The sequence below is a fragment of the Lepisma saccharinum genome, chromosome 3 (genome assembly GCF_977018435.1).
Source record: "Lepisma saccharinum chromosome 3, izLepSacc3.1, whole genome shotgun sequence".
NCBI classification, from domain to species: domain Eukaryota; kingdom Metazoa; phylum Arthropoda; class Insecta; order Zygentoma; family Lepismatidae; genus Lepisma; species Lepisma saccharinum.
The window spans coordinates 108,079,222-108,195,992 of record NC_139231.1 but is presented as its reverse complement, the minus strand read 5'-3'; the positions used below and the strand labels follow the sequence as shown (position 1 = coordinate 108,195,992).

General features: G+C 38.2%; 2 protein-coding genes across 4 annotated transcripts; one reads left to right on the top strand and one right to left on the bottom strand.

The window, feature by feature from the left end:
- Positions 1-23,819: 23,819 nt before the first annotated feature.
- Positions 23,820-53,162, bottom strand: Paics (PAICS bifunctional enzyme). 3 transcript variants are annotated; one of them, XM_083119126.1, is made up of 8 exons: positions 52,993-53,162; positions 40,910-41,113; positions 39,282-39,484; positions 32,233-32,437; positions 27,196-27,392; positions 26,448-26,598; positions 24,998-25,156; positions 23,820-24,123 (listed from the first exon to the last, which is right to left on the bottom strand). In XM_083119126.1, exons 1-8 carry the CDS (start codon positions 53,003-53,005, stop codon positions 23,963-23,965), a joined length of 1,293 nt encoding a protein of 430 aa, XP_082975252.1. In that variant the 5' UTR covers positions 53,006-53,162; the 3' UTR covers positions 23,820-23,962. The 3 variants fall into 3 exon arrangements, with proteins under 3 accessions (XP_082975252.1, XP_082975254.1, XP_082975253.1); XM_083119128.1 differs by having other exon boundaries at positions 39,282-39,460; positions 52,993-53,159; XM_083119127.1 differs by lacking the exon at positions 52,993-53,162 and adding an exon at positions 42,520-42,647.
- Positions 53,163-54,997: 1,835 nt separating this feature from the next.
- LOC145985950 (amidophosphoribosyltransferase-like) lies at positions 54,998-105,691 on the top strand. Its single transcript, XM_083120091.1, has 10 exons — positions 54,998-55,089; positions 93,552-93,691; positions 94,029-94,150; positions 96,695-96,843; positions 98,717-98,969; positions 100,088-100,330; positions 100,935-101,062; positions 101,834-102,055; positions 102,337-102,457; positions 105,073-105,691. Exons 2-10 carry the CDS (start codon positions 93,561-93,563, stop codon positions 105,210-105,212), a joined length of 1,509 nt encoding a protein of 502 aa, XP_082976217.1. The 5' UTR covers positions 54,998-55,089; positions 93,552-93,560; the 3' UTR covers positions 105,213-105,691.
- The last annotated feature ends 11,080 nt before the right edge of the window (positions 105,692-116,771 follow it).

Here is a 116,771-nt window from a genome sequence, read left to right as displayed (position 1 = left end):
CGTTCCGAAAGTCTTAACGAAACCATAGAAAAGCGAAACGAACGCATTCAACGAAAATAACTGGGCTCGTGAATCTGGTGAAACCAGTTATTTTACAGACTTATGGGACACGCTAGGCGAAAGTATTAGCTAATAGCTAATGTGAAATTGAATGTGTTGGAAAAATATTTTCAAATCATTTGTTCCATCACAAATGTTTTAGCACAGACTTCTAACCCCTTCTTGCGTGATTTTTAATAACGTCTTTGATGCTACTATTATTACTACCACCACTATATTACAATTATTATTATTTGCACGTTTGTCCTGGTACTGGCTCCCCTCCAGACAAAAATTCGTGGTTCCGCCCACTGGCGAACGCAGGATCTTTTTTTCTGGTGGGGCTGTAATTGTATAGGTGGATGCTTTCAGTGGCGCAAACTTATAGGGATCCGTGGGAATATAGAGCACCTAATAATCTGTCGTGTTATATATATTTTCGTATTAAAATCAATAAATAATATTTTTAAAATAGCGAGTATGTGCATATTAATATCATAATACATGGAAGGCAGAATTTGAGATTTTTGAAACTTATAACACAATGTTTTTCACAATTTGGCATCCCTGACTGGTTTCTAGTGGGCTGCATACACAATAAGATATATCGTATATACTTTCCACTCTCAAAAATGTTAACTGGGGATAATTTTGTAGGGCTTGAATTTACCACTCTGGTTTTTCCAGAGTTTATGGTGCTTTTACTTGAAAATGTCGATTTTTCAAAATTTCGGAGGGGGCTGTAGCGTACGCCAGTGGTTGCACCTCTGCTCACAAAGAACACTCATGCCCTTGGACCCTTGGCTTCGTAGTGTGTTGAGTAACCATCCCACCATAGAGGTCGGCTGGTGAAAGATGTAGGGCAGCTTAGTTGGTCAAATAATTATCAAACATAATGAAAATGTGATAGTGTTTCACATTTATTATTATGGTTAAAAAACGACAAAATATGTAGTTGGATTCTCATTAGATTCCTTTGTGCGTAAAATTCTTGCATACTGGAAACTGGTGTTCCTACATCAGTGGTGCCAACCCAATCAAAATGGTACTAAACGTACCACAGTTTGATCTTCGTTCGCTCCTAGCATCCTGCTTTTGGCATAATGGTCAAATCTAGGATAATCTGCAAACGCGAGTCCCTGGGAGAGGGTAATCGAATTCAAAGGAATAGGGTTTCAGGAAATTTAAATAAAATTACATTCAAATCTTATTTATACTTCACCAGCGGACTTGTTTCAAATAAAAGGAAGTAAGCACACACAACGACACGCTTTTTTTACAACCATGCGACGATCCATCATCCTCTATCTTTTCTTTATCCTGCCGATTTTGTTCCTGAGGAGATTTTACGGCAGTAAATCGATAGAAGGTTGGCGGTAAACAAACCATTTCATGTTCTATGCTCAACCCCAGGGGGTGCTCGTTCGGCGGCGCAGATCGTATGCGCAGTTGTCCGTGGATACATGACGTCATCGTCGAGAAGCTCGGCACGGAAAAGGCTGGTTCCTTATGCAAATATTGAGATATTTGACAACGAATATCTTCTAAAATATAGTAGCAGGGGAAAAGTTACAACTTTTACTGTTAAGATTCATCCTTTCTAATCAATTTATCACAAAGTTGATTCAAATATGTAAAATGGTTTTCAAGAAATCGTGTTACGAAGAAACCCCTGTTTTGTTCTCTCCAGGCTTGTTGGATTTCTTTTTGCTGTATGTTTTAAAATAAGATTATTTTGTTCTTGTCAACTGAATTCATGCCTAAATGCTATGGGAAGCTGTGAAAACTATTATCAGAAAACTAACGGAAGAAATCTAAAATATCACAGCCTTTCCAGTCGGTAATTGCGTAAGTAAACAAAAAGACAAGATTGTTATAAAAAATGCGGGATTGCCCATTTTTGTGAAAAAGGCATTGTGCGAGATCTAAAAGCAGAACTTTTTAATATTGTATGTAAATGTAAGGGTGTAATAAACGTGACTGCTTCCCGTAAAATATTACTGCACTCTCCACGTTTCTCTTCTGTCTTTTCTTTGGCGCCGTCAATAGCTTCAACACGTTGTTTTCATATATATATATATTTGTCACATATTTGTTTTAATTAGTATTCTTCTCGCGGGCTCAAAGGGCAGTGCAGTTACACCGGAAGAAGGCTCGGAAATGGCAGGCTTCAGAAGTTAACTCATCCAAATTAAATTAAACAGGTATGTGCTCTCTCTAAATTTAAATCATAGTTCACAAATAATTCGATTAAAAGTTTTAAAAGTATCTGTTTTATTTAATAACGTATCAATTGGTGTATTCTTCCCCAGCATAGCTATAGGCAGTGACCACACTACGGGGGGGGGACAATTTCTCTCTCTCTCTCTTATCTGCCCCAGTATAACGACAAAAATAAATAAACGAATGAATGCTCTTTTAGTCAAAATATGCATTTTTGTGTCGTATGTAACGGAATAATAAACATGATTGCCCCGGGAAAATATGATTTACCCCTGCATCTTTTCTATTGCGCCGTCACTAGCTACAACATATTTTGATTTCTATTGTTCCCACATATTTATTTTAATTTTAGTATTGTGAATCATATTCCACTGTGTTACCTCACGTAGCCACTCCCCACCCCACACACACACATGTACGATTTCAGTTGTAATTTTTAGAGTAAGCTTGTCAAATGTCCACTTATATCTTTGTATTCTTGAGCCATTTAAAAAAAATCATTTCGCCCCTTCTTCTGGACGATGTTTTTCCACTGGAAGCCCCTTTGCAGATCGAGATCCGGGGCTATAGCCTTCCCAAGCCACCGTCCCCTCCAAATACTCTCTTGGCCTCATGAAAGAAAAATATATGTATTTTTACGAAATATTAATTTGACTTGGCAGTTTCTTTTTTCGAACAGGAATAAGTTTTAAATTTTAATAGCTTATAAATTTACACTAGCAATTTTGAGTAAAGGTTTTGCGTAACCCTAAAAGTACATTTAGAGACTGCAAGGTCAATTCTCGATATTTCAGATATTTTAATAATTTTCATCAGAACGTCCAGTAATAATTATTTGTTACTTCAATAACCTCCTCGCAAATGTTTCTCGCATATTAAAACATAGATGCCATATGATTGTCATTTTCTGTTTATTTCCTTGTAATGCTGACCTCCGTGGCGAAGTGGTTAGCACAACGCTTTACGATGCCAAGGGCCCCCAGGTTCGAATCCCCGCCCGGGCATGGGTCTACTTTCCTTTCATCAATTTCATCATATCATCATGCATCCTCATCTTTGCGATTAGCCGTATGTGACAGATAAGCGAAGTAAAATAAACTAAGTCTATTAATCAATTATTTTTTTAAACTCTTTAATTCTTCTTTAGAATGACACGTTTTTGTTAAAATTTAATTCGATTTGTAAAATGACGAAATTCTAAAGGAGAACACGCAACTTTCTTTGTAGCGCATCGGTCAGAAAGTTTCAGGAATATGGATTTTCAAAATACATTTTTTCACATGTACTTTGCCCCCTTTTAAATGTAGCGCGTTTTCAATTATGTTACTAATCATTAAAAGGATGCCTCAATACCATCTTGTAGGATGAAAATTAATATTTTCCCCCTCCTAAAAGTAATAATATACTTTCGCTCTCTGAAACTCCCATATAAATGCTAGGGGCCGTCTGCTCAGCCATCACCCCCTAGAGCTAGAAGGCCACTCCCTTGCCGCGTGACGTCACGCCGATCCGACCCTTCCAGCAGTAGCCAGAGCTGTTCGTTTCTCAGCAGTTCACGATATTACTTCTACAGCGGGAAAGAATTACTACGTAATGTTGAGCAGAATGGTGTTAAACAAGAATAGTAAATAAGGATATACAAATCTGCTGAAAGTCAATTACTTTAATATACCAAAATATACTAATGTCCAAAATTAAAGCAACAAACTGAAATTCTTTCCCGTGTGTCCATTTGACCACATAATACGATCAGGTGATAGTAATATTTATGATGTCATAGACAACTGGTTTAAGATAGAAAATAAACTAACCTTAATGTGCCAGGATTCAGGGGTGCCCATCCCCCCCAAGGCCAATGGAGTATCCCCCCCAAAATAATGTCATGTGTTTCCCCCAAATCATATCATTCACGCCCTTAAACCATATCGTAATCCCCACAAAATATTTAATTACGACAGCGTGTCTACCGAAAGTAACTTTTTTCTTAACTTTACTGAACATTATAATTGATCTGCCCCTCCTCCCTACACAGGGGTGCCATCACTCAAGACCACCCCTAAAATCGTTCATCATAATCGAGAATATCGAGTGGATCCCACTTTAAACTATAGGTTCAGTCCCGATTAGCCTTAGAGTGCATAAAACCAAATCAATCAATCGAGAATATCGCTTGTCTTGTAATGCAGGTTTAGTATAAAAACTTCATATTCATCTCATTAAAGCAGCAAACGCACATTCGCGAGCAAGAAAATTTTTACATCAATTTCTTTGCAGGCTTTGAAGAATATTAATTTAATAGGGTGTCAATACTTTCTTAGGATCCCGAGATATTTAGTCTTTTCCTTTTCCAGCTTTTCCTTTGGCACATTCGGGATCGAAAACGTGTGGATGCCTTATCGCTAAATACAGTCTCCAAAATGTAATGCTCGAACTCTCTCTCCACTACAGAAATCCCTTGACAATCTAAGATTTAACACTTTATCAAGAGCTTCCTATCTCCCCCTTTAAATTTCATACTCAATCCTACCACCAAAATTTCCATGTCAATTTTAGACTTAACTTACTGTTAATATTGAAGAGTAGATAATGCCTCTTCCAAAAAAAATAATTCCCAGTCTCCACACCAGAATTTCCGCAACAGTCTAAGACAATAGTAATACACAAGAATTGGATACCCCCTTCAATTTAATACTCAATCCCCCTCTAACTAATGTACTCGCCATAATCTAAGACCTAGAGTTGGATACTGCCCCCCCCCCCAAAGTTTAATTCAGAATCCCCTTCAGAACCCACGTGTCAATTAAGGCCTAATATATGGGAGTTCGATACCCCCCCTCCTTCGATAATGCCCATAATACTTTCATTTCTTCATCTAATGAATTAAATATGGTGCATTTAAGGTGTAAAATTTTTACATATATTTTGGGAAAGATATAAATGTTGAATTTTATATTATTTGAAGGGAAAAAATCCCCCCGTAAAACGCCCCTGTGGGCACCCTTGCCAGGATTTATCAACAAAAAAATCACGATAGCAACAGGTTAAACTTGGCAAATTTATCAACAAAAAGAAATCACATGAGGAAAAGATTTCTGTTTACACTAGTGTATAAAGTAATATATACATTGTACTAGATAAGTTCGAACATTTAATTTTTTCTTCCAAATGTAGTGATTTACATTTATGTACGCACAATTCTTTGCATTTTGATCTTAGCATTGAAACGCATTCGAAAGAAAAATATTAATAGATAAAATTTAGGAGGATATACAGATATTTCAGCCAGCGATTAATTTAAACAAGTTAAGGCATGTATATTTATTAATTCATTGTCGTTCACACATTTAACCTGGAAAGGCAGCAAACAGACAGAAAAATCTTGTTTTTAAAGAAAAAAAGAAAATCGTGCACAGTGTAATTACTATAGGTTACACTTTTCTTAACCTAGCTGCAATGCATGGCTCTAACTTATTCACCAAGTCATTCATGTGTCACTTGGATTCACCCGCCCTGGCTGACTTTATATTCCATTAGGTCATTTTAGATCTACATCTACCGCCTTAAAATTTTAAAAACACAATAAAAAATAACATCAATCTGAAATGCCATTACCTCAAAACATCCGATGGAAATTAAAACACCAAGAACATAAGTTTTATGAGCTCATTCTCAAATTTACTGGCAAAAATGCATAATGTAAGCAAGCTACAATTACATCAAAACTAAGCAGATCAAATAAAAAATAAATCACCTCTAAGCAAAATGTTAGAATTTCGGAATAATCTCACGCAATTAAACGCAAAGATTCCTCCCTCCTAATTTAAGCAGCCCCCTCAAAAAAATAAAGCACAATTACACAATATAAGTAAGATACAATTACATCAAAAGCATATTAAATTCTCGTTTTTTTCATAGTTTGAAATGAATGTTTTTCTTCGGTTTCGTATCGAGTTGAAAATGTTTGTCTCGTTCTCGGTTTTTTCATAGTTTGAAATAAATGTCTTTCTCGGTTTCGCATCTAGATAGTTTGAAATGAATGTTTCACTCTCGGTTTAGTCTCGAATTGCAATTGTTTGTATCGTTCTCGGTTTTGCCACGAGTTTGAAATGAATGTCTCGTTCTCGGTTTCTTCTCGAATTGGAAAAGTTTAACTTGACCTTGGCTTCATAAGCACTTCTGCTTGTTTGATATATCTCATCAATTCACTGTTTGTACTCATCATCGTGATTAACCTAGAGAGTCTGAAAAGCAACGTAGCATTTTTATAAAGTACAAAATTATTCTAGATTGTCTTTATTGTTATAATCTTACCCAACTAAATATTAGAGGGAAGAGAAAAATATCAAGGTGAGTTTCCGTTTATATAAGTTAAGCATAATGTAGTGTAAAGTATGTGCAAGTGGAGGAATATTACGAGTATAAAGAGAACTACGTCTAGAGAAAAGTAGTATTGTCTATAAGAATGAATAGAACATAGATTCTTGTCTAGGTAATTACTCATGTAATAATTTTAAACGAAGGAGAGGAATTGCTAGCTGTTTAGGAGTATACAAAGGCAACTTGAAAACGCCATTTCAAACAAAACATGCATCTTATACTAGCTACTTGAAATTACCTTTGAAGCTTTTGTTGGTGAAAAATATTTCCTGTAGATAGCTCTAATCCATTTTTCTCGGCTTTCTGTATGGTTTGGAAACGAAAACATTGTCACTATTGACTCATTGTTGTGATTGCCTTTACAATATGGCACACAAGTACGAAATGGCATGATGCCATCAAAAGTTTACTTCTTGTACAAAAAACAAGAAAAAAACCCACTAAGACACTAAATGTAAGGCGAAAGCACATCCACCTGTAAAAGCACACGTTTACAGTACACAGCTAGAAGCTAAACTAAGTTGCATTTTTGCAGGGTGTGGAGAATTTCCACCCTCCTTTCGTCGACCCCCCCCCCCCAAGGGTCTGTCTGTCTCTACGTCACGAGGGGGAGGTTGTTGACCGAAATGGCCTTGAGTTTCAGGGGGTGATGCTTCAGCCGAGCTCACTCCCTCTCTGGTGACGTCACGCGTTCGTGCAAGATCGGCAATCTTCGGATGGCTTTACCTAATCTCTATCTACCTTGGCTCAACCCATCTCGTTTGTTGAGCAATTCTACACAATTTTGTGTAGCGAATAAGTAACGCAAGTTCAAAACTCAAAAAATATATGCATAAGTGAACTTCAAACTGTAGTTATCAGAAAAAAGTAATTAACAATAACTCCTAGCACAATTTAGAAGCATTTATCATAATTTCAGAGTTTAAGCAGCACTTTTTATTATCCCCAATCCACACGACAGGGAGAGGGAACAAAATCGAAATTCTTGCAAAATCTGAAATAGCGTCATGTATTTTCGTTGTTTTCTATAGGTTTAGGTTTACATAAAAAAAAATCATATTTCAAGGGGGCAGGGGTCCCTTGCCCTACCTTGTGCGTGGGCCTTCAGGTAACATTCTAAATGCATAGGATAGTACGAGTGATTTGTGCGACTGTAACTGAACGCATTTTTCAAACCTTCCTCAGTTTACCATAACTTCTTTCTACACTTCAAAAAAGCCACGAGTAGCCACTGATATGTATGCTTAAAACTGCAGGACTCCTCAGCAAATTTTTCACATTTGGAAGCAAATGCACATTTAGTAACTGGAATTCAGGCTGGAATGCATTTTCTTTCAGTCGTAGACATTTAGTCTTGAAATCTCTGCTGTGTATCTGAATATTTATTAAATACACATGCTTTTATAGGAGAATACCAGGGTGGTTTTAGGAAAGGCTGCTCCACCATTGACCAGATATTTACAGTAAAAGAAATCTTCAAGTCTTTCTTTCAAACAAGTCTTTCAAATCTTCGTTGACTTCCAGCAAGCTTATGACTTCATAGATAGAGATATGATAGGCCATATCATGAGCGAATTAAGTATACCAGAGAAGTTAGTCAAATTGATAGAACTGACAATGAAGGGTACCTTTGTCTCCGTATGCATCCAAGCAGAATTGGGAGACCTCTTAGAAGTAAAGCAAGGGCTGAAGCAAGGAGATGGACTGGCCCCACTCATTTTCAACCTAGTATTGGAATACATTATCAGGCAGCTACGAATTGATACCAGAGTCACTCTACAATACTAATCTATACAAATAGTTGGATATTGATTGATTGATTTGGTGTTTTAAGTCCACTTTATGCACAGTAAGGCTAATTGCGACTGGACCTACAGTTTAAAGTGGGATCCGAACCACAATGTGCCTCCACCGGGTATCGAACCCGGGACCCCTTGATTACAAGGCGATGACACTACCACTGTGCCATGGGGGAGGCCGAAATAGTTGGATATGCATATGATATTAACATCATGGGTAGATCACTAAGAAGAGTAAAGGAAGTCTTTAAGGACCTGAATGAGGAAGACAAGAAAGTTGGACTAGAAATAAACGAGAATAAGACAAAGATATTAATCCAGTCAAGGAAAAGAAGAAACTGTGAACAGAACTAGGTATTAAAAAACTTTATCATCGAAATGATCAACAACTTCTCATACCTAGATACAAACCTGAATGAAAAAAATGAAGAAATAGCAGAAATACAAGCACCTATTCAAACAGCAAATAAGGCCTACTTCTCGATATTATCTCTAATCAGATGTAGAGATGTCCATTGGAGAGCTCGAGTGATGCTATACAAAACACTCATTCATAGTATTGTAGTATATGGATGTGAAGCATGGACTCTTACGGAACAAGCTGCTAACAAACGTGACTCCAGTGATTTATCCACACCCCCCTAACACCCCCCCAACACCCTCCCAAATTTTGGTGAACACCCCCCCAAGCAGAAAAGTGGAACACCCCCCTACAGGGGGGTGTAAATATGGATGTTTATATCAACAATACAATGACAATACTTCAACATTAACAGAAAGAAATCATTTGTAGCTGAAGAAGCGTAGTCCAATGGACCTTTCGATCAACTAAAACCAAAGTGTCAAGGAAGGAGGGTGGAATGTGCAGCATGGCCATTTCTTGGAAACAGCAGCTCCCTTGACAAGGCTTCGGTCAGCTCTAGGGAAGGGACACTGCCATCTGGAAAATATCAAACTGACCTCTCGCCCTCCTTCCAGGGAGCACATTCCGTGCACAGTGTTGACAGTTCAGCGTTTGAATACCTTTATATTTCTTAAATACGTTACAGATTCATAAATTCAATTATTCAACCCCTGAGTCAATGAGATTTACATCTTGTTGCATTTTCCTTTCGATTCTTCCATGTGAAAAATGTACGATAGAAGTAAGGGAAGAAATTCAAAGATACAGGTTTGACTCCTTGTAGTGAATTCTGTTACTATGGTTAGCAACACTATTTTCTGTAACTTGGCGAGAAGAATGATTTTGGAGTGGTAGAGAAAAGAACAGTCAAATGCCTTAGGTCAGTCTCAGTGTAGCATCTCCGTTCGTGTGTTGTCGTTCTGTTCAGTGTATAACAATGTCTGAAACTTTACTGCAAAACTGTCGAAGAAGATAGAGAAAATGAAAAACCTGACAGAAAGAAACCGAAAGTGGTGAGTAGAAAAGCAGTGACACTATATGTAGGTATAATTTCTTCCAACCGTTATTCATAAAGTACCAATATAAAATTTACTGACTGAGTATTCGATATAAAATGGCAAGTATTTCATGAAGAACATAAGTGATTCATTCACGTCTATAGTTGATGACCATTTTTGTGGCTCCAAGAGTTCTTACCTTTGTAAAATAAATTATATACTATTAGAAAGAGAGTTGGAAAAGGGGGAGGGTCCACGTGGGGTGCTTGCCTGGGCGCTAAGTACAAATGTGGTGCCGAACAAGCAAAACGGATAAAAATAGAAAAACGTTAACGTCGTGGTGCCCTGTGAAATTACTGGCACCCTATTAAATTAAAGTTATTGTCAGTTTGCAAAGATATAGCTTTAGTAAAAATTGTCTTTCTCTTTGTATCTAGTCGGTCCCTGACAGAATGGCATGTTTAAGTTTATTCAACTTTTCAGAGGAAGCAAAGGAAGTGTAAGCAGGCCCGTAGCTAGAGGGGGCAGGGGGCAACTGCCCGCCTGACAGTTTGCAAAGATATAGCTTTAGTAAAAATTGTCTTTCTCTTTGTATCTAGTCGGTCCCTGACAGAATGGCATGTTTAAGTTTATTCAACTTTTCAGAGGAAGCAAAGGAAGTGTAAGCAGGCCCGTAGCTAGAGGGGGCAGGGGGCAACTGCCCGCCTGAGAGCCTGTATGACCCCGCTGTGAAAAATACAGAACGCCTAGAATTCTCACTAATCTTTACAATTACTCTAGCAACATAACAAAGACACTTATTGATTTTGTGATTACACTGTGTAACAAATTTACAACTTTTTTCTCTTTCCGAAATGAATGCATCTGTTTCCGATAGAACTTGTCACGCTGATTACAGTGGTGTAACTGAAATTCCTGTATCAGCCTCCGATTTCGAGAAATAATAGTTGAAAATTTTATTATGTAATGTAAATGCTATGCTATTTGGAGCACTGCAGGACATAGGATGTAACGAAGAATGAAACTAAAAGTAATTCGTTTTTGAAATTACACAGTACAAGAAGCAAAGATTACATGACGAGAATGCTATCGATCTGCATAAATACCAGTACCGGTACCGAAATATATACATACCCTGCCCTACCCCTGTCCAACATCCCTAGCTGCTCCCTTATCCCACCCTGAGCCAAAGGTACCTATGTAAACGCCTAAATGAAATTAACATCAATTCAAGAACTACAAATATATATTATGAACAAACTATGTTATGTATTACACCAATAGGTATCAGAAGTAGCAATACAGATCAAATTAAGTAATGTACATACATCCAAGGATGGAAAGGATGATACATAAAGTAACATGTATAAAGATGTTCAAGGTAGTCTTATCGGCGCTTCCGTTTGTACTGAGCACCCTCCTTTTCTCGTTTCTAGCTCCAACAATAGTCAGCTAACATAGTAATCCCACACTTTCCCTTGTACCTTTCTTCCAAGACACAAATGGTCTGATGAAATCGTTCACCATGTTCATCTGATACTGCACCTAAGTTTTCTGGGAAGAAGTCTAAGTGACTGTGTAGATAATGAAGCTTTAGGGACATGTGACAACCCATTGCATGAAAGCTCAGTAACAGTCTTCTAGAAGTTCGGCATAATGTTCAGATTTTCGGTTTCCAAGGAAATTTGTTATCACATTCTTCAGTGCAACCCACGCTCTTTTCTCGTTTTCATGCAGGATTTCGTCGAATGTTGAATGTTTAATGAGTTCTCTAATCTGTGGTCCGACGGAGATTCCTTCCTTTAACTTTGCATCTGTGATATGATGAAATATTGTCTTTAGGTACTGGAAACCACCACCCTCTTTATCTAGTGTCTTCACCAACACATTCATTAATCCTAATTTTATGTGTAATGGTGGTAAGTACACATTTTTTGGATCAACAAGAGGCGTGTAACTAACACTTTTCTGTTCAGGAACCATCGACTTTTTTGTGGGCCAGTGTTTCACACGATAGTATTTCTCTTTCGCCCTGCTATCCCATTCACACAGAAAACAACAGTGTTTTGTATATCCTTACTGCATTCCCAAAAGCAGACCAAGAACCTTAAAATCAGCACTAATGTGCCAAGGATGATCAGCATACTTCATTCTGTCAAGCAAGAGCTTCATATTTTGGTATGATTCTTTCATACCTACAGTATAGGCGACTGGAATAGCAGGGTGACTATTGCCCTTGTGTAATAACACAGCTTTAAGACTGAATTCTGAAGAATCAATAAATAAACGCCATTGATTCATGTCATATGCAATGTTTGATGCAGACATAAGTCCACACACATGTGTACAGTACACCAAACCTTCCTGAGAGCTGAAAAAATTCACTAGATCACTTCCACGATAGCGATACATTGTTACTTTCGTGTCCTTTCCCAAAACGTTCCAACCTTGTAGTCTGGAAGCTAATAGTTCAGCCTGTGATTTGGACAATTGCAGATCTCTCACGAGATAATTTAGTTCTGCTAGGCATATTATATGCGGTTCCTCTGCGTTCCACACATACACAGGATCTTCACTTTCGGATTCACGTTCATTTCACAGTCACTCAACGTCCAAGCATTTGGTGGTACAGGAACAGGTAACTCATTACAGTGTGGAACAGGCCTAATAGCAGGAAGGTACACATGGATAGTTGATTGACTTGTTTGTTTTTGCGGTTATTCCACGAATGTTTGTTAAACAAAAACAACAGTCTGTGGTGTGGTCTTGTGGCTCACGCCACACCATTGGCACGGCAAATGGCATTGCCTTGTGTGTTCCATTCAACCATCCCCGAAGGTTCACAGCACAGGATTTACAACACACGTGCGGAGCCCATTTTTTATCCTGGTCCCCGACTTTGCAGGAAAAGTACAATTCATAAGCCTTTTTCATAGCAGGTGTCAGGTGAGTAACATTGGACTTAACAGTCACTCTTCCACATATGTAACAGAACTTGTTTGGGTTATTTACACAACTTCTTGGCATGATTTACAGTAAAGATACATCAAACACATATAATGTCAGAACCGGAAATACTTGTCGCATCCCAACAGATATATCTAACAGTCACACGTAGCAACAAACTGAAAACTTTATGCTGCAAGTCCTGCTTTCAGTACCTTCTGAGCAGTACATTAACACTGTGTGAACTCATACAAGAGTTCTCGGAACAGACAAACATCCAGAACAACAATGAATAACACACAAACGCACTCTCAATAATGTACCATTGGCTTCTGATACAGATTTTCACGCAGTGTTGCAACTCCACAAGGGGAAATGTTGCCACCTTGAAAGAGGGAAATTTCATATTTTAAAAATCCCTTTTTTCCCATTTGCGGGAAAATGGAGGCTGATACAAACAAATGCAGTAGTGCTCCTACATCAGGGTACCAAGGGGTATTATGGTCACTACATACCATCCAGGAAAGAAAACCTTTGTTACACAGTGTTATTGAACGTGTGGGGGATTCAGTATAATGTATCAGGATTGGGAGGGAAAAATTTCCTTTTTGGTAATAGTGATTCATGTGGTAGAGAGAGGGAGTGGATATTTTATTTGTGTTACTTAGCGTTGCTTTTCTGCCACTTATAGCTAATCGCAACAATGAATGATGACGTGAAATTGATGAAGAGACACTCATAAACAGTGCTGCAACCACAGGGTAGCAGGGGGCATTGTCCCCCCCACCCTCCTGACCTTCGAAGGAAGTCCATTCTAGGTGAAGCAAACATTGAAGTAAAAGAAAAACAAGACTAGGAGAATCTACGAATAGCAGGACAATTGGATACTCATGATGGAATTAGTTTTTACGAGATCCTTGAATTTTTCTTCGAGACGGCCAAGGGCACTTGCAAGGGGCAATTACCCCCTATAGATTTCAAATTTTATACAAATAAAAATACATTATGTAAAATTTTCTTGCTCGCTTCGCTCGCAATACCTTCTATTCTTATAGTCCAAGTTCACAGCCATAGCTATATTGGGCGGTGGGAGTCGGCCCTGGGAGCCAAACGATCTAAATGTCAAAGAGAATGCCATAAGCCCCGTAAAATTATTATCGCCCTATTAAAACAATTTTTTTTCTATGAAACTTAATATGAAATATTAATGATGACACTGTAATCCAAGAAGTCATTGATCAATCAAGGGATTCCCATTTGTTTGTCAGGTGTCAAAACATGTATTTCAAACTATAATATAATACAATTCACACAATATTTTGCAAAATGGTTAACGTAACCAGTAGGCAAACATTGTCTGTAGTCAGTGGCGTGCCCAGGATTTTCGAAAGGGAGGGGTTATGTACACTTTTTCTGGTAGTCAGCCTTAATGTCACCATCTTTTCCTACCTTTGATGTTATTTTTTTTTAAGGATTACTGAGCCAAAGGGGGGGGGGTTATAACCCCCACCAACCCTCCCTTGGGCACGCCACTGTCTGTAGTGATGCAAGAGTCTTTCCTTTGAAGGAAATAGAGTCCGTGGTGGACACCCATATTTTAGCAAGTACAAAAAAAAAAATGTATTACAAATTTTTACATAGTTCATCAAAGTGTAGATAATATGTAACCATTATTATTTAATTAATTCGATTTATCTTGCATAACAGAACACAATGGTGTTGTTGGATTCTCGTTAGATTCCTTTGTGCGGAAAAATCTTACATACTGGAAACTAGAGGGAATCATTATGAAGCATGATTTATAAAGGGCTCCTTTAATCAGTTCTTCAGAGAGGCCCATTAATCGTCTATTCCTATTAACATTATCAACTTGTAAATATCAAGTAGTTACAGTCCCTATTAGCCTATTTATGTTAAACTTTATATTCTTTGCAAATCTGGAAAGATCATTGTCGAAAAAAAGCCATTTGATGTTGCTCGAAGTTTTTTTTTTTGTCCGTTGCAGTTTCAAGATATCATCCCTTTTCTGTTACTTATCTCTTTTAAGGGAAGTGTCAAGTGTCTGTGTGTACCCTGCTATAGCTATCTGCCAATGCGACACAACATATTAAAAATTTGCCCCCTCTAAGATTGATTTTGCCCTCCCCCCTACAAAGAATTCCTGGCTACGGGCCTGAGTGTAAGGAATTAAACATAAAAGAAATTTAATTTACATTAAGTCCCAAATTTATATCTGACCATAGGCGCACCAGTGAGGACACGACGGCGCTTGCCACTGCCTGCTGGAAAACGTGGAGAGAGAAAATTTGTTTGGTTCATTGTGCTCTTTGTGTTGGATAGTGAAAGAAATGCTATTCAATTTTTAAATAATTGAAAATAAAATTAAGCATTGCCTCAATTTAGAAGTGAAAATTCCTTGCCTTCCTTTTGCAGTTAACATGCCATGCGTTTATTTGTACATGTTCTTTCGTTCTCTTTTAAGGCAGAGAGGCACGTGACTCCTAATTCCCTAGAGTCTCTCATTTAGTATTTGAAAGATAAACTTTCAAAAGCGCCAAGGGTATTTTCCAAAGTTTTGTAAGGGTATAATGCATATGCATATTATTAATTAAACATAGCGACAGTAAGATGTTTACTCTTTACAATCTTGCTTTGCTCGTTCGGCATCCTCTTTACCTCACCACATTCCCCCTGGCCCCTCCTGTTCTAACAGAAAATATGCATGTATAATTTTAATAGTTCTATGTAGCGAGTGAGTTCCAAATTCTGCTGGTGTTTTCAAATCTCTGTTTAAACGATGATTCACAAACTGAAATAAAGTATAATGAAACTCGATATATTTAGAGCATGGCCATGAAGACGTTAAAATATAGTGGGAAGTTGGGATGCATGTTTGATGGATACCTGATATTGCTTTTGAATGAAATCGGTCAAGGAATTTCATATTGAAGTCTTCAACGAACGATCAAGGCAAGATTGTAAAGAGTAAATATCATGGGATACTGTCGCTATGTTTAACTAATAATATGCATAATCAGTTTGCAAAGAAATTGTTCTAAAAATTTCTTTGCTCATTTTGCTGGCAGTGTCATAATTTATTTAAGTCATATTATATCTGCATTTTTTACTACTACTTCAGACAGGCAAGTGCGCGCACACCCATGCAATGCATTCTCACTGATATTTCAATTGGGCACCTGCAAGTTGAACTCCGAGTTACACCTACGCCAAGAACGATACAAATACAGTTAAAATATTGCCCAAGTGTTCCTAATTTCTTTATAACTAGCTTAAGAATTGCATGAAATGATTCCTGGTAATAACATTTTAAAATTTTGTGTTTTTAATGTCATCCCTTGTTTTTTGTCCAACGATTGATTAAATGAAGTACTAAACATTATCGGAAGGAAAGCAATACTCGAAACGTTAAACTGAAATGTTAACATTAATCTATTTTCCATCTTTTCCTGTATTTGACATCTTTTTTCTTCTGAAATGTTACGTGAAGGGAAGGGGGGATTAATCTCTAGAAACATCCTTGAAGAAATTGAATGAGGGCGAACATTTTTAAAACGGTCCAAAATATGCACTTAATTTCCCCAAACTTACACCCCCCCAAATTTTCCAGCATCCCCCCAAGGGAAAAATCCTGGATAAACCCCTGCGTGACTCATTTGAACATAAAATCCTCCAAAGGATGTTTGGCCCTATTCAGTCATAAGGAGTGTGGAGAATTAGATATAATGACGAAATTTACAAACTTTATAAGGAAGTACTTCTCTCGATATACATAAGAATAAAAAGACTAAACTGGGCTAGCCTGTAGCTAGAATGGATGAGCACCGGATCCCGAAGAAGATGCTAAGAGGAAACATGGGAGGAAGAATACTTGCAGGAAGACCAAGGATCAGATGGGAGGATTGTTATCCAGAAGGACGCAGACTCCATTCTTCACATCAGAAACTGGAGAAGAGTAGCCTAAGACAGGATGTTCTGGAGGAAGAAAGTTGGGGAGGCCATGGCCCAAAAACGAGCCAAAGCACCATAGGTAACAGGTAACATGCTTTTAGATTTATTGAAGTTTGTGATTTTCTCACTTAGGCATATGGAACCTAATTGTCAAGAAGAACTGTATATTACTCTCAAGAAGAACTGTATATTACTCTCATCTTGGTGGCCTTAATTAACTGAAACAACTACAGATGTATTTCTATAGTCTGTAGAAACTAAATCATGTTACAAATCTATCACTTAAAGGCAAGAATTTTCATCCAACGAATCACCTATTTGCCATGTCAACTTCATTGTTTCAAAAGAAAAGGACCAATGTTTATTAGTATTAATATTATAACATGTTGCACATTTTATTCTATGATTCCATGAAATCACAGTCATGCACATGCAGTTGTCCAGCTTTCAGTCAATGACTCATCTCACTGCTAGTACTTCAGTTACAGCTTGTTTGTGAAAATAGTGTTCCAGATGCTGTACATGGAGGTTCTTCTGGCACAGTAAACAAGGGTCTGCAAACGAGCCATTTTCGAGATAATCGCGAATGTGTGATTACAAGCTGCCACTGACTTCATTGTTTGTAAACATTGTCCTAGTTGTGTGCGAATGTGTGGGTACAAGCCATACCACCTCTCGGAAATGTTCTGTTTGATTGCAACGCCACATCTCAAAAATGTTCTGTTTGATTACAATGTCACCTCTCGGAAATGTTCTGTTTTGTAAACAAAGAGCAAACCTCAGACCGTGCAAGGAGTAAAGCACTCTGTGTTTACAAAATGCAATCAAATGACGGCTCGTAACCACACATTATTAGCATTTTACTAACTAGGATGACGTTTACAAACAATGAAGTCAGTGGCAGCTTGTAATCACACATTCGCGATTATCTCAAAAACAGTTTGTTTGCAGACCCATGTTGACTGAGACTTTTTTGCTTCTATTATCGTTTACTTTCATGTGTGTCAGTTTGCGCTATTTCTTATGAGACATCCTATATAATGCATATTTTAAACTTTTCCCTTCCTTTATATAGTGATAGCATTATTCAGTAGTATCCAGAATTTTATTGAGGATTTTTTAGACATGAACAGTGGTCAGAATGATGCTACAATTCAAGAGCTGCTGCGCTACAGCTGCAGCTACATTTATCCAAAAAGTAACTTGCTACAGCTATTCCTGTGCACTAATCCTAGTGTTACCAGACGTCCGGATTTTCCCGGACATGTCCTACATTTTAGCCTTATGTCCGGCGTCCGGGAGGAATTTGAAAAAATATCATAAATGTCCTACATTTTGAGCATTACATAATATTAATTATGAAAATAGGTAACAGAAGAAAATCATGCAAGTTACAAGTCTATGGATTGCGCTTCCAAACTCAATAGGGAAATTTCTTTTTGATTCAGTCATTGAACAAAAAGAAAAATAGTTTGTCCTTCTATTAAACAAACAGGAAAACGGAAGCACTTAATGAACAAAGTTTTGGGACGACTTTCTGATAACGTCACTGTTCAATGCCTGAGCAGAATTTCTTGCCTTAGGGTTTATACTGATGGAACAAGGTCTTGCCCATTCTGATTCAATATTCAATACAATTTGATTGTAAAGCAGGGGTATAGATAACAAAATTACCCATGGTGTCTGCCAGTCAAGAAAGTCATGGTAGTCAAGAAAAAGTAAAATATATTAACAAGTAGGTCAAGAAGTCAATAAAAAGGCAATAAATTATTCTTGTGGTCAAGAATTTTTGCTATCATAATGACTGATTGGTTATTTAGTTTATTTTACTTCACTTTTTTCTGTCCCTTTGGCTAATCGCGAAGATGAGGATGAATGGTGGTAAGATAAGATGGATGAAGGGACAGTCACAAACATACAGGGACAACCGACACAAGCCCCACATAAGATTATACTGGCTGTGAGTCCAGATGCCAAAGCCTCGCTTGTCTGCCAAACACAGTTCAGGATGCATTAATACGAGAAAGGAGATCTAATTCTCTTCTTAAATTCAGCTTCAGTTTTTATCTTAACTGGTCCTTTGGTAGGGGTTTTCATTAAATAAATATTTATTTTCTTAATTACTAATTTTCAACTTTACCTAAGTAGGGGTCAAATAAATAAACATTAAGAAAAATGGAAAAAAGGTCTAGAAGAGTCCAGAAAAATTCAAGAATTCTGGATGTGTTATTTTGGTAGAACCCTGTTATTGAACTAAAAACTACCCAAGATGAAACTTCACAAACCATTTTAAATTACGGTAATTGCTGAATATTTGTTTGCCATTACAGGTCATAATGCAAATGTTGAGAAAGTACTTTCATTACCATCAGCACAACAGACTCACGAGAGAAATTATTTTTTCATAAAGTCCATAAAATGTTCCTTTGGTACTGGTTCATAATTTCAAATTGACTGTCCACTCTAACATAAATATAGTTTGACTAAAACTGAGATTTTGATAAAAATTGTCTCCTCTGAGAAGTACCACTTAAATCATGTAGTAAGAGGTGCATTGATTAGTGTGATTGCAAGTTTTGAAATTTTGCATTTAAAAATCCATTAAGAATCCATTTTTTCAAACTGAAAAGTGTCATTTTTCAACTAGTTTCTAACGTGTTCTATAGAAATATGTATTATGTATTGAGAATGTTTTGTGTCCTACATTTTGACTTAATGTCCTACATTTTGGGACAGCATCTGGTAACCCTAACTAATCCCTACTTTGCTACTTTTGCACAAAACAATAAACCACCACATGGACATTCAAAAGAAGCCCTTAGCCCTTCGTGGGTTGTGCAAGAAAAATCACGCCAAGATCACACACAGTGCCAGAGACCGGGTTTTTGAAATATGATAAATGAATGGTCTAAAATGCCGAATCTTCAGTTATTGTGATTAGATCGTTTCTTTCAGCAACTGTGATTTTATAAAACTATAAAAATTAAAATTCTGTAAAATTATAACTCGTTAGTCGGACACGGAACGGCAGACCAGATTTTCATTAAAAACTAGGTACTTCAATAAACCCTCCTTAGTGGCTCGAAAATCTTACTAACACCGAAAGAAAATCATGGTGTAAAAGAAAGGTTAGAAACTCAGCTAGACAGAGGAAGGATGTTGACAAAGCAATTATTGATAAATAATGACGTTAAAACCACAAACCCGGAACTAGAGACCCTGCGTGACCAACGCAGGGTTAGCAATTGTACTTGCTTCATAATAGATTCAGTTATTTATTATCACAATGCCCATCATTAGATATATTTTGATAGCAGTGTTACCAGTGTTAACTGGATAATTTATGTTTACGATAGTGGTTGAGAATGATAGCATGCCTATGTAAGTGTCATGTTAATTCAAATTTAATATTTGAGTACTGCTATTAGGATGCTACTCAAATTGATGTTTATATCTATAAACAAATATAATTTGGTAGACAAGTATAAAGGCAGTATTTTGAACAAAAAATATATCAATGGCTATTTTTATCACACCGCCCCTTCTAGGATGATGATTGTTGTGAACATGATGGATATCCACATTTTCTGAATATTCAGATAATTTAAGATTGATATTCAGATATCTGAATTGTTTACAAATATGCCAGTAAAAAAAAAAATATATTTATTCGATAATGGACATTTCCAATTAAATTTTTTTTTACAACAATTTCTAAAACTGCACCATAGAAAAATGGACCCTGCATTTGGGGGATAGCATTCTCCTGCACTCCCACTCTGCTCATCATAACTCAACCTTCCTCATTTTCCCAATTAGTGAAAAGTGGGAGAAATGCAACCCTAGATGGATTAATTGATCTGGTTTATTTATGATGAAATTGAGAAGGGATACTCACAAAGAATACACATGCCCAGGTCGGGATTCGAACTCAAAAGCCCCTGACATCGTAGCACACTGTGCTAACCGCTTACCATGAAGGTAAGAGAAATACCAAATAAACCATTCATCTTCATTGTCACGTGTAGTGAAGTGACAGAAGATCGACATAAAAGTAAGGAAAATACTTAAATTTGCAAAATATATATTAGCTAAAAAAACTGTAATTTCTGCAGGAAATTCAATAACTCGTACATACTTTTCACAATATCATGCAGAAACTGGCATGCAAACCCAAATGTTCTAAACATATTATAATTTTAAAATTTGTGAACAAAATATTATACTGAAAATAATTATAATTCTAGAAAGTGCACCCAGCTGCTAACACATTGCAAAAATTTTTGCTAACACCTCTAAACCTGGTCTCCTAACCTATCAACGTAGGCATTATTAGAATTCTAACTGCAAATAATGCATGCAAGTTGGTTACCAGAGTTAAGTTTGGTGCTTTCAGCTTTCTTGAGGAACCGCTTTTGGCGAAGTGGATGTGCCCCACATCAATTTTGATTCAGAAAGGGAAAGTATTTTATTACTTTAAGGAAAGGGATATTGAGGTGAAATTTTCTTTCATGATTAGTAACATAACTGAAAACGCAGTACTTTTAAAAGAGGACAAAGGATAGTGCAAACGTATTTAGAAAATCCATGTTTCTGAAATTCTCTGGTCGGTGTGTTACACAGAAAGGTGTCCATGTTCTCATTTAGCATTTCATCATTTTCTAAATCGCATTATAATTTTAAAAATGTCGCATGTTGAAGAAGAATTATATGCATAAAAGAGTTAAAAATTAATAATTGTTTGATAGATTTAGTTTAATTTACTTAGCTTTCTGCCATTTTTGGCTAATTGGGAAGATGAGGATGAGCAATGATATGACGACATTGATGAAGGGACACTCACAAAGAACACCTATGCTCAGGCAGGGATTCGAACCTGGGGCCCTTGTCGTAACGTGCTGTTATAACCAATCTGTCGTGGAGGTTAGCATTAAAAAGAAATAAATACTAAGTGACGATCATGTGATCCATTTCTTTAATGCGAGAAACATTTATGAGACTGTTATTGAAGTAGCAAATAATTTTCCCAACCAGCTTTATTTAAAAAAAATGTAAGAGGGCTAGGACCTGCCAGAACGACTTTTTCATTGGGTGAGTGTAGTCAGCGCATCGAGTCCCATCGCCTTTGAGACAGGAGTGCCATTATTCTCAGATATCTCCTAGAGACTAGACTAAAGTAGATTCTGAATCACTGTCAGTGTGCCTCCACAGGGAATTGAACCTTCTACTTCTTGATTATAAGGCGATAGTGAAGTTGTATGATTAATCGAGAAATTGATTTGTTATTTTCATATTTAAATTTAATTAATTAATTAGAGGAATTAGGCAAAATTTTATTCTCGCCTGTTTATCAAAAACATCTTTTCATGGTTTTATATGAAGTATAATCTTTTATTTTCTACGGGCTATATTTTAACATACTTCTTTTTAAAAAAATTCACAGCACTAAACAATTATGTATTTTAATTTAACATGCTACTTTTTAAAAAAGAATCGCAGGAATTTTACAAGGAATATTAGTTAATTAGTTATTTGTCAATAATTGTTGACCGGATTACACTGATATATGCCAGTTGGCTGTCTGGATATCAGAATTATTTAGATGCTAATGAATAGAGACCATATTTTTAAACATGGATCATAAAATAAATAACAACAGTGTTGATAATAATCTTCCACCAACATCATCACATGGTTCTGATTTCCCTTTTTTCCCCTTTTTCAGCCCATATTCCCCTTTTTTCACTTTTCTAAATATATTTCCCTTTCTGGTTCCTTTATTGACTAGTTTTTCAGCCAACATACCCTTTTTAAAAAAAATATCTTCCTTGGTTGCTTTGACAAAACATGAAATATTTTCTAAAACTATATTTCTTTCAAAACAAAACATTCAACAATTGTTTTTAATTTGTGCAGCTTGGAGGGAAAAAGGAACAAGCACCCTTCTGCCTTACCTTCCCTCATGAGTGTTAGGAGTACGTCGCAGTGGTTGTTGCAACAATGCAATCTGGACTTAAGCAGTAGCAAATGCATTGTAAGCAGCATGCCTGTTGAGTTGAAAGTGTACTTATCTGCTAGATTTATAATTTTATTGTGAAGTTTTTAGAATAGTTTCACCTTTACTGTGTGACAATGATGACAGTATTGAGTGTCAGTGAAAAGTGGCAGCAAGCTATGGAATGCGGTAAGCTGGTTCAAGGGAGATTTCATCAAAATGGATGGTAAGATTATTTGCTGTACTTTCTTAATAATAATAATAATAATAATAATAATAATAAAAAAATGAAAAATAACTATAATTTATTTTGGGACCACTAAATAATTATGTATTTTAATTTTTTATTATATTATTTTAAATAAAAGCACAATATATACCATTCATACATGAAAAGGGATACATGAAATTTCATATGAAATAAAGTAAAAAATGTAAGTAATTTAATGTATCCCTTTTTATATATGAATGGTACAGTTATGCTTTCATTTAAAATAATAATATTTTTAGTGGTGTGTAAAAATAAACTATAGTCCTTTTTCATTACCGTTTTTTGGCAATAATTTCCCCTTGTTTGTTCTTTTCCAAGTGCAATTTTTCCCTTTATAATCCGGTCTCCACTAATGAAATAAATTATGCGGGTATCTATAACTAGGATATCTATCATTGTTGTTGCCATTATCTTGTAATATGCTTGCTGTTAATGAATCTCCTGCACAAGTAAGTGTTATTGCTGACACCTTTGCTACATTACATACAAAAATTTACCTCAAAACGTCGAGAAGAAATATAGCTCTAGCGAAATAGAAATAGACATTTTGTAGCAAAGCTACAGCTAAAATATTAAAAATGTAGCACTGCTACAGCTACAATCTTAAAAATGTTGTGCTGCTACTTCCAACCTCTGGTTTTGAGTACATAAGTAATTGTATAGGGGCAGCAATTGAAAGTACCCTTGACTTGTATTAAAGAGAAAAGACAACACATTATGACACCAGATACTGACTAAGCTTTTGTTTTTCAGACATTGAAAACTTGACACTGAACAAAGACAACAGCTTTTTAACACCTTTTTTTTTGGTATCAGTCTATTTAATGGCATCATATCATATACAAAATTGGATATAAAAAAAACGTACAGGTATCAATTTTACAAATTTTCAATATGTATTATATCAATTGTTTTGATTTTCTTTATTAGATGGGCTGATGATTATAAGTCACGAATCATTTTGTCAGCAATCTTGAGAGCAATATAGTTGTTCAGCTGTCGTACTCTGAGCTTGGACCAAATGACATGATCATTAATGCCATGGATTTGAGCAGCAGCCAAAGCAGCAGATTCTGGATACACAACAGTGGTGCAACCTAAGCCTGCAAAAGAAATGTTTGTAATCAACATTACATTCTTATATTTATTTACTAGGACTGTTTGATATTGTTTACATAATATTCAAACAAATGAATGCAAATATTTATATCTAAGCATATAGTTTCTCACTATGCAGCAAGAGTGTATCACTACTTCACTATCATAACGTACTGGAAAGTTATATGGAAATTGTGGCTCGCCCAAGGTTCGAACCTAGGTCAGTGATTTAAAATCATTAACAAAACAAAAATTTAATTTGAGCTCCTTATCAGCCATTTAAAGCATACCTACAGGAAAAGCCCAGGCAAAATACAAGGTAGCCACAAAGTCACATTACCCATATGTAAATTATAATCAGTATATATTTTTCTTGCTGTTTTGGCACAGTTTTCAATATGATCCTCATGCAAAACAAACACTTCTGTGTTGGGAACAAACTCTTCTTCAGGGATAGTGCAAAGGATCAGGAAAGAAGTGGTAGACTTTCAACCAGAGGGAATCAATGCAGACTCTTTGACAATGCTATGAAAAATATCCCATAGAACTTGGCAGCGTATTATCCTTTGTCATAAGAATGGCGGTGAACACACTGAGCCTTGAGTAATTAATGGTTTGTATCACAGGAGATTCACTTTCAAGTTACAATAAATACTATTATAAAGTAGTTGTTAAATTGTTTTTTATAGGGCTAACAGCATTTTGTGGCACCCTGATTAGGATGACCCACAGCAACACCCTGGTTCCATGCAGAAGAACTGCCATCTGTTAAATCCTAGTTATATATTGCATTATTATGTCATCAGTTATTTGTGTTGCTATTATACATGTAAGTACTCTTATTTGAACTGCCATGTGCCTTTTATTCAAGGTTCCTACCTGAAGGAACATTAAGAGATGACCAGATATCCTGAGTAACATTGTCCGACCTCACTGGTGGGCAGTTGATGACTGGGAAGGCAGAGTTGGCAGATATGACAGGTCCAAGTCCATTGCTTCTTCCAGCAACAGCAATGAACACAACAGGAACATCAGCACCTGGGATGGAGAAAAAAAAAATGCTTAGTTACATAAATCAACAGAAAAAACTGGAAAACAGAAATTAGAAATCGAAAATAATCTAAATTAGCTGTCAAATAAAGACCAAATACATCTAAAAGGAAATTAAACTTGCCAAAAGAATATTATTCTGTTGCCACTGTGTTTCTTGGCCCCTGAAAGTGAATTCTTAGTGAGGAGGATATTTGGTCAAGCCCTGAGTAACTGGATGAGATGCTCCTGTTTTAATATTCTGACAATGACACAGTCATTGCTTTGCTTCGCATAAATTTTCCTTGTTGTGGGGATAGGTAAGGCTGTGAACACTAGCATATGTCATACATATAGTCCTAGCCACCACACAGTTGCCACATATGCTAAGATCTTTTTGGTTTCCTTATGTAAAGCAATCTCTTGTAATTATAAATCAGAGATGGATTCTCTATGATTATTGTTTAAAACACATGGAAAATGATAACTATACTTTCATTAGCCTACTTGCAAAAGGAGGACTTTAATAGAAAAAATCTAGCTTTGCTTTGAGATCTCAATGCCCAGGGGTTGTCCTTGAAGTCTGTCTCAGGGTGAATGGTCATATTTCTAGACATTTTGATTATATACAAAAATAAATGTGACCACAGATGCAATAGTTCCCCAGCAGAGCGGCGAAGGGGATTTTTCATGTTTGAATACACTTTGTTCATTTACCCTGTAATAATGACCAGTGGATACTGAACACACTGTGGTGTTAATTACCAATATTGTAATTAAATATATAAAAAAAATGCATGCCTAAAGAAATAATTTGTATCTATTTAGAGAATAGATAGTGCAACAGAAAAATTAATGTCACTCATGTTTCACTTAAACTTGCCAATGTTAGGTGTAATGTGTGGATTTCTCATGTGACGTCTTGAACAGGAGCCAAACAGCCCTGCAGCTGTAGAGGATTAATCTAACCAACAAGAAATAATTAGGGAAATTCCTCAGGTTGGTTCCAACGTGGTACAGAAGCATCCATTTATAATGTTAATCTGTATAAGCATTCCTCACCACCAAATAAAATTATCTAAAGTAAAACATGTCAATACACATACCCACGAAAAAGGAAATGAACACAAAAGAAACCCAGTTCTACTTTTCTGGATATTACATTTTCTTACATTACATGCTTCTACCTTCCTTATCTCAATGAAGCAACGTGTTACAAATTGCTCCTGGGTTTTACATTTCTGATATGATCACTTCCTTAGCAGCAGGCCCCTGAAAAACAAGTAATTTATCAACTCACCTTCATATTCTGCAATCATCCTCAAAGTCTCTTCTGTTCCCTTGTGAGCAGAAGTTACCCTCAGTTGGCAAGGAAGTCCCAAACTCTTGCAGTATTCCTGAATCCTCTTACAGTGCTCTTCATCTGCTGGAGATCCCATCAGAACCACTGCCTGCAGAGGAAAATTTCACAATTTACAGTACATAGCTTTTGTGTTTGCTTATTAAAGATTTTAAAGGGTGTGTTAACACTGGGGCTATCTCTTAATATGGTAATATAAACCCCCATAGCAATATAAAAGAGAGGGTCCTTATTAAGAACAAAATAAAACATGAGAAACTCAATACCTAGGGATAGAAGCTCATATCCCTATTAAAACAAGGTAGAACATATCTAATAACTAAAATAATTACCCCATCTATAGAAGACAAGAGCACAGATGACGACTGAAGCCAAGAAATACCCAGCAGAACCGCCAGATAGAAGAAATTGGAACTATTGGCACCCAAGAACAAATAAAGAACACACATCCTCATCCGAGATGCCATAACCTTTGTTAATGAAGGCAGTGGTTCTTTGAAATTAATTAAAAATAATAATAATAATAAAATTGCAAGATGGGAATACAGAGCATCACATGTGCAATATAAAATCGCAAGATTTCATGCACCAACCATGAAGTTTATATTAGTTTGCTTTACTCTGCTGGATCTTGAGCTTGCATGAATACTCACTTTACACTTACAATTGTTCAAACCTAAGTACATACCAAACAATTGGGCTTCGGGGTGAGGTGTTCCAGTTGTTCAGCCACCCACATGAAGTTCCTCTTCACCGTATCCAAGTCTTCCTTAGTCACTGTAGCCAGGTTACGGTATACTTGTTTGTCCTTCATCAACCTCTTGTCGCCAGATGGCCACAAGCGCCAGGAATCACTATCAATTACATCAGCTATCAATATGTCACCTGGAGAGATACAGAAGTATTGATCAGAGCCAAGTTTGTATCAATTTCAACCAGATATCAATCTAATTTTCACAGTTTCAGATTGGACTGTGCACATGTACTGATTTCACTACACATGCAAATTTCAGACTGATCAGAGAGTTTAATTTGATTGACAGTTCAGCAAATACAGTGAAACTCCGAATTTACGTTGCCAGATCTTACGTTTTTTCCACATTGTACATTCAATCTTGATGGTCCTAACATAGTAAAACATCATAAAATTTTCCTCAATTTTACATTTTCCCGCATTTTAAAATTTTTCTGCTTGGTCCCCTGAAAAACATACAATCGAGGTTCCACTGTACATTGTAGAGTTAAAATATGGAAAATGTATTGTCAACTAAAACAATATTTTTTTATGTACACTAGTGTTTCGCAAGTCCCTCCAGGTAGTAAAGTTTAGCTGTGCAGTAGTAAACCTACATACAAGAGATGAAAGTATGACAATGGGTAGGAACTGTACAAGTTTGTTTTGTGGCAGATGTTTCTATACTAAGAGACAGTAATGTGTAAGCATGGTGTTTTCAGGTGAACAGAAAACTTTTGTGTGTCTCTGGCCTCCCACTTGGTGACATTTTTCTGTGGAGCTATGCTAAAGATTGTGTTTATGTGTCTTCTTTACAAAGAGATTTACCAGAGCTATGACAAACAATTATGCATGCAGTTGTTACCATCAACATTGATACGTTAGAATGTCTCAAACAAGTGTTCTTGGGTTACCAGCCAGGATAAGTCGATGTTGGCCCAACGTTTCAAGCGCATACATTGCTCTCATCATCAGGGAATATAGAAATGGAGACCAGTGTAGGGTTAAATATATGACTATTATGAGGCGGAGTTTGGACTCTGTCTTCTTATTGGCTCGTTCTGGATCCTGGTGTTCTTATTGGCTGGAGCTTTGTTTTTAGGCATGACTTAGCTGTAAGTTCCACGTCCCTGTCAGCGGAGTATAGTCTGGGTCATCTAGGTAATCGGAGATGACCCGGCTATAATTTTTAAAAAAGTTGTTTTTCATTTCGTCTCAATATTCTTTCCAACCAACCTTTCATTCATACATGTCTTTCCTTCCAGCATGCAAGGGTTTTCAAACGTTTGCTCCAGAATGTCCGAGATACCTTTCTACACCTGGTGGACTCTTCTTGGCAGGGTGAGATTCCACCGGCTCCCTTTAAATCCCTTGGTGGGGAGGGAGGGAGGGAGGGAGGGAGGGAGGGTAGAGGGAAAGGATACTCTGCTTCTCAGTCACTGTTATTTCGTGGCCAGTTAACCTCCTTCTGGAGAGTCGCCAGTTGCACTCTCTCCATCTCAGAGCCTTTGCCCTTCCCTCGGTTGGCACCTTCTTCTGCCATTCTTCCCCGATGGCCTTTGTATCATAGGAGCTGTGTTGTTTACGACAGGGAAATTTCTTAGGGACGGGAATTCTGTGTTCACAAAAGGGAAGAAGGGAAAATACATCTGGAAGTGTGCAAGAAACAGGGAAATCTGAACAACATTTGCGAACCAATTCTATGTTAATTCCCATTTTACATTTGCTTCTGTCTTCCTGATCTCTACTACTTTTAACAGAATTTGTCAAAGGGGAAAAGCTTAAATATTGAAGATCAAGGCAATTAAATAAATTAAAATTTAAACTAGATACTCAAGAAATTACACCGACCTCCATGGCAGAGTGGTTAGCATTATTCCATACGACGCCAGAGCTCCAGGGTTCGAATACCAACCTGGGCATGGGTGCTCTTTGTAAATGTCCCTAATTTCATATCACTCGTCATGATTAGCCAAAAGTGGCAGAAAACAGACTTAAAATAACAATTTACCAGTGGCGTCTCATCCCTTGGGGCTTCCGGGGCTTAGCCCCTAAAGAAAAACTGGCGTATTGACGTAATTTTCAATCACCATAATACATAACTATCACACAATCTTTTAAAAGGCGATTTTTACCGACGTAAGTTCATCGTCAGCAGCAATGGATAGGACAGCGCTCCTAGCGGCATTGATGTCAGTTATCATCTCAGAGCTCGTCGCAGAGGAAGGCGTGGTCTACGCTACATGCTACAGTGAAGGTCACGTGCTAGCAGAGAGAGCGAAGGGAGGAGTGCAATGGGTTTGGATGTTGATTCGGGGCTACTTCCATGGCGTCACGTTCGTTCGATCCCGCGTGTTGTAGTGTAGCGTTGTGGTGGCTTTTATTCGCTATTAACAAAGTGGATTTCTTGTTGGCAACACCATTTCAGACATTGAGTGACCAAGAAAAACTTGTTGTTAAACAATTAGGTCCTGACCATCCGAGTGTTACATTAATACAAAACCACAAATAGGCATATATTAAATAGAATTATCGATTGTTTAAAATTCTGCAGTCGACATGAACTTGCTCTACGAGGACATAACGAAAGAGAACAATCTTTAAACAGAGGGATCTTCCTAGATTTAGTAAATGAGATTGCTAAGCTAGATAACAGTTTGCATGAACATTTAGAGGAATCCAAAGTAAATAAATACACATCAGCCGTGATACAAAATAAGTTGTGTTAACAAAACAGCATGCGCTATTGAGTGCTGCGATATAATTATTCATCAAGCCGAAGAGAGATTTGGGGCAACTGAACATTTGGAGTGTTTCAATTTAGTTGACCCTGCAAAATTCAATGACTGGAGGAAGTCTGATTTTCTCGATTTGTGTAAGAATTGTGCCAAATATTATCCCTTCATGGAAGAGGGAAAACTAAAGAGTGAACTTCGTGTTCTTTATTGTAGTGAAGAGTTTAAAAACAAACTCTTATCAGTACATTGCATTCGTTTTTCATTGAAAATGATTTAGAGGATACCTTTTCAGAAACAGTAAAAATGACAAACATAGTTTTAACAACTCCAGTGGCAACAGCGGAATCTGAACGATATTTTCAGCACATTGAAGCATATTAAAACCGGCTTAAGAAATGCAATGGAACAAGACAGGCTCAATGCCTTGGCAGTGCTTACAATAGAGAAAGAATACATTGCAAACATAGAGGGCTTCAATGAAAAAATAATTACAAAATTTGCTGAACAGAAGAACCGGAGAGCACAGTTCTTGTTTAAATGAGAACCAACGTTCGTAGAAAGGTACGTTTCACAGCAATACCTGTTTCTTTTGTAATTCATGTGAATGGTCATTATATTTTAAATTCTTTAAAAAAAATATGTCCAATTTTGTCGTTTAGAATAAGATAAATGCTTGTTTTTTGTAATTCATATGAATTGTTATTACCTTTTAAGTACTTTTCTTAAAAAATAAGTCCAGTTTTGTAATTCATGTGAATTGTCATTATATTTTAAATTCTTGAAAAAGTAAGCCCCGGCCAAATTTGAGGCCACGAGATGCCACTGCAGTTTACTCAATCAATCAATGAAGTAATTAAACTATTTATATGCTTACTTTTTTCCATTTTTATATTTTAAAATGCATGATTACTTTCTCTTGTAACCTTCAAAACCAGTGAGAGAATTTACTTCAGGGAAATGAATAATATTTGAAAGGGAAAACTATCAGAGAAATATATACATTAGTTAATTTACATTGCTTTTCTCCCCTTTTTAGATTAATAGTGATCATACAGATGAAAGATGTATGAATGTAGAATATATAAAGAACAAACACCATGATTCCAACTTGGAGAACCTCTCGCATCGCAGGGAATTTAAAGCTGAGAAAGGGGAATTTTCAGCATCCATAAGGAATTTCACTCTGAGTCATTCAGCATCCATAAGGAATTTCACTCTGAGTCAATCAGGAATTGAATGCACGTAGAAGGTGACTTTGTGTTGTGCTTGGTGTTCCTATTGGCAATTTGAAAATGTATTATTTGTTTAGGTGTTAGTGGTTTAGTATTCGTGCTAGTACTGTACGAATGCTAGTGCTGTGTTCACTGAAGTTAAAGGCAATGGATATTATTGAGCATTTGTGTGTAAAATAATTGGAACGAGATCTTTTCCGGAGAATTTGCAAAACATTAATGCAGGTAGGCCAGTATAGCATCTCTTGTACCACAGCCACAGGTCTTGGACTTATACTTCCGTGTATAAAAATAAAAATCAGGAATACACGGATAACTGAGTACTGGGGTAACTTCAATTTTACACTCGATTAATATTGAGGGTTTTTTATTTCACTAGCACATTCCTTTCATGTTATATGTTACTGTTACAGGTTGTTTTTTATTAGGTTTATTATACTTTCTTGTTTATTATTTGAAATTCTAAATGTAGATTAACTGCAATCACAACAGTTAATTGATAGTGGTCACAACAATAAGGTAAAATTTTCCACACATATATTCATAAATCCTGGCTGGATGCTGAGGTTAATTTGCGGGGAGACTTCAGGAGTGGTGGATGAATCAAGGGTCGGAGATTACCCACTCCTTAAAACCAGCATACACCACTAGTCTCTGTTAAGATTGGTGCTTTCCCGTGTAATGGTTGGCTTCTCGTCGCTCCCAGTAACCAGCACATTTTGATGTCAGCAAATGAAACCCTGTGTCCCTCTGTGATGCTGTGTTCTGCAAGTCCTGACTTTTCTGGTTGGAATAATCTGATGTTGCACTGATGTTCATTGCAAACAAACATGCTGTATATTGTACAAAGTGGCCAAAAATGAACGCTTCAACAGGTTGAATTTGCATCTTCAACATACTGTGTCACTGCTATATCAATTACACTACACTGCTCCTGTTTCACTCGATTTTTTGCTTATGCTGTTTTATGTATTATTAACATTAATATGCCGCCCAACCAGTGATATTTATTACATTATTACCTTTAGAATCCACTCCAAACTCGATTTTCATGTCAATCAATGCACAATTGAGTGTAGCCCAAGCTCTCTCTAGAACTTCAAAAACACAGATCGTTGTCCTTCTCATGATATCAAACTCATCTTTCCCAATGGTGACGCCACCAACCTTGAAGCCAGCAGAAATCACTTGCTCCTCGCTCCACTGGGGATCATGGTTTGCATCATCCTAAAAAAAATAACATTATTACAAATACCAGGACTTTGATATTGTATCTTCAAGAATGGCATATTTCTTTCATTCTTCCAATATTGACACTCCAGTTCAAACTTTCTGTTTTTTAATTCATGTTTCTTCCAAAGTCCTTGCTATTGTCTGTGTTATAACAGTAGTTGGGTTTATGTTGATGCAAACACCAAACTTGTAGTTTAGGCATGCCAAAAAGTTAATTCATAACATATGGCGCAACCGCCCTTGAGAGCCAGAGCCTATACCTACCTACTGCTGGCCTCACTCCCACATGCCACAGGCACGTATTTAGAAGTACATTTCGGAGGGGTCCAACCCAAATGTATAATAATAATAATACAATTATTATATTACATTAATTAAAATAGTATTAATTAAAACTATTGAAATTAATATAATATTTTATTACATGAATAGGTAACAAGACCGTATAATAATAATACAGAAATAATATAAAAGCATGTATTCATTATCTAGCTTATGTATAGTTATGATCGGCAAAGTTTGTTTAAAAAGAACTGCCCTGGCAAGGAAATTAATGTCAAATCGAGATGAATTGAATATTTATTGAATATAAAAAAGGATGTTAGATCCAGTTGACTAAAAGTAAACTTTCTGTCAATATTTTATGCATATTATTACAAGAAGTAATAAATCTTGCATAAATCTTCTTTGGTGCAGTCATTCGTAGTCACATGACCCCAATATAATCCTTTCCTTACAATAAGTTCGGCTTAAAGAAATAACCTTCGAATAAAGAACAAGTATATTTTCACAATTTAACATTAGTTATTTTATTATTTCACTATTCTCATTATTTAATTTTAGTACTTAAGTGAGTCTTTCAGGGGGGGGGTCTGGACCACCTGGACCCCCATAAATATGTCCTTGCTCAGCATAGATGAGTGCAGTGGTGTACGCAAGGGGAGGGGTTACAGGGTTTAACCCCAACTAACTAACTAACTAACTCTCTAGCCTTCTTAAACCCGAAGGTTCATGGCTGCAGCAACACAGGCCTTTCATCTGTCCCTATCTTGAGCAAGATCTATATACTCTTTTCCATCCCTACCGATTTCCCTTAGGTCCATCTCAACGTTGTCCCTCCATCTTCGTCTTGGCCTTCCTACTGGTCTCTTACCATCAGGTTTCCCAACAAGAATCCTGTAAACTCCTCTTTCCTCTCCCATTCGTGCCACATGGCCTGCCCACCTAAGTCTTCTTGATTTAATCATTCTAATAATATCTGGACATGAATACAAATTATGTAGTTCTAAATTATGCAACCTTCTCCACTCACCTGTCTCCTCATCCCTTTTAGGTCCAAATATTTTCCTAAGGATCCTATTTTCAAATACTCTCAATTTATGTTCCTCTTTCAATGTAAGGGACCAAGTTTCACATCCATATAATACTACAGGCAAAATTACGGTTTTGTATATTTTAACTTTTAGTTTCTTAGATATTAAACGAGAAGACAAAAGTTTATGAAGAGAGAAGTAACATGCATTTCCTGAATTAAGCCTACTTTTTATTTCCTCTTTAATATAATTTTCATTTGTTAATATTACTCCTAAGTATTTGAATTTGGAAACTGGTTCAAACGAGTTGTTATCAATAATTAGATTTTGATTATTAGCTAACACTTGGTTTCGGCCTGTAAGCATATATTTAGTTTTCTCTTTGTTAACTTCCAATCCTATCTCTTTAGCACTTTTGAAAAATATTTTAGCATTATTCTTAATTGTATTCACATCATCCCCCAGTAAGTCTACATCATCTGCATATGCTAACAACTGAGTCACACCATTTAATTTTAGTCCTTCTTTAGTTTCTTTTACCTTCCTAACAGCATATTCTAAGGCAAAATTAAAGAGCAATGGAGATAATGCATCTCCTTGTTTTCACCCATCATGAATTGTAAATTTGTCAGACATTAATACCCACACGAATTTTACTTTCTGTTTCACTGGTGCATATTTTTATCATACTAACAAGCTTCTTAGGTATTCCAAACTCTACTAATATATTATATAATTTCTCTCTTTTGACCGAATCATATGTTTTTTGAAATCAATGAATAGCTGATGGACATTTTGATTATATTCCCACTTTTTTCAAGTGTCTGTCTGATGTGAAAAATTTGATCTGTAGTTGATCTGTTACGTTTAAATCCACATTGATAATCACCTATAATTTCATTAGCATATGGGGTTAGTCTTGTTAAAAGAATGTTAGATAATATTTTATATGTTGTTGAGAGTAGAGAAATTCCACGGTAATTATTGCAGTTCATTTTATCACCTTTCTTAAACACAGGAACAATTATGGATTCTTTCCACTGTTGAGGGTTTAACCCCCCTTCAGCTTTTAAAATATTATGAAAAATGCTGTGCAAAAAATTAAAAATGGCCAATTTATCACAGTCAAAGATCTGCAACAATACTACTAATACTACAAATAATAATAATTTGAATTATTTTTCCCATGCAGCACGGTGAAAATAACAGCATTCCAAACACACGCGTCTTTCAGAGTGAATGCCTTCAAAATAAACTCTAATTCTTGAAAATAAAATATGAGGGCAACTATGATTTAAATGAGAAAAAAAGTTGTCTTGTATCTCAGCTGCAACAATGTTCAATGAACATGTTTTTTTTTGTGTGAACAATGAGCATTAACTAAATAAAGTTGTTGGTTCGTTATAAGCAGCTAATGTATAGACAAAGGCTAGGCAGACAAGACTATTCACCAGTCCGCCTTCCCATTGTTTACCGCGGCACTGCACGTTTGTTGGTAAGAACAGCAAGACAATCCAGATGTGAATTATCGAGGACATTTATGCGGGGACAAAACTGGAAAAATTCCAACCAATTCCGGGATTCGAACACATATCTCCCGCGTGGTTGTCGGATGCCCTACAGACAAGACCACCGTAGCTCCTTGGATGAGTTCCATACTTTGATTATTTCAATTTATTCTAATATATTTTCTTGTTTTTATGTATTTTTTTCGCTCCTAAAATGTCTCACCTCGTTGGCTACACAATTATTTCGTAAGAAAGAAACAAAAAAAAATGCTCCCTAGAATTTGTTAAAAATCGAAAGACTAAAAAAAAGGTAAAGTGCTCCCCTGCGCATATCACCACGCCATGAAGGCGTATAGGGGGTGTGGGGGTAACGCCCCACACTTTCTTGATCCGATCGTGAGTGGGGTGATGTGATCAGCATCATGCCCCTGACTGCCTTTATCCCCCAGGGTTTCCCCCAGGTACCCATGTTATTTGACACTGGGTGGGCGCCGGGGCCGCTTCCATCGTTAGAAAAGTTCCCGGATGACTAGAAAGTAATTTTGCTCTATTGCTTTCATAAATACTATATTTATGTAGATCTCTACTACTTAATAGTAGTAGTGGTATTATTAATATTAGTAGTAGTAATTCAACTAACTCATCTATAAGGCATCTGTGACTTACTCACGTTATGTATATTAAAAGTACAATATAAAAAAATATATACCATAAAATACTTACGTTTTGTGAGTATCGGTTTTACGATACCGATTGCTTCTGGGATTCCTAAAACCCATAACGAAGGTACTCCATTAAGACCCATTATCCCCACATACTCCCACCCAGGGTATAATTTAGCCAAAACCCTGGTATCTATAATCAGAAAAGTCGGAGAAAGCACCGAATATAGCATCAAGAATTCGTGGGAAGTGAAAAAAAGATATCGAAAAAATTGAGATCACCGATGAACAGTGGCGTGCCCAGGATTTTCGAAAGGGAGGGGTTATGTGTACATTTTTTAAGTAGTCAGTCCTCATTTTGCCATATTTTCCTGCCTTTCACGTTCTTTTTTTAGAAATAGTGGACCAAAAGGGAAGGGGGGTTATAACCCCCACCAACTCCCCCTTGGGCACGGCACTGCCGATGAAGATAAGATAATGAGTTTTCACATGTTCAACCTATACCCTTGTGTCCCTAGGGACAAGGCTGCTGATTGTTTAATAAGGTGGTGAAGGGAAAAAGGGGTTGATATTGTCGTGGCATGGGAATACATAAGATGGTTCAATTTGTGTACAGGGTACAATTATTTTAGTTTTAATGAAGAGATATATACACAGGAGGGGGGTCTAGCAATGGGCAACGCTATTTCTGGAATTGCTTCTGGGATCTTTATGCACTACATTGAGAAGGCAGCCTTGGAACAAACGATAGGGAACATTAAATACTTTGGGAGGTAAGTGGACGATATCTTGGTTATTGGGGACGAGGAAGGTCTTAACAAGATGTTCGAGTTGTTGGGGGAACAGGAGGACCAGATTAAATTTACCAAGGAAGAAATGAAAGGGGGTGAAATTAACTTTTTAGATCTGAGGGTTATTAAAACCGGAACAAAGATTAGGACCGGGGTGCACCATAAAACCCCAGCAAGGGAACTGTACATTCACAATAAATCAGAGCACGCAAGAAGAACCATGAACAAAGTGTTCCTCGACATTTTTATTAGGGCAATAAGACTATGTAACCAAGGGTATGAAATGAAGAGGGAGGAAAAATGGATTATCAATGTGGGAAAAAAGAATGGGTATAAAGAGAGATATTTGAATAGGTTGCGTAGGGAAGCTCACAAAATATGCGAAAGGGAAAGAAAGGAAAAGGATAAAGATGGTGTGATGGTGGAAAAAGAGAAAGGAAAGGACAAGGAAGGAAAGAAGTATAAATACATGGGCATTCCGTATTTCAAGGGAGTGTCCGAGAAAATTGAAAGAGTAGCTAAAGAGTACGGAATTAAGTGTGGGTTGAGGGCCCCACGAACGATGGGAAGCACTTTACAGAGTACAAGAAAGATGGAAAGAAAGTAAAAAATGAGGGGAGAATGAAAAAGGGGTGTACAAAATCAAATGTGACTGTAATAAAGAGTATATTGGACAAACTGGGAGAAGCATGAGAATAAGGTGGGGAGAACATGAAAAGGACATTAGGGAAGGGATGCCAAGAACTGGGTTGTCCAAGCATGTAATTGATGAAGGGCATGGAATTAAGAAAAGAGAGATAGTTAGGATCGAAAATAAACCAATGGGTAGGAACGTATACGAAGCGGCATTCATTTGTAAGGATAGGAGCATTAAATTAAATAGGGACCATGGGAATGTCGATGAATTGTGGATTAAGATGTTTAAGAGATGGGACGTAAGTAAGAAAAAGATTGGTTTTCAAGTCACTCCAGCCATGAACAGCGTGGCTCTCGAGGTTAAAGATTTCGAAGTAGATACGACATAGTATGGTGGATTGGGGGGGGGGAGTGGGTGAGGGCAAGAGCCGAGCAACTTCCGGCATTCCGCAAGACGCCATATCAATTTACCGAATACGTCGTAACTGTGAGCATCACAGTGTGAGGGTTTTTTAACGTGTTTAGTGTGTTAAAGTTTTTTACAGACTTTTTTAGTATTTGGAGTTTTTAAGGAAAGGATTAGAACATGAAGTTTTACATATATGGGGCCAGTTGGTACGGAATCAACTTTTTATCCTATTTTATCCAGTTTTACCTATTACCTCAATCCTTGTCTTAATTGACGTGGCTATGTAGTGATCATACTGGCCTAGAATGAGAACCTGAAGAAGGGAACAGTAGGATCCCAAAACGTTGTGTTTTCATAAAACAGATACTCATGAAACGTAAGTGTTTTATGGTATATATATGTTTTTATATTGTACTTTTAATATAATTCAACTAATTAATTATAAGCATTAATAATTTATTAATTAATTATGAGTATTATTATTTAATTAAAGTATAATAAAACAATGGTAATGTGAATTTGGAGAAACTTTTAGAAATACCTCCCCCCCCCTGCCCCATCCTTTGAAGAAATCCTGTATACGCTACTGGATGGGTTATCATCCATCCAGCTACGGGTTGACGTGTGAGCTCGATGAGCTCGCAGTCATTATTGTAGGTTTCCATGACAGGGTTAAGCTACTCATTTATAGCCTCCAGTTTTCTCATCATGGTGGATGGCCACCTGTCCCATACACTGGCTGAAACTCGGGAGAAAAGTTGTTAGGCTGTACGTTGGAGACTTGAACCAGCATGCGTTCCATAGCCTGAGCCCAAAGCCTGATGTCTTAGACTGCATGACCACAGCGAAGGACAAAAAGCTAAGTAGTTTTGGATATTATAACATTTTGAAAGCTGTTCAATGTAGATACAGCACTTTCGTTACTGTCTATTGGGGGACTACTTCTTAAAATGTGTCTTTTTATGTATTCTTACAATTATGCATTTACTTTTCCCTGGCAATTTTAATATTGAAAGTTTCTAAAAATGGAACTAGTTGCAGTTATCATTTCTAAAATGAGTTTTTCAATTTCTAAGCTCAGTTTCAACACATCCATGTATTGAGCTACAATGCAGTCTCATAAAAACTGCTGCTGAATCTGAAATTCACCAATCTACAGTAAAACAGAACATTCCTCAAATGTGTATAAAATAACTTAATTTTAACCACCTACCCTGAAGATGAGAGTGACATTAGTTCTCGAAAGCTTGGAATCTTTTTCACAACTCACCTGGTCGCTAGCCCAAGAGAATCTTTTCATAACTAAATAATGTTGGAAGAAAGCAATACCTACGTTGTTACGCTTGAATTAAAAGTGCTTAACTTTCTGTAAAACAAAAGGAAAGTGCATTTTTCTCAAGCTTTGAGTATTGCAATAATTTATTGTATAGCTTAGCACTGAAACAAGTGGCCAATACTTCCTGCCCACAGTTTTACTTTATTTAATCCATTCAATGCTTGAATATGTTATAGTGCAAACCTTGTAAAAAGTTTCTTGAATTGGTGGATTGAACCTGAAGCCTTCAGAAACACCCTCTCGTCTTTTCAGAAATGACCCAGTTGCCAGTCGCCTCGTTACCCATTCAATAGGAATCATGTCACATTTTTTGGCAATAAAAGCAGTCTCTCCAGCAGTCTTTACAAAATGGGTCTTTAAACCTGAAACGAAAAAGCATTGAGTATCTACAAAAATTATGTGGTAAATCATTCAGCTGCAACAGTATGCTAATAAGCATAGTTACCTTTGAGCTATTGGGGGGTCATGTTGTATAATACATCAATATCTTGCATATGAATAATACATTTTCCATTATTATGTGGGCAGAGCCAGTGCTATGGAGGTGCAACTTGGGCACTTGCCCAAAGCCTCCTGTCAGATAAAAATAATTGTTTGTGTCCAGTTTATTGTGACTTTAAGTACACTGGTGCTTCCAGTTAAGCAACTAATCTGATTTTTTTTGGGTTCATGGATTGTTTTAACATACTTAAAAATATCCACAATTACTGAAATTATGTTGTAAACCAAGTGCTACATGAAAACTGTGTTCAAGAAAAGTTAATAGGCACTATTCATTTAATTATAGAATGAAGTCATGAAGTGAAAATATTGTTCGAAACAATGTAAATTCACAACGGGAGAATGTTACATATTGCCACTTAAAATTACAAACCAGTATTACATTTAGAATTTTGTGTCAGGAAGAGTGCAAATTGTTAGGTGAGAGGGATGTTTGATCAGGCTTTGTAGCAGGAATGGGTAGATTGATGGATAACTGTAGGAATGGCATGCATCAGCTTCCTCTCCAATTCGAATATACTCAGTATACTTCAGAAAGGTGCTTAACTTCATTTTATATTTAAAGCTAGTTTACAGCTTTTCTATTGATATATAATAAAAAAAGTACTATTTCTTGCAGGTTTTGGACTGCTAACAATTCTCTAACATCAAGCTCTGAAGATAAGACTGATGTTGACTCTTACAAGTTACAAAACAAAAGAATACAAAAGCTTCAGGCAATTACAACAACCTAAAACTGACTCATAGGGTTATCGTCAGCATGATTTTTATTTGCCAGAAAGGAGTCAAATGCCTAAGCCAATCATAAATATATCAATAATTCTAATTCTTGCTACACCTGTCCAGATTTAAATGGATCACATCTTCAAGTCTTTCAACCTGCTATACTTATTCACAAGATTTTCATTATTTACATTACAATTTTCCCAATATCAAACTTGATATATTTGCTTTACAATTTAATATTTTCCAAAAACATATTTTAAAATAAAGCCAGTCCTGTTTCAAGTTTATAATTTATCTTTTCACTTCCCCCAAAAACATTACAGGCCTCCCTAATGACATAGTGATAATGTTATCACCTTGCAATCAATGGATTTTAGGTTCGATCCCTGGCGGATGCATTGGTTCAGATCTCACTTTAAACTCTAGGCCCAGTCCCAATTAGCCTATTTGTGCATAAAAAGGACTGAAAACAAACTGATGAAATTTTTATGTAGAAATAAAATTTCATTTCAACATCAAAAACTGACAACAGTTCTACAAAACAAACAACAACAAAGAAAAACTTTACATATAAGTTACCTCACCTGCTTGCTTAAGAAGTTCAAATACTTTGATTGTGGTCCTGGTGGAAATTGCTGCTTTTCCCTCCAGATCATGAGCCTTTGCACCATCCCCTGCTGTGATTCTATCTTTGGACTGGAGTAATACATGCCCTGGCAGTTCAGGAAGATCATATACTTTCTTGGTTTTTCCTTCTATCAATAGGGCTCCCAGCTTACATTCTTCCACTGCAATACATCATGAGTATTAGTAACTTAACAGACACATTAAAATTTACTCATATCTTAACACATTCCAGACATATGACAGGCTAGTTTCTAATAAGGCATGTAACGTACAGAGCCCGCCCTTCACTATACATTTATATTGTGACTGAACGATGGGCTATATTTCCAACATCTCTCTTGTCACCTGCACATGTATTGTAACCACTTCTTTGAAACTGCAACCAACTTACATGTACATTGTATAAATCCTTCACAAGAATTACGCTTTGGATATCGAAGTTAGTGATGATTTCGAATCTGGAGAGGAGGTGTTTAAGTTATTGTTTATTAATTATTTCAAAATTACATATTGAAAATATATTTCAGCAACTTATATTACAATGCTTTATTTTGTTCGTTTGAAACTATTGTTACAGAAAAACATTCATAAATATGAGAAATTGCATATAAAATGTAATATATTATATATCTGTGGAAAGAGATGTCTTAGATTTCAGAAAGGTTTGGTAAATAATAACACAATGAGAAATATATTTTCTATATTTTTGAAAAGTAGCAGGGAAGAAAAAAAAAACTGTCTACGTGGAAAAACACGATATTTTGAGGCCAGTCCGCTACATGTTAAATGCTTATGTTGCAAAACCGAATATTCAGGCAGACCTGTAATTTGGGCAGGTGCTCTATTGCTCCTCTGCATTGCTGTTCTTTATTACCATGCACATATTTTTTTTGTTTATCTTAAGTTGCTTTTCTGCCTCTTTAGATTAACGATGAGGATGGATGATGACTTGATGTAAGTGATGAAGGGGCACTCGTAAAGAAATACTCAGACCAGTATTTTAAAATGTATCTGGACCATTAAGTTTACTGGTCCAGTCGAATCACAATCTATTTATGAATATGTGTGTGTCTTATTTTGCTTCACTTCTGGGCCAATTGTGGCTAAATGTGACTATGATGATGATTTGATTTGATTATTGTTATTTAGTGTCGTTTTGCTGCCACTTTTGGCTAATTGCAACGATGAGAATGAGTGATGATATAATTAAATTGATGAAGGTAACGCCCATGCTCAGACTGGAATTTGAACTTGGGACCCCTGGCAGCATAGCAAACTGTGCTAGCCACTCTGCCACGGAGGTCAGTGACTATGAGGATGGAACAGCGATTATATGAAATTGATGAAGGTGTACCCACAACAGAACAAACATGTCCAGGCCAGGACTCAAACCCGGAACCTTCTACAGTAAGTTTGCGAGTCACTCATTGAGGTGGCTATAATATCAGGAGATAAGTCAAAATAATATATTCACTACATTGACAGTTTGTGCATGATGAAATCAATATATCAGAGTTAACATGCATCTGTTACATTAGACTATCATATACATGTACAGGGTACTTACTTCCTGCTGTACTTCTTAACGAAAGTCGAAAGATCGAAGTACACAACCCAAAGATTCCCAACAACGTTCAGACTATGCTGCACGAGTGCAATAAATATTAATACAGAGATGGTCCAGTTTTTGAAATCAGTTTCATCATACAGCAGTCACATCTTATCTTCTTTGTGACGTTATAAGTATCTTTTTCTTGCTACATGGGTTTCGAAATTAGCTCAAAGATATCTTCATGAAATGGGTGACCTATGACATTCTGAAGATTAAATTTTAGTGTGACCTTGTGTGTGTGTGTGTGTGTGTGTGTGTGTGTGTGTGTGTGGTTGCTATGACGATAGTACAGAGAAAAGAGGAATTTAAAAATGATAACTGAATCTTCTACCAAGAGGAAGAGCCCTCTCACCCCTCCCATTTCCTTCTTTACTCCGGCTTGATTTCAGTTGCCTATTTGCTGTAAATTTGAACTTAAGTTCCAATCTGCTGATGACATTTAAAACTACTGATGGAATACTGATATTCGATGTTAAAAATAAGCATATCTTCAGATTATTTCTTTTTTTAAAAAAAAGCTAAATTCTGACATAATATTTCTTTTGACTACCCATGGGTACCTGAGGAGATTGGTTTATTATTAATGTATTCTAATTTTATATTCGTACTTGCATTAAAAGTGTTTTCTCCTTCATAGAAAATTACAAGACTATTTTGCTTGAAAACACAACGTTTACCTTTTACATGTTGAAGAGAACTACAATTTGAGGAAATTAGTATTTAAGATAAAGATATTATATTTTGCACCACATTTATTTATAGTCTGCCCTGGGAAGATGGAAAATTTCGATTAGTGTGTCTGCCCTGGGAAAAAGGACTACTTTCGCATTGCAAACTTCGCTGTAGTTTTCTATCCAAAAATGGATTTTAAAGAAAATAGAAACGTTGTCTAGCTTCTTCATCTAATCACATTTCATCAAAAGACTTACCTTTCCATATTTATCAAATTTCAAGTTTTGTCTTTCGAAATTGGGTAAAAAAAAAATAGTGCAGGTCATCATCCACTGGAGGCATGAACAGAGGTCTGATGCAATCTTTTGATAAGTTGGTAGGCAAAAGCGAAATATATTGTGCTGCAATCATGGCATGTTGTATGCTTGAAGGCAAAGGTCATAGTGGCAAACGTTCTAAATTGTACCAATATGCTTACCACCAACTCAGTTTCCTACGTGACGATTTGAAGAATGTCTTTCTCCCCCCCCCCCCCATCTCTAGTGCTTTTTTACCATTTTCTTCCAAACTTAGAGTTAGAAGAAAGTTGTATGGAAGGAAGGCATAAATGTAGAAAGGATAAAGATGCTTTCAAGATATAACAGATGTAAAAAGGAAGCAACTGGACAGAGTTGTTTATTTTACTTCCTTTATGTGTGTAATGGTAACTTGATTGTAACTTGAAAGGGATGGGTAGAATGTCCATGGCACAGTTACCATCCCAGCATTCCCTTCAACTGACTCAAGAAAGAACACAGAAAACTTGTCAGACCGATGGACTGTGAGTTTTGAATTTGTTCTGCAAATGGTGCCTCATATAATTTATAGGCTATTTATATGTCTGTTATTTTCCGTCCACTTCTTATCTCTGGAGGATCGCTAAGATGAGAATGAATAGTGGCTGGTGAAATGGTGTAGGAACGAACAAGCACACGGATTCATCCATGCTTCATTACGGTTCGATCTTTCAGAAGTCGCGGCTGGGGCTCCTCAAGATAAAGTTTCACAAGGGCGAGGTGGAGTTTTAGCAAGTCCCCACTTTCCATCTTGCCCCACTATCTCTACCCTAGCCCACTTTTCCACATTCCTCCAATAAAAACATAACCATGTTATATATTACCGGTTTTAAATACGAAAAATAATAGCCTTATTTTAAAAAAAATACATTTAAGAGCAGGAGGAACACAGTTTGTGTGCAGCAAGACGCGAAGACCCTAAACTGTTCCCTCCCCCTGAGAGGGAGAAAACTTAGCATTACGCTTATTGGAATATTATTTACTTGCTCTCTTGGGAATACCAAACTTCTGATGGCGTAGAAAAACACGTGAACAGATAGAGGACACGTTGAAGATTTAACTTGTCGTGTTTATTTAATACCTACACAATGACATCAAGATAACAGTGATCTCAGCTTAAATTGCTATTTTCTTGTGAACAATAAATCCAACGCTTATGTAATTATTTGGAGCTACTCAAGGGGACCGACCCGGTTTGGCGCCCCGGGCAGTCGTCCGGCCCTTAAGCCGTCCTGCGTTGTTTCGCTGACCACTTCGCCAAAGAGTTCAAGGAACTCTGTGACAATGGCAGAGAGGGGACAAGAGCAGAGAAGCTGTAACCCTTTGGACCAACAAGTTACCAATATAAAACAAAGCAGGTATGTAACTGAGAACCGGCTAGGGCTGTCGTCATTGGTGCGAGAGGTCCCGGGTTCGATCAGAGATCCAAAATGTCGGTTGTGTTGATCCTGCGTCGTGAGAAGAATCGGAGTGCTGCCTGGAGTAACAAAGGAGGTCTACACCACAGTTTCTAAAGTCAGAACGCAGCATAAACGGGACTCGACAATGCCGTTCCACAATGAAAGCTGCTCGGCAGGTACTGAGTCTGAAAGGGTTGTTGCACCACGGAGTTTTTAAGTCGGTAACAATCTAATAAATCGCACAAACTACACGAAAATATAAAGCTAGAAACGATACGGAGATAAGCAGACTTCCGTGACAGAGTGGTCAGCACAATGCACCCAGCCTGGCATGGTTTTTCTTCGTGCCCTCATCCTCATCGTCGCGATTAGCCAAAAGTAGAAGAAAAGCGACGCTAAATAACAAAACTCGAACTCTACAGGGAGACAAGTCTCTGTCTCAATAATAAAGTCAGGCCTCCCCGATGGCGTAGTGGTAACGTCGTCGCTTTGCAATTAAGAGGTCCCTGGTTCGATACCCGATGGAGGCACACTGCACAGTGGTTCAGATCCACTTGAAAACTGTAGGTCTAGTCTCAGTTAGCCTATATGCGAACAAAGTGGACTTCATTGTTCATTAATTCAATTAATACTAAATCCGAGGAACCGGGAGGAGTGGCAGATAGGCTGCACAACACTTCTCAAGAGGTTCGAAAGTCAATGCAGAATATTTACTGTAGAATCGTGACGAATAAGTGTCAAGATATTTTATTTTTCTAAAAATTGGAAGGCAGCCAGCCACCTTTCGGAATGGTGGGGCCCCTCACCTCTATTAGCATCGTACTGCTCGATCTAGCCTTGAAATTTGTCGAGAACGAGACGGGCGTTGCTGCTGTACAGCGTCTAAAAATCAAAATTAAGATAAAAAATGAAAATGCTACGTGATGAAAGAGGGTCGATATCGGAGAAGTTAAATTTTCACCCTAAAATTAAGTTCTGGTACTAGCTGGGGGAGGGGGGGGGGTCGCTGATTTCTCTCGCTTTTATTCGTAACTTGGAATATCAGCACGGACTTTCGCACTGGGGAATACGGTCAACAAAGTTGATTGATTGATTGATTTGGCGTTTTAAGTCCACTTTATGCACAGTAAGGGTAATCGGGACTCGACCTAGAGTATAAAGTGGGATCCGAACCACTATACGTGTGTCACCACCGGGTATCGAACCCGGAACCCCTTGAATACAACGCGACGATGCTACCACTGCGCCATCGGGGAGGTCCGTTCTTCAAAGTGGAGTTGTGCTTTCATTTTGAAGCCAGTCCTATATTTTATGGTAATTTCCTCCATTCTAAGATTTTTTTAAGGAAACTTGGAAAAGGTGAAGGGGTGTGTGAACCTGCTACTCCGCGGCACGCCACTGACCACTACTGATGTAAAAAGTAAAGGTAACAAACATACCAAAGAACAACTCGGTGGCGACTCGCGGAATTTTTGGGGTGTAGGAAGTTATGGTAAACTGACCGAGGAAAGTTTTCAAAAATGCGTTCAATTACACAGTGACATGTATCGCCTGCACCTTGGATTAGCCGTTGGATTTGTAATGTTAGCTGCAGGCCCTCCCTGCCTGTCATGTGTGGATTAAGAACAGAAATGCAAATACCAATATTCTGATAAGAAAACGTGCTGTTTCAACTCATAAATTACGCTAAATGTAATAAAATTATGCTAGGGTTTATTATTATTATACAATTATTATTAATTTATTATCATTTTCTGATGACTGTAGTAGTTTTAAGTTCAATTTTATTTTGCTATTTTGGAGTTGTGAACTGAGTTATTCATTATTTATTGTAGTTAGCAACGTTAAGAATTTCGACCATTCAAAAGAAAGAAAAAAAAAGTGGGTTTAGCATATTGCTTGAAAAAAGTTGAAGAAAATTCCATGACTGGTAACGGCATCCATTTGTTTTATTTGTGACCTCCAACTTTCTACCGATTTCCTTTTATGAAATGTTCCTCCCTTGTTAAATCGGGGAGGATAAAGAAAAGATGAAAACAAGAGGATGGATCAGAGCCTGTAAAAGCTTTTTTCCCTTGGTCGGCATACTTCCTTTTGTTTGAACAAGTCCGCTGGAGAAGTACAAACAAGATCTGGAGATTTTCTTAAAAGTAAATATTTCCTCAAAACATCTTCATTAGAATTCAATTTCTCTGTTTCCCAAGGACGCCCGTTTTTGAGGTGATGCTGGATTTTCCATTATGCCAAACACAGAGTGCTAGGTGCCAACGAAGTTCAAATTTTGATAGGTTTAGAACCATTATGCTAGAGTTGGCATCACTGTTGAGGAACTCACGGGACCTCCCTCGCGTACCCCCCCCCCCTCCCATGAACTGCCCCTCACCCATCTGCCTGTGGGATGACGAGAAAGGTCCCTCAGGGGCAGGCAAAGACGTCGTCTTTGGGCAACAGATCTGGAACGAGCGGGTGATAGCTAGCACATCATTGACTCTTGACAGTCGAGTAACGAACCTCGATTGCGCTCAAAATTTTATAACGCTCATTAAACTATTAAGAAGTAGAAAATTGGAAATAAGTATAAATGAAACTGTAGGAAGTTCCTCACTTCCTACATGGAGGAATCGCCACTGGAACAACTAAATGGTTTGCAGCAATACGTGCAACACATAAGGAAATGCCTCTCCCCAACAGTGTTGGCTATCTGCAGACAGATAAACTGCAGACAAGCCATATCTCTCCTTATTTGCTTCCTGATAACGCGAGAGGCACACAGCACAGGCGAAAGACAATGACGATCAACGTCAGTAAGAAACGTAAGAAAAAATTGCTATTCTGTAATACAAGGTATGAATTAGTCACACTATGTGGTATTACAAGGGCAAGCGCTGGCCCTTTGTTCAAGCATAACTTTATGGTGAAATAGAAATAACTACAAGATAGCGATACAATATTTGGAATTTGCTTTCTTCCTCACGGGCCGTGCAAGGATTAATAGAATATAAGAGACACAACAAGATTATGTTGTGTGTGTACAGGCACGAGCAAAAGTGCGGACCTCACAAGGGGGTACTGGTAACGTATCGTCGTATGTTAGTAATCATGGGATCCCGGGTTCGATAAAAGGTGGAAGCACATAGTGGATCGGATTTCACTTTAAACTGGAGATCCACTTCACTTATGGACCAAAAGTGTATTGAAATGGATGGTCTTATCTTGTATTCTTAGCGCAAGAACCTTCTGAAAACTACTTTATTTTATTTTTAATATTCAACCCATATTTTCTTCTGACTATTCAATTCGGAGAAAATTTAAAACACCCGAGAAATAGCATGATTTCAGTGGGGTGCCCAGGAATTCAGCAAGGGACTGTCTACTTTTTTTTTTAGTAGTCGGCTCTCATTTTGCCACATTTTCTTGCATTTGACGTTCTTTTTTTCAAGTCCCTACAGTGAAATCGCGATATCTCCAGGCGCGGTAACTGCCTTTATAGCAGTGAGAGACTGTTGCCACGTTAAAAAATTAAAATGCTACGTGATGAAAGAGGGTCGACATCGGAGAAGTTCTGAGCTGTGATTGCACACTGGTTCCTGGCTTGACTACTTAACAACGCCAATTTTCTCAGGACTGTCTGTAGTACATCCGTGGTATTTATAGTAGCTACCGTGCAGCCAGTGGCGTGCCCAAGGCCTTTCGCCCAGTATTCCTAAAAAAAATAACGCCAAAGGTAGGAAAACATGACAAAATGAGAGCTGACTACCAACAAAAGGTATACATAACCCATCCCTTCCGAAAATCCTGGGCACTCCACTGCGTGCAGCAGTAGCGAAGCTGGACTATCGAAGGAGGCAAGCGATTAGAGACATACATATATATAATTTTCGATTCAAATTTTACTCCCCTCCCCAATTCATATTAAGGTAGCGCTTCTGACACAGGGACATCCAAGAGAAACACATGCATGGACGATGTATTTACTACAATAAATTCCAAACTCCTGTAAGTGTCGCACAAAGCCTCCATGAGATAATTGTTTAAAGTCAGGTAAATCGGATGTTGGTCGCCTCGCTTCCACCGTTTTCATTTCTACACTTTTCTCCCTCGAGCTAAACGAAGCAGATATAAATTGCTAAATAATACATACACCTCTTTGGGTTCCCCGATGGCGTAGTGGTAATGTCGCCTTGTAGAGTAGAAGAGGTGAGACAAGAAACTCTCCCACCCGTGTGCTGGGTCGGAAACGCGGCTAGCGCATGCGCGAACTTCCCCTTATCATGCACACAGGCAGGGTTGCCGAACGTCATAAATACTGTGCGAGCACGAAGAAACAAAGTGATCGACTTCCTTGTCTTAATTTAAAGTGTGTGTTTGTTTTGTGTGTGATTTTGTGTGCAGTGTACTTGTATCATGGAAGCTTGCAGTTCAGAGAAAGCAAGTAAACTCGGGGGACGGCAAGTAATCCACAGCCAAGGGCGAGAAATTGTATATAATGTATATACATTTATGAAAGACGAGGTGGGAGTTCGTATGTCCGAAAAACAGTTGCAAAGGAGGGTGGCTCGCGCATGTGGTGTTTCTTTCAGCAGTGTGAGAAGAATTGTAATAGAAAGTAAAGCATGCACTACGTTGAAGAAGCACTTTCGTACGCCCCATAAAACACGACCTCGCCGAAAAATCAAGACTGATATAGACGAGTTCGATAAGTGTGTTGTTAGGCGTGTTGTGCACGAATTTCACATTACGGATGGAGAAAGGCCAACGTTAGAAGGTATCCGAAGGGTTTTGAAACATAGAATAGGGTTTCAAGGCAGTGTCTGGTGTGTGCGGAAGATAATACGTGACCTAGGGTTTAAGTGGAAAAAAGCAGAAAATAATAGACAACTGCTTATAGAAAAGGACGAAATAAGAAGTTTACGTTCATCGTACCTCAAAGCCATAAAAATCTTTCGTCGACAAGGGCGACCCATTGTTTACGTTGACGAGACTTATTTTCACAGCTCGACAACAAAGAAAGAAGCTTGGGTGGATGGAACCGCGGCTGGCGTCAAAGCACCGGTGTCTAAAGGGCAACGTGTAATTGTTGTACATGCTGGCGGCGAAGAGGGTTTTGTTCCAGGTGCACTGTTAACGTTCAAATCTGTAAAATCTTCTGGCGATTACCACCATGATATGAATGCCCAAAATTTTGAGAAGTGGCTACGAGAGAAGTTGATCCCAAATTTGACACCAAACAGTGTGGTTGTTGTTGACAACGCCTCATACCATAACGTACAAATAAATCCTGCGCCTTCTTCCTCCTCCCGAAAAGATACTATGATTCGGTGGCTAGTTCAAAACAACATCCCCTTTGACGCACACATGTTCAAACCAGAATTGTATTCGTTGGTGAAACTTAACAAACCCCGTTTGAAGATGTTCAAAATTGATTCCATCTTAGCAGAATACGGTCATTCTGTTGTACGTTTACCGCCATACCACCCAGATCTTAACCCGATAGAACTGATATGGGCAGACATGAAACAATACATTTCGAAAAAGAACGTGAAGTTTACTGTGGAATCAGCTACTAATTTGTGCACAGAATTTGTAGCCACGTTACCACTTTCAGCGTGGAAAAAAGTGTCAAATCACGTTATAAAAAATTGAGGATGCATATCTCAAGGCAGAACCGTTAATCGATAGTGCAACAGAGAGACTCATTATCAATATTGCCGACGACAGTGATTCTGACGTTGATAGGCCCTTGGAAGATGATAGCTCCTTGGAAGATCGTCCCATCAACGAGGATGACATGAGTGGCATAGAAGACATAACCGATAGCGACTAAACTTTATAATGCAGGTATGCTCTATCTTAATTCACTATCTTAACATCTCACTTCTTGTGTATTTTTTTTTTACTGTAAAAACATTTTTTTTTGATGAACTTCAATATCTTGCTTACTTTTCTTCTCGTTCTGCGTAGACAGTTTGGCCCGTATGCACTGCCAACCCTGCTTACGTGTGTCCCTCCCCTACGTGCGGCTTGGGCGTGAGGTCGCGAGGAGTTTCTTGTCTTACCTTAGTCAAGGGGTCCCGGGTAGGGATGGCCAAACGGATCCGATCCGAAAATCCGGATCCGGATTAGAGAGTTTCGTATCTCAATCCCATTTAATATTACCACACCTTAAAAGGTATTATGATCTTCGATTACAAAGAAATTTTTCATTAGTTAGTCCTACAAGATTTTTTCAAGTGTTGTTCCTAAAATACTTTGCTAAGCATCGGTTAACACACTCGTGCACAAAAATAATCTGACTTGTTTAACATAAAATGTCAGAGGTGATTTTGTAAATGCCATTGAAACGAATATGTATTCATTCGAATGTATTGGAAATGAAAACATACATAAATGTGAGACATTCAATTCCAGGATGAAACCTTTAACACATTTAACAAGATAGAAATGATATACAAAAATTATACAATTGTTCTACAGTTACAGTTTTACAAATTAAAATAAAACATTATAATATATGCAGTGTTATATAATTATATATATTAGCAGGTAACAATATGTTATAAACACATTCATACTTTCCAAAGAAACGCTCATGTGGGATGGCCAAACTGATCCGGATCCGAAAAATTTTAGAATCCGGATCTGGCCATCGCTAGTCCCGGGTTCAATACTCGGTTGAGGCATATTCAACGGCAGTTCGAATTCTACATTAAGCTCTAGGCCCAGTCCTGATTAACCTATCTGTGCAAAAAGTGAACTTAATAACCGAACTCAACCAAACAGTAAAACACCCGCACTTCGCCGTATCAACCGCTCCCAAATTCATGTTCGTTTCGATTAATTCAGAGCACAAACAACAGCAACAAACACTCACTCCCTCACAAATTATTTCCCCAACTACAAAGCATCCAAACAAGATCACTTTGAAAAACTCTGAAACAACAGAAAGTGATACCAACCTATTTCCTTAATTTTATCACTCACGGGAGAGAAGATATATCAGTTTGGAGATAGAAATTACGCTGTGCAATCAGAATCATTACAACAGAAAGAATATGTATACAATGTTTATGTAATAAAGTGCCATAATAATACAAAAAGTTTCTTTGTTCTTAATATGTACAATGTATAGGATTTAGATTGTGATGTTTACAAATATCAGAAGGTAGTCCCTTTTTCAGACACTTTTTTTCCACTCCAATTTCTATTCAACAGCCATCAATTTATTGAATTAACTTTTAAAATTTGTGAAACACTTCACTTGAATTGCCGTGTAAATAATTTGACAGTTGCCAACACTGTAGCTCTCAACACTGGCAACGTAATTCGAGCTGGACCTGGACGCATAGTGCAGACATTCCTCTTCCTGGAAACACAAGCGCTCGTTCTTTCCACCTACCTTTGCCTCAACCCATGGTCTCAACCCCCAATGTCAATTTTCTTACGCGTTTTAAAATTCGCGATAACAAAATAATTTTTAATTTCAGTGACCTACATGGAATTTAGAGTAATGATAATGACCTCTTACTAATTTTCATCACATTCTAAGAACGGTTAAGGCATGCTTATCTTGTGATGTCGCTTCATATCGCTATCTGCTAAAATTATAATATATTTTCCGAACTAGTGCAGTTTGAATCCATCAGCACGCGCGATGTCAAAGTAGCAGACGCTTCTCACCGAACAAACCAGCCTCATTGTACGTACGTTTGGTGAATCTCGTTTTTGCACCAAACACACGGAATGCGACTTTTGGGACAGCATAATGAATCGCACGGAAGCACAACATTCACGTAATTGGTGTGCATATGGCAACACTGGTGTCAAGGTCTCGAGCAAAAGCTTTGGCGTAGTAGAAAATAATAAAATACCGAGTTCGGTTTCAACACCCTTGCAATTAGAACAGTCAATGTGATATGTTTGTGTCAGTTTTCACACTAAACTCTTGGATTCGTATACTATGATCCTTACGTCAGTGTAAACGGTGTGCAGTGCAATATATAAATGCTTTTTTTGGAGCTTACCTTGTTCACCCATCTTGCGATTTGCTTTCAGATTAGCAGTGCGCACTGTTACACGTCCAGAAGCAGAAAGGGGGCCTGAAACTTCCAGGGAATGCTACACTGACAGTGTTGCTCCTCTCGTAGTTCAAGGTCGAGCTATGGAGCGGCAACCAGCTATCTCGAACTCAATTTCATAGATCTGAAGTCAACCGAGGGGCAGCCTATGGAGAAACTGCCCGCGCCTGCCTTCAGCGCCACCTCCAGTGTTGCCAGAACACAATCGCATAAAAGAGCTAAAACGAAACTCGCTGCTGGATTTTATGGGAGCTACATATCCTTCTCCACCACCATTTATTCAGATGTAATATGTTGGATACAAGTTTGCATTTCTGCATATTTTATTCGTTCGTACGTATCTGTATGGGAAGGTTAATATTACCCATTCAAGTGTTTGTAATACTTGGCCCTCCTCCTTCTAAATTAACATCCGTGTATAAATTTAAGCATGAAACGAATTTATCATATTTAAATGTACCTTATTCAGTTCAAATGAACAGTGGCGTAATGAAGTATTTGCCTTTGCGTCGCGGACGACATATTTTCAGGTGGGCTCGGCTCTGGTTGGCTGGACTACTCAGATTCATATTCTTCTCTCTCTCTCTCTCTCTCTCTCATTTCTTTCTTTCTCTCTCTCTCTCTCTATTATTTCTTTCTTTCTTTGCCTCTTGTTGACTTTCTTATTTCTCTATTTCTTTGTCTGTCAACATGTCTTTATCTCTATTTTGAGATTTTCACTGACTCTATTACGTTCTCTCTTTTTCTTCTACAGCTTTCCCTCTCTCTTTATCTTGCTGCACAGATTCGGATAATTTCTCATGTAGGCATGAGAGTCTGCAGAATTTTTTTCCAGGGTGGGAGAGACAAGAAAGGAATTTATTCCAGGGGTATAAAAGGCATTTCTCCCCAAAACACAGCTTCACTTTGAAGTTATATTTTTTTGCAACAATCTGTATATTTCACTTCTAATTAAATATCAATTCCTCATAATAATTAATTCACATTATTATGATTGAAATTAAATTATATGTGTAAAATATATAATTTTAGGCTGACATTCATTTTCCAGAGGGCTAGAGCCCATTCTCGCCCAATCAGTGGCGACGCTACTACATACGACAAAGAAAAACGTAGGTACTTAAAATATGGAGGAATTTTCAAGTTCTATAAGTGCCAGTGGCAGCTACGACTGGACCTACAGTTTAAAGTGGTATCCCAACCACTACGTGCCTACACCGTGTATCGAACCCGCGACACCTTGATTACAATGCGACGATATTTCTGCCGGAAACGAACTCATGAATTTGATATTGAAATAGGGGGGGGGGGTGCAAGTATCATACGAGAGGAAATCCATTGTGGTATTTTCAGGGGGTCTTATAAACAGTTGCATTTGTTGTAGGTTCTAACGGAAATAAATACGTATTTAATTTCTCAAAAACAATAGAGGGCGTATCCCCTCCCTTACACACATCAACCCTTAGTACTAGTATCCCGTATGTGAAATAATATAAAGAATAAACATTGTTTTACTTGATATTCAGTAGTGTGCCCATGATTTTCGAAAGGACTAAAAATGTTACGCTCCCAAATTTTGTGATTTTCACCAACATTTGACGTTGTTCTTTTGGAATTCCAGGTAAAGGGAGTTGTGACCCTCACCACTCCTATTGGGCACTCCACTACCGACAGCTACCTCAGTGGCCAAGCCCAGGGAGTAATCGCCTGGCCACTGAGGTTCGAGTCCCGGACCGGGTATGGGTAATCCTTTATGTGTTTTCGAGCTTCATCTAATTATCATCGTAACAATCAGCGTAAAGTTGCAGGAGAATGGCGTAATATAAGAACATGTAAATCTAGAGCAGTGCGCAAAAGGTCTACATCTGGTTGTAAGTGAGCTAAGTTGGCAACACTCATCTCCTCGACCACTTAGCCTCTCTCTCGGATTGTCACGTGACTGAAACTGGCTGCAAACGCTGTCTCGTTTACTTTGCAGCTGAGAAAAGCACAAGGAAGTCAGTTTCACGTGGTGACATCAACAACGTATATCACGCGTGTAAGGTAAGTTCTGTATATCATGTACAAATCTCTCTATTTTTTTAATGATAACATTGTTTTTCATTTTATCTTGTTCAAGTGCACTAAAGAGAAAATGTTCTATCGGTAAGTAGTCCCAGAATTAGGGGGCTCAGGGGGCAACAGCCCTAGGCATTCACTTACAAAGGAACCAAGAAGGCGGGGAGGCTGCTTTGGGAAAATGTCACAAAATGGAAAGTAATGCGATATTTTTAAATGTGAAAAAAAATATGTATAAGATATATAAGTAATCATGTAACATAACCTGTCATAAAAGTTTGAACCTACTGTATATATAATAAGGGTTGGGGGCAAGTAAGACCTCCCCCAAAACACTGCTTCGTACCTGCATCGATCTGTACCAGTCTTAACCTGCGTTTAATAATTAATAGGCAAATTAATGCGACTGAAATGAAATAAATTTTTACAATCTTAGCCTGACATTTATTTTCCAGGGGTTAAATGATGAGAGAGTGTACACAGAAAATCTCCGAAGTTAATATAAAATTTTGTATATTAAATATTAATGCCATTATTATACATACATATTATACCATGGGAGAGACCCGGCTCGATCCCCGACGTGGGAGAACCGGGATTTTTCCCACCTGTTCAACCGGCTCCCGCGGCCAGCCAGCGTCGTATAAAATGGGTACCTGGAGGAAACAGGGTGGGTTAAGGCGACCAGGGCGTGGTGTTGATCACATCACCCCCACCTTTAGCCGTGATCAAGAAAGTGTGGTGCCCTAACTCTACACCCCCGATACGCCTTGCGTGTTGCAAAACACAGGGGAGCACTTTACTTTTTATATTATATTTCTTGCAAAGAAATAGGGTGCAGCCAATTGTGTGTGAGGTGATCCGCATGGGCATAACTAGCAGGCTAACTTTGGTGAAGGGGGCAGAATATACAGGTCTTCCATTCTATGAAATTAGTGGCAGGACTATTTTGCTAAATAACGGTTACATTTGTGAAATCATAAAAAATTTCTTTATTATCTTTCTCCTCAAGTCCCAGGAGGTTACAAGAGTACCCTTAACGATTGAATTGTAATAGCCCTGAAAATCCACCATGACCCCTCTTTACTGCCGTTACTGTTGGCCAGTTAACCAAGTCCATAAACATTGCGAAATTAGAAACAAGATTGGTATTATTACCAGTATTCCACTTCCAGACTAATCATCACTGTTGTATTGCCAAGACTTCAGGTCGGGCTAAATTATTTTTCTCAAGATTTGCCCATTGCAGAGGCGTGGCGTGCGGTAACAGCAAAATGTAAAGAATTAAAAAGTTGTTTCAATAAAATGACAACATTGTTAAATACGTTAATGAACCCCGTTGCCGTCGAGTATTGCCTAGGACATTTTTTCTGCAGCCGACAGAAGCGAAGAGGGAGGTCGTTCCGCTACCCTCAAGAGGCAACAAGGGAGAAGAGGGCGCCAATGCAAGGAAAGAGCGGGGAAGGAATTTATGGGGTTATTCATATACCTGTTAAGGGGCCCTGTTGCCGTTCAGACCCACCGGAGCAGCCAGTGTTGTCACAGCGGATTGGTAGAAAAGAGCTAAATCCCGCCTAAATAGGAATACAATTTCTGTGAAGCAACTAGAGGTAGACTGCAGAGCCAAGGCTGGATTGAACTACAACTGAGACCAGTTAGGTAATAGACGAAAATATAGTTCCTTGGTGTGATTCGTGATTTGGACAAACCTTGCTCCAAAATACTAAGTTGGCAACAGTAGTACGTACAGCTGGGTTTTCCTTCCACAAAGGAGCCGAGTTCTGTCGTCTGTTCAGTGCTCACCACACAAACGTCAAAGTGACCCGAGGAAAGTGTGGTTCTTCTTCTTCCCTTTCGCAGCTCATTGCAAAGAAACGGAGACAGATGAAGAATTGACAGAGGTCTACCACTATTCGTTGGATTTTTGTGGTAACTGTCTCATGAGTGGTAGTTCTTTCTAGGAGTGTTTGTAGCTAAATCACTGTGCTGATTGCAAAACAAGAACGAAATGAACAAATATCTAGCTCGAAGAAATGTTTTCTTTACCGAAAGGGGGGGGGGGGGGTTGTAATAACGTCTAGCAGGCATAAATGTCGTACTGATAGCCGGTAACACTTTTTAAAAAGTCACGCCACGCCACTGCCCCATTGGTATGTTTTTATTCTGGCACAATTATTCTTATAATGGTGGAAGCTTGGTGTAGAGGCCAAAGCCTTTGCTTATTGGCATTTCTAATTCAATTCTTGAACCTCACGCTGCGAAAAGTAAAGTCAAAGTACGCGGTAATGAATTGTTGACTACTGTTATTTTAGCTATGAACTGTACTTCAGTTGATTCATAATGTGTCGCAAAGTAATACTCTTTAGGTCGACAATTTGATAAAATATTTCTTATGAAGGAGCATAATTATTTTGGATGGTTTGGTTTATTTTACTTTGCATTTCTGCCACTTTAGGCTAATTGCGATGAGGATGGGCGATGATATGATGAAGTTAATGTAGAAACTCACGAAGAACACCCATGCCCAGGCCGGGATTCGAACCCCTGGCGTCGTAGCGCTATGTGCTAACCCCTCTGCCACGGAGGCCGGCCCTTATATCAATGAGTTAACGGAAATGAGTTGCAAAAAAATATTAAAATATCCAAAGACTTTTACATCATAATCCACGCCGTTTTTAGAAGCTATTTTTTTTTCTAAAAACCACAAGTACCTGGGGCAAGTACCTCCTTTCCCCCCGCCTATGGTGATGCACCCTGACCCCTCTTTACGGCCGGTACGGTTGGCCAGTTAACCAGTTTTGTCTGGTTAAGTAATTGATTCTTACTCATCCCGCTTTCTTCATTTCTAAATCCTCTTTCTCGTTCTCCCGTTGTAGCATTTTTCTAACAATATGCATCAATGGCGTGTTGTTGTGGCCGTCGCCTTGTAATCGAGTGGCCCCGGATTCGATACCCTGTGATGCACATGATGGTTCGGGCCCCACTTGAAACTCTAGGTGCAGTCCCGATTAGCCTATCCAGGCACGTAGCCACAGGGGGAGAGCTAAGGCGGCTGAAGCCCCCCCTAAATCCTACAGATATCAAATTGAAATATTATTTTTAATGTCAAAAGCAGAAATAAAGTTATAACCACAGTAAAGACTGCATTACATCGAAAAAGGTTTAGTGTATAATAGAGGAACCAAGTTATATTTTTATATTCTATCATTTAATAATCCAAATAATAACTGGATCCGCAGCTTCCAAAACTTGCAGTTTTCTTTGTTAGAGGTCACGGAATATAAACTTTGAGTAAAATTTACCACAAAATGTTAAAGCCATTTTTGAACTATTGTGTAAAAGTTAATAACAAATTACAATAACTATGATTTTCACTACACTAACTATACAAAATAGGCTATAAGAAAAATAATCGGCAACAGTTGTGTTTGATATTCACTGATTCTCTCGATTTATGTAATAATAACAATAAATTTGGATTGAAATTGGTGTATTTTTAATAACTTATAATAGTTATTATTGTAAAATAATACAAAATAGGCTATAAGAAAAATAATCGGCAACAGTTGTGTTTGATATTCACTGATTCTCTCGATTTATGTAATAATAACAATAAATTTGGATTGAAATTGGTGTATTTTTAATAACTTATAATAGTTATTATTGTAAAATAACAATAATTATTGATGAAGAGATTCACTCGGGGTATTGACCAGGCAGGGACGTCGTTAAGGAGGCCCCGGGGGCACTGGCCCCGGCAAACGCCCACGTGGCCCCGGGAAACTGTTTACTTTGATTACAAATATTGCAAAATAATTCTTCAGTAAATATTGCTTGCAGTTTGAAACACCTCTTCAATTTTCAGTAGCACGAATCCCAAGCATGGCATTTCTTATTTCCCTGTTTCTTGCTTGTTGAACACAAACAGATGCATTGGCAGAGGATGCAGTTAATGGTTTTATGGTCCGTCCCGGTCAGGGAAGTCAGAGACATATTGAAAATGCACTTTCCTCCCTGCTGCACACCAGATCCAGAAACCCCCAAAACCCGTACTTTCTCTCCATCTGGACTGGCACAATGGGCGCCGAAAAGACAACACAAACAGGAAGATTTAGCCGCGGGTGGCTAGGACTTTCTGGGCTAATTATTTTATGGTTAAGAAAAGATATCCCCATGCGTTTCAAATTCCAAGAACAAAATTCTCTGCTTGTCCATTTTTGGGCGCGGGAATGAATGACATAGCGGTTCTTCTCACATGCACTCAACCCTCCTGCTAATGACCTGCCCTGCAAAGGAGGGAAAGGCCACATTCTGAAAATTCGGAGAAACATCGAAGCGGTCTGTTTATCTGTTGAGTTGATGGGCTGTCAGATAGTTTGGAGCTTGGTTTGAAGTAGGGTTTGTGGTCCAAAGCGGTGGTTAACTTCTGTAAACCGGAGAAGATAGAATCACGAAGTGTTTGTGATCTCGTTTTCGTACATCGCGAGTGAAATGTCGAATGTAAAGCTGCCAGATTGTCTTCCTCTGGAAACAATGGATCAGGATCGACTGATCGACCAAATGTCCAACATACTGACGTTCTAAAAGAGTCTGACTACCACACAAGATCCTGGGTTCGACTCCCAGGGTGGTTGATCTCATGTATAATGAAGAATAAACCACGTTTCAATTAAGGAAGGAAACTAGGTATGTAGCAATTTTTTTTACAGCCGTCTGCATGCTCTATAAGTATTGTGTTTCAAAATTTGTATATCTTCCTGACTTTCTGTGATTTTTCTTCATTTAGCCTCCACCTGCAAATGCGGAAGCTGTTGCTGCTTAGGTGGCAAGGTTGACTAGACATCCAAATATAATTAATCCCATGTCATACAGCGAATAATAGTTATATAATCATGAGTTATGGAGAAGCAAATTACTTATCAAGTATTTTCTGTTTCTATTTATTGTGTAGTAGTTAACAAGGTTCACTACGATGCCAGCGGTCCTGGGTTCGAATCCCGGACTGGGCGTGTGTGTTCTTTACGATGGTCCTCTCATCAATTTCACATCACTCATTGTCATCTTCATCTTCACGATTAGCCAAAAAGGGTCAGAAAAGAGAAGTAAAATAAACCAAATCAATCATTTATATATATTTTTATATAACGCCGTTTTTCTAACTCTTGGGTTAAATGCGACGATGAGGATGAATGATGAGCCGAAGGAATGGCGATGGGACAGACATGATACAACCATACCTGTCCAAGGTCAGAATCTTGGACCTCTGGTTTCGTAGCGTGTTATACTCAGTGGAATTATTAGTAAGAAAAACATTAAAAGTAGGGTGAAAGGAAGCAAAATTGTATGATGCATAAAAAGCCAAGGTTAAGTCTTCTAAAACCTTACAATTATCGAGTTCTTGTTTTAAGTCCACTTTATGCACAGTAAGGCTAATCGGGACTGGACCTACAGTTTAAAGTGGGATCCGAACCACTATGTGCCTTCACCGGGTATCGAACCCGGGACCCCTTGATTACAAGGCGGCGACCCTACCGTTGCGTCAACGAGGAGGCCCAGAAAAACTTACAATTAGTCAGCAAAATTAATATTGAAGATCAAGGCTTGGGAAGAGTTCTTTCATTCGGTTGCGCGTGGTCATCACATCGAGTCCCATCTAGTTTGAAAAGCAGAACTTGCTTCCATATCGCTTTCAAGTATTTCCCAAATTGTCCTCACGATGTTGGGACAGCACAGAAATTTTGGAACTAATACAAGCAGGCACGTACCCAGGGAAGGGGCTCGGGAGCTGAAGTCCTTTCCAGAAATCCTACAAATATCTGATTTTAATAATGTGTAGTAGTAATTAAATTAACAGAATTAAACATCTTGTAGCTATATGGTAAGTTGCAATACCGAGAAATTCATCTTCAGCGCATTTACCCCTCCCACAACATGTTCCCCCTACCGAAATCAAATTCTGGCTACCGACCTGACCACACGGGTACGAACCTTTCGATTGATTGAACTGGTGTTTTAAGTACATTTTATGCACAGTAAGGCTAACCGGGACTGGACCTATAGTTTAAAGTGGTATCCGAACCACTATGTGCCTCCATCGGGAATCGAACCCAGGACTTCTTGTTGAACCTGCCCAACTAAAGACGAGAGCGTAATGATTTGAGCGTGTGGAACTTTTTCTTATCCAGTACCATCATATATTGTTTTTCACACACAAATAAGATGAATTTTAAGAAATTAGACGTGTGCATAAAATTTCTTATCGTTATCATTCTCCAAGTGAACAATCAGATGTCATAGACGCCTGGATTCGATTCCGGTACAAACTGTATACATGAGATGCCTATCTTAAACTCATTACGCACACAATTCATATTTGCACTGTAAACCTTGTTCCAGCACTTTATATCTAATAGGGTTTTATCTACTTCTCAATTTTCTTCCAGCAAATTTACAAATCTGAAGATTAATAACATTGTGCTTGGTGTATCAGCCATTAAGTTAATGAGTTCATTCTGCATTTACAAGTCTATATCCGTAGACTGTTGGGGGCTACAGAAGAAAATTATGTTCCTTTCCAATTTATTGATTGATTGAGTTGGTGTTTTAAGTCCACTTTATGCACAGTAAGGCTAATCGGGACTGGCCCTGCAGTGTAAAGTGGGATCCGAACCACTATGAGCATCCACCGGGTATCGAACCCGGAACCCCTTGACTACAGGGCGACGATGCTACCATGCGCCATCGGGGAGGCCCTTGTTCCTTTTCAAGATTATATATATATACACACACACAGGGTTCGAAAAATCCCGGTCGCCAGGTCGAAATTTCAGCCTGGCGACTGTGATCTTTTGCTGTAATATGTACAAAATTTTAATGATTCTAAGTTCAAATTGCAGGACAGCGTAAGTTAGTAAATATTTTTTTTTCTTTTATCAACGTTGTAAACATTCCATAGAGTCAGTAACAATTTCTTACCCTTTGTCCCCCATTTCCTGCTTTCTCAAATAATGTAGCGATGTTTTGAATACCGTGATGCTCAGCATCATATATAGTGTGTTTCAAAAGTCGCACAACCCAAACTTTGGAAATGTATATCATGAAAACCGTAAGAGATATTTACACCGATTTTCTGAATTATAAAGCCTCATCCATTGAGATATTTTTCAATGCTTAAAATTCAGTCCACTCCATACAGAAAATTATATAAATTAATAACTGACGGAAAGCAGCATTCAAATTTTTCCAGAAATGAACTTCTGAGTAAGAAAAATATGTAAGAAATGATCGAAGGGTCATAATTAGACATTTGATGACTAATGCCATGTCGTCTGTCATTTGCGACAAATATTGGTCATGTGCAACATTTGATGAATTTTTGACTGGCGATTTTATGGGTTGAGTGAAAAGTGCCATTTTTGGGACATATCTCCGTATATGGCAATACTAGCAGGTTGAAATATTGTCAACAGTCGCATGCAACATGTGTCTAAGTACTAGCTATACATTTACGTGAAAAATCGTAAATCAAGATTTTGTGCCGAAATAGGACTGAGAGTATCCTAGCCTGCCTGATTACATTGAATTCTCTGCGCTCACTTTCGCCGCTACTGTGCCTGTTTTTTTTTTATTATTGATTCAGCATGGCGTATTCATTGGAGCAGTGCGTGTGCATTGCTGAAGAGTATTTTACTACTCATTCTTACACTCATGTGCAAGAGGGTTTCCAATAAAAATGCCCTGCTTCTGCTGTACCTCACAAAGCAACTGTTTTACAACCAGTCAAACACCAACAAATGATCCCACAAATTGTTTAAGAGTTGATATTTATTGTTGAAAATCGGTTCTCAGATGTTCAGCAAATTAACAATGTTTTTTTTTTAAATAATGTAATTGAATATATTTAGATAAATGCTAACATAAATTTATGAACCCAGTGATAGCCTACATGGTTAGTTTAGTGCAGAAAACCAGGTGTAAATATCTCTTACGATTTTCATGATATACATCTTCAAAGTTTGGATTGCCCGACTTTTGAAACATACTGTAGTATGCACAATTGCTATCTGGCGCCTGGTTTTCAGAGCTGGCGCCTAGCTTTGAAGAAGATTTTTCGAGCACTGTGTGTATATATATAGATATATATAATGTATGTATACAGTATAAGCCTATATGGTGTATAAATATAAATAGTTTGTTAATTTATAATAGTTTGATAGAAAAAAATCTTTCGGTTGCCCCCCCCCCCAAAACTAATCAACCTAGCTACGTCCCTGCGACCAGGTAACAACTTCCTGGTCGATAGCCCGAGAGAATCTCTTCATCATTCGTCGCCAGGAAAGCAAGACTTACAACAATAATTATTATTGTCATTATTATTTGTACTAAACAAGTTTTATCAACGGCCTGATCCACTCTACAAATATTTCTGGCGACGCCTGTGCTGATAAGGAATGAGCCCCACCCGAAATAAAATTCTCGATACAGACCTGAGCCTATCTATTCATAATGTGGACTTAAAAAGCAACAATATTCTACGAGGTCGAGTGCAATCTCATCTCTTGAATTTTGCCGAGGATGGGAGCAATAAACTGTTAGCAAAACGCTATTTGCCCCGAAGGATCGTGTACAGACTTTAATTACACTCGATTTCCAGTTTGTAACATGCTAGTGTAGCTTTTTTTTTAAATCTTGTCGGTCGAACTGCACCTTGGAACAAAAATGCTGCATAAAGAAGCGATGCTGTACCAAGAGAGGCGAGTGTACAGTGGGATCCATGAATATTACCGTGCAAATTGTCCATCACCATGTCCGTGCACTTTATTTGACCAAATGAGAGCTTCAAGAATTAAAAGAAAACTCAAAACAAGCTGTGGACAAGTTCTGCACCAGCATACATAAAAATCCATCCCTTAAAAGCCCATAGGATGTAAGAGAAAAATTAATGAAAATAGTCCGGGACAATTTGCACGGTAATACTCTTGGATCCCACTGTACAGTGGATTTGAAAACTCTTGCTCAGCAAAATGTCCATGACTACTTTCATTGATTTTTGTCTTGCTTTGAGTTTCACCAATTCCACTTTATGCACAGTAAGGCTAATTAGGACTGGACCTACAGTTTAAAGTGAGATCCGAACCATTATACGTACCTCCACCTGGTATCGAACCCGAGACCCCTTAATTACAATGCGTTGACGTTACCACGATGCCATCGGGAGGCGATTTTTCTCTTGCATTCTATGTGTTTTTAAGGAATGCTTGTTTGTGTTGGTGGAGAGGCTGTCAGCACCTTGTTTCGCATTTTGTTGCAATTCTTGACGCACTGCGTAACACAATGAGAATGAACATGGTGATGGACGATTTGATTGGAAATACTTATGCATCCCACTGTACGAGTTAATGCACGAGCTGCAAGAGTGCAAGCATCCCCTCCCCGTTTATGCCGAATTATTCAAATTATTTTTGTCACACAAAATTTGCGGAAAAATATAATACCAGAGGTGCAACCAAAAATTTTTGTCCGGGCGGGGGGGAAGTACCAGGATAAACGTACCAATAATAATAATAATAATAATAGTAACATTAATAATGGCTTTATTATTATTACTACTACCACCAGTAGTAGTAGTAGTAGTAGTAGTATCATCATCAGGGGGGCGAGGGGGCAGTTGCCCCCCAAATTTTCGCCACTTTTGCCCCCGCATTATGCTAAACCTTATATACAGAGGGAAATATATACTTTCTTGGCCCTTCCCCCACTTTTTGCACTCCCCCCCGTTTTGGAACCCAATCGCCACCACTGAGTAGTATCAAAGACGTTTATTATCCTAGTAAATTACGCAAAAAGGGGGTAGAAGTGTGTGCTAAAGCATTTGTTTCGAACAAAATATTTCAAATATTTTTTCAACACCGTCAATTTCACATTTACGAATAATGGAAATCAAGCACACAAACTGTATTTTTGAATAACCGAAAATGAATGATAAATGCATTCCGAAGATGCATGTGTAACTTTCATGTGCAACATATGTTTTACACATATATGCAACATGGAGCGACATAAAATAGAAAATACATATGCAACAAGCTACCACTAAATTATGTACGTATTCAAAGCTTATTCAATACAAATATACAACACATATTTTTTAAATACATTACATTACAGATAAGAAGTAGACTGCGAGCGAAGCGAGGAAGAAAATTTTTAGATCCAATTTTTGCAATTGGAAACAATATTGATTTAATAGGGCGCAAATAATTTCACTGGACGCCATGGCATTCTCTCTTTTACAACTTTTTTTTTTTTTGATCATTCGGCGACCATGACCGACTCCCGCCGCCCCTAGCTACAGCTCTGAATTTGACGAAAATGAGGGAAGCAAGCAAGAAAATTTTACAAAACGTATTTTTATTTGCATAAAATTTGAAATCGAAGGGGGTAATTGCTCCTATGTGCCTCCCTGCAGATACCCTAGGAGGTCAATGTTTGACCCCCTATTTGCCCCTGCCCAAATAATATCACAGGGCGCCAAGGCATTCTCTCTTCCACAACTTTTTTACATTTAGATCTTTCGGCGCACATGGCCGACTCCCACCGCCCCTAGCTACAGCTCTCAACTTGACGAAAACTAGAAAAGCAGATAATGCGAGCGAAGCAAGCAAGAAATTTTACGAAATGAATTTATATTTGCATAAAATTTGACATCCAAGGAGTAATTGCTCCTCTGTGCCCCCTCTGCAGGTGCCCTTGGCCGTAAATGTTTGTCCCCCCTTGCTACCATAGAATGGACTTCCGCCGGAGGTTGGGGTGGGGGTCAATGAACCCCTGCCCTTCCTGTGGTTGCGTCACCGTATAATACAGACATATTCAAGCAATATATGTTTACTTTAGGCTCACTGCCATTGGTAGTCAACCTTATTCCGTTTGTTTGTCTGCAATACTAACCTTGTATTAATGCGAATACCACGCCCCCCCCCCCTTTCCATCCAAACCGATTCTAAAGACATAAGAGGTGGTGTTTCAACCCTATCGCCGTGATCACCCACAGGTAGATAGAAAAAACTGTACATAATAATCAAAACTAAAAATCAATAACAAGTCAATCAAACGATACGACCCCCCCCCCCACACCATTTTTGTGTGAAGATATAGACAATTGGTATAAAATTTTGTCCCCCAAAAAAATTCCCATGACGCGGGCGCGTCATGAACCCCCCTGTGCTGGAAATTGAGCCACATAGTGGTTCGGATCCCACTTTAAACTGTAGGTCCAGTCCCAATTAGCCTTACTGTACATAAAGTAGTCTTAAAAAAAAACACCAACTCAATCAATCGAGATCATTTGATGTGTCCTCCACGTCAGCAGAGCTGCGAAAGGTTTTCAATTTTGGAACACCCTGTTAATAGGTTCGATTCGAGAATTTTTACTTGTGGAATCTTACATAAAAATCGGAAATTTTCCTTCGAAGGTTGAATATTCGCAGAAAATCTAGTTGAAAGTAGAGCAAAGCACACAAGCATGATAGTTACTAAATTAGTCTTCCAAGAGGAGACATGTCTTTGACGTCAAAAATGAAAGTGGTATAGCCTCGTGGAACTCGATCACATGTCTGAAATTCATGTGCTAGGAAGAGTACCACGATGGCACAGGGCTTTTAAGTGACAACGTTCTGGTTGATGCCAAAACCGTGCCATTTTAAAAAGCGAAACTAGGTCGACACCTACCAGGACGACTAGGAAATGACGAACATTACAGAATGAAATATTTAAACAACGACCGAGAACACCCTTATCTGGACCTCGATTCTAAACCAGAACCTCTCTGGCACTGTGAGAGAGATTTGTCTGGCGGTCTCGAGGATTTTGTGGTTGAATCTGATTGGGTTATTGTTACTAAGATCCTTTCTTCCTCTCTCTTGTCCCTTTTTTGTGTCTTTCTTCCTGCTTCTCAATTTCTCTTTTCCTTTCTTCCGGCGTTCCTTAATTTAATTTTCTTCTTATCTTTCTCTCTCTCTCTCTCTTTCTTCCTGCGTTTCTTAATTTCTTTTCCTACACCTTGTTTTCTTACCTTCGCTCTATTTCTTTCTTCTAACTTTGTCTTTCTTTCTTCCTGTCTTATCTTTCTTCCTCTGTTCCTTCATTTTCTTCCCCATCTCCCTCTCTCTTCCGTTCTTTCGTCTATATATGTTTCTTCCGGCTTCTCTTTACACTTGTCTTGTATAACTCTTTTTCCCCTCTGTTTCTTTCTTTCATTCTACCTTCTCTCTCTTCCCTCTCTCTGTCTCTGTCCGCGTGTCTTGTCTTATTTTACCCTTTTTATAAATGATCCTGAAAATTTCTCATGTAAGCTCTTTTTCAGATTGTTAGGCTTATCAAAATGTATTGATGAGTTCTCTACTTGCGGACAAGAGATTAGTGCAATTAAAGGTAATAATACTACTAAAACGGAATAGTTTTTTTTTTTACGTAATTTCATTTCTTACTGAAGAAAAAGGAAATATTTCCAGTAATTCGTCCGCACACAAAATACTCACTCTCTCATTTCATAAATAATGAGTTTGAAGCCATAATTATGAATAAATGTAATGCGTAAGATTTGTGGTGTAAATATTGGAATAGTTTCTCGGTCGAAATGAAAGGGAATCGAGGGAAACCAATCCTTTATCTCCTATGTAGGCGATAGACTGGGCTATCTATATAAAAAAAACGGGCTTTCAAATCGTACTGAGGGGTGAGAAGCGCGTGAAAAAAGTATTGCATATGAACTGAGGCTTCAAAAAGACGATAAATATTGCAATTTAAATATAATTAGATGCGTGAGATCATTGATCTATCACTGCAGACTAGCTAGTCCTCAATGCATGTCACTGCTAACGTGTATCACTCGCATACAGACACGTATCTACAAATACATTTGGGGGGTTCCAACCAAGTTTATCAATAGTAATAATTAGAATAATTATATTAAATTAAAATATTAATTAAATATGTAAAATAATTAATATTGTATTGTTATTATTACATGAATACGTAAAATAATAGAATATAACAGCATGTATTCATTATCTAGCTTACGTATAGTTAAGATCGCCAAAATTTGTATAGATAAAGAATTGAATATTTATTGAATAAGGAAAAAGGAGTTAGATCCAATTGTAATAGGCAAAAGTAATTGTGCGGTGATCACTTTTAACTGACTATTACAATTGACGAAAAAAAAGTTGCTGATTAATATTTTATGCATATTATCATAAGTAGTAGTGTGCGTAAAAATATTTGGAACTGTCCTTCAAAGCCGTATGAGCCAAATTCCTTGCATTCCAATAAGTTCAGCAGAAATAAATAACCATCGATACATAACAAATGCTAAACAATTACATTTGTATTATTTAATTTATGTACTTGGTAAGTCTTTCGGGGGGGGCGGACCCCCTGCACCCCCTAAATACGTCCTTGCTCACAGACGCCATTTTCACGGACTACTATCGCGGCGCTATCTGTCGGACAACCATGTACAGTACTTACACATGTGCGCATTAAACTTCAATGTTACTACCCTTTCACACTGCTCTCTTCATTCTGGCATGAGAAAAAAAATGTGGGGCATTACTTTCTGAGCAACCCACGTAGAAACACTTCAAACTCCGTGGTCGAACAACTATTTGAGTTGCCCATTGAGGTACGTGTGAGTGCTAGAAATACTTTTTGATTTTGATAATGCTTCCTCGAGTTACTACTATTCTCTCCGACATTCGAAAAAGGAGGGTGGGTTTTTGACGCATATTTCACCGCCTTTACACCCTTTAAATAATAATATTAAAAAAATCGGGATAAATCTCTGCCAAACCTTCCTCCTTTAAGTCAAGGTCAGGAACACCTGTCCTTTGCTTTAGCATCCCGCTGAGGCGGCATTTTCTTCAAAAAGCTTTGTAGAACAAGACCACCCCTCCCTTCCCCCTCCTTCAGACGTAGGCAACACATTCCAGACAGGTTACCTTGCCGCCAGCAGAATACAAAAATGATGTCTGAAAAGATACATGGCTGTTTAAAGGTTAGAACACATGTGATGTTCCCGCCTGTTTAAAATTTCCTCATCGGGTGCCTATAAATTCGCTTTCTCACCCTAACATTCCCTGTTCTGTAAGATATGTGGAATTTTCTCTTAAGAATTATATTTTATTATAGATAATACGCCGCATCTGAAGTTTGTAAGTACAGAAATAAGGACAGACTTGTTTTAATTCAAGAAAAGGGGGGGGGGTAGCTGAAGGAATTACTGTTTTCTAATTTGTTGTTGAGGAAGGCTAATCGGGACGTGGATTCCACTTTAAACTGTAGGTTCAGTTCCGATCATCCTTTCAGTGCATAAAGTGGACTTAATAAGAAACTCAAACATACTCGAGACGGAAATACAGTTTAAAGTGGGATCCGAACGACTAAGTGCCTCCACCGGGTATCAAACCCTGAACCCCTTGATTACAAGGCGACGACGTTACTACAACCACACCATCGGGGAGGCCCTGCTGGTTCTAAATGCTCCCACACATTCTTGTAGGCAATGACACATTAATGCATCATTTCCCAGTTGCGTTTGCATTTGTTGTTTTTCCCTTTCCATAATTTTTGGCTCTAATAGTTCCTCGTTTTGGTGAATTTCCAAGCTGGGAACATCAAAACCAGGGACGGCGACAGGGGTGGGCACGGGTGGGCAAGCGCCCACCCAATCAAATTCAATAAGTACATATACTCGGGGATATAGGAATGATTAAATATTTAAGTGTAACCTGGTGTTCATAACATGTATATTTTACATGTGAATATTATCTATGCTGGAAATGTTCACATATTATCAACCCATAAAAACCCACTTTTGTCATTGTTGAAACAAAAACTGTGATCAAATTAATACTTCCATGTTTAAAAGCAGCTAGTAGGTTTAGGAGGCTCAAAATCATGCAGGGTATCATCAAGATTAAATCAGAATTGAGGGTGAACTTGAGGGCTGCACCTCCGGGCCTCCACTACGTATAGTATATATTCCGGCCTGGCTATGGTTAAAATAATCTCCAAATAAACAAATCTAAACATCATCTTAGCGTTACTTCCACCAGCAACACAATAAATTATTTCGACTTTTTAATTAATATTAGAATAATTTAATCAAGAAGACTTAGTTAGATGGGCAGGCCATGTGACACGAATGGCAGAGGGTTCGAATCCCGGTCGGGCTTGGTTGTTTGTGAATGTCCATTCATCAATTTCATCATTTCATCACTCATCCCCATCTTCGCAAATTAGCCAAGAGGCACAAAAAGCGAAGTAAAATAAACTAAATCAAATCAAAAATCAAATCAAACGAATGGCAGAGGAAAGAATAGTTTACAGGATTCTTGTTGGGAAACCTGATGGTAAGGGACCAGTAGGAAGCCTAAGACGAGGATGGAGGGATAACGTTGAGATGGACCTAAAATAAATCGGTAAGGATGGGAAAGATTGGATTGATCTTGCCCAGGATAGGGACAGATGGAAGGCTTGTGTTGCTGCAGCCATAAACCTTCGGGTTTAAGTATGCTATAGAGCAGTCATGTCCAACGCGTCGATCACGATTGACCGTTCGATCTCGGGGCGTTTGTTGGTCGATCGCAGTTATCTATTGTAATTATACGAATATACGTTATTTGAATTCAACTTCTATAATGTATAATGGCTGAGTAGGTACATATTTTTGCAAAGATTAACGATTAATAGTAGCTCACTGCCTGTTGTGACAATAAAAAGTAGATCACTGCTTGATTGAAGTTAGACATGCCTGCTATAGAGTATAATATAATTTTAATTAGCTCTGCATTGAAATTCCAGAAGTGTCCCTTTTTTCATTACAATTTTTATATACCTGTCATCTTCAAATATCAATATGGTATACGAAATATCAACTTTATATTCGTTCTACTAATAAGAAGGAATCACAACAATCACTACAATACCGAAGTAAATAAATTTTAATAAATCAGTTATATATGGAAAAAGCTACAGAATTATTCAATTCCTAATGAGTGGCTTATCCTATTTAGAAATCCTCGTTCCACACATAAAATTTGTCACATGAATCAGCCGAAAATGTCAACAGAATCTGTAGATGCAGCTGAAGTAAAGAAAAAAAAGTTATGTCACGAAGTATATAGAAGACGATTTTGTTAGTTTGTTTCTAAGCCCACTTTTGTGCCCAGATAGGCTAATCGGGACTAAACCTACAATTTAACGTGTAGTTGTAGTCCGAACCAGTGTGCATTGTGCTTCCACCAGAGGAGGGGGGGGGGGAGTCAAACACAGGACCTCTTCATTATAATGCGACAGCGTTATGCCATTTGGGGAAAAACATACAGAAATAACTCGCACCAAACTCCATTTTTGGAAGAGTAAGTTCTGGTAGATTTTTTCTGTTGTAAGCAATTTTTCTGCTAATTTTAATAATGACGACGTTATAAGGTTCAATGGTGATTAGATTAAAGTAACGAATGGGCGAAAACAAACACACGCTGACACTCAAAATACAAACCCTCATAAATTATTACTTTGGCAGTGGTTCCAGGCGCCAGGGACTCGTTGCCCTGAAAGAATAAAGTTTCCAGGGTATGCTGCACAGGACAGAGGTTGACATTCTAGTGTGTTCGAAATGGTCACGCCATACAACCCAATGAAAAATAGATGAAGTATTACTGGTACGATGAATTCCTTGTGTCCTAAATCATTTTGTTACCTCAAAAAATATGTTCATGTAACCATACGTGTATTGCTTCTCCCGCATTAGTAATATGACAGTTCTTCAGAAAACGAAAAGCAACTTAGCTAATAATCTCTTAAATTCTGAACAGATTTCTCAATCTTACTTGTTTATTACTTATGACGAGTGATATTTTGTGAAAATAGCCTTTCATTAGCCTAGGGATACTTAATGGACAATGAACAATTTTTTTCCGTGTGTGTTTTAAATCATTCCTAATAAGGCGTTCATTTTAATCCAAACATTCAGTGGCGGCGATTAGGAGGAGCGGGAAGTAGGGGATGCAGTTCCCCAGCCACATTTTGCCACTTTTTGCCCCCGCACTATGGCCTCTTTTGCTAAGCCTTTTCTACCAAGAAAACGTATATTCAGGGGTGCCCACAAGGGGGATTATGGACCAGGCTCCGCCATCGAGATACATTGGGGGATTTTTTCCCTTCAAATAATGTAAAATTGAACATTTATATATTTTTCCAAAATACAGGTAAACATTTTACACCTTAAATTCACCATATTTAATCCTTTAGATGAAGAAAAGAAAGCGTTTAAGGTCATTATTGAAGGTGCGAGGGGGGGATAAATATCCATCTCTCATATGTTAGGCCTTAATTGACACGTGGGTTCTAGGGGGAATTCTGAATTAAACGTTGGCGAGGACAGTATTCAACTGTAAGTCTTAGATTATGGCGGGTATTTTAGTTAGAGGGGCATTGAGCATTAAGGTATCCAATTCTTGCGTATTACTATTGTCTTAGAATGTTGCAGAAATTCTGGTGTGGAGACTGAGAATTAATTTTTTGGAGGAGGCAATATCCAGTCTTCAATATCAACAGTAAGTCTGAAATTGGCATGGACATTTTAGTGGTAGAATTGAGTATTAAATTTAAAGGGGGAGATAGGAAGCTCTTGATAAAGTGTTAAATCTTAGATTGTCAAGGGATTTCTGTAGTGAAGAGAGAGTTTGAACATTACATTTTGGAGACTGTATTTAGCGATATGGTATCCACACGTTTTCGACCCCGAACGTGCCAAAACAGAAGTTGGAAAAGACTAAATATCCCGGGATCCTAAGAAAGTATTGACACCCCGTTAAATTAATATTCTTGAAACCCTACAAAGAAATGGATGTAAAAATGTTTTTGCTTGCTTCGCTCGCAATAATGTGTTTGTTTCAACAATGCGTGTTTGGCGCTTTACTGAGGTGGATGTGAATTTTTATGCTATAGCTGCATTACAAGCACCCCTGCGTATATTGTCCTTGCCCCTCAAATGTTGGCACCCAATCGCTGCTACCACAAACATTCAGATAGATTTGTCAGTTGTACAAACTTTCTATCATTAACGCCGAATACATAAAATCAAGTATGTGCCTTGTATTTGCAACACAAGCTTAAACCTAATTCACATTTATTTCACTATTAACATACATGAAAGAATGTGATTAGAATGTATGGCTGCGCATGTGTAAACACTCCCTTAAAATAATTGTGTCCATCAGAGACAAAACGAAAGTAAATGGAACAAGATGCGAGAATAATTAGAAAGGAATAAAGAGGAAAACAAGGAAAGGGAAAAGAAGTAAGAGGAAAATCGGGAGTGTGAGAGGGGGATACATACGTCTTACGTACATATACATGGTCTTAGATTTTTACTGCCCACCCTAATCTATCACTATGAAGCTTCTGCCCACCCGGTCGAAAATTTTTGGCGCCGCCCCTGATCAAAACGCTCGTAACTAGTCATGTCCCGTGTTGGTAAAGTCGTGTCAACAAGGAGAGTTGAAGGTATGTATTATCCCATTGATAAACAAGCCTCGAATACGTGAAAACATGGTCATTGCAGCTTAGTGTCTAATCACAACGATGCTAACCTTGGACTCCTGGCTACACATTGAATAGCGTCTACATATTTCTTTCCTCCTGCCCTTCTCTCTTTCTTACTCTGCTTATCTATCTTCTACTTCATTGTTCTGTTCTCTCCATTATGCTCTCACTTCCTGTCTCACCAGGCTCGTAGCCAGCCAGGTATTCTCAGTAGACGGAGAAAATTAATCCTAGGGGGGGAATTGTTAATACATGGAATCGCTTATAGTGACAAGTGTTCCGAGGAAATCTACACGTACGCTTTAAAATACTATTGAGAATTTTCACCGTTAATGATGTTCATGAACATTATTAAGGGTGATATTGGTGGGAATCATAACCTCCCTCCTTTGGATCAGTATTCCTAAAAAAAAGAACGTCAAAGGCAGGAAAAGATAGCAAAATTAAGACTGACTACTTAAAAAATATACGTAATTCCCCCCCCCCCCTTTCGAGAATCCTGGGCATCAGTGTCATTGGAATTTCCCCCCGATATTTCCGTCATATTATCCCTAACTTCTATTTTAGATATGAGAATAGTTAAATCGCAGCTCTCAAATCAATGTACATTGTATTTTTATATGCATTTATTTATTTACTGTTAAATTTTACCTTTTTTCTTTCCTTTGTAGTTTAAGGTGGGGAAAATTCTTGTGGTATTTAATAAAAACTGTTTTCACTCGATTTCTGGAATCATTTATATTTCCGTTTATTTTTCGCCTCACAAATATGTATAACACAAGATCTTGCCGTGCAAATGGCAAGTTCACTCCCGATAACGAATTTACAGCAATGTAAACATATCATTTTTTACATAATATTGCTATTCGAAAGTTAACTGATATAACTACATTAAACAATACTGCCAGTAAACGAAAAGATAAACCTGATGTGAGTCAGCGAGTGAAGGTCACTTAAGGAAAGGGGTGAGTTGCGACAGCAAGCACTCGTCTTCTTATCTTTGCCTAGGGAAAGTGCAGAAATTCTGGTTAAGTCTTGCGAAACCAATATTGAAAATTTTCAAGAGCATACAAAGTAATATCGTATTCTATTGAAATTAAATTGTATTACATTTAAAATATACCTTAAGTAATTTGAATTTGTCATGTTAAAGCGGAAATTTAGATTCTTCTCCCCTAGTATTCGTGAACAACCGAATAGTATAGTGAAACTAGTACTTATTGCTTGCAGCAACGAAATGTATTTATCTGGCTTTCTGGACAGAAAATATACCTTGTAATTAATGTAGCTCCATAAAACATATCAGCCGACCTCCGTGACGGAGTGATTAGCACAGAGAGGTACGACCCCATGCAGGACCGTACCCAGGATTTTTTTTAGGGAGGCCAGACCCATAGGCAAATTTTCATAATTTTTCTATATGTGTGTGTGGGGGGGGGGGAGTGTATGGGAGAGGGTAGTTAGAGAAATTTGCTCATTTTGCTACGAAATGTTGAAGAACAGCATTTTCTAACCTATATGTATGCAACCACGTGACAAATATTTGCAGTTCACCGTGACATTTGTTTCTGTCGGAGAGTGAAAAGAAAAATTGTATGATGTGGGTAGACTACCATGTATGCATAAAACAAACAATTCAAATAGCCTACGAAAAGCAACATATGTGTGTGAGGTTGATAGATGAGGGTTCACACCCATCTTGCAAAGTCCCTGACTTTTCCAGTTTACATAACTGTGTAATGATTTAACATGCTAAAAAAATAAGAGTTACACTTCAACTTTGTAAGGTCATCAAATGAATCATGTTTGTTGAACATTTTTGAAAATAAATGAAAGAACCATTTTATAAGCAATATTACCCAAAATGGAAGATTTTTGGGAATATAAAACTAAATGTGTTTCCGGTTACAAATTATGCCAAGCAAAAATCATTTAAACCCTCCAGGTTTTGGAAGCTTTTTTTTTTTTTGTTTTTAAAAAATAATTTGTTTCCAAGGACCTCAGGCCTAGCCCTGTTTTCCTGACTCCTCCAGAACTTTGGAGTCAGTGCAAACCCTGTAAATAAATTATCTGAAGAGAACGTCTAAGTGACTTCACCCTGGCAGTGTGTCTGCTGGCCTAATCTTGTTTCTATGCTGTATTTTCACTTTTAAAATCTTATTCGATAGTACAAATAAATGCCAGTGGCAACCAGGAAGCTATTAAATGAGATTACATACATGTGGGATAGAAAATTAAATTTTCAACGGCTCGTAGGATCGAATTTTTTGGCCTTGATGTTGTAGGGTCACACCACTCTGCATTTATGTTCAAGATAATTACAAGTAGAAAAGAAGAAAAGTTGCAGTAAAACAAATTCCGATTGACAGAATTTCGTAAATAATAATGTACTTAATTTGTTGAGTGTTTTGGACAAATAACAATATGTGATAAATGTACTTCAGGCAATTTTTTGCCCCAAGAAGCTAGCAACGATTCTGTTGTGAAGTGGATTTTCCTATTTACATAATATAAATTTACCCTAAGCCATGGAGTGGCAGAATGGGCATCAGTTGCAGAAAACCCCTGATGTTGGAGAAAGAAAACAAAGTTTTTTTTTGTTCTTCTGCTCAGTGGTGGCGAAAAGGCATCACAGACCTTGCATTGCGGGTGGAGAGCAAAATGCCCCTTATATGGTTGGTTTTGTATTGCAGTCATTGATGAACCTTTCTTCCATAATGTAAAGAGTATAGAAAATTTCCCTCTATTCTAATTATGTGAAACATTAGTGACACTGTAATAGAAGAAACCATTCACAATCAAGGGGTTCCTATTTGTCGAGTGTGAAACAACTGTTTTTGACTCATAAAAAGTTCAGACAATTTTATTAATGTGCACAGTATTCCAAAGAAAGTCCTACATAACCACAGACAATGTTATTAATGTACACAGTATTCCAAAGAAAGTCCTACATAACCAGTACAATGTCTGTAGTGGTACAAGAGTCTATTTTCCCTTGTGGCAAGTAGTTTCCGAGCCGAGCCGAGACGAAAAAGTCGAGACATGGATTAAAAGGAATGGACTGTCCCGACTAAATCGGAGCGTCTGATAGCTTTGCATCAATGATTATAGAACTAAAATTAGCCCAATATTGCAGACTGCATACTTCTAGAGCCTGCCTCTGTCCAGAAACAACCTATTCATTTGCGCAAAAACAAAATCGAAATTCATGCAAAATTTTAAAAAAAACTGTGTCAATTTTGTAGGTTTTTATGTTCAAATTTAAAAAAATTCATGGCTCGAGGGGGGGGGGGGCCTTGGGTACGGGCCCATGGATCCCGGGTTCGAATCCCAGCCTTGGCATGGACGTTCTTTGCTACTGTCTCCCTTCATTATTTCCATCATATCATCACTCATCCTCATCGTTGCGATTAGCTAAAAATGACAGAAAAGCGACGTTAAATAACAAATTAATTGAAAGTAAAGGGAAAAAGGCAAGCAAACAAAACTATCAGGACTTTCTTTTTTGGCCAATATCAAGTTTTGAGCACCATTCTTTCTGGCTTCAAGAAATGAGAGATTAGTTTTACATTTTCCAGAATACGTTTCTCATTGGCCTTTTCCAAAGCTCTTTGACCTATGTTAGCAGATAAGGAAGTGACAAAAAAAAACATATTGCCTCAGAAATTCTTACGAAATAGGCCACGCCTCTTTCATCAACCACAACTGCGATTAAGAACGACTGTTGTGGTACGTGCCGGTGCCAACTCGTTACAGGTTATTGGGTCAAATCATAGATAGCTTCTCGTTATGATAGTTCTGCCATTTAAGTATAATTATATTTTGGAGCAGGGAAGATTTGTGACGGAATCCTAATTGCATTTGTCAAATTGTGGCTGACCGCTGCTTGGATTACGACAGAAGGAGTAGAGTTGCGGGAAGGCTGAAATAGATTGTCTTTACGGGCATATTCAACACGAATTCTTGCCTTAGCTACTGTTTTCCCCCGAATTCTTTACCCCCATCAGCTCCCCTTGCGTACACCAGTGGCCCCAGTAGTCAACAGTAAGGCACATTTGCCTTAAATTAACTTCAGAGGCTGGAAACCACTTCAATAACTCCAGAACTTCCACTTCATGGTTTACAACCCAACATTTTTTCACTCACTGCCCGCAAGGGTAATTATTTCTTTGATTTATGCACCTACTTTGCATAGGAGATATTTACTTAATATGGTTGAGTGAAAAAGAAAAAGAACACATCTCCATCCCATTGCGTAATGAAACATGTTGTCCAAGTGACGGAAGAGCTGAAGATTTCCTCGAGCGTCCAGCGGGGTCAGGCTACCAGTAAACTATGACGTCAAAGATGCTACAGGTCAAGTGATAACTCTTCGAGTAAGAAAGGAAGGGGAGTACAATTACAATCGGAGCAATCGGATGGTGGTGTTTCTCTTCGGCGTGCGTATGTGCAGCTGACAGACTTCTCGGGTGATAAAGATTGCGTCATGGCCATCAAAGATCTTGACAGGAATGGAAGGAAAAACGGCAGAAAAAAAATGCTCCAAGAGGTGTGTTGCAGCTGTTCTCGTTTGACCCAAGAATAAAAGTTCAATTAGCACACTAAAATACACCAATGGTTTTTATTATTATGGAAACACATTCTTGACATCTTACAAAGGAACATCAGTATTCAGCTGTGAAATAATATTGCCCGCATTCTTTGTAGATGCTGGATGGACGTTTACACTACGATATGAAATATGTTTTTATTTCATTCGTTTCACGGATAATGATGCATAAATGAGCTGTGCCAACAGGGTCGTCATTAGGAAACACGAGACCCTCTGTGAACTCATTCACGATGTCTTCATTGTAAAAAGTTAAAATAAGACACCTTTCATTTCTCGTAAAACTACACAGAAATCAAGATTATTATTATTATTACTGTTTAAAGTGATGCAGCAGCTCCGCCCCAAACGCACGCATAGGGTTTCCCGCGAACCAGCGACGAAGTTTCTGAATGACTTTTTGCTATATAAAAAAAATCGTTTTCCCGTTCGGAAGACACAATGGGCTCTTATGGGCGATGCTTTTCTTATGGGAAATACGAGCGCGCTGTTGTGAAATTTCTGGATTTACAAATTTAGCTTAAGTAAAATCGGTACCTGCAGTTTTGCAGGAAATTTTGTAGAGAATACGATGGTGAACACAAAAAACTGGTAACTTGCTTACATAATTTTAGATAAATTAAAAACGCAAATTTTCTGTGAAAACACAATTTTTACATTGTTTTCATTCCTAACGTTGAAACATGGCGTAAATTGAAGCATTCATTATTAAAAAAAATTGACACTGTTTTTAATTGTCATAGGTGATGGTGGTACTCAGAATTTATCGATACTTTAAAGCATATTTGCATTAAAAAATATTCCAATAAAGTATGTGGAGATTTTTTTATATTCGTGCAGTAGAAAATGTCGTCGCTGGCCATTTTTTGTTCTGTAGTTCCAAGTAAAAACTTCCAGCGACAAAGTTGTGGCGAAAATAATGAAATTATTTTTTATAACCACTCAAAGGTTCCCAGAAATATTACTTCCATGCATTTGGAGTTTCTTTTTAACCCGAACCGCGCGCGAAGTAAGGAGGCGTTGTCTGGCCATCTTGAGCTGGCTCACCGCAGCATTCCGGCTAATCACCACCAAGTTTTCGAGTTATTTTATTTCCATTCAGTAAAAATATGAACTTCATGCAGTTTGTTATAATACAATTGAAATGACTTAAATTTAATAATTGACAATTATTTCCAATGCTGCTGTTGTGAGCAACATTAGTGCTGTCGCAAATACACGTTCTTTTTTTTACATTACTGTCGACATTAATACTGAAATGAAGATCACCTTTCAGTTTCCAACTTACACATAAATTCATAGACATCATATTAACCTTTGAAAGGCTTTGCAACACGTGACAAAATAAGGGGCTTCAAGATAGAAATATGACATGCCTTGCTTGAGTCATTCACGTCTTATCAGTTCACGTGGGCCATAACTCATTTGTTTGTTTGGGTTGCAACTTGAATCTAACCCATGTGCCAGGTTCCCCTTACTTGAGTGAGTGAATGATTTGGTCTGTTTAGCCTTTTTCCCTGTCTCGAAAAAGTGTTTTCAGTTGTGTGAGCTCTCAGTGATTTTTACTTTTTAAGTGATTTCTAAAGTGTCATTTTATGCGTGCATTACACTCGCGTGTGTAGCGATCGCAATGGATCATTGTAAAAATGGTAACTGTAACGATCACAGTATAATATTAATAATTACATATTATCATTATATATACACAAAATATGTAACACCTTCATTGGGAAGGAAGGTCATAATTTCCCGGCGACATGAGCTAGCGCTGTATTGGCAACACTGTGCGGTTTCTCCATAAGCGCCGTTGTGTCTTCTGAACGTGAAAACGACTTTAGTTGAGGTCTTGTTCCAAGGCTGCGTGGCGAAGTGGTTAGCACAGCGTGCTACGACGACAAGGGTCCCGGCCTGAGCATGGAAGTGGGTGTTCTTTGTGAGTGTCTGTTCATCAATTTTATCATGTCATCACTCATCCTCGTAGTCGCGATTTGCCAAAAGAGGCAGAAAAGAGACTTAAATAACAAAAATCAAATCGAAGATTCAGCGCTCATAAAATCCTATCTTGTCCCTTGCGAATGTAGCCATACACTCTACAAGGCTGCGCCGGGGCTGTTGAAAATGTGTTCGAAAAGTTACATTATAAATACCATACGAAAAATTAGTAATAATGGTAGAAGTTCATGAATTATCAAGTTTATTTGTTTATTGTGTATAGATTGGATGAACAACTGAATCTTCCTTTTGCATTCATAACTGTAGACAATTTACACTGTATGTAAGTTTACGACAAACTGTGTATGAAGGTATCTTTTTCCTACTAATGGTCATCTCCGAGGAAGGAAGTTGATTCGCCATTTCAGATGAGAGACCCACATATGAAGTTGCTCGGGCCCCTCAAAGTGAGTCCCTGATTATTATCGCAGACATCGTCTTAGGAAACAATGCTGGGAACCCACAGATTAAAAATAAATACTCCCTCTGTCCCATAATTATTGTCCGGTACACCTTTGTTTGTTGTCCCATAATAATTGTCCGATATTCAAACTGTGACATTGGTGTATACAGAAGAAAAAAATGAAACATGGGAATGAGTCATACAACTTTATAACTCGAGGATCAGTACAAATTGGCCGATCAAGTATCCAAAAGAACCTAAATAAAAAGTAATCAATCCAGGATCAATACAAAGTGACCAAGAAGTTCGACAAAATAAAACATCAAAACGAAAGATATTGTTGGTCCAGGAAGATTGTCATCCCCTCAACGAGCTAGATCTAGTGCTGCAGTGCTGCTCTAGCCTCGTCGTAAATGTTTCGAGGACACTCCAAGCGAGATGGCAGGACGTTTCGTCGGTTCAAGTGTGCTTTTTGCATATGGGGAATCCTGTAGTTGTCCCTTTGGAGGCGCATAATTTCAATGAGACAGGACTGCAAAGTGAAAAACTTGTCGCGTGTCAGATCATAGAAAGATTTTTCAACTGCGGCGATCAACTCATCAATAGTTTGTGGAGCTGCCTGATGCTGGAGAGACTGAATTGCCCGGAAGTACCCCAGATCTAAAACATTCATGTCCGGACTGTTTGGCGGTTGGCATAGGAGATCCAAAGTGATTCCACTGGTCGCTGCAGCATCCATCCAGGCGCGGTCATTGGGAACGATATGCGGACGCGCATTGTCCTGCTGAACGGACACCTGGATTCTCCCTGCGCGCAGTCCACGAGGCCATTGTGCATCTATTGCTGGGATTAACTTGTTGATGAGCATGTCCCGGTAAACATCTTTGGTAACAGTTAATGGTTTGGTGACCATTCTTCACTACCCCAGCCGTACTGTTTTCAAAGGAAAAATCGTACATTGCTTGTCGTTTACTGTCCGTGAGGTTCTTGCTACCCCTGTCGCTTCCTATCATGGGTTGTGTGTTCATGGCTGTTCTTCTCACACGTACTCACTGAAGGAGTGCTCTACTAATGATTTGCAGCGTGCCTTGCTAGACCGATTGCCATACAGTGCCACACCGGTGTGTTGCAACCCAACGCCGCCTTTTGGTAATCGTCTGGGCGGTATTTCTTGCTCGTTGCGATAAGGTCACGTTGTTCCTCTTCACAATCTTGAAGACTGATGTACTGTGTCTCTCCTCATCCATGTGCTTTCCATCTGCCTCTTCGTCTGCAATTCCTGTACTACCATTTTGGCATACCGGACTATAATTATGGGACAGAGGGAGTAATAAATACCGAGTCGTGAAGTTATTTGTGGTGGCCGTTAACTCTTAAGAAGGGTTAACTCGAGCTAACTATGTGTCTTCCAAGTTCACCGACAATAAAGGCGATTTGTGCCTCTCCCGTGGCGCAGTGGTAGCGTCGTCGCCTTGTAATCAAGGTGTTCCGGGTTCAATTCCCGGTGGAGGTACATAGTGGTTCGGATCCCACTTTAAACTGTAGGTCCAGTCCCGATTAGTCTTACTGTGCCCAAAGTGGACTTAAAACACCAACTCAATCAATCAATGAAGGTGATTTTTCTATCAACTCAATCAATAAATAAAAGGCGGTTTTTTTTCTATCAACTGAATCAATCAATCAATAAAGGCAACTCAATCAATAAATGTGATTTTTCTATCAACTCAATCAATCAATCAATAAAGGTGATTTTTCTATCAACTCAATCAATAAATAAATGTGATTTTTCTATCAACTCAATCAATCAATAAAGGCAATTTTTCTGTCAACTCAATCAATCAATAAAGGCGATTTTTCTATCAATCAATCAAATCAATAAAGGCGATTTTTCTATCAACTCAATCAATCAATAAAGGCGATTTTGCTATCAATCAATCAAATCAATAAAGGCGATTTTTCTATCAACTCAATCAATCAATAAAGGCGATTTTTCTATCAGAGTGCTCGCCTCAAGGAATTACCAGTTTGAATTGTGTCAATGTTTATCCACAACATTTGGTTCTTAAATCCAGTTTTTCCACACAAACGACACTTGAATTTCTGGGAGTATACAAAATTTCATATTGAACATTTCACCCCTCCCTGCATTGCGAGGGAGACGAACCCCAGTCAGACCGAAATGAGTCAAGAGAGTCAACCTGGTGTCACCCACCTCTTACAAGAAAGGAAAGGGTGAATGTTGCTTTTGGCAGTAATTTTCGGTTGTAACATGTGTTCCGACGATAGTGATTACTGCCACACCAGTTTTAAGCAATCCTATTGGCTGACATGACGTCATTGGTGACGCGAGGTTAGGTTAGGCTGAGTTAGATAAGAAGAAAGTGTTGTGGTACTAATTCCGTTACGGACAGCTAATAGCGGCGATTGGCCAAAGCTTAGAAGGGGGGGGGGGGCAAGGACTATTTACTTTCTCTTAGTAGACAAGGCTTAGCATTAAGAGGCCATAGTTCAGGAGCAAAAAGTGTGGGCAACTGCCAGTTTGGGTTTCAAAATTTTGTGCGGAATCAAAGGAAATGCCACTTGGAGAATGCCACTTGCCAGTTCACAGTTCGACAAGATTATAAGAAAGATTAGCCTATGGATTTTCTTTCTGTCACTCCTTTTAGGAACTAGCTAATGACCAAAGTAGGCAATTCTAGGCAATAAAACTTGCATATATGGTTTGTTATCAGTGGCGCAGGAAAGGGGGGTACAGGGGTACATTGTACCACCCCAAATTTTTGAAGGGGGTACTTTACCCAGGCCTCAGCGAAATTTTTCGATTTACACTAGATAAAATGAGTTTTTTGGCTTGTGTGTGTGAAATAAAATATTGTAATTATAATTTAAAGAGAGATATAATTATCGAGGAAAAGCGGATAATGTTCTAGAACCCTGAGGGATAACCCTGTTATTGATAATATTGTATGTAAACTTTTCTTTCTCTTTCGGTGTTGCCGCAACAAACTTGAGCATTATTTAAAGATTTGTTAGCATTTGGAAGTTCAACAACAAAGCGATTCGTTGTATTACTAATTCTCTGAAAAGCTAGAGAGGGAACGTTCTTGAGTAAGAGGTGGAGTCGAACTACAAAACATTTTATGTGCGGAACATTCCATAATATAATATGGATATAAATACGCGGATTCAATTTCAGGGTTGGTCTGTACAACAGAATCATTCAATAATACTTCAGGAGTAAGTGATCAGTCAGTGTCGAGTGACAGTTTTATAAGATGTAGAGATTGGGGGGGGGGGAGAACTAGTGACACATTTTGCTGGAAAGTGCTGAAGTCTACCACTATTACAAGTTCGGGTCCAAAGCTGAAGACATTGCCGACAGTGTAGTGCTAGTTTCGGGTCATGAGCCGAATGATCGAAGGTCTCTAAAGTAAATATTTCAGCAGTAATGAGCATTGGAGCATAATTTTTTTTTTTGAAAAAAGGAAATAAGCTGCACAGATCGACTGAAAATCTAAGTTTTGAGTGTCGATTTATTAGTGACCGGACCAAGTTTCCTGTATGCAGTCCGAGAGTTTCGTGGGTTAAAAAAGGACTTTTAAGTCAACTGTTTTGGAAAAACACTCAAACACTACCTACCACAAAGGGGCAGCCATGAAGGCCGAAAATTTTATGAATGTCCAGAAGAGAAAGCAAGAAGATGTTGCATATGTGGAATGTAGAGGGAAAAGCATGCTCGACCATGACTCGAAAACCAGGGTCTCTGGCATATACCGTGCCATTCTTTGTTCTACCAAGTGAGCTACCGAGTCACCAATGGCTTAACTTGATCTTTTGCTGTTGCTGTAGAGCACTGGCACGGTATGCCTGGTGGAGCCTGCATTTTCCGCTAAAATTTCTGCATGGCACATCTCTTGTGTATGCCCAACCGTAAGATGTTGCCTGTTTAATTAACAAGCACAGAAAAAGGAGATAGAATAAAACTAAGGGACATTCCCACCGGTTGACAAGATATTTTTCTTCTGTGGTCAACACGAGCTGCCGTGAGATTGACCCACCAGGTTTCACACCGAAGCTACAAGCTATACGTGTCGGTTGAGGATTTCCCAAATCGAACACAGGCTTGTGCAGCCTGTCGTAACGACGTGTGTGTGCCTTCGGTCTGAATTCTTCCTAAATCTTGAAGATCCAAGTCACAAGGATGGAAAATCAGGATTTTTGTAAAGGTTACGTTTCGAAGGCTGGCGACAACACTACAAAGGATCATATCCAAACCTGGGAGAACACATTCGAATGGGCCCCTGTGGCTGAGTGGTTAGCACATCGCACTGCGACGCCAAGGGTCCCGGGTTCGAATCACGCTCGGGCATGGTTGTTTCTGAATGACCATTCAGCAATTTCATCACTCATCCCCATCTTCGTAAATTAGCCAAGAGGCACAAAACGCGAAGTAAAATAAAATAAATCAAATCAAATCAAAACATTCGAATGGATTGTCCATTGCATAACAGCTTCGTGAAACGGACACATACACATACTGAGATCGTTTCGACACAAACACAACAGAGGAGTCGAGTGATAAAAAATATCCAGATATCACGTTCTGAAAGAAAAAAAACAGCAGCTTAAACAGTGGCAGATTTAGGAGACAGTTGCTCTCCATTTTTGGTCCCGTACTATGGCTCTTTAATGCTAACCTTTGTCTACCAAGAGAAAGTAAACTTTTCTTGCCCACTCCCCCCCCCCTCCGTTTTGGAACTGAATCGCCACCATCGACCTTAAACCTTGCGAGGTTCTATCTATACCCCTGTAAAAAAAAATATGTTTAGCCCCCCCCCGAAAAGAATTTCTGGATACGTGCCTGACTGTACCCCCCTAAATCCGTAAATCGAGTTGTACCCCCTGTACCCCCCCCCCCTTTGGTAATTTGACAGCAGACGCAAGGTGCTACTGTTAAAAGAACCTATTTTAAATTCACCCAATAAAAAAGTGAATATTTTTATAACTTATAAGCATTTATCTTCCTTACCACAGAAATTCAAAACCATTGTAAACTGATTCTACTACATTGTGCTTGCTACTAGTTAGGTCATTGACCTAGGTTCTTAGATAAATCTTTAAGAAGATGAAAATTGTTTAAAATGTGTGTGGAACGATGGAATCAGATTTGCTCTCAGAAAATCACGCTGCATACGCAGGGATGTCGTTAAGGGGGACCTGGGGGGGGCACTGCCCCCCCCCCGAAACGTTCAACTGGCCCCGGCAAACTGTTCTACATTTGCTGAAAATTTTACTTTCATGACAAATATTGCAAAATAGTTTTTCAGTATTTTTTCTTTCAGTTAGAAACACTGTTCTTAATTTGAGTGACACGAACCCAAAACCACATTTCTTTCTCGTTTTCCTGGTTCTAGCCATAGTGGATGTCAGTGTAGGAACCTTTTCTCGGAATTTTGAGGGAGCTGTCTTTCCACCCCTAGCAGTCGCAGGCCAACAACAGGCAGGGTTGGGCGTTGAGTGTTGCCGTTGAGTCCAAACAATGTTTTGAGCTTGAGTAGATTAAAGAACGACCGCTTGTACAGCGGTAAACGACATATATGCAAACAGTTACAACTGGTACGTACACGCTACACGCTAAATAAGTATAATGGTGGCAGGATGCCTCATATCTCCAGGTAAGTAGTATTATTCGCACCAAATATCTATTCTACTATTGAAACAGTCTAAAACACGCAACGTGTTAAAAGTAATTATCTTCACAAACTGTACGATTTCTCGAGTCGCATATTTTTCCCTATATCGTGAAGACCGATTTTGAGAATCGTCCTTAACAAACGATGCCTCCCCGATTGCGCAGTGATAGCGTTGTTGCCTTGTAATCGAGGGGTCCCGTGTTCGAAACATGAGTGGAGGTACACAGTGGTCCGGATCTTACTTTAAACTGTAGGTCCAGTCCCGATTAGCCTTACTGTGCATAAAATGGATTTAAAATGGGGTGACGTGGGGTCAGCACGTCGACCCCCCAACAGTTATAGGGGATATCCGTAAAGAATAATTATATTCTTGTGGTAAGGAGTAGTTGTCATTTAACAAATTTTATTGATTTATTCCATCAGCATTATTTAAAATGTAGTGCCATACTGAACTTACCAACTTATCAAAGGCACATTGATTGCTAAATGAGGCATTTTCCTTGTGTTGCAGAGCAGGTTAGTTTTTGGAGTATTGCAATGTTTTATACAGTCCGTTCGAAGAATTTTTAGAATATTGGTGTTTTGTCAAAGGGACCACTCCCGTATAAATATCTGTGGATGTTTTACAAGTTTCATCGTATTTAAGAAGGTAATTTTTCCGGTGCAACTTTCCTCCGTACAACATGTCTTTTGCCACTCAAGCTGAAGAGCCGATTCATAGGTGCAACGACCTTGGCAGAAAGAAACTCTGATTGGCACCATGTTGACAAAAGACTCAATAAGTCCCGCAACCTATACCGCGTTTGTTACAACCTGTCCCCTTTCCCGCGCTAGGGAGCGCTCGACAGTTTCGGTGCCAATGAGAAAGAGGAAAAAATCGTCTGCTGGGCAGCGAGGAGCGAATGGAAGCCAGAAGAGAGGCGCTTACGTAGACGCTGTTGCGACGTTGCGTATTTTAATTGGCTGCCTGGCTTTGACTTTCCCCAGCACCGAGAAAAGCCAGGGAGCAACTAGCGCGGGAACCGGGACAGGTTGTAACAAACGCGGTATACAGAACTCGAAGCGCTCGGATCCTGCGGTGACATACACTGGTTGAACACAAACGGATGCATTGGTAGGAAATGCAGTGATTTTATGGGCCGTCCCTTTCTGGGAAGTCGGGGACCTTTTGAAAACACACTTTCCCTTCATGCACACCAGGGGGCCTAAGCCAGGTCACCCCCTTCCCACAAAATCTTCTCTTCATCTGGCTCTGGTTATCGGCCGCGCCGAAACGCACTGCAGGTAGCTAGGACTTTCTGGGTTAATTACTTTATGGTTCAGAATGGACATTTCAAATTGCAAGAGACAAAATTATACTGTTTGTCCCTTATCTGGCGGGAGATGAATGACAAAAATGTCGCGGTTCCTTCAGGTTTCCACACTCAACCCTTGTGCTCATAACCTGCAATGAAGGGAAAGGCCATAATAAGCCCTTGTAATATACCGACTTTATATCCTTCTGCTTCTTTTTGCCCTACTGTGTTGATTGGTCGACAATTGATGGCTGTCAGCTAGTTCGAAGAAGAGTTTGATCCGAGAAGTGGTTTTATAGTTAGCTTCTGTAAACGTGAGATTCCGGTAGGATCACGGAGTGCTTGAGATCTCATTTTCATGCATTGCGAGTGAAATTTCGGTTGATTTGGTTCATTTTACTTTGCTCTTCTGCCACATTTGGCTAATTGCGAAGATGTGGATGAGTGATGATATGATTAAATTGATCAATGGACACTCACAAACACGCATGCTCAGTCCGGAATTCGAACCCGGCACACCTGGCATCGTAGCACGACGTGCTAACCACTCCGCCACGGGGGTAGGCGAAGTGAAATTTCGAGTGTGAAGCTGCCAGCTTCTTTTCCTATTGAAAACATTGAAGTAGGATCGATTGATCGACGAAGGGTTTGACTCCCAGGGCGGTTGATCTCACATGTGATGAAGAATAAGTCACATTTCAATTAAGGAAGGAAACGAGGTATGTAGTCAACTTTATATAGTAGCGTGCATGCTCTAGAAATAATGTTTCAAAATTCTGCATATTTTGTGATTTTTCTTAATTTAGCCTTCACTTGGGTTGTCAAAGGTACATCTACCTATAACTTCTATGTGTTTTATTGGGTTCCGTTGCAGGACCGGAACCTTTCTTCTCGATTGATCCGGAAAATATTCCTGCACCGAATTTTAATTGATCCGTGAAAAAAGGTTCTTGGACAGTGTTTAAATTCAGCCGCAAAACAAGGTTCCTGGACCGTATTTAAATTTTACCAAAAAAAAGAGTTCCTGCACCGTATTTAAATTCATACGAAAAAAAAGGTTCCTGGGCCGAATTGAGGCCTAGAACCCATTTACACTCGCTGATTTTCTCTCCCGGATGTGAAATGAATTTATTTACAATACCTGGACCATTAACAACCCTGGGATTGTTAAAGATTAGGGAACGCATACATTCTTATTTGTTCTAAAGGATTCCGTTATAGGACCGGAACCTTTTCTCTCGCACAATCTAAATTCGTACCAAGTTGCGAATTGTTTCATTTCAATGTGGAACGTTGACCCTATTTAAACTGATCCGGAAAAAAATGTTTGTTGACCGTATTCAAATTCTTCAGGAAATAAGGACCCATTTATGCTTGCTGATTTTCTCTCCTGGATGGGAATTGAATTTATTTAATATTCCTGGACCTTTAACAACTCTGGCCTCCACCCTCAAATGCAGACGCTGTGGCTGCTGCTTAGGCTGGAAAGTTCACTACACATACAAATAAAATTAACCCAGAGTTATATAGCGAATAATAGTTACTTCCATAATAATCATGAAATATGGAGAGCCAAATTACTTATCAAGCATTTTCTGTTATTTGTCTATTCTAGTGGGAGCGAAAATCTTTTGCCCTTGCTGGTGAACTCGGTTCCTGCAAATTCAAGACGGCATTTTCGGGCCGACAACTCCGTGATGGAGTGGTTAACAGGTTACGCTACGAAGCAGAATGTCCCGTGTTCGAATTCCGGCCTGAGAATGTGTCTTCTTTGTGATGGTCCTTTCATGAAGTTAATCTTAACTCATACTAATCTTCACGATTAGCCAAAAAGTGTCAGAAAAGTGACGTAAAATGAAACAAGTCAATCAATACTTTCTATTTCGTTATTTTACGCCGCTTTTCTACCTCTTGGGTTAAATGCGACGATGAGATTGAATGATGATCCGAAGGAATAGCGATGCGAGACATGATACAACCACACCTGTCCAAGGTCCGAACCTTGGACCTCTGGTTTAGTAGTACGTCATGCTATGCTTCGGGAGTGGAATCCTTTGAATGAAAAACTATAAAAGTAGGGTGAAAGAAAACAACTGTAGTGTGCAAAAAAGCCATGTTTAGGTCCTCTAAAGAAAACTACAGTTATTTAGTAAAATTAATTTTTAAGGGCAAAGCCTCCGAAGTGTTTTTCCATTCGGTGACGCGTGATCATCACATCGAGTCCCATCTAGCTTTGAGAGTGGAATTCACTTACATATTGATTTCAAGTAGCTTCCCAATTGTCCTCACGATTTTAGGCCATCACAGAAATTTTGGAATTCCTACCAGGGATCGAACCTTGAAAGACTAGAGCGCAATAATTTGAGCGCGCGGGAATTTTGTTGTTTCTATTGCCATCATATATTCAGTTTTGCACGCGCAAAGAGGATTACTTTTTAAAAATTAGAGGTGTGCATAAAATTTCAAGTCATCATTCTCCAATGTGTACAGTGCGACGCCACAAAAGACTCGTGCATGTCCCATAGAATTGTGGTTAAGGGTGTCGCCTTGCACTAAAAGCCGCCGGATTCGATTCTGGTATAAACAATATACATGGGATGCCTATCTTGAATTCATTACACAAACATTTCATTTTCGCACCGTTGTCGTACTTGTGCACCTGATTCCAGCACTTTTTTATATCTAAACTGACGGAAGAGGGTTTTCTCTACTTCTCAATTTTCTTCGAGCAAATTTACAAATCTAAGGAGTAAGGACTAATGACATTGTTCTTGGTGTCTCAAAAATCTGACATAAGAGAAAATACATGGATTTTTGAAGACTGTCTAGATGCCATTAAGTTAATAAGTTCATTCTGCATTTAGATTCCCAAATAGTGACCGTGGATTTCGCGAGTCTATATCCGTAAATTTATATATATATATGTATATACATACCCAAATACACATACTGTACATATACTTATGTAGGCCTATATGGTATATTAATAGTTTGTTAGTTTTTAATGGTTTGATAGAAAAAAATCTTAAGTTTTGGGCCCCCGAACTGATCAACCTAGCTACGTCCCTGTGCATACGAATGCTCCTTTGCGTATGGGGGGTACACTTTTCTAAAGAAGTGGTCGCGTCGATTCGAAGATAAAATACAAATCTTCATCAGAAGAGTGTATGACTGACCCCATTTTCTTTTGAATATTGAAAATGGAATTTTCCGAAACGTAATACTTACACAAACGAGACGAGACACGACAGACGAACTTGGGGGGTACAATGCACTCCTGTACCTCACCCATATTTTTCATAACTTTGTAAGAGGGTGTTTGGAAAGTTATACTTAAACTTATATATTAAGAGATTTTTTATAAAATAGAGTTCAGTTCAGAGTAACCTACCTGAGCATGAAGTGAATCTAGAATACAAACAAGAACGAGAAGGACGGACCTCACCACACAGGAGATGAGATGAAGCTGTGACAGTTTTCGACTCATCGGATTGCGATATTATTCCTAGGTGAAATGAAATTTTTCCTAGACATTTAAACAGGGTGGAATCTGCGATTTTATCAGAGGGGGACTTATTTTACCTATGTATTAGGTATACTTATAATTGGACATTAATTGCTTAAAATCTGATTTTGATATCGAATGCAACACAAACACAACGCCATTTTAAGTTAAACACTTAAAGTCAAACTGTAAGAAAATTTCATTAGTCAGATGAATGCACGAGATAAATGAGACTCACTGCAGGTTCTATTGGTAGATTTTGGGTTGGATTCGCTAGGTCTTTGGAGTGATAGGAATGTTTGATAGATTTATTTGGTTTATTTTACTTCGCATTTCTGCCACTTTTAGCTAATCGCGAAGATGAGGATGAGTGATAATATGATGGAATTGATGGACACTCACAAATAACACCCCATGCCCAGGCCGGGTTTCGAACCTGGGACCTCTGGTTCATAGCACACTATGCTAACCCTTCTGCCACGGAGACCGGCGAGGCGGGAATGTTTTTTGGATTTTCTTTGTAGATTCAAAAATCTTTGAAGCGCATGCTTTTGTTTACATTTACGTTCACTTTTTCACATAAACAAGAAATTTACATGTAACCTTAAAACACACGCATGTATCTGCATTTAATACTATTCCATATGAAAATAAACCTTGGCCGGCTCTTCATATTGTCCACCAAAAAAAAAAAAAACTTTTGAGCGTATGGCTTTCCTTGCTTCCTCTGAGATCTGAAGAATTTAGATTTTGTATATGTAATGATAGTACTTTCAGTGCTTGAAGAGTGTCATTAGCTAAATATATAACAAATAAATGCTTTGTCAAATGTTTCACAAATATTTCGAAGATAGACTTCATCGGGAACCATCTCAACGCAGTTTTTTTCTTTTTTAATACAACGCCCTATAGATGTCTGAGAAAATACCAAATAGGCTACATGGCTTCTAAAAGGCATTGGATGTGGTATACATTTGCCATAAATTGTTTAAAGATATTTTTATGCGTAGCTATGGGACTTTAAAATTAGAATGAACTGATCTGAATTGGAACTCTATAAGTATGATAAACGGATTCAGTGGGTGGAAGATGATTATTCTTGGTTGGGGTGGCTCAAGATCCTCCTCAGCACCTTTAATCTCAACCTGCATTAAAATGAAAAGATGTATCTTTGTTCGCAATTTTCACATTTCGAACTCCTGATTTTCCATTCCGTTAAATCCAAATAAGCCCAGAAAGAGGTCCAGAGCTTTATATGTTTCCCAATTGTTATCAGGTTTTAAAATCTGTTTAAAAAAATGTAAGAAAAACAAAAGAAAAATATATTTATGCAAATTTTGCATTAAATAACAGGACATTCGCGTGTGCTGTTCTAAAATAGAATGTTTCCCATGGCTTCACATTATACCTAGGTATCATGGACGTATTTGGAGGGGGTCCAAGGGGTCCAGACCCACCCCTTGAAAGACTTATCATGTAGTGAAAGTAAATAATCAAAATATAATTGTGTAGCATTAAATATATAATCGATGGCTATTTCAGCTCAACTTATTGGAAAGCAATGAATTTCACTTATACGGTGTTGAAGGGTTCCAAATATTTATGCACAGTACTTATGATGATATCCATAAAATATTGATCAGCAACTTTACTTTTCGTTAATTGGATCTAACCCCTTTTTTGTTATTCAATAAATTTTCAATTATTTTTCTATTTGACATTAAATGCTTACCAAGGCAGTTGTTTTTATGCAAATCTTGGAGATCTTAACTACATGAAAGCTATATAATGAGTACGTGCTGTTATATATCTATTCTTTCACGATCTTTTACCTGTTCATGTAATAATAATTATTCTAATTATTATGTATTATTATTGCAACACTTGGTTTGACCCCCCCCCGAAATGTATTTCTAAATACGTGCAGTAGTGTGTATATAATATATGAGTGTGTGTGTGTGTATATATATGTATATATATATATATATATATATATATATATATATATGTATATATATATATATATATATATATATATATGTGTATATATGGGAGGCTGAATTTTGTACCCCCCTAAATGAAAAACGTTCCTGCGCCACTGTTTGTTATACCCTAAAATGCGTTTCTGTACTGAAAGCCTGTGAATCCAAGTACAGGGAAAAATAGGTATTTAGGGCAATTTCCATGCTCTGCTTGGGGCAGGATCCCAGTTGCTTAACAAAAATGCCCTTATAACTTGTAATAAACCTGAAAAGGGGGGGGGGGTGAGTGTCCCCATTGCCTCCTAGTTAGTTCTGCATGTGTTTGTGTAATTTGATGTCTGATTGGTTATTTTTCATTCCAGAACAAAGACATGGCAACAGGGGAAGAATCTGGACTTACACATGAGTGTGGAGTATTTGGCTGTATTGCATCAGGTGAATGGCCAACCCAAATTGATGTGGCACAGGTGATATGTCTAGGTCTGGTTGCACTTCAACACAGGTAATACTTTCCACTTTGAAATCCGTAAGATCTACAATAAAAAAGAAGAAAAATACATAAAACACATCTAGTTTTTATGTATGTTTAGTGTTCAATTTGATTTCTTCGTAGACCTTAATTCAAAAAACAGCAGTATTCTTATTCATAGCACATTAATCCTTTCTGATATGCTCAAATGTGCCTGGCAGAAAAATTGCATAGAAGTAGTTTTTCAAGACATAGAGAATAATACAGAAAAAATATTATGTATATGTAAGATATTGGTGTGTCACTCCCAATAATTCGAAGGTAATGAGTAATCACACATGCTTATAACACCCATCCTATTTCCTTTCAGAGGGCAGGAAAGTGCCGGCATAGTTACAAGTAAAGGAGAGGACTCAAAAACTTTCCAAGTATGTAAAGGAATGGGGATGGTTGACAATGTCTTCAATAATGATGCAATGAAGAAACTGAAAGGTTAGTATGTTAGATCTGTGTGTGCATCAAATTGAGTTACTCAGTGAAAGATAATGCTTTACAAATTACTTTTCCTCTAAAGGTAACAAGTTAACTGTTACTTTAACAAACAAGTAAATCATTTCTTTAAAAATAATGCATTACTGACATGTTACTGTATCATATAATATACAGATTAGGGTTGAGCCGATACTGATGCTTATGTATCAGTATCAGGAAAGTATCTGTTAAATTATATTATTACAGTGGACTTTTTAAAATTTTCCAACTTGACAAAAGTTTAAATTATCCAAATTTCGAATTAACATTATCATTAAATTATCCAATTAACAATTCTATCTGTTATAACACTATAATTTATTACAGTGGTCAATGTGTCATCTCGTGTGTCTATATTATAGGCAAGATTTACTAAAATGAATCTATTTTAAGTTTGCTAGGCCTAAAATTGAATCACAGTATGTTGATATTTCTCTAATTCTAAATGATACCTCAGAGCCGCAGTAGCTCAGTCCTTAGGACGTCTGACTTCCATGTGAGAGACCTGGGTTCGATCCCCAGCAGAGGAGAACCGGGATTTTTTCCACATGTTGAAGTAGCTATGATGCCCACCCAGCATCGTATAAAGTGGGTACCTGGAGGAAACTGTGGGGGTTAAAGGCAGCCAGGGGTGTGGTGCTGATAGGGTGACCAGACATTCAAAAAAGAGGACAGAGCATAGTGAAAAAGGAGGACAAAGTCATAGAAAAGAGGACACCGCAAAAATATGCCAAATCAATTTGCCATTACTTACAATTTAATCAATATAAAAAAAAATACCAACACTTTGCTCACAGATAATTTTGATGATTTTCTCAATAATTTCCTCCTACCTTTAAGCAATGAAAGCAAACTCCTAATCTAGTATTTAACACATGATAATCATAAGAATATATATAGTTTGAAGCACAGAATGTTACTCTTTTTCCAATTCTTGGATATTAGAATGCAATATCCCATAAGTGAATGCAAATGTAACAAGTAAGCTTCGCTTTAACTTATTTCCAAAAACAGAATTTAAATAGGTAGTTTAGATTGGATCAAGAAATATGATTTTAATGCCAGGAACATTTCTAGCACTCTTTCAACAGCAGGGGAAGTGGCAGCCAGCTTACACTTTACCTCATAATTGAACCTCAAATGAACTGGCCGCCCTCTGTGGCAGAGTGGTTAGCACACCATGCCACAATGCCAGAGGTCCCACGTTCGAATCCCAGCTTTGGCATGGGTGTTCCTTCATGAAAGTCATCATATCATAGCTCATTCTCATCTTCGCGATTAGTCAAAAGTGGCAAAAAAGTAAATTAAAATAAACAATATCAATCAATCAAAAAGGAACTGCTTAGATTATATGTGTTTTGAAAGTCTCAGATTGCAAAGCAAGGAGTTAGAATAATTCGAACTAATGACTAGGGAATAATTCGAACTAATGACTAGGGAATAATTCGAACTAATGACTAGGATTGTGTGGGACAGAACTTTTTTTTGGTTGGGACGGGATTTTTTTTTAAATCCCTTACATTCAGGATGGGAAAAATTCGCTATTTTCAGACAAAGCTGAGAAATTTTCAGCATGGGAAATGTTAAAAATGTCCCGACACTGTGGAAACCATGAATTTTACACGTCAATTTCCCCCCCCCCCCCTGAAATTTCTGAAATGAAAACTAACAATTTCCGAGAAGTGTCAAGACACTTTCAATGCAGAAAACATCAAGAATTAACCACTTTTTAAAATGACCATTTGGAGGTCCCTGACGGCTCGGGATCCTGACTGAAATGATTTCCATACATTTCGGAAAGGGATTTTTATTATTATTATTATTATTATTTTTTTTTTTACCGATGCCGGTACCGACTCTTCAGGATCCGCACACTCCTACTAATGACTCAGTCGGGAAAGTAATAAGTGTTCAGCTCCCAGATGCTAGGTGAGCATTGCTCGAATACTTAATGCACCCCAAGTGATTGTTATGTGTGGAAGCATTCTCTATGCATCACGTTTGCCATGGTCGATGTTATGCTCTTTCCAGAAAAGGAGGACATTTCAAATCATGTCCGGATAAAAGAGGATGTCTGGTCACCCTAGGTGCTGATCACATCACCCCCACCTATGGCCGTGATCAAGAAAGTGTGTGGAGCCCTAACTCCACACCCCCTATACACCTTAATAGTGTGGTGCAAAAACACAGGGGTGCATTTTACTTTTTTTTTTTTACCTCTTTAGGTATTAAATCTTTGTAACAGACCCATCTTGGCCCAATCATGGTAGAACAGTTAATAGCAATGAAAATGTTATTATTTTATTGTATTACATTCTGTTCATGGGACTCGGTGAACATGAATGTAAAATATATTGAAGTGTAGGAAATATTTGTTATCATTAATAGTTCTACCTTTTCAGATTGTTACTAAATTTCTGAAATTATGTACAAAAACCATCCATTACAGCTTTTGATTGTTGCTATATTGTGAAGTGTTCCAAATGAAGAATTTATTTTTTGCAGGTAACCTTGGAATTGGACACACGCGGTACTCAACCTCAGCTGCGTCAGAGGAAGTCAACTGCCAACCGTTTGTAGTTCATACAGAACATGGAGCTTTAGCCGTTGCACATAATGGAGAACTTGTCAATTCGGGTTCACTTCGTAAAATGGTAAGCTGTTGATCAACCGGTAATATTCGCTATATAATCACAGTGCAACTTGACATGAAAAATAACATACTTTGCAAATTTGTTGTACCACATAAAATAATAATGTTGTTTGCCTCGGTAACAGAGGTTTTGGTTACGGTAGGTATTGTGAGGGCAATATGTAAATAACATGAAATGTGTTCTGAATCTGTTAAGATTATTATTGGTTATAAGAAAATATAAATATTAATCCGGCATAGCTCATGTAACCTTTGTGTAACTTATGGCCATAAGTAAATGTTTGTCGGGATCCCTTATCTTTTGTCGTCACTTATGTGGTGCACTTCCTGACACACACTTTTCCTACTTTAGATTGAGGGAGGTGGTTGTGGTGTGTTGTTGGAGGGGATAAAGGGGGCACTGGTCATGGCTCCAGGTCCCGGATTCCTTTAACTTCTTCTAGGTTGGCTGATGTTCCGGGGACATGGTGTGATTTGTTTTTATTGTTCCGTAAACACACGGAAATAGTTCCATTTACACAAGATCAAAACACAGCTCTTCTTACTGCACGGTGCTGTCATCTGTCCACCAATCGCACTTCACCTACTTTGGTGGCTGATGTTTCTGTACGCACATACACCGAATTTTTCCAGACCTTCACACACACACCCTCACTGCTGTCACCTCTATCTCCTTGTGTTCCTCTCCGTCCTCAAAGATGCCAAAACTTCCCCCATGCCCTTGCAATGTTGCCGATTTTTTGTAGCCCTGTCCACTGGCTCTAGCACACACAAATACACACACTCATACACAAAAAAGAATGAAAAATAACAAAAAGAATGCCCTAGCCAGTTTAAGTTGCCTGAGGGGCACGGTTCTCCCCCTCGCCATGCCAAGCAAGGGACTGGGTAAGACTTTGAGGAAAAAAGCAAATCCTACAAACTTCTGAATGATAGAAGAAAACGAAAAGCCAAAAAATGTAATAAAAAAAATGGGTGGCCCTTCAGTATAGATACTTAAATGTATAATTTGAATGGGATTTCAGTTTCTGTCAAAGCATTCTAAAATAAAAAGGTGCTCTTGATTAGTCCTGCACTGAAATCATGTAGCAAAGATGTATTTCTTCATAAGCTACACATATTTTAATATGACACTAAGAAAATTCTTACGTTACGTGCCAGCAACATACTTGTTAAAGACAACACAAAACACATGAACAGCATGATAAAAAACACTTCTTAGAGTTTTTCTAAGCTGTAACACCAGCGGAACTTCAACTGCATTCCCTTTGTCATCTCTCGACCAGCCCTAAAGATGATTTAGAGATGGAATCGAAAGCTTGGAAAAACTTAGTGTTTTTTATCGTGCTGTTCGTGTGTTTTGTGTTGATTTTAACATCTTTAATGTTATTACAATCTCATACTTAAATTTAAGGCAAAATTCTGACAGATTAAACCACATTATACAATATCATTTCATAAGCTCTCGTTCTGCTCTACCAAATGAGATGATAGGATTTTATGTAGCTGCTCAAGACGAGAGAAAATCATTCATTTTCCTGTTGAATTTTTTTAACAAAACATGAATGAAAAGGCAGGGGGGAAAAGGTGCTGAAGCATCAAGGGGGGTAAAAAGGGGTAAACGTGCTAATCTCATGAAAAGGTGCAACAAAGTGTGTTAGTTTTACTTCATTTCATGCCCTAAAATACATGTCTCAAAACGATTGGTATGAAAACAGCTATATTTTTGGAAAGGTGCTGGACCTTAAAATTCATTCCCTAATCATTACTCATCCTCAATGTTGTGATTAGCCAAAAGTTGCAGAAAAGTTATGTAGTTAATATACATTTGATTTTCGATGTTATTTCCAATCCACATTATCCTTTCTCCACAGGTGCTCAGTAGGGGAGTTGGTCTATCAACCCTCTCGGATAGTGAACTGATAACACAAGCTCTCTGCGTGTCTCCCCAAGAAGGGGAAGTTGATGGTCCAAACTGGGTGGCACGAATTCGGAACTTCATGGAGATGGCTCCCCTTTCTTACTCCCTCGTGGTAATGTTTCACGATCGCATTTATGGTGCAAGAGATCGTTATGGCAACAGGCCGCTTTGCATAGGAAAGATAGTTCCCCTGAAGAAGATCCAAGGTAACTTGAGAAGTTGTTTAATTTTTTTTTTTTCATTGTTGCTCTCTCATTTAGCATCATTTATTTGTAGTGCCTATAAGTACTATGGTCTGCAAACTGCAGGTAAACACAACAGCAATTTAAGGCTTACACTTCGTGTAGTTTGGTTGTATGCCTTAAGTGTTGTTAGAAGTTTTAAAAAAATGTGAAACAATTTCCACTTACCTTCTGACCATACCGAAACTATAAAAGATAGATCTAGATGTTCTGTGAAATGTGTTTCCGCCAGACTGAACCTGTAGATTTACAGATTCTGCACAGCATATAATCAACCGATCTTTTCGTATTCAAAATAGAGTATTCAAACTTCGTGGGCATGTAGAGTCATCTCTTAGGAACTGATTGAAATCAATGTTACTATCCTTGAGTGGCATATAGAGAAAAAAATCTGAAGTTGCACAAGTTGTCACTGCCATTGACATTGCTAACCTGTGACTACAGCAATTCCATGGATGTCAAAATTGAGCCTACCAGTAAGTTTCATATTCACAATACCTTATAAAACAGAAATGGTAGAATTACTAACTACCAATGAATCGGGTGAAGAGCATTCATAATTTTGATGATGAAGTATTTAGTTCTGACAGTGAAGATTTAGATGATGCAGGTGGACACTTCTTAAAAGCATAAAACTGATTTAATGTCAGTCTTTTTTTTTTTTTGTGAGAAAAGATGATTTCACAGACATCTGGAGATTGTTTGATCTTCATGCATCATCTAAGGTAAAAATTATATTAAATTAAACTCAATAATTGCAAAGGAATGTGTATTCTTCATCAGCAAAAGGGTTAAAGTAACATTCACAGTTTTTAGTTTAGACCCATTATTTGGGAATAAACTGATGAGAGCCAATTGCATCATACTGTATGTTGTTACGCAGTGATAAAATAAGTTTCAATAGCCCATACTTGTTCCTAAAGTACAATTATTTAATTGAAAGTTGTTAAATTATATTTTCATATTGAATTGATTGATTCTTTGCAATTGTCAATACTGTATGTACTAAATTAAAAAACCCACTTTGATTAGTTGACATGTTTATTTGCAATTGTATTGTATGCATATGAATTCTCTTCCAGATGACAATGAGAGCAATGAAAATGAAGACCAAGACATTGAAGGGTATGTAATTTCCTCAGAATCCTGTGGCTTCCTGTCCATAGGTGCAAAGTTTGTGCGAGAAGTACAGCCAGGAGAGATAGTGGAAATAACAAAGAATCGTATAAAAACAATGTACAGGATGGATAGAGACCCTTTCAAACATCAGGCTTTCTGCATCTTTGAATATGTATATTTTGCAAGGGCAGACAGTGTGTTTGAAGGTAATTATTACATTTGCACCTTGAATTACAGTGATGTCCTTAAAAAAAAGGAAGAATATAAAGCTATTTTTCAATTTTTTTAAAGGAGTTACCACAATAGTAATTAAACAGAATATGGTGCACAAATATTCATAAATAGGTAATTAATATAATCTGGTTTTGTAATGTCTAAATATGTAGTCCCTCTTTCAAGGTGAAAAACTGACTGCAGTAATCTGGTACATATATTTATTAAGAAGGTTAATTAACTAATGATGTTCTTCAAGGAACATTTGGAACTTCATATCGGATTGGTAGAATATTGGTTTATCGCTATTGGTAAATTATATATTGTTACTTTAACAATATCTGCAAAAACTTCACATTACTGCATCAGCCACTTATCCCAACAGGAAGGCCTAGTATTCTAAATCCCTTGTGCAATTATGTGCAGTAAAGAAATGGAAAGGTGTGGAATTATTATTATGCAACTTTCTAGGCAAGAATTTGCTGCTTCCAATCTTTGTCACTATTCCAATAGAAGTGTTAAAATGTTTTTTACTTCAAAATTCTGTAATGTTTGATCGGTATTAGCTATAGGAAAAAAATATTTTTCTGCCTGCAGGACAGATGGTTTATTCTGTAAGAATGCAGTGTGGAAGGATGTTGGCCAAAGAAGCTTATGTTGATGCAGATGTTGTCAGTTCTGTGCCAGAGTCTGGGACAGCAGCAGCACATGGCTATTCCAAACAGGTAACTTAAATAACGAGCAAATTTAACTGTGACATTTTTAGTAAACTCTAATGGACAAGAGAACCTTTAAGTAGAGTTTGCATTTAAAAAACATACTTCCAAATTAGGTTAGCAATTGTTTGGTGGTAACCTCAGTAGCTTCTAGTCTTTGATTTGTGTTTAACTGGCAACTTTGCATTGACAATGATCTAGGTACTGCTAAAACCATTATTTTGACATTTAATCAATATGAAATCATTCTTAGCACTTACACGAGTTATAAAGTAACTTATCAGCAAAACTTCTTTTTAAACTTCTTCTTAACTTTTGGTGACTAAAGCCACCAAGCAATAGTACAAGTCTCCAAGAGAATGGCGATGGCGACAGTGGCTACTAAAGTTAATAAAAATGCTAAAGAGTGAGTACTCTCTTTCAGTCTATTAATCTGCTACCATGTCCTTCATTCCCAAAAATGTAATTTAAATTTTAAATTAATGTTCACTTCACCATGTTAATCTAATTTTTGCAATTTGTCAGCAGAAAAGTTATTTTAAAATAAATTTAATCTTGGAATTTTGAATATCACTGCAAGTTTCATCAGGAATGTTATGTTTGTGTATGTCTATGATTTGCAATTAATTTGTTACCTTGAAGTATTGAATTTTGTGATGGTGCTTTTGGAAACCTAACTTGATCGCCATGTTTACAGGCCTAACCATTGGAATCTCTCCCAACTTGCCATTCTTTTACAGAGATGCGTAAAGTGCAATAACACCTCTTCTTGCATTGCAGTCTGGAATTCCATTTGTGGAAGCCCTGTGCAAGAACAGGTATGTGGGAAGAACATTCATCCAGCCAAGCACTCGCCTGAGGCAGCTAGGAGTGGCAAAGAAGTTTGGAGTCCTTACAGAAAATGTAAAAGGGAAGAAGCTAGTCTTAATAGATGACTCTATTGTGAGAGGAAACACGATGGGGCCCATAATAAGACTACTCAAGGGTGCTGGAGTTAAAGAAGTAAGTATTATTGAACAGGCACATAAGTAGATTTCAATGTTCTTAGTAATATTCTGTAAGCAACAAACACAAGAGCAAATACACACACATTGTCACATTTTCTCTCTCTGTCTCTCTCCCTCCCCCCCTCCCATTTGAAACAGGAATTCCAAAGGGATAGTGAATATTGAGGGGAGGGCAACAGATACTGTGCCCACACAGTTAGCATCTATGATTTAATGAATGCTTCTTATTGGACAATTTTCAAAAAGAATGAACTACAGTGTATTTGTATTTTCCAGGTTCATGTGAGAATTGCTTCTCCGCCTTTGAAATACCCATGTTACATGGGTATCAATATTCCTACACGCGAGGAACTAGTTGCCAACAGGCTGGATTCACTCAAGCTGGCTGAGTATGTAGGTAAGTCAGACATTTCACATTTTCTGGTTGACATCTGATTATAAATTTTGAAATATATCTGCCTTTCATAGTTTGGAAACAGAAACTTTTGCTAAACTTTTAACAATACACATATGTAAAAACACACAAGTAAACTACAGAGTGTAAACCCTTTAATTTTTGTTTCATTTACATGGTTTGCATACTGTACCATTTAATAGGTTCAGAGTTATTACTGTTTGTAAATGTTGACACTTTCAACATCACATGTTCATTGTGGTGTACTCTCTGCAAATAGGCATTACTAGGGGCATGCATATTTCATATTTGACGAAAACACAAAATGTGAAAAAACACATTGTAGTGTCAATTTTTCATGTTTTTAAAGGTGTGAGTTGCGTTATGCTACCATGTTTTGTCACGAAATGAACTAAAAAAATGCAAAATACACTTAAATATGAAATTTATTGTTTATTTAGCAATGTAACACCTTCCCTATATACACCCTCTGCAAAATGACTTCAGACCTCATGTGAAATCTGCCGTAGTAAGCGGTCTATCACTTTGTAGCCTTGTATCTAGTGTTGTTTTGTTTCGAATACTGAATTGTTTCTGCATGAACATATCTGGCAACAGTGTATTACTGCTGATAAGCAAGTTCATTTCATTTCCTTTTGTTAGTTGACACAGGAAGGGTGACTTCCTGCTGTAGTGTGTGTGATGAATTGTTGTGTGTTTTCGTGTGGTGCACTTTGTGTTGGATATTTTCCTACTGTATTTGTGTTGGATATTTGACTAATGTACAGGTGTATTTGTGATATGCCGGGAAAGTACTGCAGTAGTGTGGAAAAAGCCAGCATTATTGCTTGGCGAAGTGAAAACGTCCCAATAAAGATGATATGTAAACAAACAGGTCATGCAAAATCAACCATAATACAGTCCTCTGCCTCCGACTGTCATTCCAAAGCACAAATTCGGTGGTGGGAGGCAAGAAAGACAACCAAATCTACAGACGCTCTACTAATGAGAGAAATAAAGAAAAAACCTCGACTGACAGTGTCAGAACTTAAAGAAATGCACCCGAGTCTGCTGGAAAACGTTAAGTGTTTGCACGATCCAGCACTGTTTACAGAAAGACTTGATTTGCTGCGTCATACTCACCGCCCGCATGAAGAAAGACAATCTTGCTTTTGCAAGGAAATATGCACACTGGACACCAGCACAGTGGAGGAAAGTCATGTTTTCCGATGGAATCTCATTCCAACTGTTCCGAATGGTAGCTGCTAAAGTTCGAAGTCCATCATCTTCAGATCGATAAGACCCAAAGTATATGGTTCCGACCGTTAGGCACTCCCAGTCTGTAATGGTGTGGCAGTGTTTTTCAGGTGAAAAGGGTAGGGAAGGTTTATATTTCTTACCGCAAAACGTGACTATGAACGCAGACCGATATATCAACATTCTTAAGGACCATTTAGTGGATATGCTTTAGATCCACAAGTGTGATCTTTTCATGCATGATAACGCTCCTTGTCACACGGCTAAGAAGGTAAGGAAATGGCTTGAGGAACAACAGATAAAGATGTTAGAGTGGCCTGGGAATAGCCCCGATCTCAACCCAATTGAAAATTTTTGGCATCGTATGAAGCAATTCCTGGGAAAGAATAAGATTCAGAACCTACCCTCCAAACAGAATTGAAGAAAATGTGGTGCATTGACTGGACTTAAATTACTTCCGAAGTCTTAGTGATTGCATGCCCAAGCGCATCCAAATTGTTCTCAAAAGTAAAGCCAACATGACTCTGTAGTAATGTATGCATTTTTTGCTGTATCTAATAGCTTAATAATAGCTTTTCACATGAATTTTCTGTATTTTTTGTGCTTTTGTTATGAGGTCCGAAGTCATTTTGCAGCCACTGTATATATACTAGCTGATTGCCTGGGTATTTATTTATTCCAATCTTCTATTAGACAGGAAAATAATGAATTCTAACTATGTATAGTGTAAAATGAGTTGAACGGCATTGGGAGTGTCACTATTCATCTTAGCGACCCCAAAAACTATGGATTCCACACTAATATCGGTCGTTTTCGATTATTTTTACGTCACCCCTTCCCACCCCCACCCCTAGGGGTGCCAGGGGTGTCTTACCCAGACAGTATTTCTTTCCAGATTGTAAGTGATATGTGTACCAAGTGTGGTTGAAATTGCTTCAGGATAACAATATCGCACCTTCTATGTAGGCAACCAACTTCGACGTACTGTGTAGCGGGAAGCATAACTTGCAGGACATGTCACGAAAATGCCACTCTACAGAATGCTATTTTATGTCCCCTTCCCATCCCAACTCCTAGGGGTGTCTTACCCCCACAGTATTTCTTTCCAGATTGAAAGTCATGTGTGTACCAAGTTTGGTTGAAATTGCTCCAGGCGTTTGAGAGTTATGCGGGAACAAACAAACACACAAACTCAAACACAATGAAATATTACCAGTTTTTGTACCTATACCTTGATATTGTATTTACCATAAATATGTGGCTCTAGGCATTCATTACTCATGTTAAAACAAAGTAGCAACTCAACATCTGCTCTTAATTACTTTAGTGCACATTTCAGATAAACACTCTTTGTCTTTCAGGTGCTGACACTTTGGAGTATTTGTCCGTGGATGGATTGGTTACGGCTGTAAGGCATGGGATGAAGGAGAAGAATAAAGATTCAATTGGACATTGCACAGCATGTTTAACTGGAGAGTATCCCGTAAGGCTGGAGTGGTGAAGTAATTCCCATCATCACGTAACAAAATGTTTTGCCTCTCATGGCAACTTCTACGTTGGTTGCGGGAGAACATCCCATCTTGACAGGACTGATTAAGAAGGAATTTATTTGTACATGAAGAGTAATAGCCACACTGCCAATTAAGGTTTAAACCTTGCGTGGTTTTCACAAGAAGCATATGAAGGCAAAATCAAAGCTTTGCATTATCTTAAGAATATACTGGAAGTAGAGAATAAGTTCTTTATGATCTTGCTCTTTGCTGCTCATGTTTTTGCAACAATTTATCATGAACCACCATATGCTCATATAATTTATATTTCTTAGGTAGAGAGAAAATGTAATTTCTTAAATAGAGGAAATGTAATGTCACTGGCGATTACAATATTTTGTATATTTACATATACAATATGTATGTATGTAAATAATAGTGCTCTGAAAGTAAAGCATGAAGTAAAAAGTTGCTTGTTAGTAATTATTTTTTGAAAAGAGTAACTGTAACTCTGTTCTTTTTTTAGGTATGGACAAAAAAGCTGTTAATTCAATTAAATTAACAGTTATCTTAGCAGTTACTTTTCTGTATGCTTCAACAGTAATTAACAAAATTATAATTTGCTAAAAGATAATTGAAAAATTGTTCATATATTCATTTGTTAATTTTTCTTGCATGATGTGATTCTACAAAATATAAGGCTCTAATTTAAATTTTCATGCCTCTGTATTTTCATATTTTTCATAACACACACACACACACACACACACACACACACAAAAAAAAAACATTTTGGCTTTTTGGCTTTTGGGGCTAAATGCAAAATATCATGCACTACGTATTTTGCTGCATTCCTCTCCTCCAAGAAAGCATCCGGACCTGCATTGAAGTAAAATAAAATATTTCCAATTTCTTCTTCCAAGTTATTTATCAGTGTTTCAGACCATCCTGATTTAGTTTCCAGAAGCTAGTACACTGATATATAAGGTATGCCCAAATGAAAAGGAGACTACGGTTATATCTAAAGAATATTATATTACAGAACATTTGCATGACATAATATGTGAAGTACAATTAATGTGTAACATGATACCTACACGTAATTGCCATTGATATTGATGCACTGATCCCAGCGCATAGGAAGTGAGTGGATGGCTTCAGTGTCGAAACTCCTGGGTTGCTTACGGATCCAGTTTTTCTCGGTGTTCTGCACTTCCTAATCACAGGTGAACTGTTAACCTTTGAGTGACTGTTTTAAGGGGCCGAAGATATGGGAGTCACATGGGGAAATATCGGGGCTGTATGGAGGATGTGCGAGGACTTTCCATTGAAATGTTCTCAGCAGGTCGACGGTCTTCTTGGACACATGTGGCTTAGCGTTGTCCTGGAGAAGCAATGTGCGCTTGCCCGGGTTCTGGCAAGTACTTGGTGCTTTCGCGTCGCCCCACATAATGCTGACACCAACTGAATATGGTTCAACGTGCGAGACACTGCTCTCCGTAAACGTCCTTCATCCTGCGAAGCATGCTCGCCTTGGAAATTGGATTACAGCTCTCTGTGCTGATCTGGAGGAATCCATAATGCACCCGTCCACACAAAACAACTCTCGCCAACTGAGGAAACAGCAGGCGAAGCCATTCGCTACACCTGCAAACTGGGACAAACCCCACACCAGCTATTGGCAAACATATTTACTTTCTTCGATTAGATACAACGCCGCAACAGCACAGGTCTCCTTTTCATTTGGGCATACCTTATATAAGTCAATAAAAGAAAATGGGAAGGCAGAGTATTTGGGGATAAGAGTTAATTTCTTGTACAACTGGGGGGGGGGGGACTAGCTAACTATTGTACATCCATCCACTCCTGTGCCATTATGAATGGTATGTGTATATATAGTATTTTCTAATTTTTTTCACTAATGAGCCCCCAAATATTTCTTGCAGGGGAAGGGAACACAAAAAAACTGCACTTCCCAAGTGCTTTAGTCAGTTTGCCTCTTATTTCTTCAGATTTATTTATTTGAAGTTCAGATGCAGAACTGAATTACCATTTCCTACTGAAACTGAAACAGCAGGAAAACAACAACAAAAAAAAAAAAATACAAGACAGCACAGAGAAAATTAAATAGTTACACATACATTCTTGACGATTGCCATAAATTCTGCTCTTGCAAGAAAGTGTCAACATTTGTTGGCCTAGAGAATAAGACCCTTTGTAGAAGGGAGAGCCTTGTAGTGGGATTGTGAAAGAGCTTTACATTGTGCGTTGGTCATGTGGGTACTCGTATATTAAAATGATTGATTTGAAAACCAGTGTTACTGTTTTATCTTAGCCTTACTGTGCACAAAGTGGACTTAAAACACCAACTCAATGCACATTTTGAGATATATATACTTATTACTAGTTTAAGTTTAAACAGAGCAGCCAGCCGTTTACACAATCCTCATCAATCTGTTATGCAAGAAATGGATAATTTTTCGTGCTTAGTTTTTAGAACTAATATTTCAAGAGTTTCAATCCTCCCCCCCCCCCTCCCAAAAAAAACAACCACCTCTCTGCATGCCCTTGATATGAGAAAATATATTGCGTTACAATAAAGTAATCTTGAAACCCTCGACACTCACGTTAAGTCACAGCCTGACATTCAAGAAATGCTCATCAGTGCAGCCTATAAGTTCAACAAGCAGTTAGGCAAATGTGTTAAACATTATGAACCTTTTGAGAACAGTGCTGTCCATAATTCTGTGTAAGTACATGCAAATGGCGAATGTGTGGCAGTATCAAGGCGTTAGTAGCCTCGGTCGATCAGAAGCAGTAAATTGTTTGAAATAAACAAGTCATTATATCGAACATTTCAATGTTGCTACATTACATATTACGGATTTGCACAGTGGCATATTTAAGGACCGACTATTGAGCTTGTGGTCCCCAAAATGCCTTCTTCTTACATTTTTTTTCAACTAGGGAATGGACTTGCATATGAAGATACTAGTGGAGGATAAGAACGAATGAAGAGAGAAATACGGAAGAAATGAATTCAGATACGCATATGTATTTATCAGAAAATAAGTTGGATGAGGCACGTGGAAAGGATGGAGAAAGAAAGTTTACCCAAAAGGATGTTACATGAAAACATGTTATTCGGCTAGGGGAAGTAGAAAACCTCAACTGAGATGGTTAAGTAAATTGAGGAAGTGTCTGAAGAGATGAGAATTAGAGGTGATCAGATGAAAATGAAAAACAAAGTAGAAGAGGAATATTGCAGAGAACTGTAGTGCCGCATGACATGGTAGGTGAGGTATACAACAAATTATCTGTTATTATTGTAGCCACTAGAGTACTGCATTGGACCACTTTTGCTCGAAAATACTTGTTCAAATTTCTCATGCTTGAGCGTCATATGCTCGATTGTACCACACTTGTAGTGGGATGATTGACAACATGGAACATCATTTTAATGTGACAATAATCGTAGCAACATAAAATGTCAGCCTTGGTAGTTTCAGCCCATAGTCATCTACTTATTTAATTTCCACATATGTCGGTAAGATATATAAAACTGCATTTTAACATGTGGATGATGACTATGTTCACTTATTATTCAATTTCACTTCACTTTATCTTCACGATTCATATTTGAGGGCCCACTACCATATACAAATTACGGAAATACGTCTACTAATAAGGTTCGAGAGTGTAAGACATATCAATTCTGCATGCCATCTAGCATTGCCCGTGCAAACTACTTGCCGATCGAGCAAAAAACACTCATTGCATCACTCTGATCACCACACTGTTACGATATTCTACCATTACAATTTAATAGCCTGCTTGTAAAATTCACTTTTGGCTAATCGCAATGACCAGAATGAGTGATTATTAGATATAATAAGATGAAATTCTTGAAGTGACTCACAAGTAACACCCATTTTAGGCCGGGACTTGAACCTGAGAACTTTGAGAGTCTAAAAGTCTACCATTTTAAGTGCTCACCTACTGAGCCGGCGGACCATAGTCTGTGAAAGAAATTTTGAGAACAGACATAGTAGCAAATTTCTTCATCCTAATATTTAAACATAGATGCCCGGCCCTTGCAAATCTGTCTAAATTAAAAATTCTAGCTAATCTTTAAATACCCGATCTTTCTCTTCCCCCTCAAGTTTCAGATTTCTTTTCAGAATCATGAATGGTCAACTAATCTCAAATGAACTCCACATAACATACTTTTTCATATATGAATCTCCTGTACCAACTGCAAACAACACAACTTCTTTTGCACAAAATCTCCAAGACTTTCTCCAGAACAAAGGCCACTTCTCAATATGATTCAAGCTCTCTACGATTCATTAAATATTCGAGTCTTCCATCTGTCCAAACAAATTTCACCACAACGTGGAAGAAGCTGAAGAATACATACCATTGTTTTTATTATTGTTGTTTTTATAACTCAGGTCTGGTCGGCACACTGTCATTGTGAAAAAGCGTTCTTGTATGCACGTGTGAACTATGACGGTACCTGCGAAAATTTATGCATACCACTAATAATAATAATGATCAGGGACTTCACATTTCATCAGTTGGACCTAACAACCTTTTTGGTATTCAATAAGTAATCCATGTAATCTTTTGTAATTTTTTGGACATTAATTTCTTTGGTAGGACAGCTGTTATACAAATTTTAGTTTTCTCAATTTGATATAAGCTAGATAATGAACACAAACTCTCTATCATATTTTTACCTGTTCATTTTATAATAACAATAATTATTATTATTAATTTACCTATTTTAATAATTGTATTATTATTAATAATAGACATACGAGCCATAATTAATTAATTTATTGAACTCAACAGGTACATACCTCGTTACAGAGCACATATGAAGGATACATAGTCAATACAATTATATATATATATATATATATATGGCTTGAAAAATCCCGGTCGCCAGGGCGACTAAAAATTTCAGCCTGGCGACTGTGATCTTTTGCTGTAATATGTACGAAATTTTGATGATTCTAAGTTCAAATTGGAGTATAGTGTAAGTTAGTAAATGTTTTTTTATGAACATTCCATAGAGTTAGTAACAATTTCTTGCCCTTTGTCCCCCAACACCCCATTTCCTGGTTTCTCAAATAATTTAGCGATGTTTTGAATACCGTGATGCTCAACATCTTACAGTGTGTTACAAAAGTCGCACAACCCAAGTTTGGAAATGTACCAGGTGGTTATAATTAAAGTGACGGTGTTCAGAGTGGTACAGCACGGGCTGTAATGAGAGTAGCAGTCTGAAACTTTGTAGATATGCGAATGAAGCAATGTGCTCGCGAATAATGCAAAAAAAAAAAAAAAATAGTTCCAATTCTCGCCACCAGGGTAAAAAATAGCGCTATTTTTGTATCTCCTATCTATGTACCGGTGGCCGCGGTGGCTCAGTCGGTAACGCGTCTGACTACCATGCTCAAGGTCCCGGGTTCGATCCCCGGCCGGTTCAAATCCGGGAACTTTTCTAACGGTGGAAGCGGCCCCGGCGCCAACCCAGCGTCGAATAACATGGGTACCTGGGGGAAACCCTGGGGGGTAAAGGCGGTCAGGGGTGTGATGCTGATCACATCACCCCCACTCACGACCGGATCAAGAAAGTGTGGGGCGTTACCCCCACACCCCCTATACGCCTTCATGGCGTGGTGCTATGCACAGGGGAACACTTTACCTTTTTACCTTTTTTATCACAAATATATTTCCTTTCTGCATACTTAATCGCTTTATGTGAATTTGTTCTAATTTGATTATTTATGCAAGATGAATTTTAACATGTACGTTCACTTTATACGATAGCAAAGCAAACGTTTGTTGAGGGAAAACGTTTATATCTATCTATCTATCTCTCTCTCTCTCTGTTTACATGTATTACATCATTTTTTTTTTAAAAAAATACAGTTGTTTGGCGATGAGAATGATTCGTGCTTAGATTAAGTTGCTGAAGGACGAAACATAAAGGACCAACCATGGTCGAGCCAAAAAATCATCCGTGCCACGCGTTCGTCCACCTAAGCGAGAGGCAAGCTTTCTCCTATCGCAAGACGAAAAATAATTGCTTGTTGCGCGACCTTGAGAAGGCGAACCGAACTGATAGCAGCAGCACCATGCAAAATCGGAAAATCTGAATCCTGAAACTTTGTACACGTGACCTTCGATCACGAAACATCCGAGTAGACAACGCCTTGGGGTTGTATGAAAGGCACTTTTGGCAAGTAGAAAATGCGTAGAAACGAAATGTTAGATGGAATTGTTGTACGAAACAAACGAAACCGCGTTTGTGCAACTGGTCTGTAGCTAGACAGGGCCATTGGACTCTCAAGAAGGCAAGAATTGTATGGAAAGTGATTCTCAAAACTAAGCGAATAAAAGGACAGTATATTTTATCATTTACAAGGGCCCTCATCCGCTTACAATTTTGAAAATTACTTTCAGTAATTCTTGTCTTCTTGGACATGAGGTGCATTAAACTTTTTGGTGTAGAAACAGACAGAACGCCCGCGTTTGAAAGAAGGGCATGGACAAACAAGAAAGTAATTTTCAAGAACACAAGAACGGCAGTCGACATGGACATTGAGCAACGTGTGACTGAGAAATACAATCGGAACAAAGAACAAGATTATTCAAGAAACAGTAATTTTATAAAACTTCCTATCATTTACTCAAACTCAGTTCATCCTTTTATCCTCTTTTGTTTGTTACTTTTGTATTATTCATGTTTTATATCGCTTTTCTGCCACTTGTAGATAATCGCGACGATGAAGATGAATGATGATCATATTAAATCCATGAAGGGATGCTTACAAAAAAAACAGCCATGCCCAGATGTCTACTCGAACTTGAAATGTTTGGTACCGAGTGAATGAGTGGATCACTAAACGACTTCGGCCTTCGAGGCTACGGTTTCAGTTGCAACATGCAGTATAATTACGTGTCTACTACTCTGAATTGACCAAAGCATGTGGTATGTATCCTTCATTTTACTTAAAAAGCCCCCTTGATACATGAGATACTACAAATAATTTCAGGCATACCCTCGAATTCTGATTGCCTGGCACTTTTTTTTTTTAACTAAGTAATGAAGTGACGTTTATATTCATATTAGGCCTACGACTAGCTCGAACTAAAAACTCTTGTGAAATACTGTGTATATATTATCCTTGTGAAGTGAGGAACTTCATATTTTGCTAAGAAAATATGTATGAAAAATTATATTTGTAGCTACTACTTGAAGAATTCAAATTATTATTATGATGGAATTTCAACTTACGTATACTCTGCATATAATGTGTTATCGGAGAGGAGTTTTTGTCTCGCAGTCAATCTATTTTTAGTTGAGGAACTCGAGAGTAAGTTGGACGTCAGTAGATCACCTGATGGCACGTGACGTCTACCCTGCCGCGGTATCGAACCAGGCTAACGGGTGCCGCGTACTTGATCTTCCTACAGGAAGTATTGGCCCTGTTCTTGGATGCTGTGCCATTGAACGTCCGTCAGGAACTGTGGTTTCAGCACGATGGCGCACCGCCTCACTTTACACGTGACGTTCGGAGACATCTTAACCGAAGATTCGGGCAAAGATGGATAGGCCGAGGTGATCCAACCGCGTGGCCCCCACGATCGCCGGATTAAACGCTATTGGACTATTTCTTGTGGGGTCGTATGAAGACTATGGCGTACGAGACTCATGTAGAGACAGAGGAAGAACTGCTGGCAAGAGTTCTGGTCGCTGCACAAGAAACTAACGGGACATCGGTGTGATGGAGCGAGTGTACCGGAAAATGATTCGTCGGTATAATGTGTGCAACGACGTTGGTGGTCGTCATATCGAGCCACTGTTGTAGTTGAGCAGTGCCGTATGCGACACATCCAGTGCATAAGACAGAAACAAATTGTTGCGTTCCACTGTCGACACAAGTGTTATTGTGATCAATGAATAGTACGTTTATTTGTTGTTCCCTTGGCATTGTTACCAAACAAATTTGTTTGTATTATGTACTATCACACATCATTCAATTCTTTACCTTACGTAACACCTCATTTGACATGTTGTAGTAAATGATTACACTTTAGGTCATCAGGTGATCTTCTGACGTCATGTACTGCCTACCCGGTTGCATACCAACACAGGCACATCCGACACATTGTCATGGTTGTAGCACGGAAACGGTACGTTTCCGTCCATGGGTTCCTATTCCAAATATTGTCTACTCAGTCCCCTCTGCTTGCCCTAGGAGTTTGTAAGGGGAATTTCCGAGCACCCTGTATGTAACTTTTTTTTTAAATTTTGGGTGTGTCAGCACTTAGGCTATTTTGCACCCGCCACGTTATACGGGGTGCAGCCCCTTACCATAACAAATAACATAACTGTAATGTCGCATAACTGAAATATTAAAATATTCTGACAGGTTAAAAGCTGAGGCTGTAAAGAGGCACTCAGCGCATATGACAGAAAGCAGGAGAACACACAGAATTATACTGGCCATAGGGCCAGTCGCCAGAGTCTCGTTAGTCTGCAAAGAGCAGTCCAGGGTGTACTACGTGGAATGAAGTTGAGGATTGGATGTAATACGTGGAAGGTCACCCCTTACACCCCTGTTACGTTTTCAAATCTGAAAATAGTTATTTATATTTGGGTGTGAAAAAAGAGATCAATTTAATATTCAGACAAATCGTGAAAGCCTTCTATTTCTGTTAAGCTACGTTTCCATTCTGACAAGTTCCAGACCCATGACGCGCAACATGTGCCGGCGCATGTTGCGCGCCATTCAGTGCACTGTTTCCAATTCAAAACTACTTCTGCAAAATACGCCCGAAACAGCACCGGAGTGCAGGACTTGAGTGTAGCGTTGTTCCATTGTGCTTTAGAGTAGTCAGTGTTTCTTCTCTTGTAGTGTAATAATTTGGTAGTGATTTAACTTGTGTAAAGATGAACAATACAACTATGGCGGGTTTTGTGGTTATGGCAGGCGCGTACCATGAACTTGTAAAAACAAAAGACGAAAACGACCTAGATGGTGGATTAGAAGTTTTCTAGCGAAAATAAATTCGGAAGGAGCATATAACTCGTTGATGAGAGACTTACGTCTTCAAAGTGGATACGAAAACTTTGTAAGAATGACTGTAAGTGATTTTGCATTGTTATTAAATCTTGTTGGACCACAGATTGTAGTCGCGTCGTCTGTTTCTATTCTAGTGCGCATGCCCCAGGAACTTGCTGCAGGCTGTTTCCATTGTCCGCGGCTCATGTTGTGCGTCTTAATCGGTTGGGGCAATTTTGTCCCCGGCACTTGCGCCGCGGCATGTTGCAGACAGTTTCCATTTCAACAAATGCTTGGCACATGCAGCGTCATGTTGCACGGCAAATTTGTGGTAATAGAAACGAGGCTTTACATAGCTTTTTTTACTGGTCAACTACAGTGCGGGGAAGGAACAATTAATGCTACTTCCTGACTACATTTGTTACCAGTAGCTGCATTGCTCCCTGACTGAAGTACGAGAAAAATGGGTAACCAAAACAAAAATACAACATTTGACGAATGGCAGCTATTTATTTTTACCGTACCTAACCAAAGGGTACAGGGAAATTGAAAATGTTAAGTAGTACATGTAAGCGTACCGTGGGTGATGCAATAAAACGTAATGAAAAGCAAAATGAGGTAGATTCCGTATCTCAGAAAATTCAACCAAGAGAAATAGGAGAACGAAATGAACGAGGTTCAGTATAAAAAATCAAGACCCTTTCCTCATCCCCACCCCCTTTCCAAACCAAGGTCTCCGAAAGCAGTTGTGCAACTTGGAGCAGGCATTGGGACTGCTGTACGGTTCAGTAGCGTTTCGTCCGAAAGCGAAATTTCTAGAAAAATGCTACAGTTCGTCTGCGACGGTTTAATGAGTTGCGTTTCGTTCGAGCCTGGTTGATGATGAGTAACACCTTGACTAACCACTGGCAGCGATGGAATTGGTGACTAGTATACCTCGGTTTACAACTTTTAAAACTACATTGCATAGATAGCGGAGTGCAGACTCAAGACAAATTGTCGAGAGAGAGGTCCCGGGTTCGATACCCGGTGGACGCATAAGTGGTTCGGATCCCACTTTAAACTGTAGGTCCAATCCCTATTAACCTTAATGTGCATAAAGTGGACTTAAAACAACAAATCAAATCAAAACAAATCGTCGAGAGGAAGTGAACTTGGATCTAGAAATTTTAGTCATGGCAGATGGCAACACTTTCTTACTATCTGACAACTACGAAGGTGAGATTTGCAATTCCCAGAGGGAAAGGAATATTAAAACAAAAAAAAATATTTTCTTCGAAGGAGCATTTAAGAGTGTTAGCAAGAGTTTGCTACATTAAACACCATTAGGATGGTAGCCCTCGGACGAAACGCTAGTTGGTCAGGTAACCGTAAGTTGCCTGTTCCTGGAATTCAGACGCGAAACGCTACGCCACGTGCTGTACACCTGGAGGTTCAGAAAGCGAAGATGAGCATGAGCGACGAATGCTGAAACTGATGAAGGGACACTCACAGAGAACACTCATGTGCAGGTCGGGATTCGAAACCGGGACCCCTGGCGTCGTAGTGCGCTGTGCTAACCACTCTGCCACGTAATATTTTTTATTTACTCATTTTTAGCTACTTCCTTTTAAACTAACTAACTAACTAACTCTCTAGCCTTCTTAAACCCGAAGGTTCATGGCTGCAGCACAGGCCTTCCATCTGTCCCTATCTTGAGCAAGATCTATATACTCTTTTCCATCCCTACCGATTTCCTTTAGGTCCATCTCAACGTTGTCCCTCCATCTTGGTCTTGGCCTTCCTATAGGTCTCTTACCATCAGGTTTCCCAACAAGAATCCTATAAACTCCTCTTTCCTCTCCCATTCGTGCCATATGGCCTGCCCACCTAAGTCTTCTTGATTTAATTAGACTAATAACATCTGGACATGAATACAAATTATGTAGTTCTAAATTATGTAACCTTCTCCACTCACCTGTCTCCTCATCCCTCTTAGGTCTAAATATTTTCCTAAGAACCTTATATTCAAATACTCTCAATTTATGTTCCTCTTTCAATGTAAGGGACTAAGTTTCACACCCATATAATACGAGCACTACATACAAAATTACTGTTTTGTATATTTTAACTTTTAGTTTCTTAGTTATTAAACTAGAAGACAAAAGTTTATGAAGAGAGAAGCAACATGCATTTCCTGAATTAAGCCTACTTTTTATTTCCTCTTTAATATAATTTTCATTGGTTAATATTACTCCTAAGTATTTGAATTTGGAAACTGGTTCAAACGAGTTTGTTATCAATAATTAGATTTTGATTATTACCTAACCCCTGGTTTCGGCCTTTAAGCATATATTTAGTTTTCTCTTTGTTAGCTTCCAAACCTATGTCTTTAGCAGTTTTGAAAAATATTTTAGCATTATTCTTAATTGTATTTATATCATCCACTAATAAGTCTACATCATCTGCATATGCTAACAACTGAGTCACACCATTTAATTTTAGTCC

What these genes read in the sequence shown, in the direction of transcription:
- Paics (XM_083119126.1), bottom strand. An exon ending in TTCAAGAAACTTTTTACAAG is followed by an intron (nt 32,438 to 39,281) that starts GTTTGCACTATA and finishes TATTTTTTTTAG; the next exon opens with GATGATGCAAACCATGATCC. An exon ending in CCCCGAAGCCCAATTGTTTG is followed by an intron (nt 26,599 to 27,195) that starts GTATGTACTTAG and finishes TTTCCTCTGCAG; the next exon opens with GCAGTGGTTCTGATGGGATC.
- LOC145985950 (XM_083120091.1), top strand. Translation starts at nt 93,561, where the DNA reads ATGGCAACAGGGGAAGAATCTGGACTTACACATGAGTGTGGAGTATTT. An exon ending in TGCAATGAAGAAACTGAAAG is followed by an intron (nt 94,151 to 96,694) that starts GTTAGTATGTTA and finishes TATTTTTTGCAG; the next exon opens with GTAACCTTGGAATTGGACAC. An exon ending in CAAGCTGGCTGAGTATGTAG is followed by an intron (nt 102,458 to 105,072) that starts GTAAGTCAGACA and finishes TTTGTCTTTCAG; the next exon opens with GTGCTGACACTTTGGAGTAT.